The sequence below is a fragment of the Varroa destructor genome, unplaced genomic scaffold (assembly GCF_002443255.2).
Source record: "Varroa destructor unplaced genomic scaffold, Vdes_3.0 BEIS01000005.1, whole genome shotgun sequence".
NCBI lineage: Eukaryota > Metazoa > Arthropoda > Arachnida > Mesostigmata > Varroidae > Varroa > Varroa destructor.
The window spans coordinates 21,727,998-21,844,393 of record NW_019211458.1 but is presented as its reverse complement, the minus strand read 5'-3'; the positions used below and the strand labels follow the sequence as shown (position 1 = coordinate 21,844,393).

Here is a 116,396-nt window from a genome sequence, read left to right as displayed (position 1 = left end):
AGCGAACTACTGCCGCATAAAAAACTATAATAAAGTATTTTGTAGTTTCATGTTAATTTGAAAAAACATTATGGGCCTAACCAACTAATAAACAAAATATTTGAAAGACTTTCAAAGTCTGAATGTGATTGACTAACAATCTGTATTCATCGTTGCTCCTTGAGGCATTAGGATGTATATGAATATGTTTAATAAGAAGACTATATCTGCTATACGGAGGGTCCGGATCTAATCATCTCCTTCAACTTATCTCAATGCTTCATCTATCAAGATCAAAGAAGTAACTATATATATATATATATATATATATATATATATATAAAAGCATCACCATGTAAATAGGTATCGTAAAGGAATACGGATGATTTGCCAAGTCTGTGTTCCTCCAGACCAATTACGATTCGAAATTCAATGGAGCACAACACACAATAGTGGCTCTGCGAATACGCCAATGACGAATAGTTATCAGTAACAGGTTAACTGGTAACTGGTAAACAGAACAGGTTGGGGTCTACTGTTTTGTTGACAGTCAGATAGCCGGAATAGCCTGGCACATTGTGCCTCTACAGGGGTCCGACGCGGGCCGGTGATTTACCCAAATCAATTTTCCCACCCTGAATGGGCGATATCAAAAACAACGGGTCGCCAGCAGAATCACCTTTGGAGTTGTGCAGGCATGGAAGAGGCCGATTTTGGTATACATTATGCATTGACGACCAGTTGTTTGCCATAACCCAGACGAGCACAACTATACGAGCGGATATCATCGCTGTTTACAAAGGAAGACGGCAATGAGGCTGACCGTTTAATATGCCCACACCACTTTCCAATAGATTCTGTGCCATATTTATGGATGCGCCTCTCGCAGTCCTGGAAAAGGGAGCTCATAATGTAAGAAGGAAAGCACGTGACGTCTAACGCCATTAATGAACATAATTTACCGAATGACGCATGTAAAATGGGTAAGCCTAGACAACGTCTTTTTAAGCAGGACATCTTGGGGTTGAAAGGTTCTATTCAATTCCATTCAAATTAAACATTTCGAATACTTGTTTTTTTTTTAGTCTTATACCGCTTTATTGAACATAATTGTAAAGACTGGACAATACTTGTTTTACCTTTTACAAGGATGTATGTTGTATTCGACGTAAAGTAGATGTATTTACAATGAGTTATTTTCGGAGTAAAAAACACTGTAAAGGTCTCAGCGTAACGATGGCTACTTCTGCTCAGGCCGCATCCTTCTTTATTAAAATACTACTATATATATATACCCCACATCATCATGCCTATAGTATTAAACTAGTTACAATTACAATAAAGAGTAGGTCGAATCAAGCTCGGCCTTATTTCACTACTGATAGAAAAAAAAATAACTTGGTATTACAAGTTCGGAACGCAACACACAAGGAAACCTAAACCGTTTATAAATGTCATCCATTGCCTTGTGTTACTACTGATTACAGATATAGACAATAATAACCAAGTTTGCTTGTCTTCAGACTAGCCTGTAACTCTTTCACATGAGAGCGTGCCGTATTTCAACCCTTCGTTCACGTTTGATCTTTTAATTTCGTTGATGTTAGTTTCGGGTATAATAATAATAGTTTCCTTGGGTTCGACAAATGGACATCCTACAGAATATCCTACAGAAATTTCTGTTTGCCCATACCGACTTTTGATTTTCTCTAACCTAATAAAAATTCTGATCTGTACACCCAGTACTGCCACTAAACATCGCCTTAAACAGCTCACTCCAGCCAGCGTTTGCAAATATAGACCACTTCACAAGCCTTTAGATTCAGAACAACTGTACTATCAAGGGTATAGCATTTTCTAGCCTAAAGAGCATTGATCTCGTCTATTTCAAGCCAATGACACGTGGGGACACTGGCAGAAGCGCAATCTGCTTTTAGAATTTGCGGGATTTCTGCAAACTTGACATTTAATCTGCAGTCTGTCAAAACAGAGCGGTTATTCAAACCGTCTAAAGGCGCGACGAGACGCTAACGCCACTAATAAGCACAAGTAAAAAAAAACTCGAAAAGATTAATTCTACAAATTTTGTGAACGACTTTGAATCTGATTAAGTTTTCTATAAGATCTACTACTATGATATCCGTTTTATTAATTAAAAAGTAACGGTTGCTTGTCACCTAGATAATCACCGATAATTCAGGGTGTCGCACGTCATATTTTAATCATCAACACAAGCGACCGTCTTCAAAAGAGATACTGGCAAATTTTTGTTCCAGTGACTAGGAGAAAGCCATATGAGCCGATTTTACGATATGTGCCCGGTCTTAGCTCCGGGTTGTAGAGATGCTCAGGTACTATTTGTAGTTTCGAGAGGGCTGGACATATTGCACGCAACGAAAAGATACCCTTCCACCTGGTGTTTCTGTATTCTAGATTGTGCGATATTTATTGAACTACTAATAAAATCTGTTTCTTTATGGGCTTTTATAATCCATAAGCTATAACTTGCAAAAAACAAATAGTTTCTTGCACCGCTATGCCCGCTACTGCACGACCTCAATGATTTCATATCAGATTCGTCTGGGCAAGATAACAATAAGAAGTAATCGTCAGCTGTATATTGTCTTGAAAATGGAGCCTGCTAAGAGCGAATCGTTATAAGATAATTAATAACTGAGCTTTCTTATGGAAAAAAATCCCCTGATCAAACACCTAGAATCTCTGAACATTATGCAATTGTTTTAAAGCGCGTATGTCGGTCAAAACTAAAAGTAATGTCCGTTTCATAAGAGAAATAAGCATACAACTGTTATACAGGAGAGTGAAATTATGAAACTCAGCATGTCACCATTTCATCCTATGCACTCGACAATAACGCGGATTTTAATCTCCAGTGTAGAATTACCATACAATGTACATACCTAGAATGTCCCCATTTTCATTTAATAAATGAAAAACAAAGGCTCACTGATAATTGCGCTTACAGAACCTATACTCAGGGGTTCTTGGTGAGTTTGCTATCACAGTAAACCTAATGGAGTTAATACGAGTCTGAGCAACAGCAGTTCACTTCACTGGTACTTTAATCGAAATTAGGCCTGAATTTCAGCAAAAGAAATCGCGTCCTGGGATCAGCCCGTAATGCTGATTGAACTATTTCAAACTGTTTTGTCCATGTAAAGAACTACTTAGATACCTGCACTAGTTTTACGGCGACTTATGGGCCGTCCGGAGTTGTCAAGCTTTAGGGCCTCAAAGCATCAAGAGTACGCTCTGTTAATGAGAGCGAGCCAACTACTAAAAGCCAACTATCAAAAGAGACAAGTCGAATAGTAAAATTAAATTTTACTGCATTTTTTTCTTCTGGACTATGATGACTTTTTTTTATATTGAATCTTATAAAGTCTCCTACGCGTGGTTAAAACGTGGGCCTCAGCGTGGCTAACAAACCTTAGGAACAACTATGTGATATGATAATTTCATCCATGCAGATTCAGTGAATGTTGCCAAATACTTTTTTTGCAACGTAAAAATACGAAATCAATAAAAAGACGAAAAAATGCGATTTAACTTGCCCTCATCAAGATTTAGTCCAACATAATATTCGCCTGGATAGAAGCGCTTAATTTTCTATGAGCTATTTACCATAATCGACCATCGTCAATTCAGTAGAAAAAAAGGAAACGAGTTTTTAAGATCTGAAGCTGATTTGATGGCACGACGTTATCTCCCGTTGTTGGAATATGTTACCTGCATATCGGCTAATAGTGTTTGTGTATTATATCTGGATGAGAGTGTGACGACACCACTGACTGTCTGGGAGCTTTGTGGGAGTGCATGATGCGTTCACCTATCACAAATTTGCTCGACATTTAACTTTACATCGTCAGTCACACCATCATAATTGACTTCGTGGCTCTACCGTAATAGTACATAGGCTCCCACCGAATACTTAGCTATAAAGTACAATTGTAATACATGTTCTGACAAACATTCGTTAATTGCATCTGATATGCTCACCATATAATGTAACGTAAATCGGACTGAAATTTGAAAACTAAATAGATATCATAAAAAAAATACTATAGAAATTGCGCAAGTATACGGATATTTGGTCGCAGTTTTCGTTGTAAAATTTTGTCGATAGTGGTAATTTTTTTTAATCCCTTTCTCTTTATCTCTCTCTCTCTCGCTCGCTCGTTTTCACTGAACGTCATCGCACTAGGCCAAATTAGCGGACTCATCGTCATCAGTGTCTTTCTTTAAATAAGTTCGGGCCGTCCAGTGCCTTTGATATCGCTTGAGAAAAGGTCGAACATTCGTTTTGTCTTTTACCAACTTTAAAACCCTGCGCACTTGAAGCAGCTCTCTGTCATTGGGATCACCTAAGAAGGATCGTATCGGTAAAGCATTCCTCGGCTGCATCATGTAAGCACCGGGGAAATTATCAACGAGAATCACTTGATTCATTGGCCGCCCTAGTCGTTCGAGATCTATAGGACAAAGAAAGGTCGATTTTTTCGCAACAATTTTATTCGCATAGTTAATAGGTATATTTTCTGTACGTAGGAGTACAGAAGCTCTGCACCATACGCCGTACAGTACGGTGCAACCTAGCTGATGTCTGGAACAAAACCTTTACTAGGTCTATAGAAAGCCGATCCGAACCGTACAATTTCACTTTTTAGATATCGATCATGTATGTAATAGGCAGTGTTCAAGTTCAGCTTAGAAACTTTGTTATGCTTGACAATAGTTCAGTATAGGCAGTCATTTCAGCTAAATACGAACCTTTAACAAAAACGCCCTGGAAATAGGAGCAATGTTGTCGATACAACCTGTGATGGAAGATTTCGCCGTTCGGATCAAGGTCATCGAGGATTTCATCTGCGTAGAAGGGAAGCGAAGCCGTGAACACAACTACCTCGTACCAGTTGCTGATCGTGGTCAAGAACGGCTTCACGTGAGGACGTGGTATTACTGTAACCTATCCATATATAATTTAGATATATCGTTATCAATGGCTGCTAATAAACATGAGCTAACTAATTTTATCGTTATTCCGGCAGGTTGTTGTCTTTCTCAACAGGTTGTCGTGCTTGTATATTTCTTACGTTGCTCAAATATAGCTGTAATCAAATGAAAGATCAATTCCCGAAACATATGATACCTATATTAAGCCTTACTTCGGATGTCATCGAGACCCGACTTTACCGTCAACGATAGCGGATCCTGTGGATCATATTTGGAATGAATGAGCGTTTCGTCGAGGTCGAGGACTAAAGTGGCGCGTTCGTCATTAATTTTTTTCGGCGGAAGAAGCATTTGCCCAGTTAAGGGATATCTTGTTCTATACGTTCGCTTTTCCTGGAAATCAAGAAAAACCATCATTGAGTCTGCGGATTAATTTTTGCGCCAAACTCTTGAAAACTACGCAACATTCAAAATTGAGACGAGTATTATCAACTTTTAAACACACTTGCAAACAACATTGCGAGTGAGGCATTACGCTGCATAATTAGTACAACATTATTGACGAACGAAAACAAGAATCAGAAGCCACAAAGCTGCAAGTTATTCATGTTTATGAAACTTAAATAGCATTCAAAACATGATACTCCCGTTGTGTCTTAACAGCGCCACCAACCTTTACAGTGAGAACGTAACGATCCGGATGTTCATCGCGCCAAACTTGTGCTATAGGAACAGAGTTCGACTGATGCTGATGCTTCGCCACCTTCGAAGCAGCCATTCTGCACTGGAAAAAGGACAATGACATGTTATTTAGCTTGGCCAAACTCCTGATACGTGAAGTGCGATGTTTGTCAAATTATTAGCTTTTCACTTGCCAACGTATTCTATAAAACACACAAGATAAAAGACACGACATGTTCTCGATATCACATGCTATAGAAACGCCAGTGACAAATGCTCGTTTGTCAAATTTTTGTGAACTCTGAGCAAAAACAAGCAGCCAAATAGATTTTTGTTACGTGGCGGTATATAATTGATCCCGATAATTTAAGTTATCTTACGCTACCGTCGATAAATAGTATATGGAGACATGCAAAGAGCTACCAGAAACTGACAATCGTTCAATCAAATGCAAAGTATATTTCTATAGAATTAACAAATAAAAAAAAACAAGCCCTCACTGGGGAACGGTAGTTTCGTCGCAAATTGTTTACCAGTGGTAACGGTTGGCGGTAAGAGGTGTGTGCCTCCAATATCCTTTAGGGCACCATAGTTTCTAGCGTCGACGAAAATTTTTTTACACATGCTATCTTAAGCGAATTAAAACTGAAACTAGTTAAAACAAGTCCGTGAAGATTGACAATAATTCTAATGAAAACATTATACAACATTTGATAGCTTTTTGTGGAATATTTTTTACACAAAATCGTAAAACGCTGCCGCATAATCCGTGCAACGAGTAGAATATCGAAAACTTAAATATGTAAATGAAAAGTTACCTATTGATTAAAAGAATAGCAAACCGTTTGTATTAGACTTATAATTTCGCAAATTTTGCTCAAATGCTCTTTCAGAATCTTTAAAATCTCTGTAAACCTCGTTATTTTTGAGAAAACATGAGAATCGATACGTCGTTGACGTCGATTTTAGCCACAGTCACTTAAAAAAGTGAATAGTGAAAGCTAAGATGATGAGTTTTGATTTTTCCACGAGGATGTATTTGTTTTCATGGGGCTATGCCCTTCATCTGAACAGTTGGACCTCAATGCGCTATTCTTGAGTAAGTCTTCTTCTAAACGCCCCAAAGTCAAGCCTTCGGGTACTTATTGTTCAGATGCAGGGACGAATGTATCTGATTCATGTTTTAGATATGGTTTTTCTGTATTATACTGAAGGCACTGAAAACTGAAATTGTTGAGCCTAGGTTTTAGGACGAGTAACACTCTCAAATGACATCGTTTCAAGGTAAAAAAAATAAGCTATATAATGCTACGTCTAACATTTTGACATAACGTGAAAGGAGACCATTTTGCTGGAATATGAGTGTCACACTTGTAAACTCTTGTCAAGATGGCCCAGCTTACTCAAGCATCGTAATAACATTCAGCGTTTACTCATAAATTACTTACAAGACATACTTACAAAATGTCGTGCACACAAAATAGTTACAAAATGTCGTGCACACAAAATAGTTTTGCCTTCACAGATGAATAATTCCGAGGAATTGCATGGCGGATAAATATAATGTAGCTGGCGATTTTTAATATTTATTTACTTGGTCCGACTCATAAGGCATCTCTAATGGCGAAATACAAGCATCCAGTCGTTTATATGTGTGCTACTGCTATTGATTGATTGATAATGCCGTTATTTTGGTGCTTAACGTCGACAAAATCTTTTTTTCTCATGGGTCATAGAATATATTAAAAGTCGGCAATAAATTATGCCTGAACAAGTGACGTTTTCCACTTCTTTTTGACCATGAGCTTGATACTTACCGCTAGTCTTAGTTAGTCTTATTAATGGAATGAACAGAACCTAACTTGCAGATTTGTCTAATTTTTCATTTTGGCTCGAAACTTTATATAATAATAAAGTATGCTACACGCAACAATTTACATACTTGTATTTTTAAAGCTGCAATATAAGGCTTTTAATTGATTTAATTTTATTTCCAGTGACAAAATGCAATTCCAGCCAAATACATCCAGCCCAGAATCGAGATGTGACAATTCATAATATTGCGAGACAAACGTTCACGCAATCATGCATAGAACAACTAAAAAATTGTAAGAAAAATAGCGCTGTCTGGTTTATGCGTGATTTATAGCCTGTAAAGAAAGTAACATTATTATATCTCATGAAGATGTAGTTGGTTGCTCTTACCAAGGACGCCCAGCTAGAAAATACACATGCGTCCTAAATTTTTGTAGAAGAAAAGTTAAACTTTAATGTGAAGATCTATTTGTGAATTTTATCTCGTCGTTGTAAAATAGCTAATCGTGGCATAACTGCAAAGAAGCGAAGGTCTTTTCTTAGCAGTATTTATATACACACCTCGGGTAGATAGGCGAGCGCTTTGCACACGAAGGTTCTACCGAGGACCAGTTCAAGTGTCGTTTTAAATTAGACCGCCACAAATCATGTATGGCTATCCTAGCGGTCAAAGAACCACTAGTTAGCAATTAAAACACTGTAAACAGTAGAGTATCCTCTTTCGTCAGGTAGTTCTATAGGATCTACAGGCTAATGGCGCGCAACATATTAGAAGAAACGCACATACATACAAACAAAAAGGCTAGCTAGTCGAAATGCTCTTAAAGTGACCATTATCCCCGACGATAAAGTCATAATACTGGCCCGAATTGCATTAAAAGCTAATACGTTTATTGCGCTTCGTTGATATTCACCCAAAAATAATTACAAAAAGTTCGAATGTTTATATTATTATTATTATTATCTTAACTGTGTCAACTATTGAAGAGATCGTTTTGCATTAATAAAATAACTTTTTTTTAAACCTCAATATTTTTATATGCCCGTTTCAGAAACTATCTAAAGTTTACCTTCAGCTGATCTATCTTATATAGGTATTTATGAAACCTTTTCTGCTGGTGGTCCCGGAAAGCAGTCGCGTATCAGCTGACTACCCTTTGTTAATTAACCCAAAACGATTCGCTGAATACGTTGATAGGAAGCAGCGCTATTAAAACGAGCCTACAACCCTGTCATAAGGTCTTCACGGAATAATCTCCCTCACCTAACCCATGTAGCGTCAACAACAAGCCACTCTCCTAGCAATTGGAGTCGCCAATCCGCCTGCATCTGCGCACTAAGGTCATCAGTAAGCACAAGTAATTGATGCTCGCAATGTAGATTAGTGACGTACGTTTTATACAAAGCAGGTCTACATGTTGGAATCGTGTTTTAAGTTAAATTTGCAGGTAAGTATACAATTTGAATTTTGAATTACAATTCCTTAAGTAATAACTTAATAGTGACTTAAATAGCTTAACTGACATCCAGAAGCAATTTTTGGTAACGACTGAAAATATTAAGCGAAAAACCTACTAGCTCAGAATCATAATAATAATAATATTTATTCTATTCCTTGAATTATGCATGTGTGCCTATAACTACAACACTATTAAACTTCAGAAAGAAACCTCTTCCTTTATTTTGATCACATTTCAGGTACAGGCCAGTCGTGTCAAATGTTTTAACGAAAAATTGATCGTTTCATTCATTGCCAATTTCAATGTACGTGATGAAACTGTGAGCCTTACAGCGCCACTGGTGATAATTTACGACCTGTGCGATTCTGTAAGAGCACTATTCAATGGAGCAGTCGTTTACAGCGTAGATAAATATTGTTCTTTCTGGTACCTCATTATAATCCACATAATGTGCGCGTGCAATTTACACATGGCATTTATAGAAAATCAGTTTTACTAATTATTTTCAGTTTTTTTTTTTTTTTTTTTTTTTTTTTTTTAGCAGATCATGTGGCATTCTTTTTATATAAATAGACGATTTTTCAGAACCAGTTATCGTAGTTGTTGCCGTTATCAAGAAATAAAAACTTCATTATTTGTTATTAGCGTTATTTAACACTATCTGATCAGTAGATCAAATTACTAGTTGTAATAGTAAATAGCTTTTGGCGTAGATCGTTCATAACCATTTGCCTGATAAGGCTCACAAGTGCCCTTCTTTCGAAACGAACGCTTATAAATTATAGGAATTAAGTCCAATACTAAGCGTGATCACATTCGAGGCCGTCACCTTTCCATCCACGCGAAGTTCTTCCAACGATTGCCTGGCCGTGATCGGATTCTTTGGATGACCTTTGCTTCAACAACTCCCTCATTTTTAGTGGACCCTACTTTCCTTATACGCGTTTTATTGCAGAATGCTATTTATCCACTTGCCCTCTTTCACTGAGTACATACTCAGCGGAATGTGTGGTATATGATCGAAGCATGATGTTTGTATCTTTGTCTTTTTTTGTATCATTAATTGACCACTTATTGGGGACTCTTTCGGACTTCCACGTAACGATTAACGACAACCGATTACGACTTATAATTAGAAATATTCAATAATTTCACACAGTTTTAATCAGAGTACGTTTTCTCCTATCATGAGCGTTTGGCTTATCAATCTGCACCTGGTCTTCTGCATCCTTCTGCATTTTCAGTCATTACGCATTGGTCCCTCTTTGATTGGTTGATTAATCTGAAGATGTTTTTTGTAACAGGGTTTTAACGTACATATAGGTCTGGGCGTACAGTTTCTATTGACGAATGCTACCCTTGATACAACAAAAAGATACACAGCTAGTTGTATGTCACCCTTGAAAAGTATGACCATCTGACTTGCCTGAAGACAATTAATTTATTAGGGCAGCTTAACAAGCAACGATTCCTAAGGTCAGAACAAGCTGGCTTTATCTGAGATATATAATAATTATGTTAAGCTAAATTTCTCTCTGAGGTCCCATGATAGAATCATAACGTAATTTTTTTATGTTTCTGTGTGCCTATTATTTACTTAAGTTTATTACTAGAGATGCAGTGATGTGTTTTCTGATAAATCTTTTGACGGCCTTCGAGTACGAACTGACTGCCTTGGCGTATGTAGACGAAATCGTAATCATTGAAGAGTTTATACTAACGAGAAATAGAGCATACTAGAGCGTCCATTACTGGCTCACTGCCATGTCGTTTTCACTGGTGCCGTTGACTTTGCTGACGTTCTTCGACGTTCGACTTATCGAAACAGTACGAGAATCGGTTCAACAAGATGTTGAACGCCTAAAATACTAGTCAACGAAAGGCCACCGTCACGTGCGTCGCCGCGTCCCTCCGTGTCTCGTCGGTTAGAGTCCTTCAACCGGACCTACAGTTTAGACAGCTTTCCCTTTCGATTAACAGAGCAGCGTTATTCTCGTATTAGGGAACATTTTCAACTATTTTGAACTTTCTCAACGGGCCTGGTATTTCATTATCACAAAACGCTGTGTGCTACAAAGTGAAGTGTCATGAAGCGAGGTATCCCGACACTACATACATACATATATATATATATATATGAATAGACAAAACAGCTACAAAAATCATTCAAGATTAACGATATGAGAGGAATTCTCTGAATTATAAGCAAAATGCAGTGTATTCGCTTTACTGAAACTCATATTTTAAGCGGTGCCACATTTCATGACACTTTTTTGTATTCAACATGCACTTGTACCCTTTAAAATTTATGACCCTTCACTTGGATAATATAAACTGGGCTTTTAGAAGGCAAGTTAAGGCAGTAAGCCAACGCAAATTAGAAACTTTAAATCATTAACGAATACGAGTTCCACATTGGAGCTACAGCAGCGGAGGCCGCTCCTCGCATAAACATTGTATTCGGTAAAGGTTACACTATTAGAAGCACCCTGAGCCATTGCTTCAGGACATTCTGGTAAGAACATTTCAAATTCGAAGTTGAACAATAAAAATTTGACAGCTGTGATAACAACCGATACACCCTAAACTGCGCGCCATTGCCATTGTTAACATTTAGATACGATGAATGGAAAAAATACTATATTTGCACATATAAGTGCCGCACAATGGGACTGAAAATTACAACAGATGTGGAAACAGTGATTCATTATTGCACTGAATCGTGGTTTACGGAAAAATTGATTCTCTTCACTAGAGTCAGACGGATACATTAAGGCGTAGATGCAACTGAATCGGCATCACTGAACGTCATGTTGAAGCAAATGTACAGTTGCGAAAGCCTGGAGTGCTTGCTGAATGCATATGAATCCTGGTTCATCGATTGTGACCACAATGTACTGTCAGTAATTAGGGAAAATAATGAAAATCTTTGTATTAAGCAGCCAAGATTAACGATCAGAGATAAATCGCTACTACTGCGCATCATTATTTGACCTCATTCCGCGAGAATCACAGTGATAAAGATACAAAAGTTGCAATGTTTTAAATATCGCTCTATGAGATACTCATAGTCTTTACATACATTATTATATGATTTACTCTACGAATGTTGTTATTTTATAGAGAAGTGGATTTGTACAACTTCGCGTTCACTTCAAGTTACTGCCGATTATGCATTCTAAGGTGTTTGCCAACAGCTTTTGAATACCAAGTGCATATTATATTAGATGACAACGAAACGGTCGTGGTCTCTGTGGTATCGTTTGTAGACAACACGCTTTGCAGGGTCACACATGTTCTTTTGACTAACTTGATAGTGATATCCGTACCATTCTCATTTCGGGTAGAACTTATTCAGCATTTTATTGGAGCAGTAATCTTCATGGGGCTACGTAAATGCAGATTCAACGCGGTATCCACTGCTAACTACGACGAGGTATTGAAGCTACAAGACAAAAGCCCCTACCATAACAGCGCGTGGCCTCTAAAGCAGAAGCAGGATTCTCATTTGTGGAGCTCCCTTGGCCGGATATTTTATCTACTATACTCTTAGAAGAGCAGATGTTGACAACTTAGTGTTCTACGGAAAAACTTTGCTTACGTGCATTATAAACGCTAAAAATTACTTTTTTTATACACTACGATTTCCTGCCAGAGTTTTGTAAAACACTTACACTTTTCGTGCCATCTGCTTTTAGTGTATCAAATCGATCTTTGAGGAACATCATTACACTGCGATGCCTGTGGCCTTGTGGAATTGGGGTCCTCTGCGGCATGCGAAAGCTATTACCGTGCTATAAGCAAATCTCTTCACGGTATTTAAATACTTCAAATGTAGAGAACGAAACTTCGTTGTGCGTCTGCTCGTCATCAAACAATCGGCGCGTTACTGTCTGTGAGACGATGCAAATATCACCCAAATACTATACGAAAAAGAAACCAATGACAACTTGAACTTTGGTTCATAATATGACAAACGGTGAAGTAACAACATAAATGTAACGATAATAAAAATACGTGTTACTTCAACGTTAGTGAAGAAATGCCGTGTGTAAAAATGTGTTGAGTGTCAGTACACTGATAAAAAAATCGTATGAAAGAGAAACGAAAAATAACATCAGTAAGCTTATTATTTTACGCTGGCATTATGGTTAGAAGCAAACAGTGTGAGCGCTAGCCTATGTTGCAGAACCATTTAGCATAACGGATTGGCAAAAAACTATTGACCGTTGTTCTAGCTAGGTTACATGTCTGTAAAGTAGCTATAATAACTAAAAATGCACGACTCAACAATAGGGGAAGTTAGTTACAGAAAAAAGTCAGATATTTGGGTGCCACACGAATTAACGCAAAAGTGTATCTATACTCGGTCGTATTTCCATCTTTGAAATGCTACACAAATACAACAGAATCGGACCATTTCGGTTGATCACAGATGATTAGAAGTAGATCACATACGACTATAATATGCGAATAAAAAACCTTAGAAGACATTTGCTTCAAAATTCATGGTAAAACGCAGACTGACGCCATAAAAGACGTGTTTCTGTGTGTTTGGTGGGATTAAAAAGGAATCGTGAATTACGAGTTGCGGCCGCCTGACAAAAATATTGATTCGGGCATTTGCTGTCAATGGCTAAGATGATTACAACAGTCTATTAGAAAAATCGACTTGAGTTAGTGAATCGATAAGGCGTTGTTTTCACCGTGTCGATGCCAAACATATCCATTTTTCTATATATTTTTTTCTACATATCTAAACTATATCTGTATTTATCTTGAAAATATTGAAAGAACTTTGATGGGAAATTTTAGAGACCGAATCCTGTACCATCAGACTATAATTTTTCCCGGCTCTGCGAAACTTGCTCAGTAGGGTTAATTTTGTTTCAGTGGAAAAATGCAAGAATTACATTTTCACCTTAAAACCACGCAAGTTCTACTAGCCCTAGGATTATGGCATTACCAGAAAATAAACCTATATATATATATATATATATATGCAACAACAATCAAGACTTCAGAATACAAAAAGTGAGCAACGTTATTTGTATGTATTTTTGTATTACTTGCGTTAACGGGTAGACTTGTTACTGCCACCGGAAATCCTGTATGAATTGTTCCAATGGAAACAATCATCCGTTTCACTTTACCTAGAAAGAAAGCCTAGTTAAGTGTGTAAGACTGTTAATTGAATACAATGGGCCGCTCACCTCTCACTATTTAGCTGTTTGATGAGGTTTTCACTCTGCTCCTTCTTGGGCTTCTGAAGGGGTTTTGCGTAACTGTTGAGAATTTTCGGAGAATACGCCGCCGCCAACAAAAAATGAACTGTAAGCTGTTAAAAATCAGAAAAGCTTACGGGACGGATGTAACGACTTAAACATGTTGCGAAATACTAGATTAAGACAATCTGCCTCACGGTGATTCAGTGGTAACACGTATGTCTATTGAACTTAAAAATAAAGGTCGTTTAGGTTCGAGACCCAACATAGACACACTTCGCTTCGTGCTGGGAAAAGCCAGCCATGTGATGCAGTCTCCAGAGGCAGTACCCGACCTGAGATTTAAAGCATTTTTCAAGTTCGAAATCGGACGAAAACACACATAGCTTCCTATTATTAGAGGGGCCACCGGAGCGACTCAACGCTAAGCGGCAGTTTCCGGCCATGCAAAACCCGGAACATTCGGACATTAAGACAAATTAAATATGCACGATCAGCGGTTATAAGGGAGTGAGATGGGGAGTGAGACGACACTTCCAGAAATCCGGTTTCACCCAGTTATTAGCACTAAATAACCTGACCCTTATAGCGTCTTAAGTCTGAAGTAGGACAATTTAGGGAACATCAGTGTATGCATGATAAGCCGAATCAACTCGTGTCTGTACCATTAACAACAACAAAATTATTACCACAAATCATCACTCGAATATTTTTCCTCTCCTAGGTATAAACTTTTAGGAGTGAAACCAGGTAACTTCTAATGTTGCCAAGCAGTCTAGGAGTAAGGAATTAGGTTGTAGATAGGCGTACGCTAGCGTCAGCACAGAGAAGGTTGGAGAAAGAAGTCACCGATGAATAAAAACTGAGCTGAAAGCCCATTGGTTACGCCGACCCGCACGAAAGAATGGGGCTTAACGGAAACATGAAATTAACAGCAGAATTTAAAAGTTACGATTTAAGTTGACGGCATTGAATGACGGCACTCGGCTGTTTAATTTGAATGTGTATATTAAAAGATGCCAACTGGAAACCTAGTTGGACCGGTGACAGAGGTCTACCAGTCGGCAGAAGTACGGGTTCACATTGGAGATGATTTACAGATAAGTCTGAGGTGTCCCGCAGCAAAACATAGTGTGGAATTGTGATGTAAACATTAACATCTGAATGAGCTCCGGCGGTTTGTCTAATGCGGGACTTTAGTTCTTCTCGGGGAAGCGGGGTGAAGTTGTTAAACAGCGTTTGCTGAAAATCTACTATTAGTTAATTCAGTTGAAGTTACGTGGATCATCACGAAGTAGCTTAAGATTATCTGACCTCGTCGATTTTGTTGGCTGTGCAGGTCGGCATCTAGACCGGGCACATATGTGAAGTACATGAGTGTGCTGCTAGGTCCGTCGGGTCGTCCGTATTGTCGTTTTGTCGGTCGTAAAAGCATTTGTGGGCAAAATTCTGTATACTGGATCGAACTCTAAGCGAATGACTGTGAAATACTATACAAACTAGCAGCTTTTGGCGTCGTTAGTTAGATGAAGGAGGTTGTCTGTATCAGGTCACCTATTTAAAAACGTTTCAAATCATTCGTCCAGACTCCCGTTAACCATTTCATCGGATTGTTGACCTCTAACCTGAAACTAAGTGGATTTTGTCCTGCCATCTTCTCTATATCATGACTTGTGTCCGTAAGTTCCGCACGTTTCCATATTTTTACAAACTTACCGATTGCTGCATTGAAAAACCGACAAAAAGTATTCTGCTATGTGTAAAGCTAAATGAAAATACCTTTTTTTTATTGGCAAGATTCGGTCCTGAGGACTATACTGGTCCCTCGTAAACGGCAGTTTCTTGCCCCAAAGAGTATGTTAAAAATTGTCGGAAAAATGCTCCCGGCCGATTAAAGAAAAGAAAGCGGTTAGGCCAGAAAAGCTTATGACCGCGTGGTGCGGCAATCCCATTGCCAATGCCAAGAAAACGAAACTGAAGGTTCTCAGAAATATTACGGAGCAGAAGCTTATGACAAGATAGGAGCTGTATGATAAGCGATCACTTTGGCTTTTCTGGAGCTATTCGGCAGGTCTGAACATTTTTAGTATTAGTAGCTTGTAAATTATTCCTTGTTAATAGACGAAATTCGGTAAATATTTACACTAATTCTTGACATAAAATTTAACAAAAAACACTGAAAATTAAGAAAAAGTCAGAAAATTGATCTCCAATGAATTAAGAACAAAAAAGTACGTGTGGTGTACCTTAGATACAGTATACGTAACTATTAGCAGCAAAACAACCTATTTGTTTCGCCCATCAAAGAAAAATCGGGCTAGAAAATGGTATCGATCGGCATAGAAAGCTTCCGTATTTTCGAGACCTAAGCCTGTCTGATTTCAAACGCCTTTATATTCTAACGAGGTCTATAGGTGGCCTAATATATTACAGTGTCATTTACCTCAAACAACCTATCGACAAGGTGAACAGGTATGGTCATATAAACCACAAGTACAAAACTATTGAAACCTTGACTTCATTACAAAGAGAAGGAGAAAACATCTAATATATACAGCCATATCGTTATCTAATGCTGATTAAAACACTTTTGACGCGCTAAGAAGTTCCAAGCAGCCTTACATTATAGTCGAACGGCAGTTCTCGTCAAACAACTTTGGTTTTGAATTCATCTGGGTGGACGTCTCAGTGAGCCTCTGTATGCACATGATTTACATGTGAAGTCTGCTTGTACATATGTCGTTGGCAATGACAATAAAATTATTGTTACAAGTTACTATTATGCTTTCCCTCTTACATATGTGAGGGCGTGGGCGGTATATTTTAAATGTTCGACGGCGAAACCAAAAACTTGCACCGTTCTAATAGGTTTTGGGTAAGAAAACCGTTACGGCAAAGTGTGTCCTATTCTGCAGTAACTATTATTGAAAATCTCAACTTATCTCAACTAAATTGGACTGCCACATACTTCCACTGTGATTGACATATTACATAAATCTAAACGCCGTTTTTAAAGCTTATTCACGATAGTCCTTTCTAAAACGTACTTAGATAACCATAATGTAACGTTGAAAATTAATTCTTTTTTTTATCTGCGAGTGTTGGGGGAAAGGTCAACTGTGTAGGTCATAGTTGTAACATTTCCTATACTTATCACGCTATAATTAAACAGCTTCGATTGGGCGTTAAATTTAGAACGAATAACACGAAAACGTGTTTCGATTAACGCACAGAACGACCGAAAAATAAACAAATAACCTGGATTAATCTTCATTAGTGTATCAACTTGTAGAAGATAAAAACTAACGCAAATCTCACTTACAATTAGCAATACACATCTTTATTTAATAAAGTTAGCATATTAGTTAGGTTTCAAAGTACAGTCGGCTTGTTGTTTAGTTTGTCTCTGCGAAATTGAAGCTTTTCCGTTTTGATTTACATACATTAGCCGGCAATTGCATGCATACGAATTGCACATTTTATATCACTAAATGTCTTCCCTGTTTGCTGCCGAGCTTTTTTGCATTATTCAATGCAAAAATGAATACCTAGGCTTTGTTTGGAATACATTGTAAAAGGCGCTGAAGGATAATTTTATGGACTTCAGGCACATAAAATTGAATGTTACTCATTTTCAGCATTTAACCTTTCTATATTTCTCAACTAGGCACCTTTTTCTGTCAAATCTAATAGCGTTCGCTAATACAATATTAATATAGCGTTCATTGGCTAGATCATTTGTAATCAAGTAATGAGTACCCAATTTATACCGGATTAATAGCGTGCTCTAAAACACTTACCACCGCCATAACCTGCTTTCAATATCTCTTCAACATACATTTTGACATTTCTTTAATCATCATCATCATCACTGCATTGTTAACACATATTTATGTTGGATGCATTTCAGTCTATTGGACACTTTACAAATATTTATGACTTGCTGATACTTCAAGCTAGTGAAGCCCTTGAATGCTGTCTGATTTGATAAAATGACCGAAGGGAAAAAACTCTCGATTTTTTTGACACTCCGAATTCGTTTCGACAGATACGTGTCACTAGAAGCTAACTACCAAGTTCTAACCGCAACCGTCCATGGACTAGAAATCTACAATACGTCCGTTAAATCGAAGTTCATTGTACGATGTTTATACGAAGCGCGACGTTGCGTACGAACACCATACCATACAAACACACGCTGTCAGTCGTATGGTCCCTAAACCAACTAGTGAAGGTACAGTCGATCGCAGTGGTCTGCATTACCATCCTGCAACGTTCCTGACTGGCACTGGAACAACAATCGGCCATTTTCCGCCTGTACTAAATAGGTTTTCCCGCTCAAGAGCTGGTCGAATTGTCTCCATAATCGAAGGGCTTTGACCTGGCAAATGTCCCAAAGCACTTAGCACTGCTGGTTGAGGAAAAGGGGCTGAAGCTACCCAGGCAACCGAGGACGCTAGCATCGATCGACTGCTAGCCTCGCCATATCCTGATAGGACCAGTTTGCCCTGAGCAGGTGTATTCATTAGAACATGTACTACTAACACGAGTAGTAACCGTTCGAGATAGTTGATCGGCGCGGACAAATGCATAATTAGTGGCTCTGGAGATTTTTTGCAAGCAGGACTTATACACATGCGAGACAAAGGCTGTAGCTAACACTGCTCTAATTTTCATAAAATGTAGTCTCCGTCACTTTAAGCTCCGTACGCAAGTAACGCATTACGTTGTGCACATGCAATTCGATGAAAGAAAGACAAGTATTTTCATATGTTTGCGCTCGGCTTCGCCTGAAATGCAAAAGGCCACATCGAAATTACTTTGGTCTGATACGCTTCGCATCTTAAATAGCTGCAATAGACGGCATCGAGCTGTGAAAAGCAGTTGTACGAAGGGAAAGATAAGGACAAAATTCCAAAGCGAACTGCCAAGACCGCCGTAATCGCACAGGACCGCCGTAACCGGGCATAAATTATATACAACGTTAAATACTTTGTCGTCATCAATAAAATCGTCGTGTATGGAAATTCGTGACAGTGACCCGGCTTTTTTCGAACATCAATAGATATAAGTAAACGTTAAATAACCGGATAATGACGATGCCTTATGTAATTCGTCGAAAGGAAATACGCAACTCAGTTGACTATTACTTCAGTTATAGTAAGTTGGCTGGTTTTGTTACAGTTTTATCGATATCAATAATAGTTTAGGCTCTATGCAAGGATTGTCGGAGTGACGTATAAGAAGGGGGGTTGACAATCATAGTAAGGTCCGTCCTCCTTCAGGGCTGAGCTTCTCACTCGTCTGTTCACACGATATAGGCTCTGCTCTATAGGGCTAGATCGTACGTAAACAACATTACTCAAACCAAAAAAAACCTAGTCTTCACTATAAAAAAAAAAAAAAAAACATGACATCATTATGGTTTGTTAAAGAAATGCACTCGCAAATTTTAACTTACCTATAGCGACTGAAATCTGCAGGTTCTTTGTACTGGCTAACTATCACTGCTCAATTATTTATTACTACTCAATTTTCGAATTTGCTCAGCGATGGAAATACAAAGCAAAAGGTGTATTTCTTTATTTTTTCTTTATAATCTGCGTATTCGAGTGCACACTGGTAATAACGGTTAACGAAAACAACCTACAGAACCCGAGTCACGTACTTGAAATTGAGATCGCGTCCGTCCTATTGCTCGTTCATGGAACTCTTTCTACTTAATTAAAAAAAAATTCCATAAATCATTTATCTCTAATTAACCTCCGAAATCTCATTACTAGCTTATCCAACTCCATACATTGCGGAATATTAGCCTGTGTCTTCCCTTTTTTATATTATTTAACTGGCGGAGACATTATTAGGTCACTTTATCACCATAACTGCCTACCCTGACAATTAAAATTTTCCTTGCTAATACGCATGTTGCAATGAGCTGTTGTGTCCGTTTTGTATTTTGTGTCCTCGTGCTAGTGCAGCGATCAAGCTGTTTGCTTAGTGAACTTACCTAAGGACACGAGGTGGTCTAGGTTCAAACATCGAAGTAATACCTAAATAACGGACATAGGACACAAAAAAGAGCGTTCCTAAATTTGCTGTGTTAATTTGACCGTGTCAGTTGAGACAAGTGCAGCAACTTTCATCTGCGTAAATGGCTTGTCTCGTGTAATCGTTCATGAAATGCGTTATAATTAAAAGAGAGCCACTCTCTGCCTACGAGAAACCTAACTATCCGCCGCCATTTAAATCCTAAGTATGTCCCCGTACTTGCAGAGCACTTAGCGCAGTATAAATAACGACGTCCAGCTACTTACAGAAACAATAAATAAGTAACTAGGATTACATGACCATTTTGAACAATATATTGACAAACGAGATTAACTAAATAAACAATAACGCTTTGTAGCCACTTTACTGTCGAGTTTAGCGCATAAGGACTTTTTTTTTTACATGTATTACAAGATGTCATACTGTGATGATAATGTCAGGGTAATGAAAGCATCGGTCCGGATGGTAAACTATGCGATAACCGGGCTCATTCGCAGACGTGTTATTATACAAAAATTCACAATTTACAGAACTCTTCGATATGTGTAATGGCATATTATGAGATAAAACGTAATTTGTTGGAGGAAAGCTCATCAGTTATGATAAAAACGATGAAAAACGCCCTCTGTCAGATAGAATTTTCATAAATTTATATATATATATATATATATATATATAAGCGAACTTAGTGATGTCCTGTCATTTCCGCCATACATTCAAATCAGCTGTAACCAGAAATAGAGTGAAAAGCTACACGTGGAACACAGATTATCGCTAAATTTTGCGTACACACAGAGTATAGTTGTAAATCAAGAAGAGTACTGAACTATATCGATACTGAAAATTCTGCATTTACATAAACACCTAGTAAGGAACTAATAATAACGTTCCGGAGACACCTAGCTTCCCTAGAGGCTAAATTTTCAGATGTATTTTATTCTACTACGTCCTATTGGTTAACATACATTTGTTCTACATGTGATATGTAAATTTTGTTTAAAAGAATCCACACACAGGAAAATCTGCTCGATTTAAAAATGATATTGTTTTCTCCCTAAATACCATACAGTGACAAAAGAGGTAGTAGAAAATGACTAGAAGAATTCGTCTTTGGTTATCTTCCCGCAGGCCACTTAAGATATTCACCAATGTTTGACGCCCTTCAAGCTAAATGTTTCGACATTATTTACCCTTTCTGTTTGCCGAATAAGTAGTTAGAATACAAATAAGTAGTTAGAGAATAAAGAAGACAAATACATTTTGCATATTTTAAAATATGAAAGTGTCAAAGTTGAGTTAATATATCACAACATCCTGTAAACTGTACCGAAGAGCGTTCCTTTTACAGATTTGCCTTTATATTCCAGTAAGTTTATATAATTGGTTGTTTTATGCAACTGGCCTGCACATACTGTTCACTTACATGAATTCCTGTCGCTGTACCAAGATCAGGAGACACCCTTCTAAAGAACGGTGCATTGTGTATGGGGGCATCAGCCACACAACAAGCAGGGTGTATCCTGATCGCCCATTGATCGAATCCTGAGCGGAAACAATAACTATCAATGCAGAAATACTCAAGTTCAGTTTTCGTCAACAATGAATAGTGTATATTTCCTTAACACCTTAATGCCTCTGACAATTTGACTAAGTAACCAAGAGCATCTGCAGTATAAGTACTCTTAGAGTTAATGAAACATACGTCACGTTCACTTCCGAATTTTGATTTGAAGTTATATATATATTTTTTCTTTTTTTTTTTTTCATTCGCTGGGCAATTTCATAAGATGTCAAGGAAAATCCACAAAATAAAACTCCGAAAGTTGGCTAAAGCGACATAAAACACATATAAGTTTGGATGTTCCCGCTCAAAAAAGCCCCAGTTCACTTCACACGTCTTAGCATGCTACTCCAAAACGAAGTATATGAAACTCAACCTAAAAATGCGGTTTGGGTCCACTAGAATCTCTAGTATTAAAAAAAAAGGTTAAATAAAATTTAATTCATAACCCTTTATATGAAATTGATATACTTAATTTCTTTTTGTTGGCTTTTGATGCATACCACTTCACCATAAAACAGAGTTACCATTCTACAGGTAAGGACAACAAAAATTGTCTCAGTGATCAGATGATGATGCTCTTGTTTTAGTATTGTTGGCGTTTTCCTAGAGAGTATTTGATGAAACTGTTAACCCTCATTTCGCTGTAGGTGCGACTGTATACAGTGTTGCTTAGTGTAGCAGGTCACTTTACCTTTATGTTCCGAGTTTTAGGTCCGGTATCGACGTTAGACACAGCCGCTCCATCAGTCTAGCTGGTGGTAGCAGCCATCGCAAAAAAACGAAAGTCTGTCTATGCCCGGCTTCGAACCACAACGTTTGCCGTAAGAGAAACAGGATTTCTTTAGCTTTTATATGAAGATCGATGAGATTAGGAAGTTACTTTACCTGCTAACATCCTTGTGCAAGTTGCAAAGCGCAAAAACTATTTCTTTAATTTCCTACAAACCATATATCGTTATAGGTCGTCAACAAAGGGAAGCTCGCAAGCCTCGCCTCGGCCTCTCCTCCTTGGACTACATAGCCGATGCCATAATGGTAATCAAATGGAAAGAGGCAAAACGTAATGTCAGTTCCTTAAACAAATATTCAAGTAATAAAATATACAGCGCGTTTTGTTTACCATTATTAGTATGTGTTATGTAAGTTTGAAGTCTTCTGTGCGTTAATAGCGGCATTACATAAGATTTAATGCCGGCATGGCACCTGACGGTGCCCTAAGAAATAACCACCTAAACATAAAAATGCGAAACAGAATACTTTTTTCTTAAATGTGCTTTATCTTTTAAGCTAATATATCCGATTAGCAAACACACATAGGTATTTCTATCTAGAAAATATTGATTAACACTTATGTGTTCTAAAAATCTTGATTAAAAACAGGCCTCCTTGTATGAAGAAGTGATACGTCTCTGGTGACTAAAAAACAACGAAATATTATAAAGAGACCTAAGTATCAAACATGTTAGGCTATTTAAACTGTGTGTAAGTAGCAAATATTTATTTTGCGTTTCACAAAGAACAGAGGTCAAAACCTTTCGAAAGGAAAGATAGTTCGCCTATCATACTGGGTAGTTCTGCATTTTGTAAGCCAATACTTTGACTTGCAAGTAAAGAAATTTGGTGATTTAGCTTCCTTTGTGCTCTTATTATATTTTACTTGTAGTCGGCATTCATTCGGCAGCCTTTACCTCATTACATAACATAAATTACTCGGTAACGAAACAAAGACAGCAAAGCGATGCGCCCTCTTGTGCGTCTCAATGAATGAAGCAACTCGTACATTTTTCCTCCTTCGGCCTTGGAGGAGACTAAGCCATAAATTACTATAAAATTATTATTAAAAGATGCGGCAATATCATCAAAAATATTCCATCAAGTATGCCTTGTTCATCACGGCACAATCAGACATGTTCGGTCATTTTAGCTCGAAATATCATCCTAGCAGCATAAAAAGCTTAATGCGTTTCATTAAGGCATATTGGTGATCGGTAGCGCCCTCCCACGGAGCTCGATGAAAACAACATCATCACGAGAGTGACAGCATCTTCAGCAAGCCGTTCTGGTTGCCTCAACTAACGAAATTAGCCAAGCGTCCGTAAGTAATGCACACCAGCCTATGAGGGTGCCATCGCTAGGCCATTGTGACTTTGCGTGGGTGCGTCAGTGGTTCGCTTTAGCTCCGTTGACTTTGCGATATTCTAGCTTCGTTTTGACAATTATCATACTCTCCCATCGAAATGTTAAAATTTGGTAGTGGAATTTGGATGAGCCGGGACGTTCTTGAAGCTAATTAGGAGCACTGCTTAGCGATATTTATGATTAGAGGTTTATAGATTAGCTGAGGGTAAAGAGGAAAATCAAAACATGTTTAGACATGACTGAAAAAATCGACGATGTGAATGTAGGATTAATATATAAAAAGGATATATAGAGAGGCATCGCAATGGACATAAGATTCAACAAAGATGTATACAAATACTGCTATTAGATGGTAGCAATTGAAGTAAATTAACATATGCCAACATATTCGCTAATATGCAGCATATATAATATGTAAACACGCTATTCTTGGTTGATTATAATCGATTTGCTACACTAGAAAAATAGACTTGAGCATTTGTCTACACATGCCTATGGGGCGCCCTCTCGCGGCATGTTGGAACATTTCCCAGACACAACTTACTTAACATGTGTCTCGCCTGCATTATATAAAAGTTTAAGATGCCGCCAAATTTCAAACAAAAAAAGTTTTCATTTGCGCTAAGGCCGTACGTTTCTGACCACAGTATTTATATACACCTATATACATATCATCTACCGTATTACAAATGGCTATTTTTATATGTAACATGTTAAGCTGAAAACTGCGTAGAGTATACACGTCCACTAGTAGTCATCGATCCTTGCTAAACGCGCCAAATTTCAAGTTTGGCCAACTCTCTAGTTGAGTATCACCTTCACCCAGAAAAAGTCGCCATGCACAATATTAGTAGTTATATATATATATATATATATATATATATAACTACTAATATTCGTATTGTTGTAAGCATTACTTGCAAACGCCAAAAGCCTCTAAAAGCCTCATCCACATTTTGTCATCAATGGATATTGAATAACGATATATTATTATACAAAAGAGGTGTTAAAGATACGGTTATGTTTTATAGGGGATATTTAAAAATGTCTTGCTAAGCAAATGGGGCGCCCTCTGGTTGCCAATGACGAGGTGAGGAGGGTGCGCAATCCCAATTGGGACCGTCGACCTAACGGCGGGCACACAGGGTTGCCAGGCGCATTGCGCCCCGTCATCTGGCACTGCGCGGATGAATGAATTCCTCAGATGACTCACAGGAGGGTTGGCCGCTTTTTGTAGCTGAGACAAAAACGAGTAGCCGAGCGAAAGAGAAAAGGATGAAGGGAGAGAAAAAAAACTATTGCAAGAACCAGTTCACTTTCCTCCTTTACTTCGATTTGTGTCTTCTAATACACAAATGTGGATTTGCTAATCATCATGTCTAAATAAACTGTTTGAGCAGGTTTATCAAAAGACAAAGCCGACCTTGTAGGAAAAAATTCGAAGTCAATCATAGCCCTTAGTACTGATAGTGGAAAACACGCTATTTAATTAGCATTAAAGGTCTATGAACCTGAAAAGGTTACTACTCCTATTTCTTCTTTTGTGGTAGTTGATAATGTATTGAATAGTTAACTGTCGGAGTGTTACTCTAAAGTACTATCCGAGACGGCTATGCCTCAGGGAAGCAAGATGGGGCAAGCTTAGGCATATCTAGGTAAAAAGACCATTGTTGCCATCGCTGAGAGAAAAAAAAACAAGTGAAGAATTTTGACGCATGGAAACTCTAAGTATATTTTCCATATATCTCGACAGGACTCAAGGTTCTGGTAGGATGCAGCGGGTTTTAATAGACCAGGGACTGATGCTTTGTATTTGGGACTTAGTTACTGAAGCCTTATTAGAGGGAAACGATGTCAGCGGTCCTACAGGAGAGGATAAAAATATTGGCTACTAAACAATTTGAAATACAATGTAAATTTCGACGGAAAATGCATCCATTCGTTACAACAAATGAGATATGAGAAATGATTTTTATAGCAATTGTGGCTGTTGGAGGGTCAGTATACCCCACTTTTGTATTTGGATAGAATTTATTTTCCAAGAGAATTATCGTGATTGATCTGACGATGCGTTCATTCGTAAACACCTATTATAGGGATTAGAACTGCTTATTATGGCTTAACCAACCTTGCATCTATGGGTACTGTAAAAAGAGACCTTAATTTCACCCATGTATAGGTTTTATTTGCCCCCAGGTGCTAGGATGTAATTGCCCCATGTTCGTGTAAATGCCAAGAAAGCTTAAGAACTCCTTCATTATGACCTACTAAACGAGAGAATCAAATACGAGCACTATCTTGTAACCTCGTAAAATCATATTTTCGCACATTTTTGCAAATTGTCCCATTTTCCCCGGAGACTAACCCAATTATATTTTAACCCTATATGGGCTACCTGATGAGCGGACGACATGTGAAACCCCAATGACAACCTATTCGATAGACCCAGATTGGGAGAGAGTGAAAAAAGGCTGCCCGGTGACATAGGGTTGCCAGACTTCCGATACTTTCGGCCGATCAGCTAGCCTCCGCGTGTGTGTGTCTCAATGTTTGTTGGTTTTGCTGCTGATTGTCCATATACTGTCTGATAGGTAGACTTAACAAAAGAGCTCAAGGGAAGTGTGAAAATCCAAGTGAAGACTGTGAAAATGCTAATTTAAGTGCGTGTTTGCTTTCCGTTATCACTTGAGTTGGATAAGGTACGCAATATTATAAGCAGATAGGGCGCTTTATAGGGCAACCGCGGTCGTATTCGAATTGGCTGAGTGGTCAGCCGTTTGTTTACGCTACCCAAATTCTTTGTCAATCGCGCAATCATGTTATACAGCACCGTTGATGTGCCTGTATTTATCTCTTGTAGATATATTACTGACTCATACACTAATACTCGAAATACTTAGTCAGTAGATAAAATTTTAATTACTTCGATAGTAAATGCCGCACTATGAATGGAAATTACAGTGCGGAGTAACAGAATTTTTTTTAGAGTGAACTGCGGCAATTCGAATGTTACTGCCCAATAAACATTTAGAATACGACTAGGAAATAACATGTGGACAAACAAAATAAATACAAAAATCCTGAACTAGTGCAGACGTTGCTGTAACTACTGTGCAACGCTCATAATAGTTGCGGTCCATTCGAACCAATTAAATTAATATGCTATATTATAACGCTGAATTTTTAGGTTGCGATACTAAAGATAGCTCAGCGTTTATTATTTTTTCATTTGATAATGACGTTGAAGGCTAGACATAAGAATAAATAACAATACATTTCTTAAAAATATGTAAATTCAGTAATGTTACATGACATAATCGTATTTGATACTAACAGTTCAAGAGATTGTTGATCGTTAACACGATTCGTATTTAACGAGAATCAACACTGGTCGACGACACGTATTTAACACTTCGAAACATATATATATATATATATATATATATACATTTTTTGTTCAATTATCTACCTAATATATGATTTTCTTGATGATCTTGTAGGGATATGTGATATGATCGAGTTTGTCGTAGAAGCATAATTTTTGTCATTATCTTAATTAAGTATTGGCTAGCTAGACATCTCATTGAATTCTTAACCATGATTCTAAGCAAATATTATCGATAAATGAGTTTTAACGCTGTTTGAGGATTGTTTACTTGAATAAGAAGTTTTGAGTTAACTTATTTTATATTTACAAGCCTCCCAATTTACCTACAATAAGGCACAGAGCAGACTTCTCAGTTTCAATACAGCAGATTTAAAAATGTTTATATAGCTTTTGTCCGTTTGTATTTTCCTTTTATTTGTACGAATAATAGTTTTCTAACTGTAAACACAATAAAAATGGAGAGCAGACTAGCAGGTTGTGTTAGCGCTTTATTATTATTGCAGCTTGAAGAACACGCACAGACAACCCTTAATTTATCTTTTTATTTCAAATATGTGTTTCAGAAAAGCTTGCTATGCAATTCCCAACTACCTATAGGTTTTAGCATTTTCGGTATACAAATAATTATAGTCATGAATCAATAGTAAAGTAGATGATGCAATTGAGTTATATGACTGTAAATAGTTATTTTTAGTGTTTTTTTTTACCTGCATTACCTTTCAGTATTTAGGGAGTGCGCACACTACCTAAATTAATCTGGGTACTCTGCTTAATTTAAACCTTTAATATTTTAGTGCTGCCTAAGCTAAGGTAGAGGTTGTTTAAATTCAGCCAATAGTTAATTGTTTAATGATCTTATCTTTTAGTTCATCTCTTGTAATAACTGAGATGCATGTATCATCAGCAAATCGCACAATTCCAATACCTGTCCAAAACTCGTGAAGGTTATTTATATATTGAGGAAAATAAGTTTTCAGGCGAATCCTGCGGGATTTCGTATTCATCATTTTGACAGGAACTGATCTCGCTAGAATCTTTTGCAATTTGTTCTTTGCCTGTAATAGTTACGACTGAATTATAATATTGGCCGAAAAGCAGTAGTTTGTTGATCAGTTGCCTTCTGGTAACACAGTCGAATGCGATCCTTATATCTACAGAGTCAGAGCTGTTTTTCTTTTGTTTCTTGTTGCTTGACCAAATAAATACTTGACCGCTATGATTGCGTGTTTTCATTTGAATCCATATTGCTTTATGTTAGTCGTCTTGTTTTTCTCTAGAAATGAAGTTAGCAGAAAATTTTAAGTTTTCTCCAGTAGTTTGCTAAATATAGGTGGCGTCCTATTTGGCCAAAAGCTGGCAAAAATTAGATCTCCACCTTCATGAATAGAGGTAATTATACGTTTCTTCTAAATGTCTTGGGGTTAAATTCGATTCAGAGTTTATATAGGTGTTATCTGTGCTAAAACGTTGTACAATATTTTCGAAGGCATTAACAAAACAGTTGAGTCGAATTTTCATTTCATTAATAGTTAAGAACTTCCAATTTGAATGTTATTAATTTTCATTTACATTTTTTGCTCATTATGGAATACCTAAAATTGCTTTTTTAAATCGTCCCCACATGCTAGAAGACGATATTTTTTTTTTCTTGAAGATCTCATTAACTATTGCAATATATTCCTACAGTGGATGCAGCATTGATAAGCGGTGCGTACGTAATTAAAGTGTATACCTAAGCATTTTAGTTCTTATCAGGTAGATTTACTTTGTAAATATATGCTATGTGTAGAATCCTTTGAATTATATTGGTTGAAATAATAGTCACTTCGTTCATATTGCCACTTTCGATCCATTGCGATCATCTCTAGTCGATTTTTTCTTTGGCTTCAATTTCAGCTTTTAACTTTCAGGTATCTCTGAGCTTCTAAGAGTGTGATAACCACCTCATGGCCTGGTGTTTCTTTTACCATATGTAAATCTTTTACCATAACTTTCAGATTTTTAATAAAATTTAATTTGTGAAAAATGTTATCAATTAGCGTACCATTTTCTAGTGGTTCTGTTCAAACCTTTTGTATTCGGGCCACCATTGTATTGTCATATTCACTGATGTTTCTATTGTTTCTAGTATATTCATTTGAATATGTACCATAAACAACTTATCAAAAGCAGCAATCTAGGGCTCCACACATATTCATCAACCTTTTGGTGAAAAGATTAGAACATTTAGGACTTTCCTGGCTCGGAGACCTATAAATAAAATTTATTTTTCGTAGCCTATCAGAATTTAGTTTGACTGATGCTCTTAACAATTCGTGATTTTTTCATTTTTCTATTTGTAAGTTTATTTTATGTGTATTACCTTTTACATATGAAGCTGTTCTACCAGCTCTGTCCTTCGTTCAAAAGTGAAGAAACGGTAAGCTTTCATTGAATGTCCTTTTTTGCAAATCTCATGGAAACAGATTATGTGAAAGTTACTACCATAGCTTGAGAGTTCCTTTTTTCTTATCGCACTGTTCAGACTTCTCGTATTTATCGTACATAACTAATATCAGGTTTATGGCTCTGTTGAACTTGAATAAGACAAATATCCCATGTATTATATAGAATTTTGTCTCTATTATAATAAAAAAAAAAAATGTAAAAACCATTAATATAGGTTTTTAGCACGATATATGTCTACAAGGCGAGAGTCTATGAATTCGTGGGACTGAAAAAAATTGCGACGGATGTTGTTGATCTGCACCGATGGTTCGTCTAGTAAAATAAATATTATTAATAATAAAAGTACAAATAAACTAATATGCCTTTTACGCGTAAGGTATGTGTATATGTTTTAGAATTACTGGATATTAATATCGGAATACAAGTTAGCTGCTGCAAGCTGTTTAATAGCTGAATGATAAAAAAAAAGGCGGATGTACTTATCTCTTTGCCTGATGCATAGGATTTAATCACAGAACAACTGACCGACAGCGTTTTTGCTATGGGTTTTCTTCATTCATAGATGAAGATTGAATGCGTGGAATCCCTTGCACCTGCAGAAGTTCCAGATATACCTGTTGGGACTCCCGTGGCGTCAGCGAGCGTTCCTAAACATGGCCGCGGCAATGCTCATTCTTCGCCGTACCGAAAGATCGTTGTCACGTGTGACACACGAGGCGCCGTGGATCCGAATCTCGTGCGGGTCGCTGTTAGTTCGTTCGTCAAAAAAAAGGTATTACAATATTCTAACTGTAAAAATAAGTTACTATTCAGTAGCCTATTTTGCATTGTTTGAGGGAAAGCACATTAATACATTAATATATCCAGTAGCAATCCGCTGAACTACTTGATACTCTGCAGGCAGACGGACATGTTTACGGTCATGACGGATGTTTCATACGATAACGTAATCCACTATCGTCAGGATGTTTAATATCAAATGATATCGTTTTTCTTCGCCGTTGACAGGTGAACTGCTTGGTCAAAGAAGACTGCATTGTTCGTCTGCACTGGAATGGAACCGACGTTAATAGTCTATTTCTTCGTGGCATCGAACCACTCACGCCTCAGCAGACATTGGAATTGAGAGGCGCTGCCAGCTATCAGATCGATGCTTTACACAATCGGGGATTCCCCGCCGGTCCATCGGCTACTGCTCCCGGTGTACTACAACAAGCGAATGGACCCACCACCTTGGCAATTACGATAGCCAGTTCAGTTCTTAATGTCAGATCGACGGCTCCCCGGTACACAGCGCCACGACAAATTTTTCCTCGACCTGCTCTCATTCGAAATCCGGCGCCCCAATTAATCAACATCCCAATGATATCCATGGTACCCGTTCGATCCAGTCCGGTTACGACAATATCACATGGTGTGCGTACAGCTGTAAGTGTCCCAAAAGTTATTGAAACGATTCTTCCGAGGCCACCACAACCTCAGCCAACCATTCTTCGATCACCTGCAAAACCTGTAATTGTACGAACACCCGTTCAGATGCAGGGAAGTGGTTCGAGCAGTCGTAGCTCCATAGTTTCACTTCCATCAGTGAACGTACAGGAGGCATCGATTTTGCCAGTCCCCATTAGACTTCGCCCGGCTATACCGCCAACTACCCCGGTGGTAACGCCAGTGACAGCATCTCGGTTTGCCCTTCATCCGGCAAAACCCGCACCCCCACCGAGACCTTCTGCCCCATCTCCAGTCATGGTTCGCTTTAATGGACGCGTTCAGGCCGCGCAGCCGGGTCAGCTAATCCGTCGAACAAATGGCCAGATTGTTCGGGTGATGCCAAACGGATCGCTTGAAGAGGTGGAGATGCCAGTAACGATACCGAAAAAGGTATCTATTAAAAGTAGCCGCGAGAAGCCTATCTCGCTTGATACAGATAGCGAGGATGAGCCATCGTCACCAGCAAAGTCATCGACACAAAAATCGGACACACCCTTAAGGGATTGCAAGCAGGAATCATCATCGTTACCAGCGACAGGATCAGCATCGGGCGTGCTGGTGACGGCTAGCGTAAAACGTCGTGGTAAAAAACGAACCGGTAAACTACAAGTTGTCGATCTTGATGATTCAACTAGTGGAACTGAGACGGACTCGACCGACAGCTGCGAGTTTATTGGAGTTGATGAAGTTGTAAAGCCCGGCTTTGAGCGAAGATCCCAAAGAATCGCTGCAACAAAGAGCAAGGCGAAAGTTGATAAAGAAAGTAATCAATTAGCGTCTATTAGGTTGAATGATTCAGTGAAGAAGGCGGATAGTGCCGGGTTGACAACGGAGTCTGACCTCAGTGACAACAACGCTGAGTCATTACCGCCATCGAAACGGAAAACCGCCGAGGTTGAGGACAGTGAAATGCTCCAATACGAGTTTTTCATGGGATCTGATGGAGTGGTTGAGCGAGTGCCGTTCATTAAAGACCTTTCACTATTACAGCCAGATTTCAATATGACTGTTGGCGATAAAGAATTTTCGAAAGAAATGATAGAAGACATGGTAGAGAAGGTTAGCATAGTAAGATAACGGTTGGTTATTGTTAATGTACCGTTTCTAAAATCAGTTTTATAACGCTATGATTAAAAACAAACGTGTCTGAGCTAACATAAGGAAAACTATAGCGACTATTTTTTTTTCTTATTAACGCTTTTAGGGAGTTCAGCATAGCCTTCTCTATGCTCCGCCGGAGAACTGCCGATTAATATTTCGAGATGCGGACGAATTGGACTTCATGGACACGGTAAGTCGGTTGGAAAATAACATTTACTATTGTGCTGATAAGAATACATTTATTGCTCATTAATATTCTATGTAACTTCGCGAAGTGGGCAGGTTTTGTTGAATTTTTCCTAACGAATGATTGCTATTCTCTCTGTGAAATTATGCAATTTTTATGATGAATCTAGAGAAGAACTGGTCGTGTTGCTTTACAAGTGTCTAACATTCGACTTATGTATGCCAGCGTGTATAGGTTTAACTTTGTGTTCTTTTTTATTATAGGTCATCGTCCAGGACGATGGTGAGGTAAAACTTGATCCCGAATTATACCAGTGCTATATGCAGATCGTATATAAGGAGTTGTTAGCAGACCATCGACTCTTCAAGGCCGAACAATTAAGGAAACAGCAGTTTTTTAAATCAGGTTCGTGTGCTTCATCTATTTAAATCTGTATCTATCTGGATAATTTAGCAAGATCAAGAACTTGTTAATAGAACCTCAATTTTCTTGCGTAGACTGTGTCAACCCAACGCCCTATGATATATCTCTTAATATGTTAACGGAATGGTAAAGAAATCTGCAGCCATTTTTAAGGCAAGCAAAAATATTTACAAAAATTTAGAGTTAATGAAATCGTTGCTATTACAAAGATGAACACCATTTGTTTTGGTCTAATTTGAAATTTGAAGTTAAATAGTAATGCTTCAGAGAAAACAAAAGGACGAACGTATTGCAGCTACTTTGAAAGTAAGAGCATCAGTTACTCTACACAAAGTTATACCGATGTATTTATTTAAATGGATCCTTTCACATTGTGAGCTTCTTATCGTTTCTAAATGTTTTCTTTTTTGAAAATCTATATTGCTTCTATATATCTATAACGCTTACATGTTTAATACTTGAATCTGGGTCTCATCAAATTTCGTCTAGGGTCAGGCTAAATTTATTTAGAAAAGACATGCTGTTTGAGGGTACCCAATTACCTTTGTTTATCTATTAAGATAATTGTTCTTATCACGTTACGTCTTCCACAAAGATCTAATCATTACGCAGTTGATAAAACGAATGGCTAAATTTCCTTCTTTCGTAAACAGTTCTTGTAATCATTAGTGGTAACTCGTTGTAGGGCCCAATATTACAGATAGTTTTACTTTGCAATTGAGGAATAATTTACTTAGGTATTTATTGCACATTTGGACCTATTCCATGCAATTATTTCTAGTTTGATACACGCACTATAACGTCGGCTCCTGATGATGTACTTTTAAGGTTCAAAACGGACTAGAAATATCGGCTAGCTTTCTTTTATTGTATTCGGCCCACTACATGCTACAAACTCGGTGTTTACTGATTCGTTTCCAGGACGGTTAGACATGCCGGATAGCTCAGCTGGCCTGGACAATGTGAAATCCGTTGCACAGTCTGTGGCCAAACCTCTCGTGCAGGCGCCAGTAGCTACGACGTCACCAACGAAACAAACAGCATGTGTTTCGCAGAACCGCGCGCCAGCTGCGTTAGAGCCGTACGGAGTCGCGCCTAGCTCAGGAACCCAGAAAAAACGCGGCCGCTCATTGAAACGACCTTCATCACCTCTCAGCCGACCAGTACCAAAAGTTAAAGCGCTGCCGTTAAACAAAGGAGTTCCGCCAATAAAGGCAGTTTCATCAAGTAAGGTAGCCCCGCCTACATACACTCAGGCATCAGATCCCGAGCGGCCCTATTCAGTTCACTATCTAGCGTCTAATGGTAGTGTAAAAGTCGTTAAAACTAGAGAAGAGGTTCGAACGCGGCAGTGTTACGTCATCATGGACAAAATCAGCGACTATCAACTTGCTGAACAAATTGCTCAGGACAGCGAGGGCAGATTGAAGCTGCGTCAAGAGGATGGAACAAATCTCCCGCTGCATAAGCTATTTGCGGCACAATTTAAAGAACAGCTGTACTACGACCACGAGCGTGGTCAAGTGGATCCAGAACGGAAGCGGGGTTTTAAATGGGACTGTGTGCTGCGACCAATCTTTGATCGCAATCGGGGCGTCCGACATCCTGTTCGTATGTATAGCTATCGGCACCGTCCACAGGCCGAAAACGCTGCGTTGTTATCATCATCAGAGTCAATATCTGCGCCTGTGAACACAACCTCAAGTAAAAATACGACCTTTGAAGGCTCATCGGATCGCTCTGCTTCAACAGCAACGAAAGCTGCAGCAAGTTTGGTAGATGTTTCTACTTCTACATCCATTCTTGTTGGGACGCCTATATCTATTGTAGGTGCTACTACGGTTGCAGCTGTAGGCAGCCTTTCGACTGCAGCTTGCGGCGAGTCGCCAAACGAATTAACGGCGACCACGACGGCGAAATTCAACATTCGGCCGTTAACAATCGAAACACGAAAGAAAGAGATTGTTTTCGGGGACATTGAGGATGACTACGTTGATGTCGACGTGGTGGCTAAACCCCCAGTCGAGGAAGATGACAGCTGGGAGGCTGGCACTTCAGATGAGGATTGGGATATCCAGGATACAAGGATAACACGAAGTCGAAAGCGACGGGTTAAAGCGAATGCGAACCATTCATCTGCCGAATATTCACGAGTGCTCGTACATGTTCCGGGGAAAAATAATGCAAAGCATCGATTTTTTCAGCCGGCGACGAATATCGCACCGTTACATGAACCTTCATTGTGATATAAACATCTCTGTCATGGAAAAGGCTTTTAGAAAATAAGATACAAAGTGTAGGGACATTTTGATGACGATGATGCAACTGTGGATGCTAATAGAATACACATGGCCAACGACGGAAGGCAAAAATGTGTCTGTAATTATGTTGAGTGTCAATGCAATGAAGACCTGCTTGGTTTCAAAAATGACCATAACTATATCTGGTACAGACGCGGAGAGAAAAGAGTAGAGAGGCCCTTCCTGGACTAATTGACTGAAATTATCGAAATGAATCGTAAAGCGATTTATTAGATGATCACGTGTAGATTGTTGCTGGCTTTATCACATGCTTGCATGTTCGTTCACTTTTTTTGTCTTTGTTCTGTGAAACTGCAACAAAAGAAATGACCGATGTTACCAATGTCACTATGTATATTATTCCCCGCTTGTACATTACATCGAGTGACCCGAGTGAAAAACGTGTATGCCTGTCACGTAAATACTGTATATATATATACAAGTATATAGGGCAATAACTTGATATAGGGAAGAAGCTTGGTGCCGATGCTGTCGGGTGCTCATGAACACCAAAAAAGATGCATCATGGAGTGAATGTGGTGAGTCCGGCTTCCTTGTTTAGTCATAGAAAACCTATACGCATAAGACTGTGCTATACATCTAGGAATATGCATTACCTCAAGTTTTCTCTTAAAATGATAAATATAATATAATATACCACAATCACCCTCGTTTGAAAAGTTGGCTGTGTATTAAATCCAAAATGCAGTACATACGTAAACGAAAGCGGAATAATGAAATATAATTAATAAAACAATATAAAGGAGGATCTATAAGGAAGGAACTATTTTCTGTTAGTTGAAAATTAGTTTTAGAGGGGTAAAAATGTGGCGACAATAACCAGGTTACCTAACTCGTAGTTATACAGGTAGACAGGCAAAAATACATATTGGATACCACTTATATTAGATATATATTTGACTATATAATATTTCGTTATTTTTGGTCATGTCTGTGTAGTCTTTTTGGGTTAACAAATTAATGCGGCTTCTGAAAGAAATCGTAAAGGCCCAAATCGGCTTCTCGAATTGTCTGTTCGTTCTTTTGCTAGTATCCTGAAGCCAATGGACCACTATGATTAAGAGCAACAGCGCTATAGTTTAAGTACCAATTGTAATAAATAGGACTGAAAACAATGAAAAAGTAAAAATGCATTTGGTATATGACCGCCAATTTTCAAAAAATGGTTGCCAACACATATGAAAAGGTAATGGCATTGCTAGAACGATAGAAGTATAATAGCTAAGTAATGACAGTTGCTGTGTTGTTTAGTTCGATGAGTTAATTAGTTAAGTTATTATCCATTAGTTTGTCCAGAGATATTTAGCAAGTGAAACAATTTCAACTTCCGAACTACGCACCATTAGCAGGAAAAATTTTTAAATATTTGTATCAAGACATTGGCTGAGTACGACTTTAAGTTAATCAAATGTTGTAGAAAATGATGAATTTAGAAATTAGGAAGTAATTTAGTGTAATGCTTAGTGGGAATTTAAAAAAAAGACAAGAACTCTGGTGGAATCCGCAGAAGATTGGCGAAAATACTAGGCAACGAGGTCATCAGCGAAGTAACAGTCCGTAATTGGTGCAATTGTTTCACCAGTGAAAACTGGTGTGTTAAAAAACTACAGAAGAAGTTACTAAGCCTTTTACATAGATGAGAAAACAAGTTGCTACAATCACGGAGGTTTCTGAGAAAAACGTAGTTTGAGCAATGCGGCTAATGTGGACCTGAGACTTCTCAAAGCTCAAAACGTTCAAACAGCAATAACACAGCTGAAAAAAGGTAAACGGAGTTTAGAAGACATGGAAACATGTGGTGTACTCTGAAGACAAATGAAAAAAATAGCTCAGAGCACATGCTTGCCATAGATGAAACATGAATCCAAAGATGGCTTTGAGGAGGAGCTGAAATCGCTGCATTCTTCGAATTGATGTAATTTCGACTGGTTCCTAATGGAGGACAATAGATGGCGTGGGGTCGATTCTCTCGAACAAACCATCAATAAAGTGATCGGATATGGTAATGTGCTTCACATGTGCTCAGCTGTTAAGACGTTCTCACAACGCCACTGGTTTTACCGTGCGAAAAATAAAGGACAGTGCTTCTAACATACACTACAATATCCTTGTTCCTTTCATCTTATGTGGTTTAAGCGTTATTGAATTTTTCAACTCGCCAAATGTTTTGAGTTTCATGTTTGATACTGCCTACAAGCATTAATAAACCGTAAAATAAGGCGTGTCTATGTTTAATGGATAAATGTGTTACTATGGGAGAGAATCCAGCAGGCAATAAGCATCTTAAAATTATATGGAAGGTACACGGGCGGTAACAGTCGGGTTAACGGTTAAATTACTAACAAGCAAACATATGATCGTCAGGTAGTAACTTAAATAGCCTTTGATTTATTGCGGTATGATCACTCCACTGCTGAAGAACGACAGTTACAATGCACGCGGTCAGCCACTAATGCCGTCTCGTGATGCGAAGCTGTACGCTCTAATTTTCTTTCTCTCGATCGCACGAGTGTCTTCACTACCTCTGTAGCTGCTTTCATTGGACGCGTAGGTTTAGCTGCAACTGGTCTCTTGTACATATTATTCCCTTTTTGTTCAGTTACAATTTAGCAATTACGTTTGGTAATCAGTAAAACTCGTAGTAAATCAAATTTATTTAATTAACCGATATAGTAAAAGCAGTGTATTGTAGAAATGGCGAGAGGTGTGAGACAGTGCACACTCTAACCCATATGTCAACTCTGTCGTTAAGTACATTACCAGCGTGGCCCTTAGAGAGCCTTCGGAGCTCTCTCATGCTTGCTTTCATTCTTCCAGGCGTGCGATTTGCACCACTATCGCTCTGCAACCGTAGCAGACTAACGTTAAGCTCGTCGAAATTTTCCTTTTGACAAACCCTGTCAAAAATCGCTCTATGATATAGTGCCGGGAAGAGAAAGCGTTTGCTTGTACTCGATTAATTATGGAAAAACAGTCTGTCAATCTTGCTGCAGTGAGCATGAAGCTAACGATGTTCATTCAGTTAAAATTGAATTTAGACCTATAGTAAATATGTGCTTCGAGTGGTGATACGTGGCGCTTGATTTTGAAAAGGAATATTAAATTTATTGGTGCCTATTAAATAGCTAGGGTTATATTCAAATTGATTCTTTTTTTTTTTTCTTTTTTTATAATTACTGTACTGTGATAAACAGGCAGTCTCTGTCGATAAGTTTTGTGTTGTTGCACATCGACATCTGTTGATCGGTAAAGCCACTTTTTCATATTAACAAGTGGTAACAATGTAACATGTCAGAATGTAAAGTCTTTGGTGTAGCCGAGACTATCACGCATTCTACAAAGATTAGATGACGACCCTCCTCTATGACTTTAATTCATTATCAATTAATGTTTCAATAAGCTTATATAACAATATTAAGTACGGGATCAAAGTCCGCCAATCCGCGCCAAATGCTTGTTATTGTGCTAGTGAGATAAATTCTGTGTGAGCTACATTATAATTCAATATAAGTAGTAGGGTCGTTGAGAAAAGCAGAAGCTAGAGCCCTCAATGTACTTCTAGAAATTTACGTTGAGCGTTCCGTGATCAGACAGGTAATACTCGTACTCTATAGTAGGTCATCACGTTAAATGCGGCTTTAGTCGCTTTAGTAGGTATTGGAATAAACCCTAATCACAACCATTATGTCACTACAACTTTTCATGACCGCAAATTGATATAGAAACAGATTGCACTGCTCACGAAGCCACTGAATGAGTGGATAGGGCAAACGTGTGTGTCTCATGCGTTGATACACTAGAATTCGATTATAACACAAATGGCAAATTTTCTCTGTTCGCAGATGAAGACTTTGTGCAATCTTTTCTACCGGTAGAGAATGCAACAGATGCACCTGTTGAAAATCGTGTGGGTGTGCAGGTGCCTCTGAACAGAGCCACGGCCGCGCTCAGCTATGGACACATCGAAAGTCTTGATCGCTTGCGACGCACCGAGTTCCGGATAATCAGGTACAGTGCAGGCTGTCGCTATTTCATTTCTCCTAAGAAAAGTATCGAAATTTTCTAGGTGTAAAAATTGATGACTGATTTCGAGCCAATCTTACATCCCACTGCCTTGCATGCTATGAACAAATATTTTAAAGCATAAATAAATTTAATACTCATATTTAGCCGATGCTTTTCGAAGTTCTTGGCAGTAAAAATAGATTACTGCAAAAAAAGGATATACTCTAAGGATATACACTAAGCGTACAAAGGTTGAGAAGTGTAAAAATTATAGGTTCATGCACCTCGGTATCGACTCTACTGCGTCGCTTAACGCCTTCGATATGCCAGTCCAAAGAAGTATAAAAACACCAACGGAGCCTATTTAACCGAAAAATTCGCAGGTGCGCTCACTCTACACGACTCTTGAATTATTTGATGTAAAAATCACACCAGTTGGAACGCAGGGTTTTATATAGTAACACTAAATTAAGTAAGTGTAGCTTCTTTTAAGCAGTTACTAAACTTACTTAGAAGTTACAAGGCCAACACAGTTACTTCAGCCCAGCAGCAAATAGCGGTTTTATACAGACAAGCTGGCTCCTGGCTGAGACGCGGAAGCCTGAAGCACTCAATGCAAACTGGCCTCAACCTCGCCTGATCGACTTTATGGAAGGTGTTCTCATGTTAATAGCAGCCTCATACCACGCGCGAGCTGCAGCTTTCAAGTCAAAAAAAAAAAACTCAACGCCATTTTTGAGGAAAGCTTAAGTAGGTCTTGAATCACTGTGATGACTAGCTGAGACTTCCGTATCTGCTGGATAATGTACTGTCTAAACCTTTTGTTTTTTTGGTGTTTGTTATATCCAATGAGTAAAAAAGTAGCATATTAGATTACCATGCATATGAGCCTCGGAGAATTTCTTGTGGCAACTAAAGTAATTAATGCTTGTTAAAGGTCGTCTTGTAGTGTTTAGGATGAGATCGTCAGCATACAGAAAGAAATGTGTTAACGGGTTTCACCCCCTGCTCTTGCTTAATAGGCCGCTAACGACTAATGAAAATGGTAGCGGACTTGTCGTCTTAGGCGCGTTACGAGAATATTCGGAGTATCTGCTTCGCAGAAGATCGCAATGAGATACTAGTTTTCTGGCGGCTAGGTATGCTCGACTGAGGGTTCTGCAGGAATTTTCAAACACACGGCTTCTCATGAAGTTCTCGGTATGTATTAGAATCATCTTAACCATTGAAACTTAAGCATCTACATCGATATCGTCGGGATTCGGGAAGAGTTTAATTGAAAACGAAAGAAGTCGAGAGGTCGTCGATGAAATTTAGGGGCGTTGGCGGTTTTTAGTTTCAACGGTAGTCCTATAGGACTAAGCCATCTGAACTTGCCACCTGAGAAGTCTGTCTGCTTAGAAATTCAGTTCTACCCACTAATGATGAAAAAGATCAATGACGGGGATGTCCATGATGATTCTCAAACGTCGAGCACCGTTTACAATTGCACAGGCAAGGCCGCAAAAGGTCGAGAGTAAAGTGAACGCCCTCGGATTATCTAATTGGTAGAGTGGGGCATTAAAGTCACCAACCACTAAGACGTGGAAGTAATTAAAAACCTTTCCGACCATCAATAACGTGTCCTCTACGAGGACGCATATAGCAAGCAACAGAGTTAAAATAGAGAACTGTTAGTATAGCTGAAACATCTTCAAGAAAAAGAGGTTTCGCCTGCTCCAATTTCTGTCTGTAAAACACGCAGCTTACTGCCACTGCCAAGACTTAGATTGCTAGCTTATTGAGTTGGGGAATGTAGTTCATTGAATGCATATAGGCGTCGAGATTTTCCGAAGAATTAGCACACCGATTTTAGCGAAAGCAACCTGTAGCAAAAGCAAAAGATTTAAGGTATCTTCACAATTTCACCGTAAAACGTTTATTGCGTTCTGCTGCGATCATGGTACCGCTCACTGCAGTTGATTTAGCCACCGTGGGTCTCCATGTTGTGTTGTCTCATTTTAAGGCTTCTAGTACTCAAACTGTAAGTTTATGACGAATTTCATTCCGGAAGTACTTTTCTCCGTTTTTATCCTCCTATTTGTACCAAGGGTATCTCCTTCTTTTGGAAGTTTTAAGCCGTTATGGAGATCGTGGTTGTTACCTTGATGTATCTGTTGTCGGATTTTGCGATTAGCGCACGCAGCATTGCCAAAGCCTTGAGTCGCATGCCGCAAATGATTGTGCGAGTCGTAGGTTATCTATCGGCTGCTTTCGGGCGGCAATTTTTGTTATTGAACATTGCCGTCGCTCTTGAACTTAATACCCAAGAAACTTTATACGTGTTAAGCAACCGTTGAGGCAATTTTTTACACGATCTCATCGGTGTATTCTGACAAAGCTTCAATAAGCAAATTACATTGCACAAGAGTAAGCTCCGAGAACTTAAATCCATCTCGTCTCAAAAGTTCTTTGTCTCCGTTTTCCCCCAGCATTACGAGTGTTGAACTGAAAAAAATAGACGGTCAGTTTCGCGCTGAATTAGAAAATGCTTTGCATAAGAACGTTTTGCCTAAGGTTAAGACACTTGCTGGAGCCGGGCAAAAGTGTATTCTGAAAGCGCCCTTGATGGTACATCGTCGAGGAGGAGACTAATTGTCCATCTTCCCGGGCTCTGGGTTTGGTCCTATTTCGCGAGCTTGTCGAATACCGCTGCTTGACCAGCAGCATTTTCGTTCAAAAGAAATATCTTTCTTGCTACTCCAGCCTGTTCATTATAAGTCTCAAAAGCTTCGTTTTCCTTAAATTTTTTCATTCTATGATTCAGAACAAAGATCCAAGAACCGTCAAAGAGTCCGTGCCGAGGACCCCGCGGAAACAGCAGCTCCAACTGGTAGCGTTTTTCCAGTCTCGAAAATGATTACCTAAAGAAACCCCGATGAGCGCCATTACGGCTGTTATTAGACTTTCAGATATATTTCAAACATTTATTATTTTTTTCTTGCTTGGATGTAAACGATGTTTTTCGGCATCAGTTTTTATTACGAATGAATGTAGATGTTGAAGATGATTATTTTGGAGAAGGAGACAGAACTAATTAGACAAATTCAGAGTACTAACCGTTGACTTCAAATTTACCATGTCATCAAATTTATAGGTTCTAATAAACTAATGAATACTTAATTTAAAGGTCTAAAATATATAACAGTCAGCAGACCCATTTAGTTACTTAGAGAACAGTTTAAATGTGAGTTCAATCTTCCTAATAAATAAGAATGACGAGATGATGCTTCTTTTAAATATTTATGCATAACTTAAAGGCCGAACAAAGCTCATCATGACAAATTGCCATATTCTCGTACGCGGCATGTTGAGTTTATGTTGCATTCTTATCTGTTTTATAATAGCGTCTTCTACATCTTTTAGCCCTATCTCTTATCACCGACACTTCTATACTGCTATATTACGATGGGATAGGTAAATAAACGCCACGCCTTAACCACTTTTGGTGACTGCGTACAGTAAGCGGTCCTATATGTACGCGATAGCGACGACCAGGCCTTCGGAGGTTTAGCCTGGGAACATCACAGTTGTTGTCAAATTCGACCGTGTGGATTGCTGAGCAGCAGGAACGATATGTAAAAGGTTAAAATAGAAATTTAAAATTCTTGTTGTCATCGATAGGGTTATCGGTCCAGGAATGAACTGCCTAGCGTCCTATTTTTGTACGGCCGTGACCTGACAACGACCGTTGCTAACGGCAACTCATATACATACCAGCATCGATGATGAGCCATCAGAATAAGTGGTTCACTCGTTTGTGGACAGATGTAAGCGGCAGAGACAAGAACCTATAAGCTACAAGCCAAACCTGAGAGCAAGCCTAACAAAGAGGAGTTATAAAATAGACACTCGGCTGAGCCAGTTGTTACATCGAGGTAGCGGGAAAAAGAATGCTTACGGTGAATAGGCTAAAAGTGTACGCATTGGCGACAGAAGCGGTAAAAGGTCGCGTTAAATAGGCATAGGGGTCGACTTGAGAGCACGAGGAGTTGCCCGGACACCCCAGATGTGAGACGCCACGCCGACCATTGTACTACTGCTAGTGTATAGGTGTGCTGACCTATCAGGCTCTGAGGAAGTGGTGAGCGGTTCTACAAGTGGAGTATTCTAGTTGGGGGCCATGGGAGGGGCCAATGTGAAGAAACAGACTGGTTATTTGAGGGCAGAATGAATGCATAACTATGGAGTTGACAATAGCCATATGGAAGCCACGCTCAGCAAGCATAGTGTACAGAGATAAGCGTTCAGCAACAGAGAACTCGTTCTGACTAGATCGGGCACCTTCGTATAAGTTGTGGAGAAGTTTTCACATACGACTAGGGCAGTCTAGCCTAAACCACAGAGCCCCTTTTAAAGGCAATGCCTAGCAATAAAGTGTGTAAGCAGGCCTCATTCGCAGACATTTTGCGCGTCACCATATTAACTACATAGCATAACGACTGCCTGAACTTCCGTTGGCAGCAGGGCCGTGACGCAAATATTGGCTGTGGCACAATCAAAGATCGCATTATACTAGCTGTTTGTATGAAAAAGATGTTAAACATCGACAGCCGTGGTTACATGCGAGTCAAAATTCACAGTACGTTAAGGCATTGCGGCGCGTGCTATCTTCATCATAACTATGAGCTAATAGTCTCGTAGCGCTTCGAACTTATCAAAACGGCTGGCTTCTGAGCATTTCTTCTAAACTCAACTCTGCTTAATCAGTTGAAATGTCAATATCAACAAACTGGAGCATTGGCAAAAAAAACGTGTAGATTATACATACAGATGTATCGAGCCACACTGTGGCATACATACGACGCGTTCGCGTTGTACAGGTAATTTGATTGTCCTATGTTGGCCTGCTCAGTACATATATATCTTTGGGCGTACTCTATTTGAAATAGGCCAAGAGTCACACAGGTGATTTGCTTAATAATTTTTTTGCGTCTCGCATGACGGCTTCCGTGAGAATCAGGTAGTCATTTTTGGCTTTTCTACTATCCGCGTCGACAGATTGTAATGCGATTGTGTTCCCGAACTGTTTGCGTGTGCGCAACATAGATACATTGACAGTTACGAAAGGTAGTAGTCAAAATATGCTATGACGCGCTTCATACAAAGTAAAATAATGTATTTAACAGCCAGTTAGAAGGATGTTTACTGACGTAAAGGGATCAAACACATTACGCTGATAGATTTTGGAAGTCAGTTTAAAAAATCCCCTATTTGACATTTAGCCATCTCTAATCACCTAAAATCTATCTAAAAAAATAACTAAAAAGTTAGGTCTTCAATGCGACAAAAGAATCAGACGCTTGTAATACATTGAAAGTTCGTTTTGCTGCATTCATTTCACTGCGTTCTGTTCTGTGTTTGTCAAAAGTATTTAAGGAATCTCCGCCATTAGCGGGACCAGCACAAGTTTATAAACTCATGAACTTTAGGTTAGAAGAAACAGGAAGTGGCCTGGAATCGTATCTCCAGTCGTAAACGGAAGGCCTTTCTATAGGGCCTGATGCTGAACAAAGCCTCAAAATTTATAACGTCGCCAGGTTGAATACCTCACCTTGGCTTAGCTCCGATTGCCAGATAACCTCAATATAGATTATATGCCCACGAGATTCCACGTTGAGGGTTTTCGACCAGGAACATCGCCATATGAGTATCCGCAGTGAATGTTCGTTACAAAGTTAGTATATCATGTTGTCACAAAGTCATCAGCTCGGATTTTAGGAGGGTTTTTATGTCTACTTTAGGTATAAAAGAAAAATAAGATGGGGGATGAAGCGGAGGGACTGATGGCCTCTAGAGACTTTTGGTCATCTACGGTAGGAATTTCTTCGGTTTGTTTTGCTGACATGATCTCTCGCGAGGTAGACGGCCCACAATGCGAAGCTTTTCAGATATACTGTTTAATTCTGCCTTTCATATTGACAAGCGAATTAGTGAGTACGGCGAACTATCTAATGGTTAAAGGTCACCACAAAATAATTTTCGGCTACAGAAAAAAAAACTAAAATTTTAAGTAAGTCTTCATTGAATGTTTTTTTACAAGTACGCACTGTGGCAAAACTCTTCACAGATTAAAGTCAGTATGCATACCATGTAAACCTAAATGCACAGATTACTACACCACGAATATTTATCCATCCTATATGATAGCCTTGTTGATCCTATTACAAGTTCATACGTGACGTTGTTACCTTGAAATTGAAACGAGTAACTTGACGTAACTAGCGAAAAAGGTGTTCTCTGGAACTAGCTAAATTACACCGATCAATATCCACAGAAATACTATAAGTGGTTAGAGTAGCTACGAATCTTATGATATATAGAAGGAGAAATTCTGAACGAAGCCAATAGAGAAGTGCAGAAACACACGTGCACTCACTAAGTTGCACGAACAAGAATATACAATAGAAATCTCTGCCCTTACGCCTACTAGGTCTCTCACGCGAGTTCTACTTGTAGCATCGATTTTGTCGAAGGTAGCCATTCGAGTACTTGGCGCGTGATGCTTGAGCACGTTAAGGTTCTGTTATGCATTCCCTTTACTATCGAACAGGTAAAATTGGTTCACTGCTCGATCAAATCATGTAAGCTAGTCAAGCAGACTAGCCGTCTAGTGACATACTGTCAACGTAACTGGTCACTCCGGGGTTGAAATAGAGGCCGTATCCGAAAGAAGGATGAAGAGCAGTTGAAAAGCAGCGGAGCGATGATAGCGACTTAAGCAGGCTTACGTATTCGGCTAGATACAAAGGCAACTACAGTAGAAATTTTGTCCCGTTTCAGCTCAAATCTGCTGAATCCAGCCAATCCGAGCACTCCCGACAAACTCGACCGAACAGGGCCAGCGTCACTTGCATCGATGTAAGAGATGGAAAGGTAGGCGTCAGGAGCGGCGGAAAAAGAACGCGTCCGCTCGTGGAAACTTTTCTCTGGTAGCTTCTTCTTCATGTTCTGCATCTTTCACGTTATAACGTCAGAAATCAATAAAGCCTGCATACTGAAGTAGATTTGCGTCTAGTCCCTGCTCCCACTCTGCGTAAAGACGACTGAGTACGGGCAAATACAGGAACGTAGCAGAAGAGCACGAAAAATGCAGGCGTCGTTGCCTCTTTCGCCTTCAGCAGGTCGTAGCTAGTCCCAACTTGCCCACTTTATAGGTCGGTTGGCGCCTCACCCAAGTCTGTACACAGTTATACCAGGATACAGACATGTACGAACGAGGGTATGACGACCATGGGGGCGAAGACGGTGACTACCTAAAAAACAGCGACCAGAAGAAACTATTTCTCGGTGGAAGTACCAAAAATACGCAAAGTCTATAGCTAGCCCTTTGCTTTTCGCGGCGACGGCGATGCTGGCAATAGTGAGAATGTGAGGGCAAAATCAAAAGCGATGAAGTGACTGAGAGAGAACAGCTGCGAGACTGTAGTAGATATATATATTGGGGCTGAGGTTTCGATCGGTTGAGCATATTTTATTTTTCTCCTTTTATTCGCAGGCGAAAATAAGAAAAACAGGGGAAGTTGTTAAGATTTTAACACGAAAAGCGAGTTTCGAGGACGAGAAAGAAACTTACCGCTGAGAAATAGACGAAGCGGGAGAGACATTGGAAGTATGCCTGATGCAATCGCCATTTTAATCTATTTTTACTTTCATTTGGTATGCCGTTATTCCTGTTCAGGAATTTGTTTGGCTATGTTAAAATTGTGATGATGCGTACAAGCGGACAATGTAAGATAATTGTAATGTGACCCACGAACGCTATTACTGATAGCGTCAGAGAAAGATTTGGCAAAATGGTAGCGGAACTAAAGATGAAATGAAAGAATTCGTTGGCGCTCAGGTTGCGATGATTCGTTGTAGGGTCGGAAGTGTTGATGAGGGCAAATATAGGTATTATAGCGGAGAAAAATGCCAATTTGTAGGAATGCATCTCGCAAAAACAATAAGGACCCTCGACTAAGATACCCTATCATTCTTGAGCCTGATAGTTAGGGCGACGTAAGAACTTTCCTCATACATTTTTTTAAAATTAATTGAATTGCTTCTTTTGGCAGCCGAAAACGAGTCTACAAATATATTTGATGTCTTCTATAGAGTGCGTTTTTGACGCGGATGTTTGGTGCTTATAGTCATATAGCAACGAGCGTCTTATGCAATATTAAGAGACATTAATGCTCTCCGAGATGACGTAACTCTGACACGGCCACTGGCTTCCTTAATGGAACTATCAAAAAAAGAAAATCTTCCAAGACGTGCAACACAATAAAGAGATGGAGAGTTTAGGCTGGGTCGTTAGAGGACCATAACGAAGGATGAACAACAAAACTTCTTCTTCTTCTTCTTATAACAACAAAACTCAGCTACGAAGAATAGGTCTATTATCAACTACTAGTTGAAATAAATGGCCCTATTAGAACTAGAATAATAAAAGTAACATGTAGCCAAGTAATGTGCTTAATATCTTTCAATACGATAATATTACGTAAAAGGCCTAGCACCAACAAAGTAGAAGTTAGTCTAATAAACAAGCATAAAGTCACAAGTCCGCTAGTGTCAAATTTTACATGTTTATGAATCTGAGTGACAGGGCATTGTAAGTAACAATTTAATAATTTTTCTAGTAACGTTGTCCTGTTTCTAATAGCTTGCAAGGACAGTAGATCATGTAACTGTGTAGCTCATACGAGCGCACATGACTCTATATAGAAGTACACGTTTATGAACTATACTTGTAGAAATATATTTATCCAGACTTTATTTAAAAAATGATTCTTGTTCTGATTGACATTTAAATAGTTTTTTCAAGGAGATTGATTTAACCGATATAGTTTATTCGGACATAATTTGCTGACAAGTTCATATTAAAAAGTAAAGCCCTAGTAAGGTGAAGACTATTGAAACATGGCATGTTCAGCCGAAATAGTAAAAATGCTTCATCACGGCTGCTATAACGAATTTACTTTAGTGCTTGTGTTACGTGAATCGGTGTCCTGACTTTCACTGTAAATGATAAAATTGGCAAAAAACAGGCCAGGGGCGAATAAAAGTCACTTGAATGGTTCGAATATAATATAAATATAATAATATAGTTATCCACTATATTGCTAAAAGAGGAAGTAGTTTAAGTCTAAGAAAACAGTAGATCTTTTGATCCCCGACCTTTTGTGTCAAAACGTCTAAAGGATGGTTTCTCCTGAATTCCAATAAAAATCCAATGTTGTATATTGTATATAGTATTTTTAAACTTATACCACCATAAGTATATTATATACCATATAATAAATACTATGCGAGCTTTTCGTCGATGGGAATCGAAAGAACCTTGCAAAGTTGAAACTCAAATGGGACATTATTCTCACTGATCCGCCAAAAGCTTCTCGCCTGTGGAAAGCGAGCCTGTATTTTAAACGATAAGCAGGCGATGATGGATAACGGCTTATAAGACAAATACAGACATTCTAGCCATAGGACCGTAATCGCTATCATTTCAGTTCTTCTACTTGCTTTCACCCTTAATACGTCTCGCATTCTCATTGCTTACGTAATTAATGACCTTACTCTGTTAGGGAACTCTTATTGGTATTGTGACTGTGTGTGAGTTTGAGCAACAAAAGTAGTTCTTAAAAGGACCGTCTCTCATTGGGTTAAAGGCATTGCCCTATATGAAACTGGCTTACTAGACGAAAAAGAAGTCTGAACAGAAACCGAACTCTTATTTTTAGCAAACATTTTTCGGCTGTCCAGATCTTCGGACAAAGCGTGATTTTACAAAAAGCAAGGACAAACAATTTTGTGAGGAGATGAGTCTGCTTGACGCCAATTAGCGATATGGCGTCGTACAGTATTCACTCTCAATTCGATTTGACATCTCAAAACCTGACAAAGATTAGCGTAAACATTAAGACTAATAGTTACGTAGAGAAGATGAATGCAAAAAAGCGGGTCGGTTTTTTGCCAGCTGAAGTGCTAACAAAAAAATGCTTGCTCAACCAACTTCAACTTCAACTTGAGTATGTTCCTTGGCCATGCTCCATGCCATTAAAGGTGGGTCTTTGATGAAAATCTATAACTGCTTTCAGCAATTTCGAAATAACTGCTTAATTGATTAAAATAGCGGTGGCACATCATATTATACGTAGGTATAGCATGCAAAGTAAATATCACTTGCAATGTAAGCTAATCATATCCATCCTGCTGGCATAGCTTACACATTGAGGACCACGTGTATGGCAGCTCGAGTTCAAATCTTCGGGCAGCTAAGTCTTTTAAAGAGGACTGCTCAAAACCCAGGTTACATGATCGGAGTACGATGGTGAATACCAAGGTCCTCCCTTGTGACTCCCTGCTCCCCATTATAGATGTGTTTTGTGTGTTGGAACTGCAAGATGGCGTGGGACAGCTATGTGCCCTTTTTTGTTGACCTAATTATTCGACTGCTAACTAATGGTCAGGTTGAATAATTATGAAACGCATATTACTCGGCTTTATCCAATAAAGCTTTCGATGCATTGTTATCGTAATCGTATATATTGTTCTTTGGCCATTTGCACATCAGATTTGATCCCGCTTCTCTTGAATAAATAAGCCTTGATTATTACTTACAGCCACGTGACTATACAAGAGCCGCCTAGGCATATATCTACGTATACCTTGAATCCATAATAACAACTTAAATAACTAAGGTCGTTTCCTTTTAACTTTAAGGGCTTCCGTTTGCGCGCTCTGCGCATGTGACTGATTAATATACAAATAGGCCTCCTAGATTTGGCGCTGCTGGGTATGCAAAGAACACTTACGAAGCAGCAAGTTACGAAGCGGCTTTTTCTAAAAGCAGCCACTCTTCTATGCCAGCTTCCTACTCCAACATCTCATCTCCCTTTGCTCATAGCAGTAGGTGACGCTCATTCAACCGTTGTTTCCGTAGTTCCTTATCTCAAAGTAAATCCTACAAAGAGTGTAGTTAGCAATCGTATTCAGTCACGCAGCACGCCACTAATGGCGTCCGCGGCTGCAGCACTGTTATGAAGCTATGTCTATTTTGGAATTTGAGCGGGTCGTACCAAGCAGCCTCTTTGTAGTTCCCTCTAAAAGTCCGCCCTCTTTTCGTTTCGTCGAACCCTGTCTACAGTGAGATGAAATCTACAGCAGATAAGCCCGCCGGCAAAAGCCGAGTAAAGCCCTTTGCTTTTTCGAGCCTTCCTATATCAAGGCTTCTTCCTTTCTCTAAGCCAACAACACCTCGTTGTGTGACGACAAGCGACAAATCACATCTAAATCATTACACCAACACACGAACTTACGTTAAAACTCATTCACAAAGGTACACGAATTCAAGCGATATGTTCTATTGATGTTTGTTCCTGCGAACGCTATCGCATTCTAGGTCTGCTCAATAGGTGGCAGAAGCGTTACGAAGGAATACGAACAGGAAAGCTACAGATGATTTACACATGCCTGAACGAGAACGTCCTAGAAGAAGTCCGACAAGCATTTGGCCGACAAACATCTTCCGGATCCTTGGCCTTGTGATGTAAATGTTTAAATAAAGTAAATAGCGCAAAGGGAAGGTCGAATAGAAATCCAAAAGACGTTTTTTTCTGAGATTCCGCTTCCTACTAAGACGATATGATTCACAGACACATAGACTTAGAAAAAGAAGTTGGAAGAACAAAGCAGTAAGAAATAGCTGCAGGAGTTGGAACCGGGAATAAACAAATGCGCGAAGCACTACGGGGAAACGAGAGATTGCTGGTACTGGTAGCGAGAATGAATTTAGAACCAGTCTGGATTGCGAATTTTATCTTCTGTAGCCGCGCATGAACTGCGAGCGTTTGAACGAGCGACTTTGCCGAGGATGAGACGACAAAGATCGCAGAGAAAAAAAGGGAGAGGAAGGAGAGAGAGAAACAGAATACGGGCGTATAAAAGCGCATGGATAAAACGTACATGTGGGCGTAGCTGCCATCACCACCATAGATGGGCGCAGGGATAGTCACATGTGAATCTGATTCCAATGTGTGTGCGCTTGTGTGTAAGTGTAGATGTGTGCTTAAGTAGCGTGAAGCGCGGGTAGCAGGCAGTAGCTGGAAAGTAAGCAAGCAGCAGCTTTGCAGGGACGGAGGTCAGGTCATCAGAGAGGTAATCATTTTGTCATTAGGCGTCTGGAGGTTTACGAACATGCTCAGTAGCAGTAGCAGGGCTGAGCTGAATATCGACTTCTTTGACAGCAGCCTATAGAAGTGAAATGGAGGGAAAGCTCTGTACGCTCTCCTGAACACACTCGTTTCCCTAAAAAGTTCGATCGCTCTCTGCGTGTTTTCTCCTGTCTCTTCAGCATGACGCGTTGTCTTCCCCGCACCGTTCGTTTGGTTCGACGCTAGCTCGCTTACTCACTCACCATCACCACCTATCCGCGGTATCTCCTCACCGCGTTATCCAGCGGTGAACGCCGTACGCCTAACCAAGCCCATTGCCCACCGGATCTACGGGTGTCCTTATTTCAAGGCGAAGTCAAGAGGGCGGTCGCTGACCGTACATTCAATAAGGGTATCGTCGACTAATCGAGCAATCGCTGGCCATACAAGCTATTTATCTTTAGAGCGAAAGAGCCATTAATGCTTGTTGAACGTGTGCCCGGATCACACGTTTGGCTAAACATGGCTGGAATAATTGTGTGTTGAGATAAGCTGTCCGAGGATCTAAATAGAGGGTCCTGGTGAAGTCTGTCTGTGAGCTCTAAAAGCTCGTGCCAGTGAAAACTTACTACAGCTGGCCCGGCTGCCAAACATCTTTGTCGTTCACGAATGGGAATTCTACCAACGGATGGATTCTACATGATGAAAACGCGATTGCTGCGGTTCCACACCACAAAACCCGATAGGGTGCTGTCTGTGGCCGCCCCGTAATGCTTGTAGTTGAAGTTGACGAAAGGAGCGATTAGGCGACAATGACAGTTTTTTTTAGCGAAAGAAAACGGAAATGAGAATATGATTTACTAACGGAGTAACCCGAAACATTAATTAGAGTGGAGCGAAGTGGTGGATGGAACTTGTAACATTTCTGCTGGCGCTTTTAATAAGGTGAATATAACCTGACGTTGGAAGGGAAGAAGAGGACTTGCGTTTTAACATGATGAAGCCGTCATAGATAAAGAGCAAATATGTGCTAATATGCAATGGTGGATCTGGGTTATATAAAACAGAATCGTATCAAAGCTATTCGTATAGAATAGAAGAAAACCTAGCTAAAGATCTTGCGTTACTCATAACATGAGTTGACAAAATGCGAAGTCAATTGTTTAAATGTTTCTAAAACGTTCCGCCTTTATAGTCGGTACTCTCAGTTATCAGTATTTGCAATTATCTTCACGTAATAGACGTCGCGATAGCCCAAACCGGTTCCAGAAATCGATGTAATGCATGATACATTCATTCTACATAACTTGTTTCTAGTTTTCTCCCAGTTATTGGTACACTATTCCCTTCTGCATTAAATTTCCTACCGCAGTATCGTGCCTGCTTAATAATCATTGTCTAGAATCAAGCTGGCTTGAATGCGTGCGTCGACGTTGAAACTGCCGCTGTCTACCAATTGTATTTTATGCATTTATTGCGCCTTCACCTCTATCTGCGATCGCACATATACAGTTATGCACGTGCTAAATTTAATGAGCCGCAAAATAGCTGCTACAGGGCGGTACTGCGGTTGCGCGAAGAGCTACTTGTCAAGCGCTAGGAGTTGGACGTATAGATCGCAAACGATTCAACGTCCCTCACAGGAAAGTACAGAAGAATCGAACTCAGAATTGCCATTGTGGCTGAACGCGCGCAGGTAGATTCCACATAGCTTTGGTCGCGTCGGAGATATCCGAGGCTCAAACAGAGCCACTGGATTATGAGAATAGTTCGGGTTGGGCACCCAGTAGGATTTCCATTTGTCCTCCCTGGTGTTTTTCGAGTTTCCTCAACGCGGATCGGATTAGCAGCAGCTGATATGTGTCGAGAATATTCGAGAACGGTACGGCGACAACCGCAATGGGTTGGTCACGTCATCACTATTATCACTGGTAGTAATACAATAATCCTACTACCTGCTACAGTAGGCAGTCGCATTGGAGCTGGAACGCGATGCCATTTGAGGTGCCTAGCGTTGGGGAAGCGGAACAAAACCTCAAAACGAGGGCCAGAGTTTTACCGGAAAACCACTGTGACAGAGAACAATATGGCTGCCTGACCTGACATTATGTAGTACATTTACGTATGCCATTAAAACATTGCGTGTTTATGAACTACGGACAAACTGCGTGCGTATTTTTCTACTTCAACAACTATCATTAGCTATTATCCAGAACGAGAGAAGATATTCAGAAACAAGGATTGCGTTAAAATACGTAGAGCGTTCTATGGGTGTTTAATATAGGTTTCAGTATAAAGGCGTAGGTCCCATCTATAATGAGACGGAACTTCTACTAAGTGACTATAAACCCTATTTTTTCTAATTATGGTATTGGTTGATAATATTATCGGTTTTGAAAGAATGAGATACAAAAATCAGTTTATGTGTGTTAGAAAGGTCTGAGGAAATAAAAAAAAAATATAAAGCTTTGGAGAAAGCCCTTTTAACAAATATTAAGCCTAATTCGACATATTTGTAGTTTTGTGAAGGTTAGTTCATGGCAAAATATTGTACTCATTTTTGTGCTATTTCATTCCACACAGGGACTTCTCTAGAACGCAGTATAGATAGCAGTTAACTTGTGTATTTCACTAAAGTTTAACAATTTCGATGGCTAGATCTTTGGCTGTAAAGGACAGAGATTTATGTTAGGGATAATACGAACAATTCTGCATTGAAATATATGGTAGCTTTTGAAACCTTTTTGAGGACAAAGATATTAAAAAAATATTCGTAAACTGACTCCTTTTAAAATCATTTCAAAATCTCCATAAAATTCCATTTGAAAAAGCGTCTTCACAAGAGCATAGATTGTGGCTCGAATCTTCCACAATCCATAATCCAACTGGTATCAAACTTCTGTATTAAACCTATAATATAGCGAAGAAAATTATATAAGGATACAATTGTTTTGTTCGCCTACATTAAAATATATGAACTTCTGCAAGCCACATCTGCAGAGGTAAAGTACTCAAATATTCTTCAGTTATCTGCTTTCAAGTAATGGACACCCAATAACCATCATTCGCTTGGAACACGTGTTTGTAAATGGGGCAAAAAACTATAAGGCTTAGAGCGTTGAGCCCTATGATTGAGTCTGAGCGAAAACATTGGATGTCCGGCCTCAGTCTTTCAAGTACGGTTGAGACAACTCGAAGGCTTTATTGGAAGACAAGTGGACAGATACGTGCCTCTATTCAAAAACGAATTTACGAGTGTGATAGTGCTCAAGAGTAGGGTGCATTCATTGCAGAGGAAGAGGGCAGATGGCGTTAAAAGGGGTATAGTGCACTATTTTGAATATGGAAAAAATATAATTCTACGATCTCTATACTTATATCATTACTATATCTGCATTACGCCTTAACCTGCTACGGTCAGGAAGAGCGACTATTGGACAAAAAGAACTTTTTTTAATATACAAGCTTATATTTGAGCTGGAACCAGTGGAGCATATCTAAAAGTAACGTGTCTAAGATTCCAAAGTACTAGACTGTGTTTTGGCACATATAAAGTAATCTAAAATATGAATTTTGGCATAATTAAAAGGATAAAAACGTAAGCAAAAGTCATGACTCTTGTATTAAAAAGTTATAACAATTTCCACTGAAAGAATCTGATTAACTAACGTTAGGTCTATGCAGCCCATAAAAGCGCCTTGGATATCTGTAGAATCCGTTCGATTTTCACACACACATTAACGCAGTAGTGTCTAACGATAGAAACAAAAACATACATGGAGAAAATTGCGTAACCTCTACGTCCAGTTTACGTGGTTCCATTAGCGTAATACGAACGAGGCCACTTAAAGAATTGACCATTCTTGAACGAAATTTGTATCTAGCGCGGTATATCTATTTTTGAACACGCAGAAGAACACCTGAAAAAAATGTATTAATAGTAAACACACGTTGATTCGGATAACGTGGTTGACGTTGTGCTAATTATCTGATTAATTATAGTGCTATATAAAAACCGCCAATATTATTCAGTCGAATATCGGATATAGGTCTGCTTGAACAGCCATCTTTTCTCTGAACAAGAGACAGATTTGCAAATTGTTTTTAATCATGATACCATTAAGTATTTTTTATTAAACATATCAGATCAAGATATGATAGTATCTACAATTTCAGCTGGACAAAAAAGGCAAAACTGAGATATAGTCAGGCGAACTGAGTCTATGCAACATCAATGATCGTTCAAAACTTTTTTGGTCTTTAAGTTGTCACAATCTATTCTTAAAATCCTGACCCAGATATATTAGTCTGTGAATAATAGAACTGATAGTTAATCGCTGAGTAAAGTAGTTCCACCTTACCTACGCAATTTATGATCAATTTCTGTTGTATGAAGTCGCTTTAATGTTGAGATAATCCCTACCACGCATTGTCGTCATCTTTAGCGGACCAAGTTGATTGGGTGATTTGTATGTAGGGTCTGCGCATTCACTGTCTACTACTGTGTGGTTTTGTTTACAATCTGTGACTTCATAATGTATTGATCGTGTACTTCATAATGAAATACACGCTCAATACAACTCTGAATCAATGAGTCAGTGGATAGGATGCGATCTAGGCGATCTTTGCGTTCACAGGCGGCAATGATTATTTTCAAACCAGCTACCATTAACTATTATCCAACGACCTGTAGAACTCTATGGTCAAATTTTTGGCGCGCAGTGATTTTCGACGCTCACCTTTGTTGCATCGGCTGCCCACAGCGTCCACGGCTGCTAATCAGATGATCAAACGACGTCGAAAATACTACGGTGACTAGTCGAGAAATGAATATATAATATAACCCAGACGACCTTTCCCTCGTGGGTGGGAGTTCTCGTCCTTTTACAGAAGCAAGCTGCTGATTCACAACTACCTTCGTGTACAGGGCACTGTGCCCTGATTGAATATCACTTATACTGTATGAAATAACTGAAAAAGTCACCCGACGATATCAGAACAAAGTAAATCGGGAATTATCAGGAATAATAAAAAGCCAGGCATTTTCGCACGTATTGTGCTGTATTATTTTACACACATCTTGGCAAAAGTTCACAAATATGACTACGAAGACACCTAAGTTGCTTCCTTCTAGCTGGTGAGTATAACCCAATTGAACAACCCGTACCTGATTTGTAAAACCTGCAGGTGTATCTGTTCGGGTAAGTAGTAAGCGGCTTTCCGTTTCGGCTGCACTTACGCTGTGAGCGTGTGCATGCGTAGGTTGTAACACGTAGGTCCATCAGGGACGGCGCGTACTGTAGGGAGTTAGCCTTCCATTCCCTTACATCTCCTAGGCGATAGGAAAAGCTGGAACCATGAGCAAGAATGTAAACAAGACCTACAATGGGGGGACGGGGGTATGAAACAGGGACAAAGCCAAAGCAAGCTCTGACTGCCACAGAGATCCGGAAGAACATTTGAGGAAAAGCGAGATTAATCAAAAAAGACAACTTGTATTGTAGAAGATTCTTTTGATTAGCGCAAACGACGAGCCAGCCAGTCAGCAAAATCGCCACGACCGACCCACAGTGATCACCTGGGTACCTTACCAGCTATCTCTATCTGGTTCCGATGTCTTTGCTATCTTCCTTTCAATTGGTGCCGATGCAGCCTATAGATAACTGTGTATGGAGTGTGATGCAAGCTAGGCCCGACTCAAACGTAAAGGTACAGCTACTAAAAGCGACGTTATTAACAACCTACAAATAGTCTGGTTAAGCTATTATATATGCCTGGAAGGGGAACGCGCGATGAGACGGCATAAGGACAAATCCTTTGAGAACACGAGCTATTCAAAGACACTGAAAAAGAAAGGGAGTGGGTTGAGAGTGATCAAAGGCGGCTAGGTACGTTGATCGCCTATGGATTGAATGTAATAGCGAACGTGGTCAATCTTAGGGACTAGCCCGAGCTCCATTAATGAAAAACCAGCTAACGCAGATTTCGTATTAAGCACCAGTTGTTCGTGAGAACACGGAATATAAAACAGCCCAATTAAATATTAAAAATGAAAGAGGTTATTTAAAGTATAAGGTGACTAGTATGCCGTAACGACAGCCGCGATAAGGAAGGCTGACGATTATGCTTGAGCTGAAAGCTAAAAGGTAGTTTGAAGAAAGCTCATAATCGTTTAATTCCTTGCTTTACATCTGCCATTTAAGCTCTACAAACGAAATACATCTTTATATAATACCTATAGGTACTTGTGGCTGTTTTGCAGCCTGTGACAGGCTGAGCTGGCTGGAACCATTATGTCACTAAAGGTGTCACGGCAGGATCCAGTGGCGTTGTGTTTTAACGAGTTTGCGGATGTGAACTGCTCACATGGCCATTAAAAGTCAAGAGAGGATCGTGGACGCATTACAACATGTTATAATACCCGTGTTAGCTCCACCCGACAGTATTGGAACAGGATATACTACAATGATGCAGCTTCATATACTTTGCATATGCTTTCGGTAGTTGCGTATAGGTTTTATTCATGTTTTCTGTTATTATTGCAGCAATTCGCCTGTCCAATTACTTTGAGAATCAATTAATTTTTTATTTATTATTTTATAACAATTATTGCATTTATTGTATTAATATTATTGTAAAACGCTTAATCTCTGCCACGAAGTTACGCTTTTAATTAAAAGTCATAACTAAAGCTAACAACTTTATATATAGAGTAGGTTCAACTTTTATTAGAAGGTTATTGATTTTAGATTTATTAGATATTTATATGTTAGGTGTTCTAAAAAGGCCCAGTAAGTTCATCATAAGCAAAGTTCCTTTGTAAACTGTTGTGGAATGGGCCTACATATATAAGATGTGATTCAAAAATAATTCGAGTTCGTTCGGGAAAATTTTGTGCTAAGGGTATTGTCAAACCTAAAGTAGAAATTTCTATAAATACACAGCTGCACAAGCACCTTTGCAAGCTAAATAAGCTGAGAACGATGTTCCCTGCTCAATACGAGTATCGGCGAAATGCATATGAAGTGACCTTCAAAGGCGCGAATTAGCCCTTTGTGATATTAAGCCATTCGTGAAAACTACCTCTTTGAAACTTTTCCCAGAGGAATGGAATCATAAATGCTTAAAAACTACACAGTGGACGTTAAGAATATGTAAGTTATTTGCGCAAATAAATACATATGCGATATTACTACTGAACGCGAATTGCACAATATACCAAAAATGGCCACGAATTCTTCAGTGGCTCTACAGCAGCAAACCGACATTTTACTTGACGCTTGCTTGCGTAACTCGACCAGCTAAGAATGAATGGAAGCTCTGACTCACCCGCTGACAGGCAGGTCTAATTGCAACGTAGTATAGCTTGCAACTTCTCAAGTCAATTAAAATACGATTCCGTGGAAAAGGTGAGAAGGGAGAAGGGGGAGAAGATTCCGCGAACCCCACTTTATCGTTTCAATCTTTTTTCTCTTATTGTGGCTAATGGGCTTCGCATTAAATGGCGTTTTTTATTGTGTAGGCCTTACTCGCCATTTTTGATTTAGTGTATGAGGCAAGCATACGTGAACTAGAAGGTGGCGATGACAAAAAAGCACTCCAATCGCATACTTGTTGCTATTTAAGTGAATACATGTTTTGGAATGAAAAGTTTATGGAATCTCATTGTTAATATCGACATCTATATCAAATTAGTCGTCATAACTGGCGTTTCTTCAGACGATGTTTCAGTTACTTGTTTGAGTTTATAGATACTGTGGTACCCACACACCTACAGCATTACCGAAAACGCTAGCATTATTATTATCATCTGTGCTGGAAACGAGCTTCGTACGTATGCAGTACCTGAAACTAGCAAAGCCATAGTTATTATTACTTCCCTCAGCTCAGAACAGATCCAATAACACGTGCACAAGCAGCATACTTGCACGGTACTGAATTCATCTTTAACGTCAGAGTTCTATTTGCAACCCGATAATTACTATTTTGAGGCTGTGATCTGATATGTACAATCTAATGGATTCGCTGCCACTTACTGACAGCACTACTTTAGGATACCTTGATCTAAGGCCTTCCCACCCAGTTCTCAATCTGCATCGATTTTCCATAGCTGTGCAGTGCTGAGTTTTTTTTCCGTGTCTTAGAACAAGCGAGGGGTGAGGAAGCATAGAAGATATTCACTCGTTAGATTCATTTATGCCTCAGAATCATCCATTATTAATAAACCTTCAAGAATTAGCTCACTTACTCCTTCTACTGTCTCCGCCATTAAAAACCTATGTCTTCCTTTCTGCTCGTATTTTCTAAATTCAAAACACTGTCCCTCTCCTTGAACCACTTGCGCATATTGGCCGTCACTGTTTCTCTAGTCGATCAACATCTGGACTAGGGAGGTAGAGAATTTTCTAGAATATTCTATTTTAACGCCTTGAATATTGCAAATATATTCGATAATTATAGTTAATGTAGTCAGCCGTTTTTAGAACAGCCATTTTTAGTATGGTACCTATTTCAAACTAAATTGTATCGGAAACCGCCATTTTCTCAATATCTACACGGCGGGTGTTGATGTGTTTAAATTCACGCGCGCTGGAAAGTAAGTCGTCGATTGCATTTACAGTGCCATCTTATTTTGACCTCAAAAGCAGCTGGTGCTATTTTTCTGTAGGGTGTCAAATGCCTGCACTAATAAGCATTGCTTATTATCTCCCAGTTCGGTTAAAGGCGTTCAGTCTTAAATGCGACACCCTCCTGTTAATCTATCACAGCGATTAGCGGATATGAATAAGCGCCCACTCGTAAATATATATGATTTCATAACTAAAAACTTTCATAGATCCTACATAGATGCTTACAGTACGTGAAAAGAGAATTAGCATGTTCAGGCTTTTCTAATCAGATACACTTAGCCAACATGACTGCCTGAATTAGGAACGAGCAATAGAGGCATAGCTATCTGTATTCTCATTGGTATGGCTCTCCATGTCTTGCGCTTACATACACTGCACTAAGAGGCGCTGAAGTAGCACTATCTTGAATGATTAGCACATTTTAAGTTCGAAAATTTCAAAGACCAGGGTCTGTAGCAGCAGTGACGTTTTCCTCCTTTCTCCACATATATATGTTAACTTCACTGATTGCGCTAATTTTGACACAGTTGCTATAAACACTGCGCCAGTTGCATTCGGTTACCGTTCGAGTGTTACCTTCAAAATGTCTTCTGGTTCCTTCAACTATCTCACGACACCATGCCTCGCAATCGGTCTATCTTCGATATAGTTGTCACATAGTTTTCAAAGTGCAAGCGCTCAGCCTAATTAATCTCAAATATTAGACAGAAAAATTGCCATCCGCCAATCAGAGTATGGGTGTTGTATCATAATGGTGAACGTAGCCACACTATACGATCACAGAGTTAAAGATAGAGAAGAAATGAAACAAGATTGCACGAACGTGATTGATCAGCCTGTTACACAGTAACAAGTTGAACCGACCGTTCGAGATATTTCGAACATGGGATTGCCCACGATCAAAAACATAGTCCTTAAGAATGATTTTCGATTTGAGATACGAAGGATGGTAGAAAATGTAAGCGCCGGCTGTGTTCGACACCATTATGCACAACATTCTGATACACAATCTGTCAGGTATGCTTACTTGTACACGTAGGGGGCTATTTAGAGCATAGCCACACTGAGCATGATCCAGAGCAACAAAACAGCAAGCAGATTGGGATTATAAGGAAGTTCCTTCAACGGGCATTATTATTGGAATACTAGCGTCATTTACTCATCTACGCGGCGCTTTACTGCAACGACAGCAACATATCTTTGTCTCGTTCTTGGATTTTTTCCAAGCCAAAAGTAGTTGCCCCCCAACACTGTACTGACTGTGACATACTTCCTTTCGGTTGGAAGGAATGGAGCCGTCGGATAATGATGCTATACCTGCCTATATCCACATAATGAACATCTAATGAATATTTGAGAAGCCAATTCTATATTCCTTCGATGTACTAAGATGGTTCTATAAGGAACAAATAATAAATTTGAATGAAATGGAAAGTTGACCTTCGTACGCCCGCATCACGAAAATATAATAGTCAGTTAAGAACATTGGTGTTCAATGATTTTATTCGTTCATTGACAAAAAAGCTAAAAAGTTAAAGAGAAAATCGATGACCCGAGCACAATCTGCACGAGCTCGGCATGACCTTTCGTATGCTCATGTATTTGTTTGGGTACACATAGCAACTTAACGGTACGTCTTGCAATTTTTAGCATACTTAGAGGTTCTACGTTCGGCAATCTATTTTCTCCTATTCAGATAGGTAGTTCGTTTCAATGGATAATATATTTCTTTCGGAATATTTGAGGGCATTATTTCCGATGACCATTTATAACCCCTTGTGGGACGTTTAATTCTTTTTTGGCACTGCTAGTACACGCATGCTACTTTCTACACGTAACACACACACATCAATATTGCGTTTATATTGATAATTGTGGCACCGCTTAATATCATTTCTGTACTAATATAGAAGGATAGGGTTATTGTAATCCAAGCGTAAGGGATTCCTAAAGATTTTTTTACCGTGTCAAGAACTTTTCAATAGCGAAAAAACAAATAAGAAGCATATATATATATATATATATTGAATTTTTGTCTACAGCGCTCATGATCATTATTACATTTTATATAGATATTTACATCGGCACGTTTATTTGACACATTAGCTTTTCATGCTTAGCAAGATGTTTCGTCCAGTATCATGCGTGCTAGGTCAGGACGTTCTTAATCCATCCTCTAAGTAACTCTACACGGTGGTAGCTGAATTACAATAAGATCGTCTATGTTGCTCTCACATGCTAGATTGGTTTCGTACGTCGACAGTTCTGTTTAAAGCAATTTGTGACACGCTTCTCCTCATTATAAGCGTACAGTTTCCCGTAGCTATAAGGTCTGAATTCCCGCTTGTCTCCTATATACCATATTCAAATGGTCTGCTTCAAGGTATGTTTTTTTTCGTATTTAAATACATTGTACAACTTTTATATCTGGTGAGCAAAAAAGCTTGCTAAGCAAGGGTTAGATCTAACTCATACTGCGTAAAAATAGCCACTGAATAACTATGCAGCGACTCATTTCGTACATATCTCTCACCACAGGCTGTTGAAAATGCCAACAGTTTAAATTGCGCGCGTTTTTGGGTTAACCTAACCAATTATTTTGGCGCATGCTTTGGTGTTGACCTTCCTGAGCGCGATAATTCTCCGGATATGCGCCACTAAAGTTACATAGAACCATTCAATAACATTTATTGTTGTTCGTGCGTTTTTACTCCTCAGGCGTTAAAATTGAAACTGGCCAAACTGTGTAGGAAGTAGTCTTCTCTTTACGTCTTACGAGTTAAACGCTTTTTGAAGTAAGAAATATGTTAGTGATGTGAGTAGAATACATGGTTTGGAATGTGCTATTGCTGAAGTCAACGTACTTTAAGTGATGTTTTGTTCTGATCACTAGCAACGAACAGAATAGTTTTTCAACGAATTCTATTTTATTTCATCCACTTCTATACTTCTTATCCAAATGACGTTTGCGTTTCATTGTACCTAGTGAGTGCTATGGACCTTCTTGGAGTTGAATAGGCGCAGCTGCACTTTTTTTTATGCAATTCGCCTCGTTTACTTCTAGTCCATTACAACGTTAGAGGTCCCACGTAAGTAGGCGGCTAAACTTGATCTGAGCTTTATGTACGTACCCGTGTTAGGTACTGACAGGAAAGATCACGCATCCCGTGGGACGATTACAAGTTAGACTCGGACGTACTGGAAGATATTTTATCCAATCGAATTCCCAAAAATGTTCCTTCTTTTTTGAGTTGATGTTTTTTAAACATTTAACAAGTAAAAACTGTACGTTTTCGAATCTCTGCCCCGAATGTGTACAATATTATTATAACCTTCAGATATTCTACTCCAGACGTCTAGCGCATAAAAAGAATCAAAGTGCAGGCAAAGCTTATTCTATAATATATGATTATTATTATTTGCAAAAAGACAGGGAAAAGTTTAGGCGGATGTATCGCGCCAAAAAAACTTGATCATAAAGTATAGAGGAGAGGTTACCATCAAATCTATTATGACCTATATAGTTACAGAAAACGAACATTTTGTTAAAAGAAAAGGTATAATGCTTGTGGACCATAATAAAGTTCACTGTAATTGATGGGAAAGTCATGACAGGATCAAAACATAAAAGGTGTGGCTTAAATCAGTACAGCTCCATCAAATTTACCTATTCTTGACTCATTCCTTATACCCCTAGTATTGCGAAAATGCGCTATTTATGTCCGCATTCGGGATATCGACTAGTCACAGCAACTATCAAGGTAATAGCGTTCCGCCGGCGATTAGTAAAAAAACAGTGCCTAAAAGTTTTTTCGATCCTGCTGAGCCTACCGAAGCGCCTGTTATAGCACAATGAAACTCTTGCGGTGAGAACTCTACAATAGGCATTGCCCTGAAACGAACAACGATTACTTGTTAGACATCTATACGTTTCACATAATAGCTATGGAAAGAATAAGCAACGTTGCAATTATATAGATTGCACTTTCATACTCTTGGTGAATAAAGGTTTATGTTACAAACAACAAAGCCGGAAAGCTTCAGGTTCATGGTAAATAAAAATTAAACATTTCGTCACAGATTCGAACACTGCCTAATTCGTGCAGGCTATGAATATGATGGATAAGGATTGGAACTCGGCTATTTACAGCCCTTATTAACTGAGATATTATTATTATATGGGACGACTTATTTTGAAAAGTCGCCCGTTCTGTCTTAAATAACTTGGGCTCATACGGACACCTGAGAAATTCGTCTGGCTACGAGGTTGAGTGCTGACTGCATTTTATGGACTATCTGATTATTCGCATTTGACAATTATGTCATCATCCATAAGAGTATTTCGACACATTTTAACATACGTTATACACATCTACTTACAATTTATAAGCCATTCCCAATTGTTTCTACTATAGTGATCCAGCTAGCAGTATCGGTGTCTTCGTGATCTTACCCGACTATCGGCAAGACTACATACGCGGAACGGCCATAGAGAAAAGTCTAGTTGAGATTGGTCTGTATATAGATAGGAAATGCTCGACGGCAGTGTCAGACGTAGAACTCAAAAACTTCGAGTCTCCATGGAAAGAAACCCAAGAGGAGCGCATGGAAAGAACCCAAGGAAAAGCGATTCAGGCCGTCGGGTTGAATGAAAGATCGGCAAAGCGCTCAGTTTCGTCCACAAACGTCATGCAGCCTCTCCGTAGCTTCGATCGGTGCTCGAATCGGCCTCGTTATTTGCCAGTTTTTGTCGTTGTCGACAACGATCGAAAAACAGTTTCCAACTTTTTCCATTGTCCTTTTTCATACCCTTGTGAAGTTTCTCACGCCTTACGTTTCAGTCCACTAAGCGATTTTGTACAACAATTATAAAAACTATAATAATACTACACCAATGTTAAGCCAAAATCAACTAGTCATCTATTTCTGTCCGCTTAATATGAATTTAGGTATATATAGTTCATACCATTCTCAAGTAGTAAGTTTATTGTGTATCGTACAACCAGGCTCATAATTAGTCAGATCAAGGAGCTGTCTAAGGCTATGGTCCTAATGTCACAGAAAGTAAGCTATTTCACATGTATACTAAAATGTACGATCTCTGTCTTAACACTAGAGGTCTTTTACGTGGACTATAATGATGATAATGTTGATGCAGTCTGAAACTGAATGTTTGAATTCGAGCGAAACAAGCTTTTCAAGTCTTAAAGGAAAAATATTGCCCAGCTCCGCAGGCTACAGTTAAGCAACTAGACATAACATAAAATTGTATAGGTAAGTGGTCTATATAGTTTTCCAGCTACCTAACTACCTGAGATGACCAATAGAAATGGCCGAGACCTATTGCTTGAGGCGAAATGAGAAACGATTGAAGCTTACAAAGCCGTAGTAGAAATGAAAGCAGGCAATCTCTGTCCTTCCTTCTTAGTATTACGGTTGCTAGTGTCTTTTTTTAGATCGAATTATCCAGTTCGGAGTACGACCCTAGCCAATAATTTTTAGGTGTGCAAACATGATATTAAGTGCCTTCATTAGCTAGATTGATTTACCCATTAATAGAAAAGATCCGCCTTAGTTGCATTTTTGTATGACAAATGGTAAAAAATATTAGAAAGGAATACTGCGACAGTCAAATACCTCGTAAATCACATCTTCAAACCAGGTTAGTGTTTAGCTCATTCATAGTATAGATACAAATCTATTAGTTTTTATTAAAATGATAACAATATAGAATTGAGAAACTACATAGTGTGGTTCACGTTTGTTAAATACGTGCCTTAATAAACAGGTACGAACTTTCAAGTTACAATACGAGTTTTTCATTTATAATTATTTTCGTGCCCATACGTAAATATCCCAATCGAAAAGATAATAAAAAATGTAGCATTGTTTTTTAAATTACACATTGAAACGTATCTTACCGTCTGCCGGCATTACGTCCTATTACTTTAGTAAATCAGCCAAATGTCAACACCATAATCATAATTGAGATAGTCTAAAATGTTTCGAGTTCTACATCTAGTACTTGAGCCGTTAAGCATTGCTTCAGACGGCTAGCCGTTTGAGCAAGCATGAAAACAAGCATGAAAAGAAAAAGGTGGTTGTACCCATATTTGAACCTACGCCATTACGGGTCCCCGCGTTTGGCGAGCAAAGGCGTCGCCACTTCACTGTCACGGGAATCCTGCTACAGTCCCAGCAGTGTTACCTAGCTTAATGCCGCCGGAACAGACTTCTGAGCCGGTTCCGCTATCAATGTCCGGTTATTACGTAGAGGAGTTATTTTACAAATACTTTTATTTCATCCTACCTGCCGTTAGGTAATGTGCACGTTGCACGACGGGCAGCTCTATAGACTTGCAAGGCGGTTGAAGGTTCGAAACGTTGACCTGCTTTCTCACGAAGCCACCATCGAAGTCGACGCGCTAGCCATGCCAGCTCACAGGAACATCGCCAAGGGTTGTCTTCCAGTCGCAGGCCGCCTGAAGGTTACCGGTGTGACTTAATTAATTACGTAATTTTTGTGAACGTATTCTGCTTATGCCTACACAAAAATAGCATGTTATAAAAGCCTTTAACCTGTTAAAATACACTTATAAATTGAGTAAGCTTACCATCGGCGTCGTAAATTCTGAATTCTAGCATACGGAAGCAATCATTGAAATACACAAAATGCACGTTTAATATTATTGTCTGATGCGTTTTGTCGGGGACTGCTCTAAATAACTAGCATCTGATGGAGATCAAACTCGCATTTGTTGTCTATAAAGTAGATGTCTGGCAAATGGTAAAAAATATTAGAAAGGAATACTGCGACAGTCAGGTATATCGTAAATCACATCTTCAAACCAGGTTAGTGTTTAGCTCATTCAAACATGAAGCTTGGTGCTTGGATTAAACCTATTAGTTATATACTACTGCAAAAGTAATAGTTTAATTGCAAGGATAAAACGAACCAGGCTGCGCGTTTTATGCGCAGCTTGCTTTGATTTCAGAGTAGTACGAAAACATGTATATAAAATCTGCTCATCTAGACTTTTTGGAGGCCAGCGTTGTCTAGGCACCGTGTTATATGCTACACAATCACTGGCAATAACATCTTAGAGGCACTGGACAATAGCTACGTATGAACTGTTCATGATAAAATAGAGCTATTATGTATACGAAACTTACTATTCTATTTCCTCTATTCAGCCTCTCACGTCACCTGTCTCCCTGTCGCTGACTAGGAAGGACAGAATACCAAACCACTGCTTTCGGACCCGCCCGCCACCTGCCTGCGTCCGTGGCCAGGCTAAACAAATTAGAGTGCTATCCCCGTAACTTTAGGTAGCGCTACATTTTATAGTATAGCTTGGTTAGCGGCCTGCCGGGTTTGTCTGATGTGGACGGAAATTGAGCACATGAACAGGCCAACAGCGAAGACTTTTATCAAGCAACTCATTGCTAGGCCCCTTGGCTGCTCGTGGCAAGACGACGAGAAACCGGACTAGTTATTAGCCAGTGGGTTTTTGTGTTGTTGCTCATCATTCGCACCGCTTTGCTTGTAATGGTATCCTCCCAATTTGCCGTCTACTAGTTGGTGGCCCACCGGTCAACCCCAATTCTAGTTTTGCCCCTAGAAGTCTCCAGCCGTAGCACAAAGCTGCACAGACGTCATCTTGTTTACTTCGCGGTGCGGAGCTGCTTGGTTAGCAGAGACATATTAACACGACAAATACACCTGCTGGAGCGAGTGGACAGAAACGCGCCCGACTTCAGTTCACGCCAAGTGCAGGATATCCACGCACGTACGTGCTCGTAACGTGCGGGTAGAAGTATCTGCACATACATGCACAGGTAGACACAGACAGATCTTCTTTCATAAAATGAACTCTGCCTATGGTCGCCGGTCAAGCCCTCATGACAGTGCAGGAAGCGGGAGCCTGAGAACAAGAATTCCGCATCAGAGGAGAAACTGTGCAATCGCATACTGCTGCGGCCCACACCGGACCACGCTTGGCCCCTCTTTTAGTCGATGCAAGTCGGAAGACGTAGGAGACTGGAGCTGCTGAGGAGATTCTTTGTGAAAATTTACCCGTGAAGCGATACAAAAGGTTATTACCGATCCCGCTTAGAATAGGCGGTCAGTTCCCTTTAAGGGGCTGGAATACCCTGAGCCTCCTCAGAGCCTTCGTCACGGAGCACCCTTCTTATCTGAGGTCATAAGGGGCCATGATTGTATCGAAGACTCAAGTACAATTAGTAAACTCGGATCAACTCAGTAGGAGTGTGGCCCGGTAGCCAGTTAGCGCTGTCGTTGTTTGCAGAAGTAATTTATTGTATAGAGTTATGCACTTAGTAGGAAAATCTCGGTTAGAAGTATTGAGTTTGATCACTTGATTGACGCAAAGAAGCAGGTCTGAGTAAAGCAGCGATGGCAGGTGCGAAACCGGTATTTGTCCGGTCTAATAAAAGCTGAACGATGACAGGAACTATGTCAACAACAACAATTCGAATAATCAATAACTGATATAATGATGGCCGCCATAGTCAAAGAGAATAGAATAGTTAGGAATAGTTAAGAATATACTCTTCGCACAAGTCCACCTTACAAGTAGGCCATAATGTACGTATCAGCGCCAACCATAGCAAGTAACTGAAGAGAACTTTCACAGTAATGGTAGGCCGCGTTGACTATACGCACAGTAAATATAATGCTAACCTGCCAATAGTTGGGAACCTCTGGCTGACAGTCGACGACGGGATTCGAGAGCGGAAGGTCAGATGGTTTGTAACTGGTTTGAGCGAAGATCAAGGGCCAGAAAACGGACGTTTCCCAGGTACCTGGAAATAAAAGAAAAAATCGAACTATTCAATGTGGAAGCTTTCACAGCAAAATAATAGAACTTCGGATAATCGAAACGCTATAGATACAAGAAAAAGTCAACAACCGCTAACAGAGTTCTTTTGCGGATCGTTTTTTCATGTGTAAAAAGCTATTACAACAATATACCAGACGCGTCTGATAAATGCAACTGTTGCCACGGAAAAAATACCAAGTATTCCCTAAACGGTCGTCGATCCTAAATGGTACAAACGTAATATAATACTAATATCGATATCTCTGGCCAATACTGCCTTTTAGGGGTAGTCTACTAGTAAATCTCGCTTAAGCAGAGACCCAAACGATGGGTTTCGCTGAAATGCCAGCGCATTCAGGTCAAAGGAAAGGTCAGCGCATCCAAGAAATGACGAAGGACTATAATTAACTGTAACAAAACCGCCCTGATCGACATCGAGGCTTGTGTGGCTCACGATTATTCATAATTCTGGTTTAATGAATAATTGCAATCTGTCGTAATTCTCTGGAACCCAACGTCCGTGCCAGAGATATTGCTTGGTCTCCTTATGCGTTAGAATAATGCGACCGTTACAAATCCGCCCCGTAATACGACTCTGCAGTTCGTTAGACTATTACATATTATGATCTAGCTTATTTGTTTCTTTTTAGCTGAACTGATATTCGGTAAAAATGTAAATAATAGACAGACTAAGCGTTTTTTGAAAGTTGCTCGCTTGGGAAATGCTCAAATATGGATTGAACGATATTTTTGACCAACAAGTTTCTTAAACCTATAGGGGGCTAAATAGCATTAATTTCCAGAGGCAATACTTTGTTAAAAAGAGTCATAGTTCATATAGAACTCGGTATAGTCACTTCTTGCTTCTGAAAAAACCGTCTCACGTAAGTGAGTTTTTCGTTGGTTAGCTTTTGTACGTATTTGATAGTGCTCCGCCTTATTTCGTCTAAACAAACGTAACTCAAATACCCTGCATACCGCCGTAGACTGAATCAAAATTGTCTAGTTTGTGGATGGTCTGCATAAAGCTTGCATAATTTACGTAAACGGTTGGTACGATTACCATTTCCAATTGGTATTCTTAACTACCAGTACAGGCCCAAAACTGGGTGTGTAATTGTTGTTAAGCTAACGTAACCCGCCTTTTATTTGCTCATTGTATAAAATCGATTCATTGTCGCAAGAGGATCACATTCACACTTTCAGATTTAACGGAATGTAACAAATGGAAATTGTTCTGCCATTCTCCTGAAATGCGGCTCAATGCTTTTAGCTTTTGCTGAATTATTGTTGTCAGTTTAATAGATGTTCGGCAAGCATCGGACTTATCACAATATCTAACGTCTGCTTTAGGCGGCACTGATAGTTACTTGCAATCATTCCACACAAACCATTTTATCCCCCCCCCCCCCCCAGTTTCGCTTTTTAAAATCAAAACCAATATTACAAAATAACTGAAAAGAAAGGTTATACCGTAAAAAAAAAGATTGAGCTAAAAGGGATTTATATATATAGCGTAAGAAATGTCCCTTTAAAAGTTATCTTCGATTCAAGAGATGAGTAAAGTATGGGTCAAAATAATGTATAATACCTGATATCTTTATATATGTATATGAGACTTCGAATCCCTGGATTTCTACCATTCCCCCCTTAGGAGCACTTCGATCCAGATTGAGAGGAATGCTTTCACTAGAACACAGGCCTTAGCTTGTGGAAAAGTAAATAGGGTGGGTCCAGTCTCCTAGGCGTTTTCAGTAGACGATAACGGAATAGCCAATAATCAATTTTATGATAAAATCACTTGTGACCGAACTTTTGAAGTGTCTACTTATGGGGTACTTCTTTTCACCCGATAGTCAGATTTGCGTCTGCTCTTAAGACAACATGGGCAAAAACAATATTTCAAATGTTTCGCCTTGCCATTTCCTTTAGCGTTCGATGCTGTTGAGAGATCCTGTTGCTTTGAGGAGCAGATAATGTGAGTAGGACTATGAGAGAGGCAACGAATTAATGCAACCCTACAGTTTACAAAAAATATGAGATCAAAGGATGAAAGAAACTAGCGACTAGGGTTGACACAGTTTACACTTGAAAAGAGCAGAAATATTAACGTCTTTCAGCGTGATATTTAGTCTAGATCTGGTCTACTAGTAGACCGAAATGCGGCATTTTGTACCAGTGTTGTATCATCCCTTAAACTTATCCACAATATGACAAATGTAATTATCTGTTATTATTATTATTATTAACGAAAACTTTATAAGTTCTCGTTAGTTGGTTCTAAAGCTTACCTTACACTGGCGCTGCATCGGATTAAAATAGGCTTTATTTAGTTGATTCATCAGATGTATCTGCTAAAGGCTGCTTAAGAAAGCGAATTCATAGCTTTTTCTCATGTTATGACAACTGAACTGCTACACAGCAGCTTCGCTGTGGAAAAACAGCATTACCTCCGGTATTTAGAAGCTGGTCGGGCAGTTACCTTAGAAGTCCGGCGGGAAGATCGGTTATCGACGTGTGCGTTATACGCAGCAAGAGTTCGTGGGCGCTCTCGAGGCCTTGAAACGCGTCAGGAAGAATGAAACGAAGGGGTAAGCCTGCAAATATTCAAAAAAGTCCTGTGAATCCAGATCAAAAGGTATACAATGCCGAATCGGCTACCAGAATCTAATATGTTATATGAATGTAATGTGGGACTAAGCTCAAAAATATTATCGTAAAGAGTGCATGGCAATTTTATCTTTTTTTTCATAAAATTTGCTTTGGTATAGTGTGCGCAATCAGTATGAATGCTCTACCAGCGTCCTACAACTGTGTGAGCAAACAGCAATAATAAAAACGATTTTTGAAGCTGGCTACCGGTTGAAACCGATATCGAATGAGAGAAAACATCCATCAAAGTCATTATAATTCATTTTATATACAGAGTGGGGCAAAAATCTCCTGATAGCTTGAAGAAGATATATATGTAGATCATATGCGAGAGGGTGGATTTATGTTCGTCTGGGGCTATACGTATCTGCACAGAATGTGGTGCAATAAACCTCAGGTAACATGCAGCGTCATATGCTGCACTACCATCGTTGCCAGTCCTATCGGGCACACTGATCTTGAAATTAAATTTTTTTTGTAGTTCATGCTATATACATATATATTTGTAAGACTACTTTTTCAAATTTTCAAAAGACTTTTGCCTCACCCTGCCTAAAATATCTGTGTTTGTGTCCTTTTAAAGGCGCCAAAGATATACCACAGACCGGGCTATACTTAGGTTTCAGTTTAAAAGTGTTCCGCTCAGGCTCCGTTTTTTGATAAATAAAAATTGAATGTCCTAGAAGCCGCAGTTTAATAGGATATTCATGGTTGATTATAAAGTCCATAGAGAGGATCCCACGTACCACACTAATATTAGTTTCTAACTTTATTGAATTAGCTTTTACTTTATTGATATATGTTAAAAAATATAGCACCTCTATTATACCTAAGGGCGTCTTGATTATAGCAGCCGTTTCATACCAAGGGCTGATATATATAAATCAGTTGATCACATTATGAACAGCAATAATTGTATGTGCGCATGAGAACCACTAAGGTAGTTTAGTAGAAAGGTTAACTTAGGTAGTGACTTCGAACAAGGTTCTTTTCTGTTAAAAGAACCTGCTTATTTCGATTCGCGGAAAAATTGAAAGTGGATCTACTGAGGGGTCACCGCAGTGAAGAAGTACATATTCTCTTTTGTTATTTCCAATTGTAGTTTCACCCTGTCTCTTTTAACCAGATATAACTACAATATGCACGTTCTTCTGGGTTGGCCCGTTCTCTGAAGCAGGCTCGTAGATTGAGCAAATCTCGTTTATCTAATCTCATCCTCTGAAAATGTTGTGGCTTATAACTGTAAGGAGTAATATATGAGCATTTGAAATCGTTTGGACCATTTAAAACCTATAATAAATCATCTTTTTTCTTGTAGCCAATTTTCTGAATAAGTACGTCTTGACCACAGTGCCGATAAAGATTTGTTTCAATGTGATTCCTCGATCCGAACGAGACTGTCGTTTACTAGAATTTAGCTTAGTACTTGACAGATTTCTCTCACTGATGCATCTGGGTAACTAAGAATATCTTGGTTACTTTCATGTTGTCCTTAGATTGTATATGAATTTTTTTTGTATATCATAATTTTTACTTAATGGATTCATTTTATCTAGACGGACAACAAAAAATACCTGCCGATTTCATATGGTAACGACTATATTGCTTATTCTAATCAGAATTATATTGTTATAATAATAGCATCAAATATATATAGCGGTAGTTAGGCATAATTGCTTACCTAACGGGTACGTTCTATTTTTCCTAGATTTAAAAAGGGGCGTGAAAAAGGATGCTACGCCTTCTGCTCACATCTCCTGTCCTAATTAAGACTGTGTACGTTTCTTCTAGACAGAAACACTTTTACTAAATTAATTAATGTAAATGATTCCTGAGGCCCACAGAAATTGATGTGAAGAGTATCTAATTGATACTGATTCATTGTGTAGCTCTTTTTCCTGAATTACTTCGTTCCAATCTTTACCACGATTTATAAGGCCATGTTGTTCAGTGAACCTTTAAATCAGTCTACTTTCTTAATCTTTCCGATTATGTACTTATGGTTCTATAGAACTTCAAGCTTAGCCGCACAATAAAATGGCACACAAGTAACTTGCTCGAGAATAAGTAAGAAAAGGATTTCCGAGAGAGCTCAATGTTAATTTTAACGCAAATGACAGCAATGCAATATAATTGCCAAAGTATACGTATATGCTAAAAAGCATATATTTTCCATATAACAATTCGCTTAATTTAACAGGAATGTGGATGAGAGCTAAGCTAGGTATTACAATCTAATCAGATTCTGCCTAACTTAAAAGACGACGTTATAATTAAAATAACATTAAATGACAAATAACATTAAAAAAAATTCACAGTACGAGGATTTGGAGTTAAGCGAGCATGAACATCTTTTGCGCAAAGTGGATAGGATCGCATGTGACAATTGCTTTCAACTCAAAAAAATCTCAAAATTAATTTTGTAAGCAATTTTATTCCTTAGGAAGCTATTGGTACGGAGTTGGTAAACACTTATACTTATCATCCTCTGCAGTGCTTTTATATATTATCAAGTACGTAAATCATTTAATTCCGCGTTTTCGTGTGAACTATTTTTTTCTCGCTCATAACATCATCGTCGAATTAATGCTGCGATGAGATTATACGTATTTTTTGGCACACACCTAGACACGTTCTTCATTTTTTTCGTTCGATCACACGAAAACAAGCACGATCTAATTATAATGTGCGTTGAAGACTATGAAACAAATGAGTATATATCATGCCAAGGTCACGTGGCCACTTTGGACGGCGGCTGATTCAGATATACAGTTCCGCGTGGCCAATGGTCCAAATAGACGATAAGAAATTAGAGCAAACCGGGACAGAAATGGACACTGTTACCCAGAAGTGGGGCGCCCTACAAAAAAATTGGCTCGACCAAATTCCTATAAAACAGAACAGCTCATCAGCTACTCTCAGAGTGCATCTATGATCGCCTAAAGCGGAGCTCTAGGCCGTCCCTTTTTGTGAGTATCAAAATGTGCTTCTCGGCTGTAGTATAATACTGTACGCTTACTGCGGCAACGAATTTCCTGTACGGCCAGTCTCATATATGCTGCTGTATTCCAAAAAACAGCTAACAGGGGTGAGGTCAGTTGTTCCACCCAATAATTTTTCCCGTTTTTTCGCCGTCACCTTTTGCTCTATAACGGTCCGGATCGTGACCGCGCTTTTGGATAGTGGTCTTGATGGCAGTGGTGGCGTTAATATTGAACTTCGGATTCAACTCTTTCTGTTTTATTCCTTACTGTAACAACGTTGTTATAGGTTCTAGATGGATGCGGTAACGGCGGGTGTTCTGTGCTTGTCTCGTGCCGAATGGAGTCAGTTAGTCTACTGCTTAAACGTACTGAACTGACCATCCTGAACGAAGGAAAAATAAAAGTACCCACAGGGTGGAACGAGTGTTACCACCACTGCTACTATTTTTCCGCTGTCGCCATATACAACTTGGTCAATCAGTTTTGCACCCTGCGAGACGGATCATGGAAAAGGACAAGAGGGGTGCTGGACATATCAAGAGAAAAACAAACGCCGCAACTGATGCAGATACAGCGAGCTACACGTCCGTCTATGCTCCTCCGTGTCATTAAGACGCACATTCTGAGAAACGAAGAGGCGCGTGCGTTACGGAACAACGAGAAGACTCGGGTAGGAAACACGCAAGACAAATTCGATTTAAATCCGGAAACCTGCAGAAATGCTGGTGCGTGAAACGCTAGCCAGCGTTTTCTAGATAGGAAGACAGTGCGAATGAGAATAACTCGTTCAAGTCTCGGCGATCCGATTTCAAAACCTCTGAAACCTTAGCACTATGTCTCGCCTACAAACACCTGCTAACCGGAGTCCGTAGTACTCCAGATTCGCTTTATCTTGACGGAGCATCCACAAATTCGTATTCGTATCCACTTCTTACCTGAGCGTGCGCAGCTGGGATACAACCGTCTGAATCGGGGAGCATGGGGCACACATCCGTCCTAACAAGTAGCAGCCGGCAATAGACCTTTTTTACTTCATGAGCGATTTACTACTACCAGAGTAGAATGCACGACAGATTGTGACGAGGAAATTCGAATCGATCTACCTGACCCATAGAAATCGGCTCAAGTTAACGTAGACCACCCTGCCATTTAAATATGTGCTATCTGCTTTTTCTCGTTTGTAAGGAAATTCTCATTTCTTTTCTTAGGTAAATTATTAATGTGTTCACCACAGTTACATATACGGAGAAGCTGACAAATAAAATTATTTTTTTTAATTATTATCGAGTATGTTATTTATTGAGAGCCTAACAGCTTCATTTCAATTTCATTAGATGGACTGAAATCTCATAAATAAAATTTCAAGACTTTTGTTTCGAAAACGCTTCTTTTTCTCTTTTTTTCTTTTTGACCTAGATTTTGACAATCAATTACGAACGTGTTGCGTGAATTTAACTTTAGTATGGCTGGTCCTCTTTAAACAATTACTGCAAATGTTTCCTTAGCGTTTTCGGAGCGCTTCTTAATTTCTAATTCTAAATTACTTGAAAAATTGATTTCTATTTTTTTGTTGGTGCGACTTTGGTATATAGCGATGGAGGTGCCATACCACGCCAAAATCCAGGCCCGTTTCAACTTAACTCACAGAAAAATACACTTACAGTATAATATGCATTCGCTATGATGTAACATGTTAACAACGTTAATTATCAGCAGCAGTCCATAGAGGTCCTAAAAACACTCAGATTTATGACCAGTCACACTATATAGTATAACAAAAAAAGGGATTACTTGGACGTACATGTATAGCTTCTCTAGGATCAAACGAACTGCCCGACGCAATATTGTTTCATTTACATATAAAGCAACGCATTCAAGTGTAAAGCATATAGTTAGCATAGATGATGTAGGAAACTAGACGAGAAAAATACTCGAATAACAATGGCGAATTGTTTGGATGCCCTATGAGGCTAACTATAATTTTTTGGCACAATATGTATTGGCATGTTTTTAATTTCAATGGGTAAATAATGGTTAAGGAATTGACGATAAGCCGCAAAAAGGCCAAGATTGGTTTGTTTTTCGCTCGCGTGACCTGGGATGGCAGATACACTTTTTGCATGAAAAAAGGCCAAGGAAACAGCGCTACGTAATGTGGGCTCTGACTTGAAGCAAACGTTATTTTTTGCTTTTAGAAAGACACTTTCGGAGAATCACTCGTCTGCCGGCGGTCTTCTTGTTCAGGCTTCTGTAGGATATACGGATATATGATGAATTAGTAAGATCAGAGCTTATAGAAATTCAAGAAAATAGAAAGATAAGAAGTGCCTCGTAACAGCTAGACAAAGTCATTGAACAATAAACAAGCTATGGCTACTAAGGTAACAGTTTCGCTCACCAACGATATCAGAACTGGATGGTCAATAAACAGCAATTTTTCCAGTCGTACGAAATTGGTTCTCGGTTACGAAGCAAGACTTGCTCTCAAATTTCGTTTACTATTCAAATAAGCTACAATACGCCATTAAACTAATCTACTAAAGCTAACGTGGTACAACCAAGCAGCCTGCGCCCTACATACTGAATACTGTTAGTATAAAGAAAACAGAATAAATAGAATAGAATATAATTTACTATTGATTTCTTGCTTCGTATTATTCGGTATTTTTAAATCTACTTTACTAATAGTGTCTCCATTCGCACGTTTGGAATTAACAAAATCTTGCCATAGTTGTTATTAGTGCAGCAATTTCCCAATTTTTCAATGAATACGGTCCCTTGAGAACACCTGCGGCTAGGCCAGCGTATTTCACTAAGGCATGGATCCTTTTTCTGTTATCAGGATTAGAATCAGGTTAGGGTAAAAGAGCCCCGTATATTGTCATCGCAACTCGCAACGAGATTACGGCAATTTCAGTAAATCAACAAGCCTATCGAATTCCGGACGCTAAAGACGATTCATTATTGAACAACTATAATAGAAGTTCTTAGCTGGAACTACTATATTACGTGGCACTAAGCAAAGTCTGATTCTCAGACATAAATCTTTAATGCACACGCATTTTACATTTGAGGGCAGATAGCAAAACGCCTGGATAATGTGGCACATTGTATTTGCCTAATAAGTTAAAATAGCTCAATCGAAAAACAAATATTTGTTTTGTAATAGGAACAATTTTTATATGTCGATAATAATTTAGAAACCTACCAGTAACGTGGAGTTCTCGAAGTTTAGACTTCCCCGTAAATGCCCACTGCAGTTGATAGGAAAGAACGGGCTCGCCCACTTCTATCACTGCCCGCCGCAGATGTCCTGAATCTGACAATAGTTCTTGAAGTCGCAATGAACGAATGCCGCGGTTGTACGTTGAAATATATAGCGTCGATAGCGATCTGTAACAGAAGCATAAATGTTTTTCGTGTTTTACTATTGAATGCTTGTGTGCAAAGGCTCACGTTTAAATCATAGCAAATGTCGAAACATCAAAATCAAACAACGATAATATAATCAAAGATATCCTTCAACTAATTCTGTATCGAACACCCAACACCCACAAGGGTACCCAGCAGTGACACACTTGACTTTTATAAAAATTAGCTTAACGTATACCTGCAGTTGTGTTATCAATAACTGTAGTAAAAAACCTTTTCCCATGGAACCTTTGATTCGACTAACGCGTAGTTTCTCTACGCCGAACCTCGACATGAGCGCATGTGTCGCAACTATTTGAACTTAGAAGGAAGGTCGTATCTGTTACGAACGAATCATTTGCCAGTAAAAAAGAAGTAACCTACCAGTATTACGGTATAAATTCACATTTATAGCATTTATAATGTCGTATCCCAATCCCCATTCACGTTGCGTCCAAACCCATTAACCAAAACAGAAGTAACTGAATAACACTTTCCTGGACATCTTCCTAGGAACGATCATAAAACGTTGCTAGCTCAATTAACTAGACGCAAAAACTACGCTTACGAAATTTTTCGACCTATAAACAGAGATGTAATTGCAGCTTCCAACAATTCGACATTCGTTGCACCGAAAACTTATAAGTTCTCTACTCAGAGTTAGTAAAGTTTATTGGATATCGTATGCAGTAATTCGGTGCCGACACTATCTTGTTATAGTTATGAGCTAATTATATTACATAAAACTGTCTTCGGATTTTTGGTTGATCTCAGTCGCTTCAAACCTATGTGGCCTTAAGGCTTGTATGTTTGAATCACGTTTGTTTGAATCCTGAATTATGAAAACGATTCTTAACGATTAAAAGTCACGAACAAAGCGTTGTTCAAGACCGTCTTTTTTTCTCAAATTAAAACGCCCTTTCTTTTTAATCTCTTAATCTTTCTCTATATATAATAAGCCCATTCTTCTCTACCTGGCGCGTCAAAAGTGACTCTAATTATTACAGAGCAGCAAGAAATAAAAAACACGGAAAAAGAGGTTATAATCTATAAAAGGAGATAGCTTTTAAAAAACCCCTTCAGCAAGTGTTCTGCGCTTTGTCGAGCTCGCCTTCCTCATCGTTATTTCTTCAATACGTAACGTGCACATTTATGTTTTTAGTGGCATAGTTCCATAGAGAACAGTAACAGGCAAACAAATATACGAAGGCAAGATACGTAAAGAGTACACTTAAGAATGATCGTACCCTTCTAACAAAACGATAATTTTTACCATATTCAGAACAAGACGGTTGGCATTTCCTTAAAATGAACTTGCATTCTATTAATCTTAATGTTTGTAACGACATTTTTCTACCAAATATCATTTGTCTCGATTTGTAACAGGATGTAACTTTACTAAAACGACTAGGTCCAGCAGTTGCGAGCATAGCAATGAAGCAGCGGAAAAATTGTTTAAAAATATCAATCACGAAAGAAAGCGAACGTGACTTCATCGGTATGTAAGATAGGTTTGCTTGGCTTACATCTCACAATTAATATTCGATATATCTGCGTAGTCTAATCTGGCACTTACTATACACAGAGATCAACTTAGTGCATAACCCTCATGCCGAGGTGTTCCTGTTTGTATCATCTAGGATCATACCTATTATTTTTCGTTAAATCAATACTCACGGAAGATGGTGAAGTGTCCTTGAGTCGAGCTGTGTCAGGCTGAGATTTCGAATATCAAGCTCGGCGAGATGAGACAAACCGCAGAAGCTATGAAGGCTCAGTGCCTCAACTGGATTTGAATTTATTTCGAGAGTCGTGAGCAGGGGCGTTTGACGCCACAACGACGATGAGATCTTATCAATTAGATTATGTTCGGCCCGTAGCCGACGTAGACGCTCGGTCGAAAAGACTTTCAGCAGGTTAGTTAAATTGCGGATGCCGCTGTGCGCGACATCAAGCAGACGGAGTCGCGGAGTCAATACCGAGGAGCGTGCCAGAGCGACAGAAGTGTTGTTGCTTATTTTTAATTCAACGAGCGATTCCGCCGACAGGTGGAGTGACTGTAGAGCACAATTAGATGCTTCTAGAACCAGCAATCCTGCAGGAAGCAGAGTGCTCGATAACTCCTTTGTCCTAGTACCCGAAATATTTAGAACTTGTAGACTCTCAATGTGAGTTAGGATATTCGACAAAGATGTAGACCCTGGCTGGTATAAACCAGCTGGTTGACTAGTGGAATTCCACGCAGTGGATGTTAATGATAACCTAGAATGACGGCCGTTACTTGCCAAGTTGAGATGGGTGTACGATATGTCGAGATTCACCAAGTTTGCTAGTTTTAAGAGATTTAAACTTTCCAATGGATTGTATGAAATGTTGAGTACCTGCAGTGTTAACGGTAAACAAGGCTCGAAAATCCGCTGCCCAAGGTGGCGAATATCGTTCGACGATATGTCAAGTACTCGCAAAGGCCATTTGCTAACGTAATCGAGCGCCGTGCGTTCAGGAGACGCCAACGTTTCGAGACGATTGCCTCGTAGACTGAGGACTTGCAGCGACGGCGCAATCTGACTTAGGTTATACACTGCCTGAGCAGTCAGTCTGTTATGGGATAGGTCGGCCGTTAGCAAGCGCTCGAGTGCTGTTCGGCCAATGGCTATCTGTCGAATGCTGTTCTTTGCTACAGACAGCTGTACCAGCTCATTAGCCGAATCCCACAACGTTTCAGGCAACACTTCGAGCTTGTTATTGGAGATGTCAAGTACGCGGACGTCTACCGCGTCGCTGGCGGCTGTAATATCGACAATAGCATTGTTAGACGCGTTTAGAAGCAGACGACGCCCGGCGCGATCGAGCATACCAAGATCGAGTTGTCCGAGAAGGTTATTATCAAGCTGAAGCCTCTGCAGTGCTGGAAGCGCTTGAAAAGCGCCACGGCGCACACTGCGAAGGCGGTTTGACGAAAGAGTGACACTAACGAGCAAGGGAAGATCGCTCATGGCGCAGAATTCGACCTCTCGAAGGGGATTTCCTAACAGGATGATTTGTTCAAGTGTCGAGATGTTTCGTAAAGCGCCTGTCTTTAAATAGTAAATCCCGTTATAACTAAGCGATAGCCGAGTGATCCGAGATGAAGGAGGAATAGCGGGCACCGTGTTGAGATCATTTCCTTCAAGATCTATGTTCACTAACGATGGACCTAACCCAAACGGATCTTGATGCAGCCTATTGTAGTCGATTTGTAATGATCGCAGCTGTTCTAATGGCTTAAAAAGGTTGTGAACGTTTTTAACAGCGGCGTCGCTCACGAGACTCGAGGACATTTCGAGAGTCTGTAGATTTTTGAGTGGCGTAAACGCGGCATTATCGAAATAATGAATTGGGTTGAATGATAACTTTAACTCCTTAAGCTCAAACAGTTTAGCCATTGCCGCACGCGCCAATATCTTAATTGCATTGTGCGACAAGCTAACACTGCGAAGTCCCGCAGCCCACTGGCCTTGACCAAACGGGCCCAGCTTCTCAATTAGGTTGCCTTGAAGACTAAGCTTTACGAGACCTGTGGTGTTCATCAGCGCTGACGACACTTCCGTAAATTGGTTGTAGGATAAGTCCAGTACCTGAAACGAGAGCAAAACCAGAAAGCACATTAGTTTGAACCTTGAGCGAATAGTACGTTAAAAGGGCCTAATTTAAACAACACCGTCGGCAGTAGTAGCAGCAGCGGCATGCTTTTTCCCCTCTAAATAATTTTCTCACTTTATATATCTGCGCTAAACAGAGAGGACGTTTCTGTATGGGTTATAGTGTATGCGTAGTTTTAGCAATTATCCTTGGAGAGCAAGCATGGCACCGCGGCTGCCACCGGCCAGCCTATCTCTTCACCGAATGGTGGAGCCTAGCCATTGCAATCCGTTGCTGTATCTATTTGTCTTTCCCGAAGCGTCTCGTGGGGTTAGCTAGGATGGGTTCTTGAAACCTCTAGATGGACGTCTTCTGCCGAATCGCCTGATTCAGTTGAGAGCCCAAATGAAACTCCTTGCTATAGACACCATCACGCCCAAACTCAGGCATAGCACGATAACCTTCAGTATACTGCTGAGCCTGCTATAAAAGCCGCAAGATAAGCGAGATCTTTTTTTAATTATTTATTCTGTCTATATGTATATATATAGCTTTTAGTTTCTAATGAAGTGCAGTAGATGAACATACTGTAGTGTACCAAATAGCTTTGCAGGGGCAGGAGCGACTTTAAATATGGAGTGTGTCGAAGCAATTATTTTCCTCAAAGAATGCACTAAGGCTCGACAGTTCGTACTCGAACTCGTGCTTGGCTCGTGTATATGTATATAGATCTGAGATATTGATCATCTCGATTTCATTAAACGTTGGGCCTTTATGTAGAAAGCACTTCAGCTGCTTATATATTGGTGACCACGCAACACCCTGTCTAAGACAAACTTCTAAAATAATGTGATTGTATTATATCAGACTATTTATTTATTCTAAAAATATGAACGTTTGTAAAAATAATATTTGTGAATGTCTGATAACATATGTAATACACAAAACCTCTAACATGAATGACGAAGCATTGTGCATTCCTTGCAACTTCATTATAGCTAGGCGCTAACTAACATCTGGTACATTAGGAAAAGACTATTTGTATCTTACTTGTAGCTCGTATGCAATACTTCCATTAATTAGATTAGAAAGCTTGCGTTTGTCCAAGCTTTCATTTGCGCATATATACATTAATCAAATGTTTTTTTGAAACCAACATATTTACATTTATAGCCTTATAACTTACCTGTAGAGTTCGAAAGAATTTCGGCATTGTAGGCCCAGCTGGCAAATCGAACGACACTAGCTGGTTCCCGCGGGCAATCAAAACGCTGAGCGCCGAAAGCGACGAAATACAAGAGGGTAGTGACTCGAATTGGTTGTCGCTCACGTCGAGAACTGTCAGCGTCGATGATATTACGCCTAAAACAACAACACCGAATAAGCGTACGCCCCGAAGACACGCCCGTACACTACGTTGCTGTACAGCAAACAATAGAAATATAGAAACGAACGACCAACGAAAACGAATCGTACATCTGTATCTACATGGAGAGAAAAACAGCAAGATGAGCAATAAGGTAAGACAAAAAGGGCAACCAGCAGAGTAACCTGTAAACGGAGCAGTGATGAGATCCCTATGTGTTGATAAAGAATAACATTCAACAATGCTACGTTGCTTGATGGCAGTGTTTGTGTTTTAAAGTTCATCGAACAGACCAAAAAACGAGATGTAACGATTCCAGGTTGTTACGTTTGGGGAGGTATAAATTAGTAAACAATGTAGACCCGCGAGAAACATCTAGATTCAAAATGAAAAACAACGTCCAAAAAAAAGAACGGCTTGGATATGCTTTAGTTCTTTGCTTGCCACTAGAGGCATTTTTTCACCACGCAGCATCTCTCACGGCTACGAACGCCTATACCTACAAACGCGGCAGAAAGCGGTTCAATTCTCATCTCATTCTCACGGTCGAAAGAATTTTAAGGATATTCAGTACGTTAAGTACTCTTCGCGCTTGTGGGTCTGACAGGTGGATAGGTATGGCAGAGGTGCTTACGCTGGTTGTACCCCTCTTTATTATGAATAATCACACAAACGCTGCTCAGGATTCAGACGAGCGAGCCCTATAGAGAGTAAGTGAAAACTGCGCGGGAAAAGTACAAGATTTGCAGCGTTATTATTTGGTCATTGCAATTAACGGCGCCTATGATTATTATTATTATTGTTACTAATAGACCAAACGAATTGACGGGCAAAGGCTAGACGTCAAAACGAAGCTCTGCTTATCCTACCTTGTGTAAAAGTAGGGGTAATGTCAGTCCTAAACGACGGCCCAACAAAACCGTCCTGCCATTTACCTATGGACACCGCTTGTACACTGTGTTGCCTCGTATATAAATAGACTTGCAATCTATTTCTTATGAACTTTGTATGTATTATGAGCGAAACCGCCATAGCGCGCGCAGCAATTGCAATATTGTATTTCGGCGAAATAACCATTATTTCCCTTTTTTTTATTCTAGTGGACCACTTCGCTCAACATAATAATCTTAAAAAATTGGTGTGCTGGGGATACCCAGGGGTATCGGGCACCTACGCGTCCGTTTGTTCACCTCTAAATGATCCTCCAAAATGATGTAATCTTCAACTTTGTTCTCTCTTACGACATCTCTGCAATGTTATTTTTCAACAGCAGTCGCAAGAATTAGTTGTATTGCTGCCTCATACATAGACCAACATAGCTCATGGAAATAGCAACCTATAAAACAATAATAATAACAACAGTCGTATAAGTGAGCAATATAAAGAAATACTCGTATAGGTGGGCAACCCTGGCAGAAAGACGTAGGCTTTACGTTGAGTTTGAGCATTACTGTTATCCAGCGTCCACCAAGCTGACTATCCTTCTTTACACTCGAAATGATGATCGTCTATTTTAGGGATCTCCTGCACTGATCGTATAAAACGAGAGAAAGTGACATAGACAGTCTAACAGACAAAGGCCGTGCGGTCAGTTGCCATAAGGCCTGCTTGAGCTAGCCATAGGCACATACGAATGAATAAAATTAGCGAACCGGCGAAGCTGTTCCGGAAAATGGAGATTTGAACGAGGAAAAAGACCAAGATATGCAGTAAGAAAGTGTGAGAGAGGGGGCGGCGAAGGTAAAAGAAGCTGCACCGAGCGTCTTGAACGAGCTGAACGGAGGGTAGATGGTTCCACCCCACTGGAAAGGAGGAATGAAATGGTGAGTTGATGTTGAGGACAACACGCTTAAACTTTTACTGCAAACCACTTCCAAGACCTGTGGTCCCTGTAGGGTCAACTAACTGGCCTGAATATCTAAGTTGGTTTATGAACGCCGTGGGTTTTGCGAAAGAATCTTAGCACCAGTCTACCTCTGGCAGGTCATCAAAGCGACTGCGGAGAGATGCTTGCCGGTTCGATCTTACCGACTGCCTTCTCTCATTTACTGACTTTCGTCGCGTTCATCACCACCAAACGAAAACCTACTTTGGAAACACGGCTGAAAGAACGAGCCGTTCAAAGGAAGCGTATTCGTCTACTTCGGCTAGGTACCTTTGTATGCTCGAACGAAGGCAGCGGCCACTTTACCCACCTCCTAGTTATCCGCGAAGTAAGTTTCTAATAACTAGAGTCCACTGTTTTGCCATAGAACTAACGTGGAATGACGACTGCAGGAATAACGATACACGCCACCTACCTTTGAAGAGTCCTAGTGGGAGTTGAATAAGACGGTTCGAATTGAGAAAGAGCTTCCTTAGGCGCATCCCCTCAAACAAGTTCTCAGCCAACGATGAGATCAAGTTAAATTCAAGGTGCAGTATCTGCAGGTGATGGCAGCTGCCATTCTCGAGAACAAGACAGACGCCCCGTAGCTGACGCAACGAACTGCGCGAAATATCGAGCACCTGCAGGGATGGAGGCAGCTTCCATCGGGCTGGGATGTCATGGAAAGCGTTGTTGTTTAATGAGAGCCGCTCCAACGCATGCATTCGATGAAAGCTATGCGGAAGATAACGGAAAAGGTTAGTGCCAAGATTGATCTGTTTAATCGCGCTTGGAAATGGGTGACCCTCGAGGGAAAGAATCTGATTCGATTCGAGGTCGAGAGTGGCCAGTGATTCAGGCAACAAATCAGGACTCACTGACCGAATCTGATTGCCCGCCAGCAAAAGCGTACTAAGATTGGTAAGCGCAATTCCGGCCGGCAGCTCAGCCAGTTGATTGTGCTGAAGGTTCAACCAACGAAGGCCTCGCATCGCCGAAAGATCCGGGATATCACCGAGGAAATTGTCGCTAAGGTCAAGACTTGACAGAGTATCGGCACAGGCGACCAGGGCGTCCGACTGGATTTCGAAGATTGAGTTTTTTGGGAGACTTAGCGTCACGAGCTGCGATGGTGCCCATTCCAAGCGTAGTAGGCTTGAACGACTGATAACGGCCTGATTGAAGCTGCGACGTCGCGCGAGAAATTCGCGCCGTAGAAATACATCTGAAAAGAGGAAGAAACAGGAAACACCAGTGATAACCGCTAAGGAGAAAGGTTATTCGGCTTGGCTTATGGTAACATGCATTTGAGAATCTTGATAAAACTCTTGAAAGCCATAGGTTTATGTGCTTAGCATCGAGAGCTCTCAAATTAACTTCGTGAGAGAAAATCATTAAATATAGGGCGTAAAATGAGGCAAGACAGGTTACTTTTAAGTTGAAAAGTAGATGTTACTCTACGAATAGGGATTATGCTGAGTATTTTGTTTTTTTGCAAACATAGAAGCCTTTCTTTACCTTCATTTGTATGTGCTATAATTAAAAATCACGAAAAAAAAAACTGTAAGCATCGTGGTAGTACTGGAAACCAGCTCCGTGCCGCAACTAGTACTGCAGCGTAATCCAAACTACTAGTACCTTCAGATGGCTATATTGAGTTTCTTTATAAATTTTACCCTACATTTTAATTTTTATCGCATGCCAAGTTTTGATCATCTCAGAAAATGCTATATTTCTTTTGTAACTTAAAAAATAGCGAAACAAAAAGTCGTATCTGTTCTTTAAAGAGTTTACTCGTATATGAACAGGTCTAGTGATCTGCCAAAGTAACCTGCAGTGAGTGAGACTGGTTCATGAATAATAAGGAGATTTAATAATCAGCAAGCAAAATAGCATGTCTTTCCCTGGTTCTTCATCGTTCTTTGCTGTGCATGTTAGTCAAATAATACATAGATGGCGTGTACCCTCATGGAATTTATGTACTTGGATACAGACGCCTGTCTCCGATAACTAAAGGCGCAGATTCTTTTAAATAGGTGGCAGTGAACTTTAAGTTTAAAGGACTGCCTCAAAATGATCACAAACTTAATACATTTCATTCAATATAAACTTTATTAAATAATATTTCATATGATTAAGCTTGAAGATCTATTTCCTTTTCTTTATAGTACGTACGTGACAAAATAACAACCCAATAGAATGAATTAAATAAAGTATAGCTGGGCTGAGCAAAAGTTCTCCAAGTTAAACACCACTTGTTCGGAGAGCTCGTCTATAAAAGAGCAGAATTATTTCATTGAAATTTAACATATTCTGTAACTACTCACTGACAAAAGTTTTCTGCTTCCTTATGTGAGCTTTTAATACGATAATAAGATTTTGTACTTGTGAAACAATGAGATTGTATATGTTGCAGCGAAACCGATATGAAAATATGGGCTCGAATTTATGATAGGCACATCGTTCGGACTGCCGGAGACTATATTGAACAAACAGATCGAATCAAACAGACAAATAATTGCATTACAGCCGACGACGGAATAAAACATTGTCCAGTATGTAGGACAAAAGCCCTATTAGTTTACAGATAACTAACGGGACCATAAAAAGGTTTTCCTAAGCCTGTTTTGGTCAATACTAGTCGAAGACTTAAAGATCCTTTTCTTACAACGCGCGTAATTTTGAAACATCAAAACATTTATTTCATATTTTAATATATTAAGAGCATGCACCCTGATATGTATCATGTGCCTACTAGTTAAAATTATGTGGATGATCGTTGTACTGATACAGAATTTGTTAACTCAATAATAACTTGTTGGAGACATAATCATTCAAACGCAGTTGAAGGAATACATAAAAAGTACGCCGGAAATTTTCCCAAATCAAGGTCCTTCACGGCATTAAGGGGTAAAAAAAACTACGAAAATACTATTACAGGAGGAAGGTGAGAAGCAAGGAAGGCAAGGAAAACATCCTTGCCATCCATACACACCAAACTTATATATTTCGAGACGACTTGAGGATTCTAAATAAAATAATATACAAGTAGAGAAAAATAGAATAAACAAGTAATAAAAGTAAGTAATAAAAGATCTGACAGTGACATATCAGTAAAAGCTTAATTTAGGTCCATGTTTATGTGTTGTATCTACAGCACAGCGATATTTTGATTTGAAAGACTATATGTTTTGCTGGAATTCATATGTGTTACAGTTGCAGTTACAATCTAAAATGGCTTTCTAGAATTGACTGTGACATGTGGAAAATCAAGCTTATACTAACTTCTATGATACCGCTAACGTACGATGATACCACCAACGGTAGTACTACGTACCCCAGCATTTGACGATACTGCTAATCCCAATTCAACATGGTTAGCACTCGGGATTTGATATTCCATAGACGTAATCATCGTAGTAGATAAATTCTTCTCGGTTACAGATAATATCTCCAACTGGATTGTGCTAACGGGTGATGGCTTCTGTATTGATGTAACTAATGTCATCGCGATCCTTCCTTGACCCTGCCTAGTTCAATTGATACATTTTCAGCCGTCATTATCTGCTGTTCTCTTGATAAATATCCATTTGTTTTACCCTACTCTACAAGGTTTTTGACGTGTACGCATCAGCCATGTAATTAGGAGTAGGAGACTTGGCTCTGAGAAACAAATCGCCTGAAACTACGGCATTATTATGGGTAACCTTCAGTGAACCCAACAAGCGGAAGAGGAAAGTAATAAACTTGTTTTTTCGTCGATGCTACTGCTACAACTTGCGTGTAAATATACTCGGCTTTACATAATTGAAAAATATTTCATAATCGGATTGGCCCATATACAAGTCAGGTGGAGAGACTAATTCGATAAGTCACATAAAATATGCAGGATTGCCGATGGCTTCAGATCAAGCGGCTAAACGAATTCATGTTTCGACTTTTACGTCCAGAATTGCATTAGCATTGCATGAGATGCCTAATCTCCGAGTTGAAGCAAATCTATCTCTGCCAAGACCCGCACGTCTCAAGGTTTGATAAACAGACGCGTCGCTGCTAAATCATTGCGAGAAGTATCCGCGCTTGTACTTACACTGAGGTCGAACTGTTTTTTCGTACCTCGCAATTCTCGCCGTTACCTGTTTTGGAAGAATCGTATGTCAACAGGTTTATCAACTAAAGACGGGTCTCTTCCCGTAGCGTCGGCACTGCTACCCATTTCTGAGTTATTTTTTTCTAGGATGGTCAGCCTTCAACAAAGAAAACTCTATCTTCAATTGGTTTTCACCTGACAGAGACTGTCAGGTGCAGACTATCTGTTTGCATGTCGTTTTCAGCATAGGTTTTCTGATTAGCGCTTAGGATAGGTTCAAAAAACATATGCCAAGTTACTAAATACGTCCCTGAAATATTCGCAGAGAAGTCAATATCCAGCGTTTTATACAAAATCATAATCATCACTATTTATCTCCTACATATAATTCACTCAGCATCTACTAATATATACTTGTACGCGAAACACGATCCGATCTGTCCCTTTTGTTCTGCCTATTTTTAAACACTAGCAGTAGTCACCACCCCCCGAAAGCGGCATAAATGGTTTAAACTCAACAGTCTCTAACTAGGGGCATCCGTCCTTTCATGTGCAGCATATTTCTGCTTATCCCCTCAAACGGACTTCTATTATCCGTCATTTTTTCGGTAAATGTGTGTTGTGTTGACTCCAATGGCCCACGTCATGCCCTCAAGGTCAACTATTATCATCCTACTACTGGGCTAAAAGGAGGGCCAAATCAAACATTAACATCTGAAAGAGAGTCGCGTCTGAGCAGGACCACATACCCAGCATTTAGCGGCCCAACCACGCGTGCTCCTGCGGCTGTTCTATAACTAGTGAGAATGGGCTAAGCCTTCAGTCCAGCTGTACATGATTGCATGTTTGCTTTACTTTTGTGCATGCGGACGTGTTTGTATCCTCCAAAGAGTTGACGTGCATAAACGGGACAAGTGGTAAGGTGTCCCAGCTGAACCTCGCGGCGATATATATATGTTGTGCTAGTCGGCAGTAAACAACTTTATCGATAGTGAAGGTCCCTGGGGCTTCGTTTGAATAAGTATCACTTTCGATGAAGGAACGCGTTATTCAAGTAAATTTTTTTCTCAACGACACGCACAAACCGTCTCGTAAGGACAAGCGAGATATTACGTTCTAATGGATTCGTTTACGTAACAAATAAAGTTGAAGTGAATCTGACACCGATTTCGGAATTACTATTTTCGGATAAGAACTTGCGGTCACGAAATTCAACGAAATCTAGCTTTCATGAATCTCTAATTGCAGAAATCTTTAATTGCTAATCTCAAAATTGCAGCGAAAATGATTTTAATTGCTGTGTATTCAATGTAAAGTAAGATTTACTCTAAATAACAATGAAGTTCCTTTTTGAATATTTTCTATGAGAAGAATCGCCGCTTAACCGTCTGGGTGTTTTTCTTTTGTTTGACATTGACAGCGTACATATCCGCTATTCCTCAGAAGCCATGAAAATGACACAACATCTATGCATAGATTGTAACGTACATGGATATATTATCGATCGGTCATATGCGTATTGTGAAACATCTTATACACTTCAACGTTTTTTAATGTATGAATATGCCAACGTACGTTGTGAATGCAGCACTGTACATGCACGTTTGTCGCGAAGCGCGCGCAACATATTTTTCCCGCCTTATGTTCAAAAAAGATTAGATTACAATCGGCAAGTTCATTACAAGTAGATTTGGTTATAGACCGCACTTAAATGTAAAATTTTGAATGTCTAAAATAATTGTTTTTCCTTACAACTTTGTTTTCCTAATAAACAAACGTCGTAAGCATCGTAGTAGACCCGCTTAGATTCAACCTCTGCATGTTTTCCGAGCCATTAGTAAACATCCAATAACGAAGTTGGCCACTGATACTGGATTGAAAGGTGATCCTATATGTAACATATACTGCAAAATAACTTACGTATTCGATGTTTAAATAGTTAAATGCTTTATCTTGTGCTTTCGTGCTAGGTAACCTAGATCCGTCATAGGTAATATGCATTGAAAGCAACTCCTAGGGAGGCTCCCTATGGGTGTTTCATGTTTGAATTAAAAGTATAATGCTTTATATTTGCATAGCACGATTTGGGTATGACTTTTTGTATGTCCGAGCATATGATGTTCGTACTTTATTCCTTAAAAATTAAATTATATCGTGGTAACATAAGCACATTATTGCTTTGACCAACGATGTACCTTTTTCAAAGCAATCAGTGACATGAAAAGGCGAATGAAATATAATAGAAAAAAAAAACACAAACAGGATTTTCCTTTATCCATTAGGTAGACCCGGTCTAGGGCCAGCGGCAGGGTGACGCTCTAACACGATATCAACAAATTATATATCACATTCCTTAGCAAATATCCTGATGTCACAATTGTAGCTTACTGCCATTTTTTTTCCGCCAGTCCCCTCCATCATATATTGTATAGCTTATTAAGCAAAATTGTCTGATTGGTTTTCCATTACAGAGATAGGTGTTCCATCGTATAAAGGCTTATCGAGGTTCAGGCCAATGTACAGACTGAGTCTCAATTTCAACTTGTTCTTGGAGGTAGCTTAAGTGTGCGTTTCTTCGTCACTGTCATGCGAGGACTTGAAAAAAGTCCTTCGTTTCTTTTTTTGTTTTTGTGTCACCACAACCACACGAGATCTTTTTAATTTTTTCTATTGGCTTCTTCGTATATTGTATTCTAAAGTGAAGCTAAAGTGAATAAAATGTTCACGTGTTTTTAAAGCAGATGATAGAAATTATGTCGAGCCGTGGGGAAATGTATATTTGACAGTTGAAATTGTATATTTCTGTTGTGTCAAAGATGCCAATAATTAAACGGCGCTCGTAACTGCCATGATTGTAGACATCCTAGTCACGTATCCAAGGGTGTCCGAATACACAATATAATTTATTCGAGACAAGTTCAACCTCAAGGTTTGATTTACTTCAGAACATAGGTTGTCTCAGACTTACGGCAGTAAACGAATATGCTAAGGGAAACAACTTGGGGCTTTATGAAAAACCCTTTAAAACCATTGTAGACATGATTACAATGAATAATGGATATTTATTTTTCAAAACAATTAAATGTATCGACTCTTCACTTGGCTACCCATAAAAACATCTTTCTACTATTAGGGTCATTATTTATCGCCAGAGTACGGAGAAGACGTGGACCTCTCGGGCGACAGTTTCTACCCAAACCAGCTAACAATAATAAATTTATATGGTGTTTTATATAGTTTGTCGACGAGTTTACTTCGGGAGGGAGAAATGTATTCAGAATCAACGCTAAATAATCAAGCTGTTGCTACCAGAAGGGCACAACGCTATGAAATTCATCGAAAGGTGGTAAGCACATAAATGGAGCAAGGAGGTCTTATACGAAAATGGTACACGAATGATGTAAACTATCAAATAGCGGAAACTGAAGTGTTGCGGAGTGGCAATCAGAGGGTTATATATCGGGTCCTTAAAGGTAAAAGCGTATTGTCGTAGTCGAACAAGATTTTCACTTAGAGCTTGGAGTCTAAAACGTGTTACGGAATTCTAATCCATATTCTGAAAACATTGAAATTGAGCAAAAATGGATTCCCTATAAATTGACTTCAGGTCAGTTGTAAAAGTCCATGGTTTATAACACATAAAATCTGCAGAACTTTAATAAACAAAAAACCCGCCTGGAGCGTACGATCGACGAGCCGCGGCTGGATGTCTACCGCCAGTCAAAAAGGATCTAGGCGAATAAATGGCGTCGCCCTGGAGAGAAATCCAGGTTGGTGGCAACGTCAAATAGTTCGGAGCAATGTCGGGCGTAGAGTAACGATAGTACTTGCAATGGATATCAGGGACGTCTGTTACGATACTCGCCGAAACACAACAAAAAATGAAACAATGAATACGGTCCGCTATCTCGAGTTTTTCAAAGACCATATGCACTGTTGGCATAGTAATCGAAAACTTGCAGATTACTTACGTCACGCCTCAATTACTTCGTAAATTGAGCGAAGGAATATCTAACGTGTGCTTCATCCCTTTCATACATCTAAGTCAATTTGATTATGAAGCTTGTCATGCCCTAGAACATTACAATACACCTACAAAATCGCTAAGATCCTTCCAAGTAAGAAGTCTTGAGCCAATCTAGATTATTCAAACGGTCAAGCGTAAAATATTTACCTGTAACTAAAAACACCTTCTTAGCTAAAATTATTATTATTAGATAAGACTATAAAACGACTAAAACAGTTCTTTTTTTATTTCAACAGCCTAATTGGTATACATAAACTCCGAGTTGGGCAGTTGACTTTTTGTGGTAGGTAATTTATATTTGGGGTAATTTACTGTGTGTAAGAAGTCGGTGTACTTCTAATTCATTTAATCGGTAAGTTGCGTAAACATGAAATATGTTGAAAACCAAACTTTTTTATCTTACTTATCTGAAAGTTAGTGGAAACTAGCCAGTTTACAAGCCTGGTAAGCATGTAAATCAAATTATACTTTGCTTAAGGCTTGCACCGAAATTTTCGACATTTCCTTTCTTAGTCATACGAGTATAAAAATCTCAATCTAACCAAAATTTTGGAGAGATATTTACAAATTGAAGAAAACAGCAATACAATGTGCGCATATAACGTATATATAGATGCATGTGCGAAAGTGTGTAAACTTCGAATATATACCACTCTCTAATCTACCTGTATTGCTCGATCGCAAAATCACTACAGGCAGGGTCAGACTTCGATCGGAATATGATAAGCGCGAAAGATATCAAGTGTCTGGCCGATCGCTGTAAAAAATGATGTGGATTTATTCCTAGATAATACACACCACGGGGCGAGTTTATACAGTTCACACCTAATACGGGCCGAAACAGATACGAAGGCCTGTTGGATTTGTGCTGTTTTTCTCCATGGTAAATTGGTACGTTAGAAATGTATCACCCCTTCTATATGCCGCAGACTCGTGGTCGTTTAATGCGCCAGTTACCATCTAGGAAAATAATTCACAACATGGATCCAGCTCATCCTTATCATATCTTAGCTTGGAACTGTTCACCGATGTCCTAGAATTTCTGCGCAAGTCAAAATGAGTCGCTTTCAATCACCAAGATCAAGCAAATGAGAAAACCTGGTTAAATTGTCAGTTTATCAACCTAAAAAATCGCGTGTAAATGTTTTGTGATATTTAAGAGCACACTTTTTCCTCCAAACATTGTGGCGTATTGCAAGGGGGCATCTAACATTATCAAGCAAAAAACTTTTCTGAGTCGGGTGGGCTAAGGCAGGGGACAATTTACTTATTATTAGCTGAGTAATGCAAAGTTCATTACCAAAATCGCATTTGACGATGAAGAACAACAGATAAACAAGCATAAGGTCCAAGCACAGGTTTATTGACTTTTTTGAAATTTGTATTTTTCGTTATTTTTTTTGTAAGCTTTCCTGGTAGCTACACCATAAATTGTAACATCAGATAGGCAAAAAACAGCCACCAGACCACTGTCACGTCGAATATACTTTACAAAGTATCTACACCTTCAGCAAAGTTTACCTGTCTAGATCGTTCAAGAATATCAAAGGACCGTGCTTATGAAAACACAAGGAGCGACATTTTACCCCAAGTAACCTCCTCAGCGGTACTCTTATCTTATACATAATGGTAGATATTTATAAATCAATGTAGATTATTACAAACTTAGTGATCATCTTGATTAAATGATCCCTTTATTTAAAATATAGGTATTCCCATACATGTGCGGTCATAGAATGACTAGCCATTCTCACCTAACCAGTAAGAAAGCTGCCGCATTCTGTATTTTTGTATTACTTATCAAGTATGAAAACTTAGCTTGGCCTGATTTAATTCTAAGTTGAAATAAGTCATTTCAACAGGTCAACTGAGCATAGTTAACTTTAACAGCAAAGGTGCTTTGACCTGAACCAAATAGGCAAACCCGTTTATGCTCAATGCGACCTGATACTTATAGTTTTTGTCGCGTTATTAACTTTAGTATCTTTACTTCAGCATTATTACCTCACTTATAGTAGTCCTATATTTCTCTAAGAACTCGGTTTCCCTAAACTTCAAGGATGTCTCGCTTTGACTACTAGAACTACACGCAGTATCTTTTTATTTACCTGGTCAAACAACTGATGTATATTTTATATAAAACTACAAACATAAAAATTAAAATATAGTTTTTTCTCATTACGTGTTTATTGAACACGTATTCACAATCAACACATTGGTCTATTTGCCTTTTTTGTTCTCGTTTTTTTAGGTCCATGAAGCGTAGACCATACGACATATTTTACTAAATTTACAACATACGATGGTGTATAGAATATAGCAGTTTCAAGCGATGTCTCCAGTTAACGAAACAAATTCATCTAAACTAAGTCAAAAATAAAGAGTATTCGACAGAACACATCCACATGCATAAAACATACAAATTTATCTGTTGCTCCCTATTTTCCTGTCAAATTACAAAAGCGTATTAACGACAATCAATCAAGCGGTGGTTCTTCTCCGCCCACCACGAATGTTTTCACTGCTCTCTTTTGCCCGATTTTAGCCCCAAGTCTACCGCAGGTATTGGATCTTCTCCCAAGAAACATTATCGCAATTCTTGATCGGTATACCCTAAACACTTAGTCAATGTTAATTTTTTGGCCAATATGATTATTAATGATGAAGCACTCTGTTAGTGAGAGCAGGATAAAGCAAGCATGCTTACAGGCACGTTGCCCTCTCTAAAATATGTATAGATCCACACTGGACAAAAACCCCTGAGGAGTGAACGATGACAGCTCTAAAGTTGGTTCCTCGACCATCACCATGTCATTCCTCAGCTCCATCTATGTTCTGACCCCGCCCACGTCACGCAAGCGTCAAGTCACGTCACAGTGACCTACGACGCATATGCTGCTCCCTATATCGAGTCCGCATCATCATTTGAACAGATTTGTCCCCTCACGAGAAGCCAGCGATATAAGGTAGTTCGAGTCAATCGACTTCGAGCTGGCGAGGACCAAGCGAACAGAGCAAAATTCATTTACGCTGTCAGAAAACCTCAACAGCTGGCAAGTTCACATAAGCTTGTTGTATGCTTTATGACGTCGTCTTCGCCAAGCTCACAGGGTCTGCCAGTGTAGTCCTAGGTTGTTGCAATTATCAAGTTAGCATGTAGACTCTCACGCCGTTCAGTCTGAGAAGCGTGTACGTGGCCATTTATTATAGTTTAACACTCGCGTTCAATTTTCGCCGGGGCTGACGAATCATAGCGGTCGCAGTATCCAGATCTTTAGATTTATACTGCAACCATAAGACCCCAACCGTCACAACGGTGGTTCAGGCAGGGATGCCTCAGATGTCACTGCTTGATGAAAAAGCATGGTTCGGAATTTCGTTACCTGCACATCGTCTCGAAGCTTTACAACAGCTCTTCGCTTCTCGTGTACCGAAAAAGGACATGGCGAATATATGTATCTAATATTGAAGCCGAGGTGACAAGACAAGAAAAATGGACAAATGCATCAAGGTCCGACATTTTGGATGTTGCACTTCCCTTTCTATGACGAATTTGAAGATGAAACGGATGATGAAAATCATCATTAATTATCGTGCAGATGTGCAATAGTGTCCCGTGCGTTAGTTCGTTCATTCATTCATATTTTAGGGTGTGACCATTGGGATATATAGCGTACGTGCTTCCGTTTGTTGAACTAGTACCTCCTTCACTTTGTTACATTTCAGTTATTTTGTCTAGAGTTTTTAAGTGAATTCAACGTACCTCCCTATCACGACGAATGTAAAAAACTATTGCGAGCTCTAAGAGCACCAAATAGAACTGTTCAACATATTTATTTTTAACACATTTAAAATATAAATTGCTGTATCCACATATAGGTACGTCTGTTTTATATGGTTTTCAGTTATTAGTTCAGAGTTCCACTACCTGGCAAATGCTTGGACGGCCGATAATTCAGGACCGAATATCCGCCGGGTCCCTTGGCCCATCTATCACAAAAACGTTTCGTATTGGAGAGGTTTATTTCCAAAATGAAGTCCTTGGCATAATAAATTGGCCCGGAAGGGTATTCCTCGTATCGGCTAGTATAAAGCCTAAAACAGATGCATTGATTTCATGTATTGCTTGTTTCTTCTACCGTACGTCTGCGATACGTCTGTCTAAAATCATCGGGTGGATTGTTTATTCGATTATACGACGACTGGCATCTACAGTTGTATAATACGACTGACTTTGTACGGCCGACGTACTGTCTAGTGCTATTACTGCCACTGGACAATACGTCGGCCATTTTTTCGCTTGCAATGCGCATCTTCATTATGCTAGGCGGTTTGAAACAGCAGCTGGAGAGAATCTACAGCCAAATCAGTATCTCGATGCTGTTCTGTAGTAATAACAATTCTGTAGCAACTCTTGTGAGCGGGAGAATTATGAACGCGAGTAGCGTCGCAAGATGGATCGTAAGTAGCCATAATATTCAGAACAGGAACATGGTTAAATCCAATGGCTAATCAACTTACGCGGAACTCGAAATTTTGACATCGTTTCACCTCTCCCTACCACAGCTCACAAGGCATATCATACGAAAGCTATGCTTACCCATCACGAATGGGCGCAGGAAAGGAACTTTCTTTAAAATAGTTCTGCTAAATTCGACTAGCTAATGTAAGTACTACTTAACCTTAGCTAGGAAGTTACAATTCAATCTCGACAACAGTCTTATGCCAGAGAAAGCAGCTCACATTATGCTGATGCCTAATATGAACTACGTTACTCTCGGAGATGATTGGGGAACCACTTGAAGAGTGGTACCTAAATTCCCCAACGAAATACTACTTAGAATTCATCTGCACTTTGACAGGTTGATAGTGCATTTAAGTTCTTTAAATGAATTTCGCTTGAATATTTTGTCCGAGACTGAAGAACATTGCTGCGTTGATACGTCTGTTTACAGCAAAGTGGGTTTAGAGATCCCCTAAAGGCGACAATAGCAGACTTATCATGTATGCCTGAAATGACAGACTACACACTACAATAGATAATGAGTATGATATATACTTATGTCGGGCACATGCTTTCGTGACGAGTATTACGTATAAAATGTAAATTACATGAATATTTTTCCCCATATGGTGGGGCCCTATGTGTGAATTAACTTTTACTGTCATTAGGTAACATTATATTGAAGCTATCCAACACAGGCTAGATAGTCTTGGGTCTACACTTAAAATTCCAGTACCGCCCTTACGTTAGAAAATCTATTTGACGTCCTAGTGTGCAACATACGTATTTTTACGTCTATCTAGGTTTACAATCTAGCCATATATAAAATTAGGTTGTTTCTAATGGAAAATAGATTTACTTAACGGGACGTTCCTATAGAGTCATCACGACAGAACTATAAAGTTAGTGAGCACTGAATACCTCAATGATTTAGATGGGATCTGTATCGATATCTGTAATTTGTAACGTTTAGCTACTAAAAATCTTTGTACAATATTAGAACGTCAAATCATCTTTTTGTATGCCAGTCCTTTAAGCGAGTGCTGCGGTCCATTATTGATACTGTGATGTGTTACTAGTCTGGGTAAGGGTTTGAATGCATTCTCCCCGAAGTTAACACTAGTGGCTGTAGTTATGAATGTCGATACCGAATAGATTACTTTGCGAATTTCCGGAGGCCATATACGTGGGCATCTATAAAAACATAATTATGTGTCGTAAGTTCCCAAACGCTAAGACGCCAAACATAGCATTAGGTGCATGAATGATGATTACCTAAACGAACACGAACAATTTGGGCTCTCTCGTGCGGCCTGCAATGCGACTGATGGACACAATTTCTTTATATGGATATATTTTGATACATTATGTATGTATGACCCATAAACCTGTCGTGATACATCGAACCGATTAAGGAAAAAGAAACTGAGTTAAATGAGGATATACGTCACGCGTTGAAGCCATAATGGTAAACTATGCCAACTTAAATAGGCAGTTTTATTATTATTGTCTGTTGTCCTAGACCTGTTCGTTCAAAATAATGTTGCAATACAAGATATAAAATGTTTCCGCGTGAACTTTAGTTAGAATTTAGCAAATTTACCGAGTTTGGAGAGTGTCAATATCGCCATTTCAGCGATAGCACTTATAAACCCGTTTCGAATATAAAAAACCTCATTTGAGTTATTTATGTGGCTTTCCCTGCCACCGATTGCAATCTGGTAGATTATTACAAGGTAGACACTCTAAAAATTCCGCGCGTAAAGATCGACGTATACAGCCTGAGACTTCATTTCACGAACTTTGGAACTATCCTTATTGCAAATATAGCCGAGATCATTCGACAGATTGTCGACGCACTCAAAGGTATTTGAAAAGCGTACCTAGCTTATATAGTGAATATGACAAAATTGACTCTTACCCGCCTTGGGCCTACTTACTATCCTGTTGTGGTTAACCGAGCCGTAATCACGCCACGTCCTGACGCGGTGACTTGGTCAGTACTTATATTCTCATAACGTCAACCACGTTCTTAAAGTCAGGAATAAGGAAGAGGACCTGATGCTTCGAGCATTGCTCACTAGGCTACTGACGTAGCCGGCTAATACAAATAAGGTCCGTTCTACCTGGGCAATCGATATTCGAGAGGACCAATGTTCCAAGCTACCAAATTTGATAATAATGGAGAACTTCGACCTACTATTCCTCGTTTTAGCTCTCGCATTCGATGAATGGAAGTGCACGCTAGATTCGTAGAATCTTAGATAGTGCAAACAATTTGATGAAAATGATTCCCCTCTTCAAAGTTCTGCATCTGTTTGCATATACTGATATTTATTGACAACGTATGTTTTTCGATTGCAGAGGAATTATTTAATCACACACTATAAGAAGCAGGTTACGGAGAGATCAAACACATGTTCATGTGGCACGCATGATTCCGAAAGGACTCAATTGCAGGATGACAATATTTCCGTAACATACTTTACCACCAATGTGCTAAAGCAACTATGTGAGGAAATTTAACATGAATGAACATTATAAAGTTGTATTTGACAAGAGTGCAGGTGGTGACGAAGGTTAGGAAAGGAAAAAATTGCGAATTTTTGCTTCTCAACTCAATTGTCTACCAAAGCCCATAATATATAGTAAGTGTAACTTGATATTATTAACACCAAAATAATATGGTGTCGTACGTTGTTTGTAAATGCAAAAACATCAAGAAGGTAGTACAAGCATATAAAAACTAATCCTTGACTTAGCTGGAGTTCAATGAAACAAATGTATATGTTTTTTTTCTATTTATATTATACCATGAACGAAAGTTCTGACTACCGTTTTCATCAAATTATATGCATCAGGGTTGGAAATGCTGGATTGTTTTAATGACGCAATCCGACACTCAAAGTTCCGCTCTTTCGTGGTCCTGGTTTTTCAGCGAAAAAATACTTCTCTGCATAGCAGTACATCTAGGAAAGCAATTTGTTTTTCCTGTTTTTGAAATTCTTTTTATAAGCTGAGTTATCATTGAGTCAAACGAAACTTAGGTACCTAAACGTCGAGGCCTGCTCAGCAGTTCTGTGCGGTCTATAAACGTTCCATAAGGCCTAAGATCTGGCCTGCGTAGAGTAGTTTCAGTTAAGAGCGAGTTAAGGGCTGATTAACCAGTTGTTGCTAAAAAAAATGTAAACGCATGTCAATAGGCGCGTGATTGTCGTTATAGCAAACCACTAAGGTTTGATTTAAAATTTTATAAAGACATCAAAAAACACGGCAAGATATCCAGAAAATATGACGTTATAAATAAACGTTAAAACGGGCTAGATGGGAGAAACGGAAATTTCAGTAATATCAACTAATTATTTTTTACAGATCTCAACACCATGCGTACGCTACCGTATAGTAAAAGGATCGCATCTATTAAGTATCTATAAGTATCGGAACATTTCCAATAAACGATATTGGTGTAGTTTGTATGTTTTTTACTTTTTTTTCAAATATTCCTCTTTATATTCATTATTTGTTTATTTCTCGAGAATGCTCTCTTCTTCATACTGCCATTGGATAATAATTTTGCTTTATGATGAATCTGAAGGATGCATGAATTACAGATAAAATATTGTTTACCTCTTATGGTAAACGACTTGTTACTGGTCTGCAAACAGTTGACCATCGTCAGACGTCTCAAATCTATGGAATTTTATCAAACAGAGGCTCCATGTATGGAATGAAGGACAGAAGGGACAACGAGTTCACATTGTTTCTGAACATCTCGCCCATACGCAGCCATAACGGCAGATCCCTACACAGAATTGTCACGAATAACGGGAAATGATGTCTCTAGATTACTGTAAAGCAAATAAAAGGGCATAAAAGGGCGCCTGTTTTGGGAATATAAGCCCAAGCCGAATGAAATCTTTAAAACAGACCAGACAATCAGCAATAATGGGTACATGACCCAGTTCGATAAAGTAAACAAGGTTGCCTAACAAAAACGACCTGATAGAGAAAATCAAGGTCGTCTTTTTCCCTGAAATAAATTTTGTATCCTATCCAGTCTAATTATGTACTAACGAACCCTGTGCAAAAACAAAAAAGAGGAGATGGTACGACAAATACGTCGTGGTCGCTACGGGCACTAAGCGTAAAGGGATAGCTTAAAAAATTATAAGTAGTTTTCATTTTTTGAAACATGAGTTTTGAATGATGAATTTGTCTTCGCTGGTGGACGGATATCATGAAATCGTGAGTCAGCGGTCTGTGTCAAAAGCTTACCCCCCATTTTGTAGGACCTTCACAAAGATATTAGCAAACATTAGTTGTTAGAAATTTTTTAAAAACCGATTTTCTGCGTGTGTATACATAAAATTCGCGCTTGTTTTAGCTCATTTGAAACTATTATATATCATACAGTACAATGATATGGGCGCTTCATGATGCCGTGCGCGCTACTATTTTGATATTTCTGAAAACCAAGATCGAATAACTGAATACCTAACAAAGAATTCATATCAAATCTATTCTGAAGAAATTTTCTTTACTGACTTCACACAAAGGTTCTTTCCGGGTATGATGATCTGAAGCGCACGGAAATGTAGCTGTTGATTACCTTTGCAATGATGTTATTATTATTCTCAATTTTAGGTTTTAAAATGCTTTTCAATGTTTTAAAGGAAGTTTTAAAAGAAAATTTTCAAAAGTAACATATATGCGTGTTGTATCTGTACATAGTTTATATACATCCAAAGGCCTTGGACTCTTCTTGCTTAAGTCTCGTACAGCGTAATACGAAAATTTATGTAGTTTTAATGATGATCATCGTGCAAAAATGCAGAGCCGATTCTTCATGATATTAGAAGGCGTAAGACAGCACTGTTACTGAATATAGTACAACGGAAGACCGGCTGGAAAGATATGTTCACGTTTCCTCGCTGTGTCACTTTTTTTCATTCACTATACGCATTCGTATTGCTACTGTTTAATCTGATGTTCGAGTCTTCTCTTTAAATCATTAGGTTGGTTCTTCCATGCAAAACAACTCTAACCTCTACTCTATGGTCTCAATTATTTGCACGCTGCCAAAAAGGACAACAATTTATCAATTAATACCATTGAAAAATTCAATTAATAATACTATTTTAAAAGAAAAAAACGAAATAAATAATTCGAGGGAAAGCCCTAGATACATATATGTAGTTGTATATTTGTTCTTAACTTTGACTATCGTCCTTTTTATTTTCACGTAGATTTCTGTACCTTTAAGGGTGAAAATAGGTACGCCGACGCACGTAACCATCGAATGTGTACATGTACACAACGGAAGAAAGTCGCATTCATGAGCAACGTTCGGGCCATGCACAATCGCCGCTATACAGCTAATAGCAGAACTCCATGTTATCAACAACATTAAACTGAAGAACACTTTCATCAACACCCAACATGGCCTGCCTACGTTATGTCTATTTGGCCACTCGTCCAGTAGGCCGCGACTAATAGTGGGGGCACGAATTCTATGCCAGGTATTGAACGAGTCCGATATCGTCGGAATGTCGAACATCATCTGATAACTCCACTGAGCCTTTAGATGTATCCTTTACTTTGTCTCTCTATATATCACTTATGGGTCGTTATCGCTTTATCGTTTTCAATTTCGACTCCGTTCGACGTTGTTATTTGCACTGACCACCGTCACTGATATAAAGGATTCGATGTGACCCAATGCGTATTGCTCCCTTTCTCGAACATATTAATAACGAGGCCCGTTGTCGAGTTCATCGTTACTATCTTAGTTCCATTGGAAGATTGAGTCCATTTACTGGAAGACCGGAGTATGAAGATCACGTAACGGACACCATTTCACCTGCGATCACTACGACACACTACCGTTGTTACAGCGACTTCACCAAATTATTGAACTGCTATAACAAGCGCGAATCGTAGCTTCACTGCCATACACACACGTACATTCCGTATCGAGTTGCCGCATTCGCTAAATATGAAAAGTGCATACATTAAAACTAATTTCTATATCTTTTAATGGCTGTGCGCGGCAAATAACAGCAGTAAATTCAGTTGCTACCTGATTGATCAAGGGTTGAATCGAGACTCGGCCAATAAGTAACTCTGCTGTTTCATTGCTTCCACCGGGTCCAAAATTGTCGCGCATCTGCTAAAACACGTGGGGTAACTAGCGCCGCATGCTCATTCTATGGAGAGGGCAAGCTGTGGAGAGGGCGAAAAAGAAAGGGAACTGAAGTGTTTAAATAAGGACTAACTTCCGCCACCTCGATCAACGTCAGGACTCGAGGCTGTTCATCTTGACGACCAGTTAGATCGGCAGGGAACTGGGGCCTTGGCAATGGGTTACACTCGTGCCAGGTTGCTAGAAAGGTAAAGCAAGAAGCAAGCTCGAACATCTCTGAAATGCTGCAAGTCTCAAATGAGTTTATCATTCGATTTGTACTGCATGTTTTGAGGTATAGAAGAACCATAGCGGTGCTTCACAATGCGAATGGAAGTAGAAACAGGAGATTTAAGTTAATCCGTGTTAGAAGAGGTTTGAAATGAGGACAGCTCATTGATTTGGTTTCTATTATATCTATATTGCTACTAGGAACAACAGATCTTGGGCTCTTTCATGTTCCATAACATGTTGAATTTGCAAGACGGCTTTTTATCAGTTATTACAACATAAGTACTACATACTAGCAATAATAAGGTAGATCAAAGCGAGCAACGTCGTGCATCCAATGCAGTCAGATTCGATTCATTCACACATCCATTTTATGAAATGGTTGTGTTTAGTGTTGAAATTGTCAAAGTTAATGCACCAGTTCTTATAGCTAGATGCATTCGTAGAAAGATCTCATTTGGCATATATTAATTTTCGTGTTGCCAAAGCTGTCTGCTAAAAGCAGACATTATGCTCAGCGACGTTCTGCCTGGATGGGTGTAGTACTCCTGTTAGACGAAGGCGTAGTGTAGTAAGGCTTTGAATCGCTTTTGAACACTAAAGAAAAAGTATATGTTGGTTTGTTTCATGCTTTTAGACAATTAGCTTGGGCATGCGTTTCTACCCCAGATGCCGTTAGGAGCTGGTTTTCCATTTAACAGTTCTATCAGATGTAAGACATCGGATGTTCTTCAGCCTAATCTATACTACATTTCGTATGAACTAAACAACTAAACGACCATAACGTATGCTGCCTTATTATAAATAGTAAGAGCTAATTACTACTACATTTTTTATGTTTTACGAAGCTTTGCGTCTTTTCAGCATCATGTTATTTCCTCACATTGCTAGTTTGAAAGTAGTATAGTGCTGACTCGCCTCTACCCAGGTCGGAGAAATACGTTACAGAGTTACTTTACAGAGCTCTACACAACTCTACAACTATAAATAGATTGCCGTCGACACTCCACCGTCCATCAGGAAACGTAAATTCAGAAAAATTAAAGCTATTTCTCTTTGGTTATGGGTCTATAGCTCGTTATACTCGTTAGTCTGTAAAACATCCATTAGATTTAATAGTATTGGATCCAATTAGAACCTCTGGGGCGGAGAAGAAGAGTGAATGGGGCACAGTGAAAAGGAACTGGTGAGGCATGAACAAAAGGCGATACTCAATGTTGAATACCTACTGAGAGCCTTCGCAACCGCGCATCGTTCCGGGACCCATTGATATAACCGTTTATCGCGCATTGCTCCAGGGAAGCCGGGTGACGCTTGGTCGTATGGTACTCTACAAACATCAGTACTTTGCGCAAAGAATATGCGAACGTGGCGCGAACGAGTTTATAGAACGCCATAATAAAAACGTATAAGCACGTTAGAAGGCCTGTGCCGCCTCGAAAGTCGATTGTGCCGACGCGCTCTGAAAGGTGTTTGCTTTCAGTTGCCGACAACCCCATTTGCCTCAACACGGACGGATAGAATTGGCCGAAGTTGAATCAGTTAGTTAGGCTTCTGGGAGAGCCGTAGGGGGACGTAGGCGATACCAGAGTGTCCACAAGTATAACTGTGGGAGTACTAACTAACGATCATTTCAGACGAGAGCAATACGTCTACGGATAATTATTTAATGGCGATAAAATTGTCGTAATGGTAACAATAATTTAACGCAACCTTTGAGAGATCCTATGGGCATTTCCTTGGGTCTAATGATGAGCTAACAATATTTCAGTAATAATCAGCCCTTCCTTGCATTTAATAAGCTTTTTTTTCCCAGCTATGTTTTATCATCCAGCCGCAGCGACGAACCTGAGCTATCTGGACCAGCTAGACTTCGGGAACCGATTTAACTTTGCTAATTTTATTCTATTGGTCTGTTCCACTTGGTCAGATGTACAGATTGATGTTGTGGCAAAACTTCTGATAATAAAAAGATGCCAGGGGTTGTAATTGTTTATCAAGTAGAAGAAGAGTAGAAAAAACTTGCTGTACATTCGATCTAATTTTATGCCTATATATATACACATCTATTAAAGTAGATGGAGGTACGTAAATTACTAGCGGATTGAACTGCGCAACGCTTATATAATGTGGGCACCCGTATATTACTTCTCTAGGTTAAATACCTTCTTGGTGAAGTGCTATAGCGCCAGTATATGTTTAAATGCAATAGGTACAGCAGTGACCATTATAGCCTTTCAAACTTTAATATCAATTCCAGTTTTATATCATAAACGTTCGAATGAATAATAATAATAATAATAAATATTCGGCTACAAAAATAGACAGATGGGCATGTTGCCTACTCAGAAATTGTCAGTTAATAAAAGTTGTCGTAATCCATAGATAAATGGTCAGATACTGCCGTATTATATTATCCTTCGAACACTTCATGGAAGCGATCGCAGATACAGACCGAAGCATTTCGTAACTGTAAACCTTTTATATATATATATATATATATATATATATATATCACGTTTAACAAGACCATATCATCGGCCACCGTAAAACTCAACAAACAAAAGGAGCGTGATTACAAAAACAAGAAAATGTTGGCAGAAACAGTTGTGCACATCATTAAAGCGATAAAACGACAACGATACGATCTTGGCAAACTGTGGCTGCAGCCGATTTCTATCAGCTAGAGAAAAATAGGTTTTGGCGGGATTACATTTCACACATAGGAGCACCCGATCGGTAGGTCACGCCCTGATAGTTAGGAGTTGATTTTGTATCACTGTTAGAATAGTTTGACAGCCTTTGCTTCATCTGTTCCGCTTATTGTACTTTCACCACTCGGTTCAATGTCGTTTGATCGAGATCGTCGTGGTATGGGCTTCACGCGTGCGACAAAGTCCGTCTTTAGTACGTAGCATCTACACACTTGCGTAAATCGATGAACCCATGTCGGCTTTGCCTAGTTTTTTCCTTTTTTGGCTTCCTTCTACGGCAATGCCTCCTCAGCATAATGGGGTCGTACTATAAGGATAAGAGCCAGGGCTACACTCATCCCAAGCCTTCAATTTTAGCCAAGGTTTACCTCCGCCTACTGTTTTCACTTGTTTCTGCTGCTGCCCTTGTTCAACACGATGCACCTCACGTCTTTTGTCGCTCAGCAATGTTGTCTACTTCGCATTGTTGTCGTCGCCGTATTTTTTACTTTTATCGTTACTTCTGTGAGCATCTATTGTTGTAGCAACGGCGGCAGGAGGCCACAAGGCAGGCAGCTGCGCAGTGACGACGCCTCAAAAATCGTTACTTTTCCCACTTTTCTCTTTCGGCGTCGCCAGTCGACTAGGACCGCCCGACCGGACAAAATGAGGCGACATTTAGTGTGAGCCACCGACGAAGTCGGCGTTTATGCCAATAACATTGGTTACGACGATTATTACGACGATTCTAGCAGGAACTACTGCTGATGTCACTGCAGTTACTACTCCGGACGATCGAGAAGCCAGGCGTGTGCTACGGGGGGACCAAGACTGGCGACAAGCACTAATCGAAGGAACAACTTAAATGGCTGGTTGGTGGAATAAATGGAAAAGTCGTAGAGAAATACAGGATACCACGGTCGGGGCCTGATAGGGTCGGCTGGTAAGAGACAACATTGTAGTCAAAGCAGAAAGCGAAAGGAATAGTTTTATGCTAGGAGTAGATGTTCCGTGCGAACATAGCGTAGAACGATTGGTAAAGGAGAAACAAAGGCTTGGACTCTGTCAGTGAAAGAAGGTCAATAGGAAATCTCTGGGGTGTGGGGGGGACACGGAGTCACGACAACAGGGCGAAGGAGGATCTCATCGTTGCGATATTTACTTTTTGTGGCAGCACATGCGAAGAACGAGACAAACCCGCAAAAAACTTTAAATAAGCGACGTGATCTCATTGTCAACAACAACAGAAGCGACAACGGCTTTGTTATCAACTCAGCAAACAAAAAGCCTCGAACTAGCCCCTTGCTACACGGCCTGAATACTAGCTTGGAGAGAGTGAAGAGGCACTGAAAGCCAAATCTAGATGCACGAAACAAAGCTTATCACATTACGTTACCCATCTAACAACAATTTGATGACTGGTGTCGAGGCGCCATATGAGTCAAATTTAGACTTCACACAGGATTCTGCTATTTGCGAACAGAAGTTAAACCAATTCAACAGCTTGGGATAACTTGCAGCGCGGATACAGCCGCTCGCTTTCTTTCGTTCGTTTTGAATTCTACATGGATTGATCACGTTTCCCAGGCAATTATTCTTTGACAACTACACAAAGCGATATGCTCTTTAGTCTTCACAACACGTATACACACATACATGCAAACAACTAGCTGATTTTTAAAAAGTTTACATATATAAGTAATGCGCGCATGCAAGATTGACGGAGGCTGAATGTAACTTGCAGGCAATTAACCTGTGACTATTGCACTTGCGAATCTTGTTTACTAATAAAAACTTGGTAATAAGATGTGAGAAAAGGTAATGATCTTCTGATATAATACAGTACAAAAAGGTGATAGGGAGTAGGTGTAAGTTAGATTGACTTTATTCAAAATCTAGGAAGCATTAGCTAGTTATTTTCTGTATTTCATGTATCGAGAATGCTAAATAAAACAAGGAAAGAATAAATATCCTAAAGTGTTCACTTCTGCAGGAAAGCAACTTATTCTTATTGATCTACTTACATATGATAACCGTAATAGTGCTTGTGCCACCGTTCGGTTGCAGACTTTCATTTACCCCAACTGCGAATATCGGCGTCCTGTGAACGGCATTTGCAGAAAGAGATATATATATATATATATCGAGACACAGAGAGGGAGAAAGAGACGATATAAATTGCTATTGCGAAGGGAGCACTGAATTCCTAGTTTCGTAGCAAAATTTCCTTAACGGAGGGAAGACAACTCAGCGACATGGGGGTACAGCGAAGAAAGTAAAGCATAAATGGATAGGATGAGCGAAAGTAACGCGAATGATGACCATTATCATAGAACGCCACGATGCGGTGTCTACCTGAGCCACATCAACATAGATCTTCTAAAGTCACGCCGCCGTTCGTGATGGGCCTACGATCTGGGAAAAAAAATCAAAGCACAAGGTTGAAGATAAAAATATAGAGGTGGAAATATGTGATGGAGAGTATGACGACAGATTTATTATCTTACATAAAAAGCATATAATAGAGGCTAAGGTCTAGTGAGAATCCGATCATTCCAAATATTTTGCAAACTGTGGGCATGCCAAGCCTCCAGCAGATGAAGCACGATTTAGGATTTTTAGGAAGAAAAACCGATCTGATGATTAAACCGTCCTTATGCTATATTCAGAACAGGCAGAAAAGTTAGAAAACAAATGAACATGACCGATCGGTCTTAGCAGAAGGAAGTTTGGTGTGCGGCTAGATATTACAAAGCGATAGCTTTTTAATATTATCAAGCTAAACTAGCATGGAGCAAGACAGATCGATAAAGCAGTAAAACTTAAATGACAATCATACACGCGGTTTTTAGCATAGTGTGATGAAAGTAAGAATAGATGTGGTCTAGACAAGATAATTTCCTTGAACGTTAAAGTTTTAGGGTCGCCCGTTGAATACTTAACAGGGTAAACATAAGAACGGTGGGGGAACGACAAGGTCGACAAGCTCACTCTCGCATCCGATGAAACAACCGCAAAAAGCTCTAGCGTGTCCCCATAAGGCCTTGATCTTTAAGGCCATATTGGCTTTCCTTCGAAATCACTCGTTCTATCGAAACCACTCCTACCGTCCTTTAGCTGTCCTAACAAGTATGTTTAGAACAAGAGAGAGACCGATCATTGGCGTCAGGGAAAAGTTATCCAGAGTGCTACGAAGAAGGCAGCCGGTGTTCTCGAGGTCCTTCTCTTTGATATGGTAACTCTCCCTGAAATAAGTTGATGTACCGCTAAAGGTCGGAAGAATCTCACCCCGACTACCAAAATGGTGAGGACGAAATCGCACGAAAACGTTGGCAATTTCTTTCGCAAATGTACTTTAACACCCAACCGCATATCACCTGGATCTTACAAAAAAGTGGAAGGTGTTCTTTATTCTGTCCTTTTTGAACTACTTGTTCCAGAATCTATAGAAACTATCACCGACAAAATAATATATAAGTTTATTTGCTGATGGCTTGAATTGTTATAAAAAACAAAAAACAGAAATGCTGAATAGTCGTATTCAGAACTCAATTGAAAGGCGTAGCTGCCAACGTAATAAAGTCGTTTCGTGATCTTTCGACAGTTGTCACCTCAAGTCCAGATTTAACGCTCTATATAATAAATTATGAGGTCTGGAAGAGTAACAGTCTTTAATGCCATTGTGTGATGTATGTAATTGAAAAGGCCTAGTAATTTGACATACCGCTATAATAAATGTTTTCGTTTTAGCTAAAACTTGGAGAACTGTTACATATGTTCAAACCAATTGAAAAATCGTTTGAATGTCAAATTTCATGAGGTTATGCGGACAGAGCAGACTTTTTTCATAGATTTTTGTCATAAACTTTGAATCATTATTGTGCCGCAATGGCAGTCGATGGTACATTCGCGTTTCTGGCTATTTAATGTCTTTAGACGGAATACCATGCGTGAAAAAGCACTGGATGCCCGACGGAGCGGACGCTGTTACAAATGCTATATTACCGTAGGTAGATAACAGCAAACAGGCGCTTCACCAAACATTTACGCGAGTCACGGTGGTCAAGAAAAGAAACGAGTGGGTAGAAAATGGGCGCACACTCGGGGTACACCGGAACTAGGCCCAGCAACGAACGATAAATAGATAGCCAAATAAGGAGGAGTGCTCTCTGGCTTGGACGTACGTAAGTTTATATGCATTTGATTTGAGGCGGCTAAATGTAGCCAATAATATCTAGATAAACTTACGGACAACAGAGAAGTCCACATTGTAGGTGAAATGGCTAACTATCCTACAAAGAATCCACACACAGTTTCTTAGCAAACCGATAGATATCAAACAGTACAACGAATATCTGTATTCTATCTATAAATTGAATGATAAAAGTATGTTGCGAGCTATCAAAAATTATAATAACGTTGTGTGGTTACCCCCACCACTAGCGCACTTCTATCGCCGTTATATAACGGTCACAGAAACTATGGACATAGTAACGAACTTCTCTTGCAAGCTTAAGCGCTTCTTACATTGCACACTAGTAGAAATGGATATGAAGGTTTGTCTCCTGATATATCAGTTAGCTTACTGATTGCTTGAAGGTCGGCCTCGCTTCGTAAACTATACATTGATTTGTATAATATTGACTTTTTTTAAATATGGATCTGTTGCTTAGCACGCAATCAACTAGAAGAACTATTGATTAGGGTGTAAGCGATCGAACTGCATATGACCAAGTGATGGCTATGACAGACCAAAAAACAGGCGACATGAATTCAGAGATGCGGAGGCCACACAATCACAAAGTCCGATCTCGTTGCTGCACGCGCTCAGAGATTATCAATGACCTTCAATCTAGTGATTTTTTTGCATTTAAGGTACCCGAAGTGATGGGTTTCCATGCAGTCGTAGTTAAACTATACGTTCTATACGAATCACTATTTGCAGACGGATAGATAGGAACAGAAAGATGACACGTAAACATAATTGCTTACAAATTACTTTTTAAGCTATATTTCGATTCGCAAGCTTACGGGCACATGGTCTTTTAACTTTATAATAGGTAGCTATATAAGCTCTGTAATTATAGCGCTGCCACGATCAAGTAACGTCGACAGTATTGGCGGTGGATGGAAATCGTAGGGTGTTTCCTTCCGAAATTTAACGGCATTGTGGCTGAGGTTCGAAACCGCGCGTACACTTCGTTTCGTACTATCTCGTACCGAATTCTACGACTATATTTGTTAAGCGTCCTCAATGAATCCAAAAAAAAGTTACAAATTAAATATACGAAGAATAATAATATTGGCGTTACGATCTATGAGCCTCTATGGTTAAGATGCTATTCGATGAGGTAGCTATATCATGATTTCGAATTGACTAACCCATCATTGAATTATGAGCATTTTCGTTTTCAGATTGCAATTCCCTGTTACGCAAAAACTTTTGATTCAAATAAAATAAAAAAGAAACTTGCAAAAAACACTTCCTAAAGCCTGGCGGCGAAAAAAATAGCGTTAAGCCCATGAATAAGATCCCACGAATTCCGGAAGTACAGATCTCTTTTTTATTACCCTAGACCCCAGTTGTCTGCCTGTCTGAGAAGTGATTTGGGTGAGTAAATACGCACACTTCTTTTTAGCGTAGTTCAGCCATCGCAATTAGTTATTGTAAAATTCAATCTGTTTTTCAGATACTGCGACAAAACGTAAAAACCTCTCTCGCTGTTATTAAAATCGCGACAAAAAAAGAGAAAATCGCTTAAATTTATTTTAAATTCAAATTAAGCTGAACTTGCTATGCACTGTATATCTACTTAAATATCGCATATGTAATATAGATGTGTTTGGCCCAATGTAGTTTTGTCATTGCGCCTATAATACTAATAAAATTATTAAAAAGTTAATTATCAGTTTATTGAACAAGCGCTAGGCAAAGTGCGGACCTAGCAACGCCCTTATGCGGTGTGCCATCCATAATACCTTTGTGAAATGTGGAAAAAAGATTACCGAACATGTATGAATGACTTATGTTGAATATTGAATACTGAACCAATCTTTAAAAGAATAGAATACTTAAGAAGTGCGCATTCACGCAATTTCTATAGCGCCTGATTATTCTCTGAGTGATTTAAGTAAAGCAACTTTTAAACTTACAACAATCTGGTAGTTGTGGTCTCATACGTAAGATTTAATTATTGGTATCCTGCGAGAAATACGCTTTTATATTCTTTTAGCTGACTGACACGGCAGAAGTTGGTTCTATTGAGAAAAAACAAAGTTTTTTCCAAATACATAGCGAATGAAAGATAGCTGGAAACCAAAACTGTCGAGTCACCTTGACATTTAATCATGTTAAATAAAAAAAGAAAAAAAAAAAAGATAACTAAAGCTAATGTACTTTGTTGCAAATACATCACCCATAAACCTGTTATAGGAAAAATACGTGCGAATAATAATTACTAGAATATTTATATTAATCTACGATAATGGCGCTAACGATACCGATTGTTCACAGGCATATAAATAAACATCACTGAGCCCTTTTTATATAATTTGCTTGTATATATCTCGACTGACTCTGTAGCAGTCCCTACATCCATGAAAAGAAGAATTTAATGGGCACAATTTGTTTTACATATAATTCTTTATGTAGAATGTTCCATAATAGTAGAGGTGCAATCGAAATAGTTAATCATTATTCTTATTTATAACTATTCCAACGTGTGCAATTAGCACGTGTGATTAGTTCAAAAAAGCGCGCTGTTCTCAGACGTATGCAACAGGACCGTTGTAAGCTAGCACCGTTACATTCATGAAAATTAAGTAATCTTGCCAAAAAGAAAAAACTGAGTGGATTTCAGATTGCAGCAGACATATATCGCGCACCTCACATTATTCTTCCTGGTACGTCAGGGACACAACTGTTATCAGTAATCAAATTCAAAACATAAATAACTGAATGACTGAATCGGTGGATGGAGTAAAAATAACGAACGTCTATGATCAGAAATCTGGCCTTCAAAATCGATAATACCCTACCCTCGAAACTGCCAATGAATACTGATAGCAAATTACCAACAGAGGAAAATCATTGATTATCTAAGTATAGCAGGTTATGCGACACAGTATGAAAGTGACGTGAAGGGCACCGAGCTTGCCTGAATGGTAAAAAGCGAGACAAAGTGTATAGTTATTATAAGCGAAATACTTGTATTAGGCAATAAAAGATTTAACTAGTGTGCTGTTTTTTGTTACTCTGTTAGACTTTTTTTTATTATTACCGTTTGATTGAGCCTATCATGTATTTCCAACAAGTGCTTGCCTAAACTGGCGAAGCGTTTCTAGCGCAAGGGACCCAATATTGCAAATGACTTTAAAATTCTCAAAAATTAGAAAAATTAACTAAAAGCAGATTTTTCGGTAACGTTTTTTACATGTGATTCGCTTAGAACATAGCTTCAATTTAAAGTCTAAAACGCTTCTAAGCATTTCTAAGGTTTCTCCTTAAAACTGCATAATTTTACAGTAAGTAATACTGGTAGGTATAGATATGCTGAGATGTTGCTCAAATATGTTATACACAAAAAAAAAATGTAGCAAATTTCAATTTCCAGTCAGGTTGAAATCTCTATACATCCGAGGGCATGCAAAAGCTAAAAAATTTCAGGTTCGCCTTCCCTCGCAGAATTCTCCAGAAGACCCGTGGAGATGGCTAGAATGTAGACCGATCTTAGAGAGACTTAGGTCAACTATGGAAGTTTATAATTCAGGTGGGAGCCAGTGAACAGTAGTTGCTTTTCGACAGCCTAAAGTGAACCTCAAACTTTGTACACGTTGTCCATACGTTTACGTGCACGAAAATAGCTCATAGAATAGGCACATCACAGCCTCCCTCAGTTTAAATGGGCCAGTACATGCATATTTACATAGATAACAAAATAAATTTTTGTGTTATAAGTCATCATATAAGTTGTGTGATCGCAACCGCATATTCCGCATATAGAATGAATTCAACTTGTTTCCTCCACGCAAGCGTTGCTCTGTAAATGCTCTCAGCCACCGTGAGCTCGCTGTGCTCGCATCAATTATCCGTGGATAATTGATATGATAGCACGAATGAACGAGCAATTCATATACAGTAGAATGTGAACACCTCTCAAGGTAAAGTCTGCCAAACATGACTGGTTTGTGAAGTTTAAGTTGAGCCAAACATTTACATCATGCCGATGACACCCAACCTGTACAATTTGCTTCTCACTTATTATGCTAAGAATTATTACAGTTGAATGTATCTATCCTCTAGTTGCTTTTTCTAGATGTTTGCAGTACATCTTATTTTATTATGTCATCATCTTTCAGTTATTCACGGAAAATAAGCTATTTCGAAGCGCCAGCATAACGACTATTGATATTGTGGTTATCGAGCGTCATATATCGAGCGTCATCTAATGAAAGGAGATCCTCCTTTGCTTTACACGTGTGCAGATTGGCATTCATTTATTTGATTTAATGGCATCATTCCAAAAGGCACTTCTCTTTGAAGCCTCCTGTAAAAGCGACTATGCAACTCCTAGCAGTTGCTATAGCGAACGGACGTTTCTCTTTTCGAACCAGATGTTGCTAACCGCTACCGAATATTTATAGACAGCTATTCAAAAGCAAAATAATTTTTGATGAAACATACGGACAAATGTTTATGCCAATGTCAATATCTACAGATTTACGCAGGATACCGTTGGGTCAAAAAAAGCAGAGCAAAGCAAGGCTTAAGCTTGCATTTGCGAGAGATTCAATAAAAATGAGATGTTTTCGAAACGACTCTCTGTTATTTACGGAAGGAGGATTTTTGAAATTAGTAGTGATTCTGTCTATTTTTAAGCGCTGATCTTAAAAAAAAAGGTAGACCAAAAAAAGACGAAGAATATAAAGATTGGCACATATCGTATCATAAATAAGTCACACTTTGTACGATCTTGAAAACAGTGTTTGTTGAAATGAAGTTATTCTTTACTAGTCGGTAGACAGCTACGAGTAATAATGAGAAATGTCGGCCGTAGATGTTACATACAAAAAAAATGAACAAATATAAATTTCCAGCTAATAATGGGCCAAAATACCGACGCATCCAGGTGTACAAAAAAGTTATATATCTTCTGTGATTTTATTTGATGCTTATTTGCTAGCTTTTTCATTACAACTCAGATCTTCTATAAAGAAAAAGATTTACATATTATAGCGATGTTACAAAATCTCCTAAGTCTTACTCAGTCGAATTTGGCGCCAACGTTTCAAGGTGGCGGCGCCCTGTGTGTACAAAACAGACGATCTCTGCTACGGTCAATACCGAACTAGTGTTCCACTCGCACATGTGTTACTTAATAAAGATGTCGGGTTAGCCATGTAGAGCATCTTAGTAAACTTGTAATTAATATCGAGGCGTTCAAAGATTATTCGTTATAGTCAGGTAACGGTAACTGCTAGTGGCACGGAATGAGCGAAATCACTGTCACTCCTCTTGGTAAGCTTTAAACGTGAACAAATTGTACATTTTAGGCCGTGAAACGTTTTCTTTCTTGTTTAATTCGTTTTCAGTATTTAAACAATTGAAGCATCTGGTTTACTCCTTGATAAAGGATAACTGCTAGATGGAGCCATGCACGCTACATTTTATTTTAATGCTACATAATGCTCTAATGCTGCTTAGACTAAAATGGGTTTAAAGGGAAGGACTATTTAATAAAATTGCCAAGTAGCAACGAGCTCCTCTATTATGAGATCATTTTTATAACATTTAACTAATATTACCTATTCCTTTTGAGTAGGCATTGACATTAGGTATAAAAATCACAAGGGCGAGTTCTGACGAAGTGAG

The 116,396-nt window shown here is 39.3% G+C and overlaps 6 protein-coding genes and 3 long non-coding RNA genes across 32 annotated transcripts in view; 6 read left to right on the top strand and 3 right to left on the bottom strand.

The window, feature by feature from the left end:
• Positions 1–3,928: 3,928 nt before the first annotated feature.
• Positions 3,929–16,867, bottom strand: LOC111251761 (CTD nuclear envelope phosphatase 1B-like). Of its 14 annotated transcripts, none has more exons than XM_086990902.1 (6): positions 16,757–16,867; positions 14,123–14,194; positions 5,627–5,737; positions 5,194–5,346; positions 4,771–4,966; positions 3,931–4,472 (listed from the first exon to the last, which is right to left on the bottom strand). In XM_086990902.1, the coding sequence occupies exons 3-6, from the start codon at positions 5,729–5,731 to the stop codon at positions 4,201–4,203; spliced, it is 726 nt and encodes a 241-aa protein (XP_086847028.1). In that variant the 5' UTR covers positions 5,732–5,737; positions 14,123–14,194; positions 16,757–16,867; the 3' UTR covers positions 3,931–4,200. The 14 variants fall into 14 exon arrangements, with proteins under 14 accessions (XP_022664449.1, XP_086847028.1, XP_022664455.1 ...); XM_022808720.2 differs by lacking the exons at positions 14,123–14,194; positions 16,757–16,867 and adding exons at positions 6,135–6,285; positions 6,550–6,616; XM_022808717.2 differs by lacking the exons at positions 14,123–14,194; positions 16,757–16,867 and adding exons at positions 6,135–6,285; positions 6,477–6,569.
• On the top strand, positions 7,661–9,364 carry LOC147755426 (uncharacterized). Its single transcript, XR_015329063.1, has 3 exons — positions 7,661–7,742; positions 8,648–8,897; positions 9,148–9,364. It is a non-coding gene; the product is annotated as an uncharacterized LOC147755426 (long non-coding RNA).
• Positions 11,255–14,135, top strand: LOC147755425 (uncharacterized). Its single transcript, XR_015329062.1, has 2 exons — positions 11,255–12,345; positions 12,608–14,135. It is a non-coding gene; the product is annotated as an uncharacterized LOC147755425 (long non-coding RNA).
• A 9,525-nt stretch (positions 16,868–26,392) lies between the features above and the next one.
• Positions 26,393–36,003, top strand: LOC111251722 (uncharacterized). Of its 2 annotated transcripts, XM_022808620.2 has the most exons (7): positions 26,393–26,584; positions 29,651–29,692; positions 30,284–30,493; positions 30,730–32,271; positions 32,417–32,503; positions 32,764–32,905; positions 33,845–36,003. In XM_022808620.2, exons 3-7 carry the CDS (start codon positions 30,284–30,286, stop codon positions 35,167–35,169), a joined length of 3,306 nt encoding a protein of 1,101 aa, XP_022664355.1. In that variant the 5' UTR covers positions 26,393–26,584; positions 29,651–29,692; the 3' UTR covers positions 35,170–36,003. The 2 variants fall into 2 exon arrangements, with proteins under 2 accessions (XP_022664355.1, XP_022664353.1); XM_022808618.2 differs by lacking the exon at positions 29,651–29,692.
• Positions 36,004–37,807: 1,804 nt separating this feature from the next.
• Positions 37,808–66,668, top strand: LOC111251737 (uncharacterized). Of its 8 annotated transcripts, XR_015328178.1 has the most exons (4): positions 48,617–49,335; positions 50,675–51,429; positions 51,626–52,370; positions 66,376–66,668. XR_015328178.1 is itself a non-coding variant. In XM_086989882.1 (2 exons), the coding sequence occupies exons 1-2, from the start codon at positions 49,120–49,122 to the stop codon at positions 66,559–66,561; spliced, it is 402 nt and encodes a 133-aa protein (XP_086846008.1). In that variant the 5' UTR covers positions 48,645–49,119; the 3' UTR covers positions 66,562–66,668. The 8 variants fall into 8 exon arrangements, 1 of the variants encoding a protein (XP_086846008.1); XR_015328180.1 differs by lacking the exons at positions 48,617–49,335; positions 50,675–51,429; positions 51,626–52,370 and adding exons at positions 37,808–38,236; positions 39,087–39,252; XR_015328181.1 differs by lacking the exons at positions 48,617–49,335; positions 50,675–51,429; positions 51,626–52,370 and adding exons at positions 38,222–38,354; positions 39,087–39,252.
• Positions 55,216–56,717, bottom strand: LOC147755424 (uncharacterized). The gene is made up of 3 exons (XM_086989883.1): positions 56,593–56,717; positions 56,165–56,396; positions 55,216–55,345 (listed from the first exon to the last, which is right to left on the bottom strand). The coding sequence occupies exons 1-3, from the start codon at positions 56,705–56,707 to the stop codon at positions 55,306–55,308; spliced, it is 387 nt and encodes a 128-aa protein (XP_086846009.1). The 5' UTR covers positions 56,708–56,717; the 3' UTR covers positions 55,216–55,305.
• LOC111251681 (uncharacterized) lies at positions 61,537–103,581 on the bottom strand. 2 transcript variants are annotated; one of them, XM_022808509.2, is made up of 10 exons: positions 103,500–103,581; positions 102,677–103,409; positions 85,233–86,024; positions 82,753–82,928; positions 79,623–81,562; positions 77,743–77,927; positions 71,381–71,495; positions 68,760–68,881; positions 66,366–66,537; positions 61,537–63,947 (listed from the first exon to the last, which is right to left on the bottom strand). In XM_022808509.2, the coding sequence occupies exons 2-8, from the start codon at positions 102,978–102,980 to the stop codon at positions 68,818–68,820; spliced, it is 3,576 nt and encodes a 1,191-aa protein (XP_022664244.1). In that variant the 5' UTR covers positions 102,981–103,409; positions 103,500–103,581; the 3' UTR covers positions 61,537–63,947; positions 66,366–66,537; positions 68,760–68,817. The 2 variants fall into 2 exon arrangements, with proteins under 2 accessions (XP_022664244.1, XP_022664246.1); XM_022808511.2 differs by having other exon boundaries at positions 102,677–103,289; positions 103,500–103,578.
• Positions 89,713–92,960, top strand: LOC111251682 (uncharacterized). Its single transcript, XR_002673931.2, has 3 exons — positions 89,713–90,771; positions 91,361–91,454; positions 92,127–92,960. It is a non-coding gene; the product is annotated as an uncharacterized LOC111251682 (long non-coding RNA).
• Positions 103,582–115,855: 12,274 nt separating the features above from the next.
• The window catches only part of IntS11 (integrator complex subunit 11), a 5,599-nt gene continuing 5,058 nt past the window's right edge, over positions 115,856–116,396 (top strand). Inside the window, exon 1 of one of the 2 annotated variants that reach the window (XM_022808911.2) lies at positions 115,856–116,042. In XM_022808911.2, coding sequence (XP_022664646.1) covers positions 116,015–116,042 — 28 coding nt within the window. In that variant the 5' untranslated portion in view covers positions 115,856–116,014. The remainder of the gene's footprint in view (positions 116,043–116,396) is intronic. The other variant, XM_086990681.1, reaches the window with a different exon arrangement.

Coding starts and splice junctions, on each gene's coding strand:
- LOC111251737 (XM_086989882.1), top strand. CDS start 49,120: ATGGCGTCGTACAGTATTCACTCTCAATTCGATTTGACATCTCAAAAC. Junction 49,336..66,375: donor CATGCTCCATGCCATTAAAG/GTGGGTCTTTGA, acceptor ACCTGCCGTTAG/GTAATGTGCACGTTGCACGA.
- LOC111251681 (XM_022808509.2), bottom strand. CDS start 102,980: ATGATGTTCGACATTCCGACGATATCGGACTCGTTCAATACCTGGCAT. Junction 86,025..102,676: donor ACCTATTTTCACCCTTAAAG/GTACAGAAATCT, acceptor TCCTCTTTTCAG/ATGTATTTCTACGGCGCGAA. Junction 68,882..71,380: donor CTTCCCGCCGGACTTCTAAG/GTAACTGCCCGA, acceptor TTTTATTTCCAG/GTACCTGGGAAACGTCCGTT.
- LOC147755424 (XM_086989883.1), bottom strand. CDS start 56,707: ATGGACCTACGTGTTACAACCTACGCATGCACACGCTCACAGCGTAAG. Junction 56,397..56,592: donor CTGCAGGTTTTACAAATCAG/GTACGGGTTGTT, acceptor TGACTTTTTCAG/TTATTTCATACAGTATAAGT. Junction 55,346..56,164: donor GGGCAGCCGATGCAACAAAG/GTGAGCGTCGAA, acceptor CATTTTTTTCAG/GTGTTCTTCTGCGTGTTCAA.
- LOC111251722 (XM_022808618.2), top strand. CDS start 30,284: ATGAAGATTGAATGCGTGGAATCCCTTGCACCTGCAGAAGTTCCAGAT. Junction 30,494..30,729: donor GTTCGTTCGTCAAAAAAAAG/GTATTACAATAT, acceptor CGCCGTTGACAG/GTGAACTGCTTGGTCAAAGA. Junction 32,272..32,416: donor TAGAAGACATGGTAGAGAAG/GTTAGCATAGTA, acceptor TAACGCTTTTAG/GGAGTTCAGCATAGCCTTCT.
- LOC111251761 (XM_022808714.2), bottom strand. CDS start 12,685: ATGCCGCAGAGGACCCCAATTCCACAAGGCCACAGGCATCGCAGTGTA. Junction 5,738..12,583: donor AAGCAGATGGCACGAAAAGT/GTAAGTGTTTTA, acceptor TCCTTTTTCCAG/TGCAGAATGGCTGCTTCGAA. Junction 5,347..5,626: donor GTTACGTTCTCACTGTAAAG/GTTGGTGGCGCT, acceptor CTTGATTTCCAG/GAAAAGCGAACGTATAGAAC.